The following is a 103,573-nucleotide window of genomic DNA, read 5'->3' on the forward strand; positions in this document are numbered from 1 at the left end:
CAACCCTTTGACTTCCTTCGCTAATGATCCTCTCTGATCTTTGACGTCCCCACTCAGAGCACGCTTTCCCACCTGAGGAGTCTGTTTCCAGAGTTTCTCTCCACTCGCAGACGGACCGAGTCAACTGGAGAACATGTCAGACCTCAGCTCCAAAAAACAAGGATTTAAAAAATGCCGGAGTGCCACTTTCAGCATTGATGGCTTCAGCTTCACTATTGGTAAGAACAGCTGGTCAGGTATGTGTGGGTGGATGTGTGTTTCTGTGGCCAGCACTGATTTTTTTTTTTGTGATTGAACATGGTGCTGCTGCAAGTGCCTTTGAGCTTTTGAAACCATCAATGAATTAGTCTGTTTAGTTTGAGAAAACCCACTTTTTTTTGGTTCACCTCAAACAAATGTCAAAATCTCAACATAACATGAAGGTTAACTTTGCATTATATTTAAGGGTCCCAAAGACCTCAATGCTGTGTAATAATAATAAATAATAATATTTTTATTGTAATTTATTATTTTCATTATTATTACTAATTATATCATTTTATGTATTTATTATTTGTATTATGTTGTATTATTCTAAATTCTTTCTTAAAAATAGTAAAAAATTGAATAATGATAATATTATTATTAATTATGAATAATAAAAAAAAAATTCTTTACTATTAAATATATAATAAAATACATGAGTACTTGTATAATAAAATAAATATTAATAAAATATTACATTCATAATAATAGTAATAATTTAGTATAATAATTATGATAACTAAAAAACAAGAATAACAGTAGTTTATTATGGTGATGATGATTGTTATTCATTTAAAAGCTTTTAATATCAAATCAGATTTGAAATATATTATTGTTGCTTTGTTTCACGCATTTATAGAACACTGACTGACTTTTCTCTAATATAGTACTATTCTGTCTGTTTTAAGTCAATTTGAGCTAAAAAATAAAAATACATTGCAAAAAATGCAATAAATCCAAATAAACCAATCAGAGATTCTTACCATAAATCCATTGCAATAAAGCATATTTATTTTTTGGGAGGTTTCTGAACCCCCAAATATTTGGAGGACGTGTTTTGAAGTTGTCAACACTTTTATAGTCAGTTCTCATGCAGTTATTAAAGTTGTTAAGTAAGTATCAACCTAATATGTAAGAATTTAGTTTTGAGCTATTAAATTTATCATGGTGTCTCTCAGACAGCATGAGGGTTAAATTACCACATGTATGCTCTACATTTGGGTGTTTATGCAGATGTGAAGGTTTCAGAAATGTGTTTAGAAATGTATCAATGAGTCACTGATCTTAACACAAGCACAAGGGTTTGTTAAATTGGTTCAAGACATCTTGAGATCGCTTTCCTTGCATGCAAACTCTATTTTCTGTTGTGTCATAGTAACATGAATGCAACAAAGTGATTATGTCTCTTTCAGTCTCTTTGGGTTTCTCTGAGTCGCCTGAGTACAATTAGATTACATAAGAAACAACTTTTTTTTCAGTTCAAAATGAGTCATGGTGCTCTGTGCTCTCCAAGAAGCGTGCATTCTTTTATTGTCCTGTCAGATGATGAGGGACACAACATCAGGACGTTGATGCTTCTGACAGGGTTAGCCGATTTAGGCAGACGCTGAACAAAGAGAGCTTGAACGGCAAAGTGGCATGACAGTTGTTGTGGCAGAACATTGGATGGCGGTAATTATACTCCTAAAAGGTCAAGGGCTTATATAACAGACCACAATCAGATGATGAAGAAGTGGAGAAACCACGACTGTGCTCAAATCAAAGGTATCAGGTGGAAAACATAGTCATGTGATCATTCCGAGTCCTTTTGTGACTTCTAACCTGTCAGATTAATTCTGTTTGATGGGATGAATTCTCGTGGGAACCTGTGTTTATCATTAAACAGAAGCCCACACAAACAGTTACGCTTTTAAATCGCACTGGGCCAATGATAATGTTTTTCTCCTGTGGATCTCCCATGCTGCCTTTGCGATTACCGTCTCCATGGTCACCAGCGGAGGCAGGATGTGATGTCACAACCTAGTGATTCTTGCCTCTCCCTGACAAACAACCCCAACCCATTTGTTTCCCATAGTGCTGCCGGTGTGTGTATGTGTGTGTGTGTGTGCGCGCGCAGGACGCCTGATGATCATTAGAGCACCTGTTGAGGCTTCTGGGTCAGATGCGGATCCCATATGGACACCCCAAAGCTGTATTACTAATGTTATTTTATTGCTATATATATATATATATATATATATATATATATATATATATGTGTGTGTGTGTGTGTGTGTGTGTAATTATAAAATAATGAATTAATATTTGTAATGCAAACATTATTGTTATAAAAATAACTATTTATTATTTTTTACTTATATATCTATGCGTGTGTATATGTAAGATACTAAATTTATTATATAGAACTACATATCATTTTTAATTATTTGTGTGTGTATATGTGTCACAACACAAAAAAGGAAAGAGGAGGCGAGGAACTTCTTCCAAACTTTGGCTTTATTTACAAAATTCAGGAATCGCTGGAGATACAGATGCACATAGATGTTGATTTGTTGATTCATTATTAATGATATCTATATGACACATTTATTTATCTATAATAAATCTATATATAATAATTCATATATAATCTATAGGTCGCATATATAATCTAATATAGAATGTGTTTTGTGTGTGTGTGTGTGTGTGTGTGTGTATAAAATAATAATAAGATAATCAACATTTATAAATTTTTTATGATTTATTTATATACAAACACACGCACACACACGCACGCACGCACACACACACACACACACACACACACACACACACATATATATATATATATATATATATACGTATGGAGACCTGTATGTACTGTAATGGAGATCCAGAGGGGTGGATTGAAAGAATAAAGGGGTCTTTGCTGGTTATCTGGCAGGGGAGGTGTGGGTGATAGCGTGCGCCCCATCTCCGGGGGCCTTTCTGTCGTCAGCACATTAGAGGAGTAGTGTGAGCTGCCCAGGGGGAGTCATTATCGCTAATGAAGAGTCCTTCCTCTTGTCCTGAGTACTGACTCGTTGGACACTCAGCAGCCTGACGAACTCGCCGTGCTAAAGGCTCCTCTCTGATTTCCCTCTCATTACCCCTGTGCCCCCCACGGACCGGCAGTCCCCACTTAACAACCTCACGTGTCTCTCTCTCTCACTCATGTAGTGGTTCTTTCTTTCAGCTCTTTTATTCACCTGTGTGATTCTCAGTGGTTCATCATTTCTCTGTATTTCTTGCTGTCTTCCATGCCTTTAAATGGCTATTTATGTTCAGCTTTTTAAAATATCAATATACCACGAGGGTTTATGTTGTTAACTAAAATTAAATCTATTACAAAAAAAAAAGCTGAAATAAAATATATTACATAAAAACAACTAAACGAAAATTAGAAATGTTGCCATGGCATCACTAAAATAAGCTGAAGCATACTGGAAATAAATACAAACAAAACTAAAATACAAATTTAAAAAAATATAAAAAATTCACAAATTTAAATTACTAAGAATTCAACTAAATTTAAAAATAACTGACAATATTGAGACAATTTGAAATAAAATAATAATAAAAACTATAATTAGAAGTAATTTTATTGTATTAAAATTTTATTACAAATAAAATGTATTTTTATATATTTTTAAATATTGTATGCTATATTAGTTACATTACACTTTCATAAATGTACATTTAACAACCAGAAGCCTCTTTTCTGTTATTTTCAAAAAAAATTGTATAGGGATTAAATTATATAAATGAAATGGTAGGCCAATTAACAGAAAAGCTTAAACTAAATACATTTATTTTATTTATTATTTATTAGGATTATGTAATTTTGTAGGCTATATACTTATTAAATTATTATATTTAATAACCCCCTTTTGTTTTGAAATTTTATTTTGTTCCAAAGCGTTGAATCTTAAAACATCCTTTGAGTGATTTCACAAACGATTCACGATTTGGTTCAAATGAATCATTAAAAACGACCAATCGCTCACGAATCAGACTTCACTCATTCACAGATTCAGTCTCATGTGACGTGTTTCTAACCTTCTGTTTTGTTGTTAGAGTTTCTAAAGCTCTTGTGGATTCTGTAGGCAGTGTTTCTATGGCAAGCCATATTAACATTTAATCTATAAACCGCACTAGTATCTAATTTAATGTTACTGGTACTTATTTTTTAAATACTAGTATCTTTTCCATTAAGTACTAGTACTTATTCATTAACTACTAGTGCTTATTCTTTAGGTACTAGTGTCTTTTGTAAAGTTACTAGTACTTATTCATTAGATACTAGTACTTAATCAGTAGATACTAGTCTTTATTCATTAGATACTAGTACTTAATCAGTAGATACTAGTCTTTATTCATTAGATACTAGTACTTATTTATTAGGTACTAGTACTTATTCATTAGATACTAGTCTTTATTCATTAGATACTAGTACTTATTCATTAGATACTAGTATTTATTCATTAGATACTAGTCTTTATTCTACTAGTACAGCCCTGATATGATATTAAGCAGAAAATTACAGATAATAAAATTTGTGTTTTATCTCCATCCTGCCACAAGAGGTCACTCGATGACCAACAAACAGGCTATGTTTACGAAATTACAGTGTTTACATAACTGACAAAATAGGTTTTCTATGTGCTTGTGTACAAATGATTGTTTCTTTTCTATGTGGTTTCCTAAAAAAAAGTACATCCATCTCCTTGTTTCTGTTTCTTGTCTGATCTCTCTCCTACATGTTGCTGGTTCATTAATATTCAACATACAATTAGCATACTGGGCAGAAATGCAAATTTAAAAAGCACTAGTATCTATTAAGTTCAGGATATCTCTGGTCTAAAAAGTTACTAGTAACTAAAAAATAATGTTTTCTTAACAAGAAACGTATAATTAAATACTATAGTCATTATTTGTAGAAGTACTAGTATCTAATAAATAAGATCTAGTAACTTTACAAAAGATACTAGTACCTAATGAATAAGTACTAGTACTTAATGTAAAAGATACTAGTATCTAAAAAATAAGTACCAGTAGCATGAAAATAGATACTAGTATGGCTTATAGATTAAATGCTAAAACGGCTTGCCATAGTGTTTCCAGCCATCAGTTGTTGTTAATGTAATTAGTTCAGTGTCGTTAGGTGGCCTGCAGGGGGAGCTGTTCGTCCAGTTTTACAGCAGTGCACTTCCTCTGTTAACAACACAGCTGCATGTTGCTTCTTTGATCTCATATGGCTTCTTCTACTCATCCATCCTGAAGCTTTTTGACAATTTTACTGCTCAGAAGCATAAAAGCCAAGGCACAGTTGCTTTTTTTTCAGTAGAAACTCTTAATGTAAACAGAAAAATTGCATGGTTGATGTCCCTTCAGCAGCTGACAGCGTTTAAACCAGAGCAGGATTTATGTCTGCATTATAGAAAATGTAGGAGGACTGTGGTATCACACATATGTCACACACATTTATCTGTGACCTTTATTTTTTATTCACTATAAATCAAACAGCACAAAACTGCTGACTTTTTTCACTCCTTTTTCTGTAGTAAAATATTTTTTCTCTCTCATAGTTTCAAAGATGATTTCAGTTATGTTTTATGTAAGTATCAACTCTGCTTTCAATTGTTTATTCTGAAATAAGAGGTTAAGTAAATATGGTAGTTATTATATACAGTAGGTAATGAATGTGGATGGCATAGCCAGATGATTTGGACTTTTGATTTCACATAGAAATTCCAGATATTTGCAGCCTTCTGAGCACAGTTTGAGACATTTGTGAGATCTCATCTGAAACCCTTGAGGCATGTGAGATTACTAGATTATGTTTCTTATGAGAAACCTTTGATTTGAAGCTGACCTGAGGAGTTTCAGTCAGCTACGTTTAGGAAAACCCATTGAGATTTAATTTATGATTTCCTTTTCTTCTCATTTCTTATTTGCATCTGCCGGTATGGAAGCCCATTTCTGCCACTGGATAAAAAATAAAGAAAGGTAATTGCGACTTTTTATCTCACAGTTCTGGCATTTTTTCTCACAATTGCGAATTTACATCTCGCAGTTCTGAGAAAAAAAAGATATAAACTCGCAATTGCAAGTAATAATGTCAGAATTGCAAGTTTATGTCTTGGTATTCTGGCTTAATATCTTGCAATTCTTACTTTATAACTCACAATTGTGAGTTCAGATCACACAATTCCGAGATAAAAAAAATTGGAATTGCAAGATAAGAAGTTGCAGTGAACTTTTTTTTTTTTTTCAGTGATGGAAACAGGCTTCCATTGCCTCTCATTGTGGACAAATGGCAAAATTCTAAAATATTACACCCTTGTATTGTGTATATTTATTATACTTTATTGTTATCGTATTACCATATGCTTTGCATATTCATGAGTGATATGCAAATGACAAGTGAAGTGATTTATGCTTCATTTTAATGCATGCAGGAATATGCATCAGGTAAACAACATAAACAACAGCATTGATTTTCACATAAAACCCAAAAGTAATTTTCATACTTTCATGACTGTTTCCGAAAAAACTGTCTGAGAGCAAACTTGTGATTTGTGGTGAGAAAAATGATTTCTGGTGAGTCATCGTGATTGTTGAAGAAAGGTCTACATCACTCATCTATCTGTGCTTTTCGTTCTTTCTCTCCACAGTGGCGAATGAAACCGGAGAGAGCAGTGCGAGACCTCTGGCACGATTCGCACGTGAGTATATAGAATCAAATTGAAACTTTGTTGTTGACTTGACTTTTACTTTAAAATTGTTTCCTGCCACAGTGAGAAAACAGGTATGAGGGTGACACACAAAAGTTCACAATCTCCATTGATCAATCACACTGATCTGTAATCATAACAGCAGTGAGAGGTGTTAGAAATCATTCAGGTTGTCTCTGAAAGTATGCAATCTTCCATCTTTGCCAACAGGCACTCGGTTGTGGAAATATTTATTTAACCCGATCACTTGAGCGTTAATATCATGTGACTAACCAGCTAAACCTTCACCCCTTGACTGCATGTTTTCCAAAACAGGAAACCAGCAAGAATTGTTTCTCTTCCTTTGTCTTTCTATCTCTATTTCTCTCTCATCCCTGGTCTTGCAGTCTGTCATCTGCACCCCTCTGAGCTTTTGATCTCTGATTGTTGCATTAGGTTCCAAGTCCCAGAATGCTTTGTGGAACGCCATCACAGCAGGCATCGGGATCAAGGACAAAGACAAGCGGGGTATCCTGATTGACCCGCGGAGCCCGGAGGAGATTCTAGCTGATGACCTGCCCTCTGTCGACAGTCCTGATGCCATGGAGAAGACCGCCATCAGGTTTGGAGGGAATCACACACTCACTCACACCTCGATCAATCAGTATGGGCCGATATCTGTTCTTGATCAATCAATACTGGTTCTGCGTTAACTGCTTTTGAGAAAAGTGCTTTTTCTTTACCAGCTGAAACTGGGTGAATGGTCATGCTCTGTTAGCAGGAATTATGCAGTAATTATGTCACATAAAGTGCTTTGTGTATGTGTTTTCTACTCATAAGCACAGCTGACAGGCTTAGATATGATTGTTAATTTGTTTAGGAGCAATGGTGTCAAACCAACACTTCTAGTACTGAAAGACCACGCTCTTAAAATGAAGGTTCCAGCTGGAACCAAAAGGCTTTTAGGTCACAAAAGCTATAGGAGAACCTACATTTAAACCTTGCTAAGAAGTTTCACTTTCTAGTTATTTAGAAGATCTTCTGGTTATTTTAAGAGCTAAAGAACCAATGTGATGATATGAGGACCTTAAAATGTAACTTATTTTCTTTCCAAAGAACCATAAATTCTTATAAATATAGGTTTAAAAAATAGAGGTTTTCACTGCGATGCCATAAAATAACCATTTTTGGGTTCCCAAAAGCACTTTTTTCCACTATAAGGAACTTTTTGTGCAATGAAATAGTTCCAAGGATGCAGATAGCCTTTACTGCATATTTGAGAGCATATAGCAACTCAGGGAACCTATACAACAAATGGCTCTTGAAAAGAAGTGGTCTTACAGTTTGTTTTTAAGAGAATATGTGCTCTGTCTGTCTCCAGATTGTGGTGATTTTATATAAAAATTGTGTGGATTGGCTATAGTGGCTTGTTGTGCTGCCATATATATATATATATATATATATATATATATATACTGTATGTAGGCTTTTCATATCTGTATTTAGTCAGAAGGCCATGCTTTTTCTGAATTTTGTAATCTCAAGCATGAGATATAATACCAGTTCAGGTTTTACAATGAAATGTATTCCTTTGATGGCAAAGCTGAATTTTTAGCAGGCATTACTCCACTGTCACATGACTTCAGATATCATTTAATGTGCTAGTTTGCTGCTCAATTAACATTTTTTTCTTATTATATTAGTGTTGAAAACAACATTCTTTGGAACTTTTTCTTCAGGATTTTTGAACATCTATGTTTGAAAATATATATTTTTTGCAACAATGAAAAAGTCTTTACTGTGATTTAAAAATGTAATGCATCATTGCTAAAAGTTTTTTTTTTTTTTAAATAGGAATGTCTTAATAAAACTTTATGAAATATGCAAGATATATGCAAAGATAGCATACGTCTGTCCAAACTATTTCTTGACCATACTAATATTATTTTATTTTATTTTATTTCATTCAAATTACATTCAGTACATATATTAACATTTCTTCGTAAGGATGTACATTTTTCAACGTCATAAACCCCCCTCCCACAACAATCCAGTAAACCATCCTAATCCATACCAATCCTAGTGTATCCCGAACGGATTTCACATACACGTCAGACACATAAATCCCATCATTGCGGCATTCTGAAAGGGAACGACAGGAAAATGAATGATGAAACTGAATGATATTTGGACTCAGCTGTCTGCTGGTGCGACCAGCTGTGTTAAACAGGGAGACTCCAGTGGACTGTGATGTTCTGTATAGTGATCGGCTCCTCATTAATCACCCTGTGTGAGGAAGGGAGGGGAGAACCGTATGGCATTAGTTCTGACGTCAGCACCAGGCACCGTCTGCTATAAATATCCACCGTAAAACTGTGCTCCAGTGAATCCTTAATGTTCTCTTAGTGTGTTATTGTGCACTTGGGGAGCTCGGGAGAGCATATTCGGCAGGTCGGGTGATGGGTTGCAGGTGAGAGAGTCCCCCCTACGAGCTGAGAAGTAACCAGTCTGTACATGGCATGATGGGAGGGCAGGATGTGGCATGCCAAAACCCGCCTACTTGTCATCAGATGTCCCACAGAGAGAGTTTTAACCCTTCACCAGTGAGACAGAGGCAATGAACAAACAGAATGACCAAAATAAATGATTAAAAATAGATTTGTTCATAGTGACCATAACTGCCATGCTCCAAAATGCACAATAAAAGTAGTCTAAATGACTCTATATGCTAACTATATGCACTATATGCTAAGTATATATTATATTAACTTAGACATTAAGTGTATTATAATTCACTGATAATCTTGTCCTTTACTTGAATTTGAGAACCATATCAGTCCGATTCATGATGCATGAAGCCATTCTATTGAACCAGTTATTTTAAAAAACCTAAAGAGTGGTCTGAATGACTTGTGCACTATATACCAAGTCATCTGAAGTAATTTGCATCACAATTCACTCATAATCTTGTCCTTTATTTGAACTTGAGAACCCTATCTTTTGATATATACTGTAACCCTCTGGTGCTGTTCACGTGGCAGATATTTTTTTTTATTATTATTATTTTTTCTAGAGCATAGACCTCAAAGTTAAATTTCCAACTTAAACTGTCATAAATCTTGAATGCTTTGAATCACAGTCTTAAGTTTGATCTCTTTTTAAAGAAGAAACTTGGCAGATTATAGAAGTGAAATTAAATTTCTTATTAAATTTCTAAATGTATTATTTTAAAAAATGCACACAAATACTATTTTTAAATTTTATATGAAATGTATATTTTCTAAAACATGAATTAATCAGCATGAAAACTGCATGAAAACCAAAGCCATAAATCTAAAGAAGTTGTGTTCCAAATTTTAGGTTGATATCTTAAAAAATTTGTTTTCAGTAAGAGTTTGTTTGGGCGTAGTACCATTAGATGAAATTTGCTTCCCATTCATTTCCAATACAAGTGTAAATATTTTTTTCAGGACCGTTTAACCTTTTCGTATGACCATGAATTTTGTGTGTGCACAAAGCAAGTGCCAATAGGAAGTTTTGTACCATTCCAATGAAGTAAAAAATAATTTGGGGTAAAAAAGCACCAGAAGGTTAAGTAAACGAATCAGACTCATCAGCATCTCGAGTTAAACTCACTGATTCAGTTATCTGGATAAACCTGGAATATAGTGTAACAGTTGAATTTGCTGTTAATTTACTGGGTGAACTATTGATTTAAGACGAAGACACATTGAGACAATGGGATTTGTGTGTGTGTGTGTGTGTGTGTGTACAAGGCTGATGAGGTGTGTGTGCACTTAATTAAAAGGGCAAGGAAAGTAATGCACCTTTGAGTGAGTGGTTGAAGAAGACCAGTCTGATCTTATGTTAAGCAGAGGTCTGTGGAGTTTTTTTCCCCCCAGGGTAAGATATTAAGATTGGCAGGGCTGCTCTTCCATTAGTCTTATCTCTAAATTGTGTGACTAAAGAGTTGAACTGATTCAGCGTGACCCTCACAGATTGGAATGTCAGCCGCATGTATTATTCTAATTTACTAAGAGGTGACTTTTACTCTATGACAGACACGTTCACCTTTAGACGGCCTGTCGAGAAATACTGCACATCCTGGAAATTTCTCTATGGTTTTAAAATAGCTTCTTGATTCTGGTTCTTTTTGACATTTATATCATTTGAAAGCTCAAATCTCATGCTGTGATTGTTTTTTATGAAGAAGATAATTCATTAACAAAAATCAGGTGGATAATAAAGTCTGATCACTTAGTGATAAAAAATCTCTATTAAAATGATTCGAAATATCATTTATATCTGTAATTCAGAGAAGTTACACTGAATTATTATACTTAAAATTAAAAATGTAATGTTAATGTGAATTTTTAAAAATGTAAATTTAAATGCTATTCCTTAAAACCCTTGATATTCCTGCCCCCAAACGTGTGCCATTTGAGCATATAAATAGAAATGATTCATATTAATAATATTAAAAGATATAATATGGCTTAAGTTCTTCCTTTCTATGGAAGTCTGTGGGTTATGATAAATTCTGATCACTTGGAAAAGTAATAAAACAGCTTTTATTTAATATGATTTGCGTTGTTATTTATGTCTGTAACACGAACAATGCAGGATGAGTTGTGGTGAATTTTAGTATTTAAAAAAGGTATTTCCAAAAGCTATTGTTAAAAATTCTAATTTGAATTTATGAAATTGAATTTATGTCTTTTTTATTATTTAAATGCTATTGAAATGGTTAAAAGCAATTGTGCCAATAAATAAAATTGAATTATAGTAATGTATAAAATAATGACAAATAATAATAAAAAAGTTAATAAAAAATTAATAAAACTACTTTAAGCCGATTAATTGAATAGATTATTAACAGATTAATTTCTTATCAAAATAATGGTTAATTGCAACTCTTTCTTGATTATGTGTAGAATTTCTCTTACTTGGAAAACAGACTGCAGTCATGCACCTATGCATCTTTCCATTCTAATGATGCTGTTAGGTAGCATTCATTTCTCACTCAATTCTTTCTTTCCCTCTCTCTTATTCTTTCTCCCTCTTTCCTCTGGAGCAAATTCATGTGTAACACAGCAGGCAGAGGTTCATCTCCTCTGAATGAACTCATTACGTCTGAGGTGCGAGACGCAGCAGGATTGTTTCAGGAGAGTGTCTGTCTCTCCTTACATCAGCTGTCCCCGATGCTTCTCCTGACTTATGGATGATTTGACCTTTGCACGCCTCCGATATTTAGCCGGGGCTCGTGGGAGCGTACACAGGTGGACGTCCCATTCTCATCTTGCCCAAACGGCAAGTTTTCTTTCGATTATCGTTTCTCTTTTAGCCCCAGCTTTCTGCCGGCTCTCTGATAGGTCTGTAGCAGGCAGAGCTCATTTTAGTGGAGAAACCTAATTTTCCAGTTGAGCGCAGCCCCGTTGAGTAGAATGAACTGAGTGAATGAAAGCAAGATTGAGCGGGATCTTACAGGAACGTGGGAAAACAGGGTTGTGCCAGTCGGGCAACACTTTAGTCCAGCTGTGATTGGAGTTAAAGCTTAAATGTAAATTACTTAAATAGCATTAAAGGGAAAGGTCATGCTGCTGTCATTTATTTACCCACAGACAGAAAAATGTCAAAAACACATAATTCAGATTTTTTTCCCCGGCAAATGCAAGTTTGTATCTTGTAATTCTGACTATTTTTCTTGACATTGCGAGTTTTTTTTCTTGCAATTCTCGCAATTGACTTTTTTTCTTAGAATTGCGAGAATTGCAAGAAAAAACTCACAATTTTGCTATATAAACTAGGAAATAATCTGAATTGCGAGTTTATGACTTTCTTTCTCAGAATTGTGAATTTAAATATAGCGATTCTGAGTTTTTTTCTTGCAATTGCGAGTTTATATCACGCAATTCTGAGAAAAAAGTCTGAAATGCAAGTTTGTATCATACAATTCTGCGGAAAAAAGAATTGCAAGATGTAGACTATATATTATATTATATTATATTATATTACAAACCCGATTACAAAAAAGTTGGGACACTGTACAAATTACGAATAAAAAAGGAATGCAATAATTTACAAATATCATAAACTTATCAAATGTTGAAAGTGAGACATTTTGAAATGTCATGCCAAATATTGGCTCATTTTGGATTTCATGAGAGCTACACATTCCAAAAAAGTTGGGACAGGTAGCAATAAGAGGCCGGAAAAGTTAAATGTACATATAAGGAACAGCTGGAGGACCAATTTGCAACTTATTAGGTCAATTGGCAACATGATTGGGTATAAAAAGAGCCTCTCAGTGGCAGTGTCTCTCAGAAGTCAACATGGCAAGAGGATCACCAATTCCCCCAATGCTGCGGTGAAAAATAGTGGAGCAATATCAGAAAGGAGTTTCTCAGAGAAAAATTGCAAAGAGTTTGAAGTTATCATCATCTACAGTGCATCATATCATCCAAAGATTCAGAGAATCTGGAACAATCTCTGTGCGTAAGGTCAAGGCCGGAAAACCATACTGGATGCCCATGATCTTCGGGCCCTTAGACGGCACTGCATCACATACAGGAATGCTACTGTAATGGAAATCACAACATGGGCTCAGGAATACTTCCAGAAAACATTGTCGGTGAACACAATCCACCGTGCCATTCGCCGTTGCCGGCTAAAACTCTATAGGTCAAAAAAGAAGCCATATCTAAACATGATCCAGAAGCGCAGGCGTTTTCTCTGGGCCAAGGCTTATTTAAAATGGACTGTGGCAAAGTGGAAAACTGTTCTGTGGTAAGACGAATCAAAATTTGAAGTTCTTTTTGAAATATTGGGACGCCATGTCGTCCGGACTAAAGAGGACAAGGACAACCCAAGTTGTTATCAGCGCTCAGTTCAGAAGCCTGCATCTCTGATGGGATGGGGTTGCATGAGTGCGTGTGGCATGGGCAGCTCACACATCTTGAAAGGCACCATCAATGCTGAAAGGTATATCCAAGTTCTAGAACAACATATGCTCCCATCCAGACGTTGTCTCTTTCAGGGAAGACCTTGCATTTTCCAACATGACAATGCCAGACCACATACTGCATCAATTACAACATCATGGCTGCGTAGAAGGAGGATCCGGGTACTGAAATGGCCAGCCTGCAGTCCAGATCTTTCACCCATAGAAAACATTTGGGGCATCATAAAGAGGAAGATGCGACAAAGAAGACCTAAGACAGTTGAGCAACTAGAAGCCTGTATTAGACAAGAATGGGACAACATTCCTATTCCTAAACTTGAGCAACTTGTCTCCTCGGTCTCCAGACGTTTGCAGACTGTTATAAAAAGAAGAGGGGATGCCACACAGTGGTAAACATGGCCTTGTCCCAACTGTTTTGAGATGTTTTGATGCCATGAAATTTAAAATAAACATATTTTTCCCTTAAAATGATAAATTTTCTCAGTTTAAACATTTGATATGTCATCTATGTTGTATTCTGAATAAAATATTGAAATTTGAAACTTCCACATCATTGCATTCTGTTTTTATTCACAATTTGTACAGTGTCCCAACTTTTTTGGAATCGGGTTTGTATATTATATTTGCCAGGCTTTACAGAGTTAGGTTATCACCTTGAAATAGTGAATTAAAATATTTTCTCTATTCAACTGTAGCAATTTGCAGATTGCTCACCAATTAAGTTTCAGCCTATTGATAGGCAGTTCATGTAGGGTGATTAATCACCTGTAAAAGATATCTGCATCCTTTCTTTCCTAAGCTTTGTTTATCCTGTCATTCCTCCACAAAGGAGACCCTGGAGAGTATTTGTTTTCTCTGACCTACAAATCTCAAAGACCAGAGGCTGTCATGTTTAGGGAGCTTGTTACTCAATATGAGTATCTCCCTCCCCCTCCCCCCACCAAGTCACCTGACAGACCCTACTGTGAGCTGACGGGATTAAAAATGTAATAATTAATGCACTGACTGGATGTTAATTAGCTTGTCCAGTCCGGCTTTGTATTTGTGTCTTTTGGCCCTGTGGTGCCCTTGAGTTTAAGGCAGAGGATAACTATCACTAATCAAAGTGTTACTTATGTATGACACAGTAGCTTAAGAACATAATAAATAAATATATATGTATGTATGTATGTATAATATATATAATTACATTAGATAATTTATATTCAAATATATTTGTAAAAATTCTGCATTTTTTAATAGAGTTGTAAATTTTATATAATCTACACTGCCCTCCAAAAGTTTGGAAACGCCCTAGAAAAGTGGGGGTTTGGACTATATTGGCATGAATCCTTTTTAATTTGTGGTAATTTTGCACTGATAAGGGACAACACAAACTACGAAAACATATTTTATTACATAAACAGTTTATACATAGAAAAAACTTAAATTTTCGATTGATCAAAATATCCACCAATAGCAGCTGTAAAAAAAAATAAAAATAAAAAGTTGAGCCAACTTAAAATTTTAAGGCACGCAAGCTTCAGCAGATTTTTAAGCTCTCTCAATTTATTTTTGTAAGAGATTCTCAACTTTTTGTTGTATAAACTTAAAACAACAAGTTGAGAAAACTCTAAAATCTGCTGAAGCTTTTTTTTTTACAGTGTATTACAGCTCTGCATAATCTGGGCATCCGAGCTGTCAGTTTATTCAAACATTAACTTTGAATTGGCAATCAATTGTTGAAGCTACAGTATTAAGGTGTGCTGACCCAAAAATCTTGGGTCAAGTTTAAACCAGTAACCAGGCATCACAGCTGGCAAAGGGTCATATCTGACTTTGACATGTATATATTGCCATTATTATGTTTTATTGCTGGTCTTCAATGATAATGTCAAGTTACTTTAATGTATTTGCACCAAAAAATGATAAGGATTTATGCTGATATCGTCCAAAACCACACTTTGCCAGAGGTGTTTCCAAACTTTTGGAGGGCAGTGTATAAATATATATACACACATATATGTGTAGGCACTGATAGTGAAATGTTTCTTGATATTTGACAGTTATTGAGAAATACCATAGCACAACCTGTCCAGATGGAAACATGGATATGGATATTCCCTCGTGAAATTCACTTCTTTGTTTTAGTCACAGAACAATTTGAATAATTTTTTAATGAAGAGGGAATATTCCGGTAGGTCATCAATCTACACAGGCAGACCAATGACTGCATGATTAGATATGCCAGCTATGTTAATTAATAATGCAGATATATTTCATTTCTTTCGTGCTCTCTCTCTCTCTCCATCACCGTTTATTCTCATTTATACCATTATATTCTTGCTTAAAGAATTGAGTGAATAGAATGATGAAATCAATAAAAAAAAAATGTAATTACCATGGAATTCTTACCATGTTGAGCAATAAATGGCATTGATTTTATGGGTATGGACAGGCTGATCTCTTCCCTGTAGTTCCACCCACTCCAGCTTGTTGAAGAACAAACTGCAGGCTGCTTATCTCCCCTCAGAAGTTTTCCTTTTTTTTTGTCTGTTAAATATTCATCTCTGGTGCTGTTGCTGTTTGCTTTCTACCTGCATATTTGTTTTGGGAAGGTCAGATTTGAATAATTCTGTGCAGTCATGCTTTTTGCATGATTTACCCAACAACACTGATTTAAAAAAGCGCAAACTCTAGCTCACGGCATCCAAATGTTAAAACACACTTAACAGCACATATTTCAGGAAAGTATAGTTTCTATCCTAAGCCATGAAAGATTCGCTCACTTGGAAATGAACATTGTGTCAATATTTACTCACCCTCTTGTTTGAAATCTGTGTGCTGTTATTTGTTCCTTAGAACGCAAAAGGAGTTTTTGAAGCTCTGCAATTCATAGTCAAAAGAAGCTGTCAAGAAAATTATAGACAAACATCAAAAACCATGAAAGTTGAACATGCATTTGTTCACTTAGTTTCACAAGCTTTTTTAGCAACAGACCAAAATTGAAGCCATTGTATCATATTCACGGATGCAGAATATATCAGTTGTTGCCTGATATTAGAGTTTTTATTTATTTTTAAATTTATCAGATTTATTTAAATGTATTTAATCTATCACTTGATACTGGATATTTAATTTTGAATGCTCATTGACCCTGCTTTTATATTTAGATTATATTTTTCATTATATAACTGTCTTTTATTAATTTTAAGTAATATACATTTTTACGTAATTTTAATAATTTTACTTCATTCTACTAATTTTACTTAATTTTACTAATAATACACTTGCAAAATGAATGATAATAGTTTTTAGTGTTTTATTTTTGTATTTTGTAGTATGTCCTGGAATCAATTATTATAGTGTATTATGATTATCAGCATAAAAATGAAAGGTGAATTTGAGTAATTCATTTTTGAATGAAATGTTCTTTTAAAAAGTGAGTTTTTCTTCATGAATATGCACTGACGTTTGTTAGAGTGCATGTAGTATTTTTTGGTTCTGACTATAACTAACTGTAATCATTGTGTAATTAATACGGTATGTAGCTGTGAATCTCCTTTGTGAGCAACTAAGAGGATCATACAGACCTGTTACATTAAACCTGCACTTCAGCTCCCTCTTGGCATGCTTTACAAATAGCTTTAGTCTTAACAGATAATTACTGTAATTATGAGTTGTAGGGAAAATAGTTTCTTAAAATGTAAACCAGTTGTGTTTCTATCAAAGATTTAATACGGCATGTATATGTATTTGATTCATGTGCACACACATTTATTTTAATCCGTACTTGATATGCAAAACCAGATGTTTCTTAAATTAAGTTAAATCGTATATGTGCATTCTGTCAACTGCAAATTGTTCATAGAACATAAATAGTAACAAAAAAGAATGGAAAACCTTACAGCAATGCACTTAATTAGAAGTCTGTGAGAAAAGTGTTCATAAATATTGAAATAGAAATATTAAATATTTTTATATATGCAACTCTCACATTGTTTTGAAAATATAACGGTAAAATGTTAATGTTATACGTTAACCAGGGTTATTAATGTTAAATAAACTATTAATGACATTTTTGTTTGAAATTAATCAAAATAATAAAAGAAAAACACAAACTTAACGAAAATTCGAAATTTTGCGGTGGCAACATTTAAAAAATTTAATTTGGCGAAACTCAAATTCAATTTGTGACTACAACTAATTTGCGCTGTGCTTTTTATATTGCATTGGACAATATGTAAACGAGATGTTGCGACTGTGTTCTTTAATTTGCACGTTGTTAGTAAATCGCCCGCAGAAATTTCCACGCCCATCAGCGCTGGTTTGGAATTGCGCTCTCACGCTAATTTATTTAGTTTTTTAGTGAAACTAGTAATATTAAAAAATACCTTAAATAGTAATATTAAAAAATAATAATAAAAACGACAAAACCACAGCATAATTTTACTAAAAACTAAAATTAAAAAGAAAAAAATATATAATAATAAAAAAATCTACTTAATGAGATTGGTGTCAAAGAAAGGATGTTACTTAACTCTCTAAAGAATGTTTTACTTGGCGCTTATTCAATGCATAACCATATGTTCATCCACTTAGAGAAGTAATCCCAGCTGACAAGGATTTGGATCACTTTATTTATATTTTTTCAGTCTTATGTTTTCAAACCGTCAAATTGAAAATGCATGCTTACTTATTTGGGTTCCATAAGTGCAGTACTGTAAATGTCGAAGGATGAGAACAGAAATTATTTTCAGTTGTAATCAATGGCATTCTTTGAGTTTTTGCGATTTGCGAGTCAGGAACACCATTTCTCATTATATGAATCTTATATCTGCATGAGTGTAAAGCTTTGCTATATTGCAAAACAAAGAAAGCGAACTGTGTACTGAGTGTTTGTTCCAGGGAGATGTGTTTTATTGGAGTATTTGGCTCCAGTCTGCAGGTGTTAATGGAATTATTCACAGCTCTGGACTGATCTTATTTCAGCTGATTCCCTGTGATCACCAAATACAGTATTACAGAATCCTACGATGAATTCATCATCTTGGTCACACTTCTCACCAGCTCTTCCACCTGCACCTTTCCCCTCTCACCCATCTCTCAACACCAGCTATTTCTCACCTGACGGCTGAGTTTCGAGTCTTGTTCAGTCTTATCCCCATTGATTCGAGTCATTCTGGTCAATATAGCACTGTCTATAGCTCAAAAAGAGTCTAGAAGGAAATGCTGTCACCTTAATTATTAATTCTCCACATCTGCATCAAAGAGGAATGCAAACAGAGCAGATGTGCTGTTGAGTGTCTCATGCTAATGGAGCGTGGTCAACCGTCATCAAAACGACTTCGTCTAATGGTGCTTTAGTCTAAAGCTCAGTCGGATATTGATGCTGTCTCGATTTGACTGCTGTGCCAGCCATTGTGTTTTTATTTGTTGTTATGATGATATAATTTGTATTTTCACGTCAAGTCATAGCTGTTCTTCAGACAGAGATGCAATCGTGTGTTTTACACACGGTGACGTTTATGCACCATCAGTGCCTCGGTTTATGTCTAATGACAGTCTTCTTACTGTTACATTATGGTTGATATGTTTTATACAGAATGTGATGTGGTTTTACTATATTTTGGGGTATTTCAATCCTAAAACCATCTGAAGGGTTGAGTTTAGTCAAAAGGGCATTCTATTTTTGAAATAAAAAGGTGAACAATTGCACATTATTTTGAGTACCCTGTGCATATTTTTAGTTATTCGTACTTTATCTGACCCAAAAAACACTTTTTATTGCCATTCTTTTCATTGTCAGTTATACTTTTAAAACAGTGTTTCATATATAAAAAATATAAGATATTTAATATAAAATAATGTGTGTAATGCTGTCCATAGATTCAAAAATTAATGAATTAATCCCACATTTTTTTCAGAAATTAATCGTGATTAATCCCACCTAACATGAAAGTTTTTAAATATACTTTTATATTTCAATAATTTAATTTCACATGCAATCTTCAAATTAATGTACAAACAACATAGTACGATATTTCAACAAGAAAATTTACTTCATTTTATTCTTCGTAAATTGATTGGACGGTGAAAAGTCATAATTTTTGATCCAGGTGGTTGGAGAGGAGGTTGAAAAATAGGACTTGGTGACATCCAACGGATGAAATGGAAATTGCTTTGAGATACAAACAAACATTTTTTGGAAAATGTTCACTGTTGTACAATTTACAACAAGACTGGAACATCTATTATATGTTGATTTCACATTGACCTTCAAAACTCTAATGCATTACAACACACGATTGCACAATATAACCAATGACATTTAGCTTTAATAGTGTGTTTTAATGCATAATACACTTATTTATATTAAAGTCTTATGTGTAAGTGTATTTTCAGAAACAAATAGTTCAATTGTAGGACCACAATACTACCTTTTTCCTCCTGTTTACATACTAAGTCAAAGCCTCTCTATCTCTCTCACAGACACTTTATTTACACTTCAGAGACATTCTTTTTTCCAAGTCCGCCTCTTTCATTTTACCTTTTTTTTCTCTTCTTCCTGTCTTTTATGTCTCTTCACTCATCCCAGACAGTGCATCTGTCCATACTTCCATTGCAATGGTTTTATTCTCCATTTGTGTGGCTGCATGGAGCCGAGGCTCTGATACAGACATCAACAGCAGTTGTTTAATCCCCTCCCCTCATCCTCCTCCTCCTCTTCCTCTTCTCCACTGCCTTATATTCATGAGGGAGAGAAAGCGGCCCCCTACAGTGCTGCCATACGTGCTCCTCTCTGTACACCTGACCAGAGCTGGTGACACAAGCCCACAACCACAGAGAGAGAGAGAGAGAGAGAGAGGAACCGGATGAGGGACGTGCTGCAGCTGTCTCTGTGACAGACTTGGTGTCTGCTGCTGCTGCCGATAGCTCTACAAACTGCCTCTGCGTCCGTGCTCTCCAGATACAAACTCGTTCATGTCGTTTTGCCTGGTCGACTTTTTTGACATGGAGTCGCCCACCAAAGAGATTGAGGATTTCGAGAACAACTCTCTGAAGTACCTACAACCGGATCAGATTGAGAAGATCTGGCTCAGACTGCGAGGACTGTGAGTATAGTTTTATGCTTTCTGTCTCTGTGCATGAGTGAGCAACATGTATTTGAATTTGACTAAAAAGCAAAAATCAAAATAACACAATATTACTAGTCATGTTTTATCAGAATATGAAGTATAAAAGTACAAGAAAGTCATTTTTATGATGAATATTTTATTAGAATTCAAAATATTTTAAATTAATATTTAATAAAAACAACCTGAAATTGAAATGATAAATTATAAAGAGTAAAGGAATACAATTTGAATATTAAATATGATCATTGTAATTAATATAAATTGCTAATGAATTAAAAATTAATCGAAAGTATTATTGTGAGATAAATTGATTAAAAATATTACTTTTGAATTTTCACACATGAAATAAATTAAATAATAATATAATGCACACAAAAAATAAAAAAATATATAAAAACTATAATAATTTATTACAAATATAATGGTAATATTGTATAGCAATATGAAGTATAATATAAAAGTACATATAAGTACATGAAATTAATATTTTAACAAAGATAAATCATGTTTTATAATAAGAGTAGCAAGGAATAAGAATCATACATTACAAAAAGCAAAAAAAAATCTATTTAAATATGATTGTTTTAATTAATAAAAATGCAAATAAATGACAATTTATTAAATTTGAAGAATTAAGTATATTAATTATACAGTGCACAGAGTAAAAGAATAAAATGTGTAGAAACTTGTGAGTTAAACTTTTTATAGTGCTTTTCCTGTTTTTATTGGGTGATTTGCAGTTGATGGCTTTCTAAAGTGTGACTCTGACATATTTGTGAAAGTGAGATGCAGGTCAGGGTTAACGGGTCACTTTCAGTACAAACATCCTCTTCTCGGTTCCCAGACGCAAAAGCAACTTCATCCTCCATTAAAAGTGTTTCCAGTTGATCGCAATTTAGAATGCATTTGTTTGAAAACTAGGCTGCCAACGGATCCAGCATATTAAAACAAAATATTTGCAAAGTGCAAGTATTTGTGGAGGAATTACAAAAGGGAAATGTTATATTTGAACTTGTCACTGAAGCTGGATCAGGAAAATAAATGCACCAAAATAGACTAAACCCCAAAAATCTGAAATTGCATACCTTTTTTTTCTTTGAAGCCACAAGTTATTAAAATTAATTATTGTCCTGTGATCCAGAAATGAAGTTCAGATGCTAATGATGAGTATAATGTTGCAGAAAAACATGTATGTGGATGACTTTATTAGCTGCATGTGCAACTTATTTCCTATCACCGTCTCATTTCTTGCCAATAAATGAAAGGAATTGCTTCTTCTGAATTTATGTGGACAGTAATGACCGTGCATGTTATCACAAGCGGATTTTATTGTTTGCCTTTGTAGGGATTGATCTAATCCTTCACTGTGTCATTCCACATTAAGCCCCTGAATGCTAATCCCTGTTATAAACGGCAAAATATCTACCAGGTTTAGATTTATGACAACTGCGTTCGTCGTGACAGTGGAGTCGCTGTCAGCCTGGGGTCCCTGAACCCAGGTGGAGAAGTCAGACAGCTGTTATTTGTCCTGAAACAAGGGCCATCAACATTGTCATAACGGCACCGGTCAAGAGCAGGGCAAGATTGAACCAAAGTCATCCTGTTTCCAGCTTTATTTCCCTTTTAGGCCCATTTTATTGAGCTTATTAAGAATTTAATTGTGCACTTGGCGGCTCCAAGGGAAATGAGACCCGTGTTGACACCATTGGACACCAAGAAAAACACACACCTATTAAAGTTTAAGGCTGTAATAAAGGCAGGCATTTTAATTGTGGTAGATTAGATGGGCAGAGAGAAAAAGAGGAAGACGTTTTGATGATGAAGATGACAGGAAATAAAGGTTAAGGGTCGCTGATCACGTAAATAGCAGCGATTGTGTCTTAGTCTCTCCAGGCTCTTCTGAAGGTGATGTCATCAATATCTAATTTGACCAATCAGAACGTCTGTCTTTATATGGCTTGAGAGCAGCTGCAGTTGAGATGTTTTACTGAACGCTGCTTTAAAAGACGAGGCATTTCCTCTCTACGTGCAAAACGGAACGAGCATTCATGCAGTAACTGGATTTAGATGAGCAAATGTTCAGATGTCCGTCATAAGAGGGTCATTGTTTTCCTTTTTTGAACAAATGTTCATGTGTGCCTTGATTCGAGCATTTGAATCAACTGAGTATTTTAACACTATATAACCACTATATTTGACATTTTTGAAAAGATTTACTCTGATTACCTGTATATCAATTGGCTAGTGGTCATACTTTTCACTCCAGTGGGAAAAATAAATAAAAATAAAATATATAAACATGTGCATTAAAGATGTGGCAACAAAAATGCTATTGAAAAAGTTACTTGATATTTTATAGAAAGTGGGACAAAATTTCAAAATGGAAATGATTTACTGTTTACGTCTTCGAAATCTGAAATTAAAAAAAAAAAAAAAAAGCAAGCATTTAAAAAGAATCTGTATTTAAAATGTTATTCAATTTATTTATTTATTTTCAAATTTAAACAGTGAGACAATTATGAAACTCAAAACAATTCATGAAATTAATGTAACAGAAACATTAGAAAACTAAACTAAAATTAATAACAAAAAACATAAAAACAGAAATGAAATTTATCAATTATAATAAAATGACAACATATATATATACATATAAAAATTGCCTGCATATAAATGCATGAAATTCACAAAAACATAATGCTATTATAAGGTAGAATACATGGTTGAGTATTTGGACATATATTTGAGTATTTGAAATATATGCCTGTGTGACAACTAGCCCCAGTGGCCTTAGATACTGAATCTAATTTGTATTTACCTGAACTGAAATGTCCATGTTTTTTGTTTCAGGCGAAAATATAAGAAGACGTCACAGAGGTAAGATGTTCACTCGGACGAGTGTGAATACAACAGATCTCCTCATCGATCATGAAACATGAGCTGGGAAAATGAGTGAATAAAACTGTTTGCAAACAATTTGTATAAACCGAGGTGTTTTTTTTCTGCTGGAAATCGGTTGTAATCAGAAACCACATCTGATGTGATTTGTGCTAAAAACAGAGTCCGAAAGCAGAACAGGGTTGTGGCATTGTGTTTAATTACTGGTTTTCAGTAGGAAATAAACAGCATTTTTCTTTCATTATCACAAGTGAATGGAGAACAGTTGTGCATTAGCATATGAGAGCACTTACAAAACTGTGCTGTGATACCATGATGGTAAAGTGAAGGTTTTAGATAATAATACCATAGTACATAGTACATTTTATGTATGGTACTGAATGACTACACTGCAAAAAAATGCTTTCAGCTAAAATATCTAGAAATTCTTACACCAAGGATGATTTTCTATATAAATTATTGTCTTATTTTCAGAAAAAACAAGTCTAAATTAAGTGAGTTTTTGCTTAGAACAAGCTAAATAATCTGCCAATGGGGTAAGCAAAATAATCTTATTTCAAACAGAAAACGATTATAAAGATTATTTTGCTTACCCCAAAAATACAAAATTGTGAAATATTACTATAATTTAAAATAACATTTTTCTATTTGAATATAATTTGGAATGTCATTTTTTCCTTTGTTGCAAAGCTGAATTTTCAACATCATTACTCCACTCTTCAGTGTCACATGATCCTTCAGAAATCATTCTGATATGCTGATTTGGTGCCCAGACATTTCTTTAAAAAAGTTGTGCTACTTTATATTTTTGAGGAAACTGATGCATTTTAATAGATATGTAGTATCAACATATGCCTTGAAGTACCATATATAAATACTGCAGTACATATATTTGAATCCTCCAGTTCCACAGTATATGTTTCAAAGTACCGTATCATTAGGATTTGATACCTTCACTATACCATGGTACTTTTTTTGTAAGGAAAAACTTGTGATATTTATGACCCTGTAGTCTATCTCTGTGTATATATGTCTCAAATACAGTATATCAGTCTAGATGTTTATATTTGAATGTATTTGAGGGACACACTCAAACAAAACCCAAATAGAACAGCTACAGACATCCTCTGACATCAGCCAGAGACTAAACAGTGTGTGTGTGTGTGTGTGTGTGTGTGCAGAGCTGGAGGGAAGTGTGTGTGTTTGTGTGTTTGAATGGGGCTTGAGAGAGTTATGCTTTATGAGCCCATCAAGGTGAAAGGTCACAGGCCGTTCAGACATCAGATCATATACAGTGCCCTCCATAAGTATTGCAACAATAAAGACAAAATTGCTCTGTGGGTTGTGGAGTCAAGACATTTGCAAATATGATTAAAAGATGAATATGAGACAAAACTATGGAATGTCACATTTTATTATTGAGTGATTCAACACATACATGTTTTACCAGCTAAGAAGTTCAGCACTTTTAGAGTTCATCCCACTCATTGATGTGAGCATAAGTATTGGGACAGTTGAACATAAGGCAGATAAAAGATTAAAAGCTATTATTTAGTTGCAGATCCCTTGCACACAATCACAGCAGTGAGTCTGTGACCCATAGACATCACCAGACTCTTGGTCTCATCCTTTGAAATACTTTTCCCAGCCTTTAATGCAGCCAATTCCAATTGTTGCTTGTTTTGGGGAGTTTCTGCCTTTACTCTCCTCTCCAGCTGGAGAAATTCATGTTCAATCAGATTTAAATCTGGAGATTGACTTGGGCAATCTAAGACTTGCCATTTCTTTGCCCTTATAAATTCCTTGACTGAACTGGCAGGGTGTTTTTGGTCATTGTCCTGATGCAATATGAAGCACTTCCCAATGAATCTGGGGGTATTTTCTTGAATATTGGTAGGCAAGATGGTTTTGTACCCTTCCAAATTCATTCTGCTACTGTCATCATACATTAAGTCATCAGTAAAGTTGAGAGGGCCTGTTCCAGAGACAGCCATGCATGCCCATGCCATGACACCACCTCCACCATGCTTTACAGATGAGGCTGTATGCTTGGAATCATTTGCAGTTCCCTTTTTTTCTCCACATTTTGCTTTCCCATCACTTAGATAAAGGTTCATCTTTGTCTCATCGGTCCATAAACACAGTTCCAAAACTCTTCTGGCTCACCTTTGTGCTTTTTTTGCAAACTCTAATCTTGCCTTTCTATTTTTGGTGCTAGTCAGAGGTTTGCATCTTGCTGTGTAGCATCTGTAATTCTGTGTCAAAGTCTCCTGAGGACAGTAGATTGTCAGAGCATCACCCCAGCTTTCTGGAAGTTGTTGATGATTTTACAGACATGTCTTATTTTCACAGCTTTTATAATTTGTCTGTCATCAACTACTGTTGTTTTCTCAGCCGATCAGGTAGTTGTTGGTTGCTGGTGGTTTCCAAACTCTTGATTTCTCCATGCCCTTTGTTTTTGCTAGAGCTCTAACTGACTTCCTCTTTTCTTTTAGCATCCAAATCACTTGCTCTTCTCTCAAAGTCAGCTCCCTCATCTTCAAGATTCAGAATACAGAAGTAATGGATATAACTGATACAACACATTCCCTGCTTTTAATATCGGAAGAATTAATGCAACAGGACACAGATGATCACTTAGAAAGACCTGTGAGGCAACTGTTTCAACACTTATGCTCACATCAGATAGAGGGATGAAACTCTAAAAGTGCTGAACTTCTTAGCTGGTAAAACATCTATGTGTTGAATCACTCAATAATAAAATGTGACATTCTGTAGTTTTGTCTCATATTCATCTTTTAATCATATTTGTAAATGTCTTGAGTCCACAGCCAACAGAGCAATTTTGTATTTACTGTTCCAATACTTTTGGAGGGAACTGTATATCACTGTACTTCTGAAAATGTGGCATTTTCATCTGTCTTGATAATGATTTTTGTTTCACCAAACCCAGTTTGGGAAGTTATTTTGTGCCCAGTCTCAAGCTTAGACAGCACAACTTATATATATATATTATTTCTGATGAAATCCTAAATGGCACATGATAACAAAACAAACTCAGTTTGGTCACGTTGCATGTCCGTCAAACAATCTCTTCCTATATAAGTGGGCAATTGTTGGTTGTCATAAGCTCCAGTGTGAACTACACATTATAGCCAAAAGTTTGGCTATGCAAAGCTATTTTGTGCTCTGAAGATTGAGTGAGAATATTTGATAAGAATCATCTCAAGTCAGCATTGTCCTAACTTGTTTCTCATGTGTGTGTATATATATATATATATATATATATATATATATATATATATATATATATATATATACAGGCTTGGGAAGAGTGACGTTTTCTCAGGCGAAATACGGCGCTGGAGGGGCTGTTCGTGGCAGCTGTTTAATTTGATATAATTATCACCATCACTCCATTCCTTTACAGGATTTGTGTCTCCTGATGATTAAGTCACGGGAGATTCTTGCGTGTTCAGATAAATCTCTCGTCCGCACTGCTGTGCAGTGAAGGAATAGATTTTCCAAAAATGTATGTTTTGCCATCATTTATTCTTCCTCATGTGTTTTATTTCTTTTCTGAAGAACTGAAAAGGAGAATGTCCAACTCTTTTTCATGCAACAAAAATGGATGTACTGCTAAGCTCCAAAAAGGACCTAAAAACATCATAAAATTAATTGGTACAACTCGTGACTTTGAGTTGATACTTGCTGAAAATCTTGAGTTTAAATGTCTTTGCACACTGAGTCCGAAATTTTCGTAAGCATTTTTTCTTTTTTTCGTATTCATCATCCTTTCCTATCAAAATGCATGTTACGGGTGTGAAAACGCAGAAAATCGAACCTGATCTGAATTTTTTTATGATGGACGAAAGTTTCGGAGGCAGTGTGTAAATGTGATTGTATTTATTTTTTAACCTGCAAATATTTTGGATGAGAATTTCGGACTCAGTGTGCAATGACCTTAAGACCCAAGAACCAATGACCGATCATGTGATACTCAAGACTGGAGTTATGATGCTGAAAATTCATCTTTGCCATCACAGGAAAAAAAAACCTTTTTATTTTATCTTCAGTGACACTATTTTTTTTTTTTTTTTTTTTAATGCTTTATTTTATTTCTATTGTAACTTATATATTTTATTTGAAACATGTTCATTTTTATAACTATTATTAGCTGCCTATCTTGGCCAGGACAAAAGCGATTTTTAATCTTCTTTAACTCATATTTATCATTCAGATATTTATAGAGGCAACTGGTTGGCGATACATTTGTACTGCCACTGGCATTTTGTCCAGTGTTTGCATTTTGACCCAAACTGATATCTGAGCCACTGAATCCAAGGAGTGTATTACGGCCATCATTGTGGCCTTTTCTGATCATTTAATTAAGACTGGCTTCCCAGTCAGAGGCAGCACAGCCATTACAGTCTCCTGCAGCCCGACGGCACTTCAATCTGTTTCTCACACATGGCGTAATGAACACTGGGGCATTCAAACTCACCAGAGCCCTGCGCAGATGGGGTTTGTTTACACGTAGGTTCTCTTTTCATTTTGACTTTTTGTGGTGTGGAAATGAGCTTTGATGTGGTTTGAACCCAACAGTCTGTCTGCGTTCAACTTTCTTCTCTTCATAGCTTTGTGTCATTCTGATAGACTACATGTGAAGCCGATTAGCTTTGCCAAGTTGGAATGAAGTAGAGATAAATATTTAGAAACCACCGACAGATGAAAATTCTCTTTCGAATTGGAGCGTTTAGACTTTTTACACAAAAACATCTCAAACGATTGAGTCAGTCAGCGATCCAGAGCTGCTTTTTGGCATTCGTGAGTTTCTTGCGCTAGCTCAGTGCGTTTGGCTCTTGAGGTGTTGTCTCGTCATGCCTCCGCTGACTGATTTCAGCTTGTTAATTGATCGCTTCACAGCCATTGAATCACAGCCCCCACACCTGATAATTAACAAGATAATTACTCCAGTCAAAAAGTGACATATTTAACAAGCGATTTCACCTTACAGCACCAATGCCCTCCCCAGGGAGCTGCCGTCGCTGGTGTGTTTTGTAAATTGAATACAAAACAGGGAGACAAAATGGATGCCATTGTCATTTGCCTTCCTTTAGTCTATCTTACTTCCTGCATAGACCTCGAGTGGGCTCTCCTGATCGTATTATTCCATACTCTTGAAGAGTCTCGTGCCCACAGGGGTTTGCGGGGATTAAATGTGCTGTTCTGTTGAAGAGTGCAGTGCCGATTGTGGGTACACTTCGCTCTGATCTGTCCTTCAATTTGCCGGCAGTGAGATGGAGAGCAGAAATGAGTCTAGGTTTATCTCCCAGAGCAGGGAGCAATCCCTCCCGGCCACACGAAGACCCCTCATTCCCTGCTGCTCCCACATAATAATGGGATACAGGTGCTGACTAGCATTCATTTGTGATGAATTCCATGCACATCATAACAAACCGCCCTACCAACAATAAAAATAGGTGTTTTGGCGGTTCAGACTGCCTGGATTATTGCTCTGCAAGATGATAGATAAGTATTGGGAAAGATGATGCCTGGATTTCTTTTAAAGGAATGAATTAAAAGCATATCCAGACATAATTTAAAGCTAAGTGTGTAATTTCTGCACCACTAGTGTGAATTATTGCATTTTATTTATTTATTTTTAACAGGTTTCCTAAGCATTTCCCTGTCTCTAATTGGTCAGGCAAACAGATGGTCCCACCCTAAAATCGTGCGATTGGTTAAGCCCATAAATTCAGTCATTCTGAGCATTTTTTGAGTTGATGTGTTCAGGCTTTTGAATACAACATGAATATAAATACTGTTAAAAATATATTCGTATCTATGCTGGCAAGTACTATTTTTATATATTTTTTGGATTATTAGTAACAAAATATCAGTCTCATAATTTTCCCGATCCAGTCAATTCCTGATATAAAATGAGGTCCCATCTGACTTCTTTTCTTCTTTTCAAGTTAAGTAAAATTGGTTGCAAATGTACTGATTAGGATACTGAAATGATCAGCCCATCCGATCAATGCACATTATATCCAGTTTCAATTAACTTCCCATTTAACACTTTATTACTACTATTGAATAGCCATTAGGTGCTTTATTTTCACTTTTTTTTAAATTATGTTCCTTTTTCATTAAAAATGAACACCTCTCCAAGCTGATATGTGATAGAAAAAGGGAGAAGAATGGGGAATGAACTAGGTTAGTCGCATTAAAAGCCAAATCCAATGGCCTTAAAGTGCGGTCACTTTCAAACCAACCAGTTTTCTGTTGCTAATTGCCATGAATTTGCATCATATTTGCAAAATTTAGGCCAAATATTGTGGGCAGAAATGGTTCATTTTCCATTGTCAATGTTTAGAATCAAAATCTGCATGGGGAACTTTTTCACCCTCACGCAAAACTCCCAGTCACACAGATTCCTATTGAAATGAATAGAATTTGCCCACTAAATTGTGCAGAGCAACAGTAGATGTGACTGCACTTTTACTCTCCAAGCCATGTTTCCATCCACCAGCTTGGTTTCTTTTGTAACTTTGTCTGGAACAAAATGGGCTGTTGGCACTTAGTGTAAATAGTCACAGAAAATGTTTTTTGCATTGTATTAATCAAAATGTAAAATGCTACAAACATAGCATTAATCTTCCCATGAGTTAGTAATGTCGGTCGTCTTGTTTCCCCTGAGCTTCGGTTTCCGCTTCGGCTAGTTTGGATGACTTGCAGAAAAATAGCTTGTGTGGACGGAGACCATAAAACTGTGATGAAAAGTCGTGACCTTGGGACTTCAGTTGTGTTTATCAAACGGATTTATAGATGTTTTCGAAATAATGGCATGAAGAAAATCAGCAGTTTGCACCTCAGGCAGCCTAAAACCCAGAAGCCTCTCCACAACATTCGCACACTCTTTAATACACTGCTCCTGGTCATTGCTATGGCATGAGGGATATACCGTTGACCTCTGACCTCACTCTTCATTCCCATGCAGATATCTGTAGGGCATAATGATTAAACGACTGCGACTCCAACTGCAAAAATACTGTTGAGGGGATAAACGCTCTTTTTTCCTGGAGCAGACAGATCTGGCTTTGGCCCAAGCTCACACAGCTCTTCAGCTGCATAAAATCAGCACAGCTGTGATGACTTTGGCCGCAGATGACCTATCGTGCACGATGTGGCTCCTCCAGGGCCTGGGTCGTGGGAGCAGAATGAGGCTGATGTTTAAACTATTATTTACAATCAGCTATATTCTCTCCAGAATTATATTTATTTCATATTTAGTTCATTTAAAGGTGAAATGTGTAATTTTTAGTGTCACCAAACAGAACTGCAAAAATAATGACTCATTTCCTTTATGGGGAATTATGAGGCCAGAGACTCATCAAACTCTAATTTAGAACCATTTTACTTTCATTTTTTGCAGGCCTCGAGAGTATCTGTCACGGGAGAACAGCATCTTTATTATCTGTCTCTGGCAGAGACCTTTAGTTGGAAATGCCACTCAGGCATGAGGAGATCCGAGGTGTTTAACTCTGATGTTAGGAGAGCTTTTCTCTAAAGCTGATATTCTCTGTGCCGGTTGATGAGACTCTAAACATTGAGTCTTTGTGAGTCTTTGCAGCTGCAGACTATGAATATGCAGGTATGAAGTATATTCTCAATACTTTCTGTTTTATATGTAATCCCTTAGAAGAGCAAACATTGTTATTAGTGGTGCTTCCTGAAGGAGTCAATAATGTCGGGTTATAAAACCATAAACATTATACCTGAAATTATCATGTGGCTTATTGAGGAGAGGTCCGATATTCATACACTGTAAAAAAAAAAAATAATAATAAAAAAAAAAAAAAAACTTAAAAGTTTAAGGCAACTAGCTTCAGCAGATTTTTGAGTTTTCTCAACTTATGTTTTAGGAAATTTCTGAGTTTTCTCAACTTTTTGTTGTATAAACTTAAAACAAGAAGTTGAGAAAACTCAAAAATCTGTTGAAGCTGGTTTTACAGTGTAGTTACTATGTTAAGACTTATTTTTTTTTCAGGTGGATAGAAAAAATAGACTTGCATTTTGCAAATTCTTTTGCAGTAAAAATTTCTAAACATCCAACAAAATAAATTTATTAGATTAACAAGATGAATATGTTTTATTTTACTGCATTGAATTATTATTTTTTAAACAAGTAAAATAATTTTTGCAGTGTTGCTTTTTAAGCAGATTTTTCTTATTAAAAAATGTTTGAGATATTTAAACTGGGAAATTAAAATTTGTTAAGGATTTTACTGCAGTGTGGCAATAACATTTGTACAGAAAGCGTAAAAATCTCATTTAAATAATGATTCGTCGCTCCCAGTCACTCATTCCCCACCCTGAGGAAAGTAATATCAATAATCAGACGATACAGAGGGATGTTTATCCGGGATGCAGATGCTTTGAACCTGTTAAAGCTGTGGTGAAATGTCATGTTGTGTGGTATTAGTGAATAAATCTCCCCCTTCCACCAGCCGACAATTTTCATCCCATGTTTTTGTGTTTTCCGTGCCACTTAATCTGCAAAGAGAAATATCATCTTGCTGACTAAATAGGCAGTAGTTGTTTGTGAAGGTTAGCAGAGTGCTCGTGTACCTGCTTTTGTAGTTTATCATAATTTTACCAGGCTCTCCGTTTTGCCTTGGGATCCTGCTGTATTGTATTGGCTAAGTCTGGTAGGATGAACTTGTTCGTGGCCGCCGCTTTGTCTTAACTTGATCTTGGGAAACAGAAGGGATGGAAGGGTTTATGGTTTTACTGAAACTCATTTCAGCATAATTTAAACCATTCGGTGTGTTCTGCCAGCCTTGGAAATGTTTCAGACGATCACTGCCAGGTTTGACTTTGCTTTGGCGCTTGGAAATCAGAAAATACGACTCCTTTGAATCAAATCTGGGTACTGCCATTGGGCTAAAGTGAGAAATGGGTTAATGGAGAAATAGACAACGATCTATTCTGTTATTAAGGTGCTGTCAGTGAATCTGCATTCAGTGCTGAGACTCAATTTAATATTCATAAATCTACAATGGAGCCCTGATGGCCTCAGTGTGAAATAAAGTAAGATGTCTGGTTACGTGGAAATAGCTGGCAAAGTGACGTACTGTGAAACTGAGTTTACAGCGTAGAAAATGTCCAATCAGTGGCATAATGGCCTATCAAAATCATAATTGCAGCAATACAAAGCTCTTGACCTTAAACCTAGACATTTATCGGCTTTTATAGCAGGGGAGGAGTTAAGCAAGGATCTGTGCTGCCTCTAATTGAGCCTTTGCTAAGCCTGTCTTAAAATGTTACTGACCATTCCTTCCTTAGCAACTGTTGCCATATTATCAGACCATCTTTTACTCTTTTTCTGATGTAAGTCTTTCGAAGCACTATATTGCAAACACCGTAGAAACATTAGGAACAGTTTTATCAATTAACACTGTTATATTAGCCTTTCCTAAGCCTTGCCTTTAAAATGTTACTGACCGGCCCTTCCTTTAAAGGGACAGTTCACCCAAAAATGAAAATTGCTCCATGATTTACTCTCATGATTTATGATGGATTTTGCACTTTATTTTGCTTCAAAATCACAACTTCCATTCACTACCATTATAAAGCTTGGAAGAGCCAGGACATTTTTTTTATATAACTCCAATTGTATTCATCTGAACGAAGAAAGTCATATACACCTAGGATGGCTTGAGGGCGAGTAGATCATGGGGTAATTTTCATTTTTGGGTGAACTAACCTTTTACCGTCTGTTGCCATCCATCATATTGTCAGACCAACTTCTACTGTTTTTCTGAAATAAATTTGGGACAGTCCTATTTGTTTAAATGTTACAAATGTTGTGGAAACATTAGGAACAGTTCTGTCAGTTTATATTGTTACACTGAGTCACTTTTCCAAGCCCTGCCTTAAAATGTTTCTAATTCAACCTTAACAACTGTCCATATGATGTATTTTCAGACCAGTTTTGCTCTTTTTCTAATGTAAGTCTAACATTGTAGAAACACTAGAAACTGTTCTGTCCATTGGTTTCAAATAAGGTGTTTTTTTTTTTCACTTTCACTCTTTTCATTGTGATACTTGATTCCTATTCACAGTCTCTACAGTTTGTAATCACATTATTATGTAATTTAATAATTTCTATTTAAAAAAGAAAATACATAAAAAACACTTTGTAATTCCACCTCATGAAGTAACAATAATATCCATTCAATTTCTTCCATTTAATGAGTACATTTTACTGAAATTTTAAGTTTTTCTTGTGAAATTCTTTGTAAAGCTTCTCTTAATATATTATCCAAAATGGGAGGAGCTTAACAAAGGATCAGTTGTGCACTTTTGGAATTCTATTATATATTATGTCATATCCTGTCATGTGAATGAATCAGATCAGACTGGGCATTGATTCGGTCCCCCGTGAGCAATTCTGGAGGTCTGGACCTTTGTGAAAGACTCCAGCTGGACCTGGCAAATGCTGTGTCAACACTTTGGCCTTCAACCTCTCGTTGCCATCGCACCAGAACACCAGCCGCTGAGACAATTAGTGACCTGGACAGAACAGACACAACAGAGTCAACTGTTTCTGTCTGCCCAGCTGCTCAACAGACAACAGCGGCTGTATTTAGAGTTTCCCCATCCTGGCCAATTCCACACCAGCCTCTCTGGTCTTAATTAGTGATGACGGGCAGTAAATGGTGTGTTGTTATGGCCATTAAACTTTTCACCCACTGTTAGCATCATTGGCTATGCCGCCCATGAGCCACCGCTGCTTCTGTCTCCACAGTTACAGAGGAACAGGGCTCTTCCTCCCAGACTGGACAGATTCTCTGGAACTTCTGCCAAGAGCTCATCACAGTCCAGCAGTGCCAGGACTTTTACATGAGCTCTGAGCAGGAACTGAGTGACTGTAGACATGGAGCCAAAGTCCTTAAAGGCAAGTCAGTCCACTTGGTGGCAACTTTGGCAATAGCTATATCCCCATATTTATGTCAAAGGGGATAGATAGAAATAAAATAGTGTTGGCTAATTCATAATACTGTTATTTTAATAGTATGTGAAATTACCAGTAAAATTTGACTACTATTATTATTATCATGATAACATTATAACCAGTTATATATATATATATCTTCAACTGCATGCACAAATGTGCTGTAGCCTGTATCATTTCATATCAAATTGCGAAAGAAACTACGAGCATACAATGTCGTATAGTTATGTTGCCAGTTAAGTCACGAAGTTACCAAAATGGCTATTAAAGCTGCCTAAAAACTGTGCATGTATTTATTTGTTATATGAGTCATATTTACGAACATGTCTCTGAAATGCAGTGGTTTTCCAAACTGTCCTGGAGCAGCACAGCACTGTCTCCCTCATCTAACACACCCGATGCAACTCATTTGAGACGTTAAGAACTGGTCAAGTGGGTCAGAATAGAAGAGATGCATGTCAGATCCAGGTCACGTTCAGCATTGGTAGCTCTTAAAGGGACAGCAGACAAAAAAACCTAATAACCAGCTGCTGCGATGTCTGGTAATCAAAGATCAAAAGGAAAAAAAGAGGAAATCAATAACTTTTGTAGCTTTAAGGATTTAATTTAGATATTTAATTTCATTTAGAATTTAGTGTTTGATAAATTTATTCAATTTCTGTATATTTCCTATTTGCTGAAGAGCACAGGTAAATATGACATTTATTATAATGGGTTTATGTGAAGATTGTTTTAAGTTCTCTTAAAGTAGAAGTTTTTTTAAGTAGTATAATAAATGTTAAAATTGATAGCTTTGTAATGTTGAATGTCTAATCAATGTTTAAATATTAGGGGAAAAATTATTTCATGGAGACATCAGAGTGATACTGGCCTTCAGTCATAAAAAAATTATGCCATTATACAAATATTAAAAATATACAGTTTTTATGTTGTTTCTACATTAATTTGAAGATTGAATGTAAAATTATTGTAATGTAAAACTATTTTTAAAAAATTTAATGTTAGGTAGGATTAATCGCGATTAATTTCAGAAAAAAATACTTATATATGACAATGTATTATCAAATTTACTTTAAAATATTATATAAATATTATAAATATTAAAATGTTTTTTATTTATTATTGTTATTATTTTTACTCATAAAATGCTTGGGCACGCTGGATAAAAACATCAATAAAATGCATGATTTTTATATCTGTATAATTTTCCCTACCTGTGACATTTCAGAGACGGAGATGGTTTTACATTTTGAATAATTTTTACTGACGAAAGGTGTCAGAAAAGACCAGGAAAATAAATGCATTATATAAATATGGTAAAAATACAGCTAAACTAACTATTTAAAATAACCGTTTTCTATTTTAATACATTTTGAAATGTAATTTATTCCTGTAACATAAAACTGTCTTTTTAGGATCATTACTCTTCAGTTTCACACAATCCTTTCAGAAATCATTTTAATTTGCTGATTTGCTCCTCAAGAAACAATTATTATTATCAACGTTGAAAATAAGTTGTGCTAATAGTTTTTTGTGGAAATCGTGATGCATTTTTTTCAGGATTGTTTAATGAATAGAAAGTTAAATGACCAGCATTTATTTGAAGTAGCAATCTTTTGTAATATTTCTGATGTCTTTTATCAGTCACTTTTATTAATGTAATGCATCTTTTCTGTATAAAAATATAAATTTCAATAAGAAAATCGTATTGACCTTAAACTTTTGGATGCTATAGAGTATATTCAGCTCTTTCTTTCTCATTTACTGCAAAGAAACAACATTTTTTTGCGATTTCTCTACTTGTTGTTGTAACCATCTGATGCCCTGGTTTATTCTCATATGTGGAAAAATCATTAAAGCTGTATTTTATCTCCTCTAGTGCTTCAAATCTTAAACCTCAGATTACCTGCGGTCATTAATCCTGAATGAGAGCAAAGAAGATGAATTTTAATGAATTACATTGAGTACTTGGTTTAGCCTGTAGACAGAAGTGTTTACTATGATAACCATCAGTATAGCTGGTTTTTGCTTGGTTTGTGGTGGCTGGATGTGGGCAACCAGGTCATACAGCAAGGTTATGGATCCATAGTCGTATGAAACCCTGTTTTGTTACGTTCCACGGCTATATATAACACACAGTACAGTCAAACCCAGGTCGTATTTCAAAGCTGTCTTAGTGAACCTGAATAGTTAGTTATAGCATGCAGAATATGCAATTAATCAAATCAGCTAAATAATCCAAATTCCCTGTAGAACGTGTAGCAAAGTGTGTACGTGCGCTTGCAAACATAAGCGATCCGAGGGGGTCCGGGATAAATGGGATTGTTAGGGCTGAGTGACAGTTCAGTGTTGGTTGAATCTTCACCAATTATCAATCTAACATCTCCACTGAAGTGTTACTGAACAAAATAGGAGTTGAATATTTAATGATTTTCTCTCTCTCGCTTCCCATCTATCTATCTTTTTCCATCTGCCCTCTGTTTAGTTTAGGAAGGCAATTAAAGTAAGCATATGACCTGTAACCTGAAGCTTTGACTGACCTTCATACCGCAGTAACATTTGTGAGATATTGTGTCCCAGATTGGCGCTTAGCATTCGCTCGGTAAACAAGCTGCACTTTATTGCAAAGCTGCCAGCGCATTGTGTACGCCCGTGGCAACGTGGATAAATGCTGTTTCGTGAAAAGACTCGAAGTTGCAAACATGATTTTCATTATGCCACAGATGGTCACTTCAAATCAGCCCAAGTTGCCCCTTTCTGTGAGTGCCAGCTCAAAAATGTCTTTCCATCCCACTGTTTTTCAGCACAGCTGTTCGCAGATTTCATCATTCGCTTAAATTTAATAAAGCACAAGTCAAAGGATTTTGAAAGTACCTTATTCATACACTGACACATGCTAATACTAGTATTTCAGGTCATGAGAGTGAAACTGACAGGCCGAGGAGGTCCATATAATAGGCTACCTGGAGTAAGCAGGTATTTATACACATTTCCAGATTCGATTTTGATTCACAAGCCTTTGATTTGATTTTGACTTGATTCCATATTAGTTTAATTTTGTTTCATTTAGGTACATTTCCAGATTAAATTTGAATGATTCTTTTGATTGAATTCAATATGATTTGATTTGGTTTTGATTTGACTTGATATTAGTTTAATTCTGATCTGATTCATTTGAGTACATTTACAGATTTGACTTTATTTTGATTCATAAGCCGTTGATTTTATTTATTTTGATTTTTGACTTGATTTGATTTAATATGTTTAATTGTTATATATTCTTTAATATTTGTTTTAATTCTGATTCATTTGGGTGCATTTTCAGATTCAAATTGATTCTGATTCGCAAGCCCTTGATTTGATGTTTTGATTTAATTAAATATCGGTTTGGTTAAATTTTGATTGGATTCTTCTGATTCGTTTGGGTATATTTTAGGAACCGTGCGTTTTAACGCCAGTGTAAACGTTGACTGTTTTCATTCTAAAACGCTGCACTAGTGTAAACGGGGCCTTAATTTCTTGTGTAAAATTAATTGTTTAGAATTATTATAAAATCCTAAAATCTGTAGTTGTAAACTCACATGTGACTCCAATGATGTTTGCATTAATGAATTGATTCCCTTCCAGGAGCTGAGTCGAAAGCGCTAGGGGAACGCCTTCAGCGTGACCGCGCTCTGAACCAGAGTGTAATCTGTCCAATGGATGGGAGAGACGTCATAGGCGGGTGACGTCACCGACCGGGAAGCATAAAAGCACGTGCGGTGGAGCCGGCGTTTGCTTTTTGTCATTCAGCAACCGCTGCTCTGTCTGTCGATTTGTGTTGTGAGTCTTATTTAGTGTTGTTTGTCCTGGCACAATCACTTGAATTAGGCTCCAGCAATATGTGCAAGCAATGGGGCGATAGCAGATCGCATTACGGGCTGTGTGTTCCTCCCGGCGCTGTGTGTGGTCTGCTTGAGAGGAGTGAGCTTTCACTAGCGTGGAATGAGGACGGGCGAGCCCCCATCTTCATACCTTCCCTAAGACCTGTTTTCTTCCGTGGAGGTGGACGCGTCAATGAAACAGTGTTTGCACAAGCATATTATGAATGAGAACGGCGCGCAGTCAGCGCTAAAAAAAAGAAAAGGGGGCCGATTGTGCTGAGGCACGGCGGCGAGTGAGATTACGGGGATCGCAACATGGATCTGGCGAACAGGTTGGAGACGGGTTCCCCCTATCTCCTCCTGCATTCCCCAGATCTAGCGCTCTCGCTCGTGGAAGCCCACGTGTGCGATTCTTTCCCCTTTGAGTGAGAGCTCGCTGTTGCAGCGCGCGTTGCCAAGGCGACGCGTGCCTTACATAATTCTCATTCATATCAGAAGCGATGCCCCGAGGGAACAGACGCTCGCGAGCTATCTGTCCCCTTGCGTGGCGTCGTCTCTGAAGGCTCGCGGCAGGTCAGGCTGGTGCGTGTCTGCACACCATGGCAGTGTTACAGGCGCACCAAGCTGATGTACCTGCTTCGAGAGCTGCATGAGGGATAGGGGCTCAATTTGATTGAAATATAAGCTGATCTCTGAAATGCTGTCTGTGGTTGACCCTATCTGACATGAAGGAGAAGATGAGTCTTCTTCATGGACGCACTGCTTGCGCCTTCTAGCCTGTTCGGCGACGCCGTCAATTCTGTTGTCGACAGATACCAAGAGGCCTGTATACAGGCGGCGGCGTTTCAGCGGTTTCTCCCTCGCCTATCTCTAGCTCAGGGGGCTGCTGGGCGTGAGCAGCCCTCGCCGCGTGCCACAAAACCAGGCACAAAACAGAGCGTGGCTACTCACACCCCACCGAGGTGGGGCCGTGGTGGCAAATGCTTTGGGTCGGGGACCTCTAGGGCTAAGCCGGATCTGCGGACCGTTCTTAAGTCTAAGGGGTCCACGGCCAAGAAGCCCTACGGGCGTGTGTCCGTCTCCCCCTAGTGCCCTCGGGAGACCAGTCTGCTAACCCTGCCAGAGTTCCAGGGCGCAGCTGGCTCCAGCGAGCGATGTTCTCAGTTTCTTCCGCCCTGAAGTGTAGCGGAGCTGAGAAGCTCGCCACCCCTGCGGGGGTCTGTAGAGCTCCTGGTTCGGACGTCTCCTGCTGGTCCTCTGCTTCAGGGCACCGAGCCAGCAGCTCTGGGTACATCAGAGGCCAGTTCTCGGTGGTCTTACAGTGGGTCGACAGCCCCTGGTTACATGTTTCCTCCACGGTGCACTGAGGCTGAGGCCTCCTGTATGACGTGTCCCTACGGGGACCTGGCTGTGGTTTTAGAAGCTCTCTGTAACCTCCATTCGAGCCTATTGAAGAGATTTTTGATCGCATTCTCACTTTGAGATTTCCTTCCTTTTGGCGATATCTTCTCTTAAGAGAGTGGGGATTTGCAGGCCCTTCGTGGCCCCTTCTTATCTCGTCTTTGCCCCTGGTCTGGCCAAGCGTTTCTCTACCCTCGAGAGGGTTATTTCCTAGGTTCCCTCTTCTATACCACGGTCTGTCGTGCTGCAGGCCTTCAGTCCTCCTCCCTTTGGGGAGCCCGACCAGAAGCTTAATTGTATGTGCCAAGCGGGGTTTGCCTGCTTCTAAGCAGACCCTTAGTCGGTGGATTGTGGATGCTTTTCTTAGGGCCCCTCCAGGCTCTTCTGTTTTTGCGCCCTCGCTGTGCTCCTAGGGATACACACAGGGCAGGTACTTGTAAGTCTGGTGGCGTGGGCATCTCGTTCCCCTAGCGCTTTCGAGAACGAGATGCCCACTCGTTTTTTTGAACGAGACGCTGCATCTCTAGGCCATACTTCCTGCATCCCCGCTTCATTCCTAGAAACAAACGCCTATGACGTCTCGCCCATCCATTGGACAGATTACACTCTGGTTCAGAGCGCGGTCACGCTGAAGGCGTTCCCCTAGCGCTTTCGACGCAGCATTTCGTTCCCTTCAGGGAACCAGGGTTACATATGTAACCCGAGACGTTTCTAGTTCTGAGTTTGTGCGTGTTTTGTTTGTTTGTTTGTTTGTTTGTTTGTTTGTTTAGAATGATTCAGTAGAAGGGCTGACTCAAATAAATAATTTGTTTTACACATTTTTACCCAGCCCTACTGTTCATGACTGGCGCATGCAGTATTGGAAATATCACTGAAATCTTAATTTGTAACTTCACTGAAATTGTTGAATTTATTATTGTAATTGAACAAATAATTTCCAGAAATTGTAATACTTTATTTGATACTGATGTGTCACAGTTTTAAGATGAAGTGGCGTGTAGTAGTGTTGAATGGCACTGGACTTTCCCTCTCTGATCCTCTCAGAGGGTCACGCATGTACAAACTACCATAATCTCTCCAGCTCCCTCCCCATGTGGATGTTTTCTGGATTAATCGAGGCAAAACCCATGTCAGCAAGTTAACAATTAGAAGTATTTCACTTGTTCTTATCTCATTTTCTCACAAATTATCTGTTGATCATTTGCTGACATACCCATAATTCTTGGGCACATTTGTAGGTTTAGTAATTAGACAATCTTTCCTATCCATTATCTTTTTTGTTGTTTATAGTCTATAAACTATATTTAACGTACAAAACTAACATCCCACTTCCATTTCCAAACCAATGAACAGATTGCAGAGAAAAAGCATTCAAGTCGCTTTATCACCTACTTTGTATATTCCGATCACCTGCTTAATGCATTAATCTGTTTTAGTGCTTCATAAGAAAAGACACAGGACACTAAGTGTTTTACAAACAGTGTGAAAATAATGTCTGACAGATGGAGTGAATCTGATAAATCTGATAAAATATATCTGTGTGTGTGAGTGAGTGTGTGAGACTGAAGAGGATTAGGGCAGTCCTGTGATGTGCCGTATTGCGATGCTTTGAGTTAATGCACCGTAAGCCAGACATTTATCTCTGGAGGTTTGAGCCTGACTGTGACTGCTAGTTGTCCTTGTGCAGTTTAGAGTTACAAACCAATCCATTACAGACCTGACCACAGAAGTGACTGATAATAATGATTACAGTAATTAGTGGTGTTTGCTTAGGCAAGCATCGGTATTATTACTGCTCATACCTTGGCTAAGTGATTCAAACCAAACCCTGAACCTAATTAAGGGGATAGTTCACCCAAAAATGAGTCTTCACTCACTTGCATGTCGTTCCAAACCTGTATGACTTTCTTATGCCGAACACAAAAGAACATATTTTGAAGAACATAGTGTCCGAACAACCCTTTGACTTTCATTGTATGGAGAAGAAAGTAAGTCAGAAATACAGGTTTGAAACAACGTGATGGCAGAACCCTTATTTTTGGGTGAACTATCCTGAAATGATAGTCTGAATATCCTGAAATCTGAAATGATTACATGTACTTTTCTACATTCTATCTGATGTATCATTTCTTCCTGGTGGATGATAAAGCATGCAAAAGAAAAATTGCAGCCATCATCGTTGCACACATGCGCATACTAATATTCCAGGGCAGGAAAGTGCAGCTGACTTGTGTGTGTTTTGCGCTTTAGTGTCAGTGTAATTTTCAGGCCTGTTATAAACTTAGATGACAGCATCGTGTTCAGAGCCCAGTATTCTCACTGGACATGCCTCGTATGGCACACACAAATGATGAGAAGTCATAAAAAGGACACAGAAGAAGTCGCTTTTTAAGTGTCTGTCGAATTAACTTTGATAAATATAGCCAAAAAAGTGAATTATTTTTTGTATTAATGGCCTGGTTTTAATTGTTGACATGATTAAGTCAGTCTGAAAGGAGCCTGTTGTGTCTTTTCGTCTACAGTACCTCATCCTTCTCTCTTTGCTGTTCTACTTTGTCTTGTTTCTGGCTCTATTGATCAGTTCATTATCTCCCTGACTGTGTTTAAGTGATGTAGAGGTCGGTCTGACCCTTCTGCTTTTGGTTATTACAGTGCAGAGACATCCAAATCTGTGACCAGAGATGTTGCTGTGGCCTTACACATTAGTGTAAATTAGTAAAATATTTTTTTGTCTAGTGAATATCCTGTTTCGCTAAGGAAATTGGCTGCACATATTAATTTGTGTGACAATTTTCTCTTTTTTTTCTCTCGTTTACTGAGGAAAATGCAATAGACAACCTTTTTTCAATTGTCAGAATGATGGAAAGTTTTGAAATGCGTGCCATTGGTTATAGATAAACGATATGTAAAGGTACATGTGGATGATTACATCTAATATGCAACCTTTGTGATAATACTACAGTGTTTCTTATATGGCTCAACATGATATTATGAGGTTTTATTAGTGGATGTGCCAGGAATTTGTTGTTTATAATCCTGAATGATTAATCCGGGCAGATGTGAGTTCCTTCAGTTTCAGAGTTCAGTTAGCGTAGCTGTTGGAGCCACAGACATCATTTCAATCCTGTATGTGCACGAGTAATTTTGCCAGAATCCAATTAGAGAACTGTTAAAAGGGATTATGGTGCACTTAGTCCTGCTCTCCCTAACCTGAATAAAGGGTTTATAGAGCTTTTACAGTGTTGTGCTTTAGAGACAGGTTTAAACCCGATGAGCTTGAGAAGATCGGCCCAACATTGGCTTTTCTGCTTCATCCGCCACTGTTCTTTGGTTTTGGAAAGGCTTAACACACTGAACCTGTTGCTGACGGGTTCAGATCCATCTCTGGTCTGGTGAGAAGAGATTTATCTGTTAAACCTCTGATATTAGCGAGGCCTGTGCGTGTTTCTGAAACTAAGCCTATTTTGGGGACCATTAAGATTGAATTATTACATTATTTTGATCATGTTCTCAGAATATTCTCAGAGAAATGTCATTTTCATTACTGTACTGCAGTATCATATATTATTTAAACTGTAAGTTTAAGTAAAATTGTAAGTATAAATCATGGTTGGGTTGTATTTGTATTGATTTAAAGAAAAAAAAAAAATTTAAATAAAAAAAATCTTTCATTAGTTAGAAAAATTAAACTAATAAATATTAGATTTTTTTACAGGAATGAGAATTTTAGTGGTGGAATGTGCTTAAATGCCATACAAATATGCAAAATTAGGGTAACATTTTATTTTTTATTTTTGGGTGAAACATGATCTGAACATATTTGAATTTTTAATACACATTGAGATATGGTACTTATGCAAGAAACTCTGATTTCCCAATACTGTTCCTCTTTCTTCCCATCAAAAAAGCCAAAAATAAATGAATTGTGTTTTGAGACCAATCCGGTTTAAAAGATTGTAAGGCTTATGGTTTGTTTATTTTGTTGAGTTTGATCTTTGGGGGTTGAGGAGATGTCACTGGAGAATATTATGTCATTGTTCTCAATCCAAGCACTTTCTGGTGCCTTTGGCTCCGGTTGGGTATTCGTCTAAATCGGAATTAAAGAGCTATTTGGAAATCGGGGTGCTGACCTGTCTTCCTTTCTGAAACCACATCCGGATGGAGATTTAGACACTGATTGTTTAGGACCTGATTACCAGCATATCCTTGTGGTCCAGTCCCCCACTATGCGGAAGGAAGGCATTTGGGCCCCCCATGGACGCCACATATGTTTCATTCTACATGTGCCAGTCGACTGACGCATCGCAAATCACCACGGCAACCTCCGCCGTGCCGGAACATGGCGTTCAACATCACAGAGTTTGAGCTCACCAGATCTGTCAAGGTCGCAGTAAACAGTCCACTCAGCACAAACACGTTCATTCAGAGCCCCAGGAATGCATAGGAATGCGAGGGAATGCATAAGACTATAAAAATTTATTCTTTGAATGCAGCACATAATCAGTATTGTTGTTTGCAACATGCTAACGTCAAACTGCATTGAAATCAATTGTGAACTGATTTTTCTTCAAGCCTTATTTGTATAAAACACTAATGTATGAGTTACTTCATATGAAGAACACTCCAAATCGGTCAGATATGCGTGTCTATTTCAAATAAGAAATCTGTAGACATTAAGGCAACACATGAGGTTTTGGAACAGAACCTCAATCTGACAGCCAGACTGTCAAACTAACCAACCAGGGATTGTGCTTAGTGAGGGAAACGTCTGCCAGTGCAGCGAGACACGGACGTCCTGAATAAATCTTGTGTCCTCAGACGTCCAGAAGCTTTTGACTGACCTTAAAACAGACCATCCACTGACCTTCAGTGGAGAGAGAAAGATGGAAATCTCTCAGAGCATGGGGGAGGGTGGAACGAAAGAGGGCATGTGTTGATTTTTTGGGTAAGCGGTTTGTGTAAGTTAATGCATTTTTGTGTGGGTGGGTGTGATTGTTTTTGTGTGTGTTATACATTAAAAGAAAGAGTAAAAGGTGGCAGACAAGATTAAAGGAAGGATTCAAAATAAAATAAAAGGATTAAAAAGTATCTCAGAGGTGAAAAAGGGCCGACAAGAAAGTCCAGATATTGTCACGTCTCTCCAGAGGTCTGTGTTTTAATAGTGTTTCTCTGTTCGTGCTGTATCTTATACTCCATTGAGTGATCTGGTTGTGATGCCCTTGAGATCTGGAGCCTCGACACAGACATAAAAGTCAATGGTGACAAAACCTCTGTTCCAAACACAAGTGAACAACACAATACTAAAATAGTTAACATAAAAACATGTAGCACACATAAATATTGAATAAAATACAATTAAAAATAAATAAGATTAAGCAAATCTATCTATCTATTGTTTTTATTTAAATGCTGTCTAGGTAGGAAGCTCAATAGTTTTTATAACAGAGCTATAGTCTGGCTTAGATGTCTTTCTTCAGAAGTTTGCAGTCTTAACCCCTTAGGCTGGAGTTTATCTGCTCTGCAAAAGTCAAACATTCATGATGAGTCATCGGCACACATGCTCATTAGGAGCCGCTAATGAACAGGTAGCCTAGTATGTGATACCACTGGTGGTCTGTTCGTACAACATAAACTGTATGTCTGTCAGACAAAATATGACAGTGAATGAGCATCGAATAGAATGATATTTGCACACAAAGCTCGCCTTCGGCAAGACACATTCTGTTTAAATATGCAAATGCTTGGCTAATGCACTGTATGCGTCTTGTTGTACATAACGACGTGCTTAACATGCGTTCTTGTGATACTGTCATGGTGACAAACCTCAGCACTCAAGGGTACAATAGAGTTTCCTTCAAATGTCTGCGAATGTGGAGTTATTCATGCAGCTATAATGTTTATAAGATCTAACCTAACTTTAAACTGTTGCTCTGACCTGTAGGTTACAATAATGCCTGCTATTTTATTTTACGTTTCTCAATGCCAATTTGATTGTTAAATAATATTTATAATTTAATTTATAATAATATTATTACAATACGAATTACAGAAATGTTGGGATGTTTTTTAAATTTGAATAAAATGAAAACAAAGAATTTAAAATCACATGAGCCAATATTTATTTACAATAGAACATAGATAACATAAATGTTTAAATGGAGAAATTTTACAATTACAATTTTATGCACAAAATGAGTTCATTTCAAATTTGATGCCTGCTACAGTTCTCAAAATAGTTGGGACGAGGTCATGTTTACCATGGTGTAGCATCTCCTCTTCTTTTCAAAACAGTTTGAAGACGTATGGGCATCGAGCTTATGAGTTTCTGGAGATTTGGTGTTGGAATTTGGTCCCATTCTTGCCTGATATAGGATTCCAGCTGCTGAAGAGTTTGTGGTTGTCTTTGACGTATTTTTCATTTAATGATGCGCCAAATGTTCTCTATAGGTGAAAGATCTGGACTGCAGGCAGGCCAATTCAGCACCCAGACTCTTCTACTATGAAACTATGCTGTTGTAATAGCTTCAGTATGTGGTTTTGCATTGTCCTGCTGAAATACACAAGGCCTTCCCTGAAATAGACGTCGTCTGGAGGGGAGCATATGTTGCTATTAAACCTTTTATATACCTTTCAGCATTCATAGTGCCTTCCAAAACATGCAAACTGCCCATACTGTATGCAATGATGCACCCCCATACCATCAGAGATGCTGGCTTTTGAACTGAACGCTGATAACACGCTGGAAGGTCGCCCTCCTCTTTAGCCCGAAGGACACATCGTCCGTGATTTCCAACAAGAATGTAAAATTTGGACTCGTCTGAACATAGAGCACTTTTCCACTTTGAAACAGTCCATTTTAAATGAGCCTTGGTCCACAGGACACGACGGCGCTTCTGGACCATTTTCACTTCCATTTTGCATGATTGAGCTTTAGCTGGCGTCTGCAGATGGTACTGCGGATTGTGTTTACTGGCAGTGGTTTCTGGAAGTATTCCTGGGCCCATTTAGTAATGTCAATGACAGAATCATGCCGATGAGTGATACAGTGTCGTCTGAGGGTCCGAAAGACCACAGGCATCCAACAAAGGTCTTCGGCCTTGTCCCTTACACACAGAGATTTCTCCAGTTTCTCTGAATCTTTTGATGATATTATTCACTCACTGTAGATAATGAGATTTGCAAAGCCTTTGCAATTTGACGTTGAGGAACGTTGTTTTTAAAGTATTCTACAATCTTTTTACACATTCTTTCACAAATTGGAGATCTTTACTTGTGAGAGACTTTGTCTCTCTAAGACTTTTATAGCTAATCATATTACAGACCTGATATCAATTAACTTAATTAGTTGCTAGATGTTCTCCCAGCTGAACTTTTCAAAATGGCTTGCTTTTTCAGCCCTTTGTTGCCCCTGTGCCAACTTTTTTGAGACCTGTAGCAGGCATCAAATTTGAAATGAGCGCATTTAGTAGATAAGTGTACAATTTCTCCATTTAAACATTTGTTATTTTCTCTATGTTCTGTTGTGAATCAAATATTGGCTCATGTGATTTGAAAGTCTTTTAGTTTTAATTTTTTTTCAAATTTAAAAAAACTCCCAACATTTCCAGAAATCGGGTTGTATTAATAAACAATAATAATAATTATAATAAAGTATGAGAATTTATCCAAAACCTGATAATTAAGTTTACATTTAATTCAAATAAAATCAGTGTGAAATTGTCATACTATTATAGTATATGCAAATTATGCAGTAGAAAAGTAGTGTTGTTCTTTGGGCGCACAGGGTATACTGACATCATAATCCATCTTTATCAACAACACATGCCGTTTTAAGAAAAAACGCACACACAATCAATAAAAAGTCCATTTTGACCCCTGTCTGTTAGATTAAAAGTGAATTTCCCTGTAGAATTCAGCTCAAGGAAATTGCAACATGTTGATGCATTTCGGCTTCACCATTTCCTGTTCACAGACATTACCGAGCTGAGCAATCACGACTAAAACACATTTACATTCCTCAATTCTTTTAGCCCACAAGACCATTATTTGAAACATGCTGTCTAAATCCGAATTGGTGTGGTTTAATGGTCTAATCATAAGCATTTAATGTGGCTCTTTCTCTGTATTAGAAAGGTCATACATTGTGCAATGGTGACCAAGTGGATGCGAACGTCTAAAGAATTTTTGCTCTTATTTCTGCTCAGGACAGATTCTAGGAAATACTAATCCTCTAATGGGATGGCATTGACTTGCGGCATCGATTGCGTTTGTCTGAAGGAGGGGATTCCTTGGGGACACCAGCAGAATGTGTTTCTGCTCCGCTTCGCCTGTTTTGATAACATTGTTCAAACAGCATGTCCTCGACCCTGCTTCTGACATCAAGCTTTTCACTTGAACGAGAGCACTTCATTCAAATAACACAGCTGCTGACCACTTGAAGATAGAGGACAAGAGATCATTGAGAGGAGAGTCACAAGTTGTCAGTTTTTGTTGAAATGGACTAAACGTGCAGCTACTTTCAAACTGATCACTTTCAAGATTTGTTCTTATTTTTTATAATTCATTTTTTTTATTATCAGTATCATGGCTATGCTACAGAACTGTTACTTTTATTTTATTTTATTTCATATTTTATTTTATTTTGTCTCTTCTCAATGGTAATTTTCCCTAATTCTCAATAAATAAAGACTGCTTCACTATAATTATCAATATTTAAAAATAAAATGAAGTCAGAATTGTGAGATATAAACTCGCAATTCTGAGAACATATCAGTCTTTTTCTCCTCAGAACCGGACTTTATAATTCGCAATTGCGAGTTTATATCTCGCAATTCGGACTTTCTTTCTCGCAATTGCGAATTTATGGTCCCGCAATTTTATAACTCGAAATTTTGAGTTTATATCTTACAATTCTGTGAAAAAAAAGTCACCGCAATATTTTGAAAAATGTTTATTACCAGTTTTGGTTCCAATTAACTTTTTTGTCCATACATTGAAAGTCAGTGGGAACTGAAACAGTTCAAACCAGCATTCTCCTAAATGTGCTTTTGGAATATCTTCTTATATTTTGCAAAATATCTTCTAGTAGATTGACTGAATGATTTCACTCTGTCTCATCCCTGCATGCTGCTCTGGCTCGCTCAGTCCAGTCATTTGGGATGGGAATTGGGTCAAATGTGTTTCCTGTGTTCTCCATTCATGCAAACACGCACCTCTTCGTCCAGACCCATGCAGAAAAATCTCTCTGCTGCACACACCTGGGACGTTTGGCCTTTTTATTTGGCCTGCTGTCCACATGACTGAAGATCGTAATTCACTTCAGAGATGTGTGGCTCATAAACAAAACAGTGATGCAGTCTGTTCACTGAATTATAGGCATAGTGCCAGAGACTTGATGCTGCTAATATTTTTGGGGGGCACCAGTGGAAATCCAAATATTATTATTTTTTTTATTTTTTTTTTTTAAAGGGGATAAGAGGACATTACACTAAGACAAAGCAGGTGTTTCACTGCATAGCTATTATTATATTGTGAATTTTAGCACTGTTGGAACTCGGTATCCAAGATATCCAACTATGTTTATTATAATACACATTCAGTCTGTTCAGATAACAGCTGAACACTTTGTCAGAATCAACACAGAATGGATCAGTTTATTTCTCAGTAGTGAAAAGAATCTGGAGATGGTCAGCAACATAGAGCGCTTTTATCATCTTTAGCAATAAAGATGATGGATGAATCTGTTCGCTTTTTGTAAAATTCATTTGGCAGCCACAAACCACCCCGCAAATGTACAGCACACATATTGGGCTTCAAACTGACTTTTAAAGAAAACTTGCCTCAAACTTCTGCTTTACTTCTACTTCTGCTTTAAGCTATTTTTCCTTTGAAATGCAAATAGTTTTTGTTTTTGGTGCTTTGAGTGTGTCAGAATTGAATCCACAGCAAGACTTGGTTTGAATCTATTTTATTATATTATTTTTGTAATATTTCATTTATTTGTTTATTTTTGTCTTTTTTTTTTTACTCATCTCCGTTGTCCTATTCATTAATGACAATTCAATCCAAGCGATTAAATACAAAAATAACCTTTTCCTAAACAAATTCTGTCTTTTTTTTTTTCATTTCAGGCTGAGATGTTTGGTGAAACAGTTGGAGAGAGGTGAGGCTTCTGTTGTCGACTTGAAGAAAAACCTAGAATATGCTGCATCCGTTTTGGAATCTGTCTACATTGAAGAAACAAGGTGAGCACAACACATACATTGTGAATTTCTCTTCTTTTGGCAAAAATGAAATCAACAAATTTGGGGTCAGAGGTATATGTTGTTCCTAGAGTGTGTTTAATCTCTAAAGCTGCTCTTAAACCTCCGTTTGAAATAAAAATGCAAATGGAAGAGGGATTGCATGTGTTCTGTAATGCTATCTCCTCATGCATGAGTGCTTCAGCATTTGATGTATTTTATTCAGTTGTTTAGACAGAAATGGAAACATTGGCAACATCTGAGAGGAAAATGTGCCATGCATTAAATTAAATGCAAATTTTGCATCATTCACTCACCCTTATGTTTTTCCAAACCTGTTTGATTCACTTTTACAAAACACAAAAGGAAATTTTTTTCTGAATCTACATATTTTTGTTATTCTTTTTTATGCACTTGTAATGAGTAGGGACTGAAGCTTTCAGGCTTCAAAATGGAGTGTCATAATTTGTGTGCCATATTGTGTTTCCCATATCTTTATAAGAAGAGCAGAACTAATTAATCAACACAAAGTCTTGATATCCTTCCTCACTCTTTTCAGCATGTTCATAAGAGTTCACGAGAGGAATAGCAATGCTTTTTTGAATGAACTATTTGATCTGTTCAGTGTTCACAAAACCAGTTTCAATGATTCATTTATGAAGAGTCCTTATGATCAACTCAGCGATCCACTCGCAGCACCATGTGACATATGACATAAAAATACATAATTATGGGAAGTCTAAATTATGAAATACCAAGTCATAATTATGAGAAACTAATTTATTGGTGATAACTGTCATAATTTTGACTTGCCATATAATTATGACTTTAACTCTTTTTTTCTTTTGCCTTTTTATTCATAAATATGAGTATGAATATGAGTCAATTTAGAATTTTTACATTGAAGAAACAAGGTGAGCACAACACATACATTGTGAATTTATTTTGTCTTTTGTGATTGTCTTTTTCTTTTGGCAAAAATTAAATCAACTAATTATGACGTCACAATTTCAACTTTTTTGTATCAGAATGAGCATTTTGTGTCAATTTCAAGTGTCACGATGTCTTCTCATAATTTTGACTCATGACTTTTTGTCAATTTTGACTTATAATTTTGTCTTATCTCATTATAACGTCATAATTTGGACGGTTTTGTATCAGAATGATCATTTAGTATCTTAGCTGTCACAATTATATCTTTTTATCTTTAAGAATTTTGACTTTTTGTCAGAATTATCAGAATATAATTTTTGACTGTCATAATTATGACTTTCTCTCATAATTTTGACTTGCGTCATAATTTCGTCTTTTATCCCATAACTATTTTTGACTTTTTCTTTCACAGTTATGACTTTTTATCTTAAATCATGATATTGTCAATTATGATTTATAAAAGCGTGAATTTTTGTGTTGGAGAAGGTTTTCAATATGTAAGTTATGTTTAGGTGATCAGATATGTTTGTATTTCCCTTGTCTTTGAAGTGGAATTGTATATTTTTATCTTTTTCTTTCCATCACTTTGCTCAGAGGCGTTTTGGATGAAATTTCATCTGACGTGATCGAAAGTGACATGACTTACCCATTTAGTGTCTTCAGACTGCAATCGTGTCTTATATGTGTGTGTGTGTGTGTGTGTGTGTGTGTGTATGTGTGTGTGTATGTGTGTGTGTGCGTGTGTGCATTGTTCCTGCAGGCGGTTGGTGGATACAGAAGATGAGCTCAGTGACATCCAGTCCGACTCTGTTCCCTCAGAAGTGCGCGACTGGCTGGCGTCAACTTTCACACGTCAGATGGGGCTGATGTTGAGACGGTCGGAGGAGAAGCCGCGATTTCGTAGCATCGTGCACGCGGTGCAAGCAGGGATATTTGTGGAAAGGTATATGAGGGTTTTTCCAGCTAACGGTATAAAGTAAACAAATTTAAATCCTATAGGCGTCCCACGGGTAATAAATGGAAACCTTCAAAGAACTGATAAAGAGCTGATACATTTTAAGCAGGGCCTGACTCATAGATCGATCGGGACTGACCTGTGACCCTGCTGCGCATTTCCTGTCTAGTCTCATATTTCCAGCACTGCATGCTCCTAAAATATAAATGTTAAAGGACATCTGGAGTGAAACAAGGAATTTCACTCTTTTTTATTTCCCAGAAGCTCTCACACACTGACAGGAGTGTGTTATCTCTTTCTGACAGGATGTACCGACGGACCTCCAACATGGTGGGGCTGAGCTATCCGCCCAGCGTGATCACGGCCTTGAAGGTAATGGAACGAGCCAATCAGATTTTAGGTTGTGACCTCAAATGCACAAACACATGCACAACCTGGTCACAGCATGAATGAGAAACGTGTGAATGCAACACATTTTGAATGCACAATAGCTTATGTAAGAAACAACAAGGGGGAGATTGCAAAATCAAACCGTCTCCAGGCAAACAGCCCTGTTTAATCAACCGACGTGCACAATTGATCTTTCCCTCGGCCAGCTAGGTTACCTGGCGCACACACACACGGTTTAGACAGGACAGAGAGATTTTAGCCTCTTTTTTGGATAGTTGTCTAATAGAATGCAGCATACAGTGCCCTCCATAAGTATTGGGCAGTAAAGACAAAATTGCTCTGTTGGCTGTGGAGTCAAGACATTTGCAACTATGATTAAAAGATGAATATGAGACAAAACTACAGAATGTCAAATTTTATTATTAGCCGTTTCAACACATACATGTTTTACCAAATAAAAAGAACAGCACTTTTAGAGTTCATCCCACTCATTTATGTGAGCATAAGTATTGGGACAGTTGAACATAAGGCAGATATAAAAGATTAAAAGCTATTATTTAGTTGCAGATCCCTTGCACACAATCACAGCAGTGAGTCTGTGACCCATAGACATCACCAGACTCTTGGTCTCATCCTTTGAAATACTTTTCCCAGCCTTTAATGCAGCCAATCCCAATTGTTGCTTGTTTTGGGGCGTTTCTGCCTTTACTCTCCTCTCCAGCTGGTGAAATTCATGTTCAATCAGATTTAAATCTGGAGATTGACTTGGGCAATCTAAGACTTTCCATTTCTTTGCCCTTATAAATTCCTTGACTGAACTGGCAGGGTGTTTTGGGTCATTGTCCTGATGCAATATGAAGCTCTTCCCAATGAATCTGGTGGCATTTTCTTGAATATTGGTAGGCAAGATGGTTTTGTACCCTTCCAAATTCATTCTGCTACTGTCATCATACATTAAGTCATCAGTAAAGTTGAGAGGGCCTATTCCAGAGACAGCCATGCATACCCATGCCATGACACCACCTCCACCATGCTTTACAGATGAGGCTGTATGCTTGTGATGATTTGCAGTTACCTTCTTTTCTCTACATTTTTGCTTTCCCATCACTTAGATAAAGAAGGTTCATCTTTGTCTCATTTGAAATGTGGCAGTCACTGTGCGTTCGCGATGCAAACTGTAATGCAAGATTTGCAATTGCATTTGGATTGTCACAATTGATGTGCTCACATGTGGAAAACGCAACTGAAAATACAATTTGCAATTCCTTTTGAAAATAGTCCGGAAAATCCTTCCATACTATAGACTGGAGTAAGGACGCTGAAAATTCAGTTTTGCATAACAGGAGTAAATCACAATTTAAAATATAATCAAATAGAAAGCAGGTATTTTAAATTGTAATAATTTTTTTTTTTAAATTGCTGTTTTTACTGTTTTTGATTAAATAAATGCAGCTTTTGTGTTCATGAGACTTCTGTCCAAAACGTAAGAAAAACTTACCAACCTCAAAACTTTTGAATGCTAGTGTATTAGGCAAATGCAAAATATGCTGATTTTAATCCTCCACATGAAATTGTAGTCCAAATTATACCTCCAGCTATCTGCTGTGATTCGATCACGAATGCCATTTCAGAGCTGTTATCAGCCGCATCTATTCTCCTATCAGCTTCTCATTCATTTTTGATTTCAACAATTTGTGGCAGGACACTTAGAGTTACTCCCTTTTGTCATTTCAGTCATAAGTCTCCAATCTTTTAAAATATTCTTTTGTTCTGTTGCCTATTGTGATTCTAAAATTCTGTCTGTCTGCGCTAAAAGTGATGGTCAAAGGTGTTCTTGTAAGGCTGTGTTTGGAATATCATATCATATTCTACTCTTTCTAACCCTTTTACTGTGCCATCTGAACCAGAAGTGTGCAATATGGTCACTTCAAATGTAAAATAAAATAAGTGTTGTGTTGAGTACATCTAGTTTTTTGAACATGCAGTATTTGTAAACATCCAATCCCATTTATATTCTACATGCAACACAGCATAAACCTTTTTCTAAAGTGTGTGGATGAAAGTCAGATCAACAGAATAATGTGGTGTCCTAGTGGTTAAGCCTCAAGGCTGGTATGACAAAGGGTGAAGGTTCGAATTTTGGAAATGGAATAGAGATCTCCTGCAGTCCCTTATAACTCTTGTGCCCTTGAGTCAATTTGCTTCTCATTGATTTATGTGCAGGTAAATGTATAAAGTGTCTGCTAGGTGAGAAGGATGCGTAACAGAATACTAATACACATGTTCTTGTCAAACAATAGCAGTAATTTGCTGGCTCTGTCCACCTAATCTTAATAGAAAATGAAGTTAATAAGCTGAAAATAATGATGGCTTCATTTTATATAGAGTTTTGAATCCTTTTGCCTTGTCCAGACCTCATTTATAAAGATGTGTAGAGTCACATGTTTTAATGTTTTTGAAAGAAGCCTCTTATGCGCACCAAAACCGATTTATGTGATCAAAAATAGTTAAAATCAGTAATATTGTGACATTATTATAGTTTACAGTAGCTGTTTTGTTTAATGTTTTAATGTAATTTATTTCTGTGATGCAAAGCTGAATTTTCAGTGTCACATGATCCTTCAGAAATTATTCTAATATCCCCATTTACTGCTCAAGAAACAGCATTTATTTGAAATATAATTTTTTTGTTGCGTTATAAATGTTTACTATAATTTTTTATCAAATTAATGCATCCTTGTGAAATAATAAAGAATAATTGCTTATGAAAAAAGTCTTACTGCCCCTTAACTTTTAAACAGTGTATAGTAAAAATAATAATAATAATAATGAATAAATAATTTGTGATATTAATGTTAATATAATATATTATCAATGTAAATTAATATGCTTACACTTTCATCACTTAAAGTTTGTATGAGAATATTTTTATGTCTCTTTATGCTTCAATTTTAGCATAGGATTAAATGCACAGATTTTAGGATCAAATCTGATTGTAAGAGTGTTTTATAAATGAGGCAGCTGGTTTGTACTGGATGTCCTGGTGGCTTTTGCCTCTCTCTCTTGTTGATTTCACAGCAGTCAGTAAATCTGCATATATATCTCCACATACAGCCTTCAGCTATTGAAAGCACCCAGCCGTGACTGAGACGTAGTGCAGGACAAATACTCCAATCTGAGGATGTGAATATTTAATGCAGCATTTTGCAAATGTTCATTGCAACCAACTAAACAAACCTACATAGAACTTTCTTTGAAAGTGATGAGATGAAATAACGGAGGGTCAAACTTAGAGTGGATGGAAAGAGAGAGACACACAAACCACAGGCGGCCATAACGTAGACTACATCTCCTGTATTATTACCGATGTTCATTTCATGACTCAGGATTGAAATGTACATTGATAGAATCACACATCGTTCATCACAGACCCTGTTTATAAGGGAGGTGAAAGTAATTTATACGTTATAAAAAAGAAATGAGGCTGGTATTACTACATTATGTAAAAGCGGCAATTTCTGAGGCTCCAGGACTGAACATCTTATCAAGTTTATAGGCATCATAAAATAAAGTCTCAGTTGCTATTTCATAACTCCGAAGATGCAAAGAGGTCTTATTTGTGATTTTTCTTTTCTATAGGAAGTTGTGAAAAGCTATACTGTACACACTACTATTCAAAAGTGGTGTCAAAGATTTTTTTTATGAAATTAATACTTTTATTCAGAAATATCACACATTACAATATTATTTTAATATAATATTGGTCAAATAAATTCAGGATTGCACATTTAAAAAAAAAAAAAAAAAAAAACTTACCGACCCCAAACTTTTTGAATGGTAATATAGATATTTCATGTTACTATATTGATGGTAATGATAAAGATGTCTTGTTTTATGTTGGTCTAGCATGTGGACACGTGGTCATTTGACGTCTTCACACTGAATGATGCCAGCGGAGATCATGCACTGAAATTTATTTTTTATGAACTTCTCACCAGATATGACATAATCAATCGCTTTAAGGTAAGATGCTCTCTCTATACTGAATTTTAAAATTTAGATATATGTGGATCTGAGAACATCATAATAGGACAATGTAAAGCAGAACGAAACACATCAGATTTGGTCAGTTTTAAATTTATTTTATTATGTAATTTTTTTAAGCACTATTTTCCTGTTTTCCATATACTAATTTTTAACTAATATAAGAAATACTGCCAAATGTATTTTTATTTTTACCAACATTTACAAACACTTTTGAAATGGCATTTGCTATGCGTTTGGACTCAACCATGCATCATAATGACATTTGATAAAGTCCAGGTGATCATCCTCAGATGGCTGTTTGACACTGTATGTCTCCTCAGATCCCTGTTTCTGCTCTGGTGTCTTTTGTGGAGGCCTTGGAGGTGGGCTACAGCAAGCACAGAAACCCTTACCACAACCTAATCCACGCTGCAGACGTCACCCAGACAGTGCATTACCTCCTGCTCAAGACCGGCATGGTTGTAAGTCCATGGTTGTCTTAGACCCTGTGAATTCAAGCAATAGTCTTGCTTTTGGGGATTTGTGTATATTTATGTGTGGTTGAGTAAAATAATCATGTACATCGAGACCCCTCGGTTGTTTATTATTGTTATTTCTACCGAACCGAGCCGGTGAAGTATGTTTTATTACGCCTGACACTGACTGAACTTGAGGTATTTATTGAGGTTGGGGTTCTTGGAATGGAAGTAGGTGCAAGGGTCCGCTCTCGCTTTGCGATGCTGCTCGTATACCAGTCAATAGGAAGTTAATCTCCCTCGACGCCTCAAAACACGCTCCTGTCACTCCCGCCGTGGGCTCATTAACCTCTCTGTGATGTGTGGACATCACACTGGTGTGCTGACAAATTATTTGCCCCCAGCTTTTACACCACTGATGATTTCTTTTCGTCATTCTGGCGCTTTGGTGATTTAGTGTTAATGTAAGATAATGTTATGCACAGAAGAATAAATGTGCCGAAGAATAATGAACTAATATCATTTCATTTCCTTCATGTTTATCTTCAGTTTAGCAGAACGATGTTATTTATTAAAGAATACGTAATGGGGCTTTACATTTTTTGATAAGGAAGTGTTTTTCATTGAACATGAATGGTGTTTGGAGTGATTTTTTTAGCACATTTTTCTTCTGTATGTATGACATTTCCATCTGTTTTTCTAGTTTTCCTCTCACTCTGCATGTTCAAACAAACATACACAGCCAGTGTAGTTTAATTCATGAACAAATGACTCTTGTGCTGGTTCTTTTTAGTGAATCAAATAAATATATAGAGTATCCAGTGCAGTCTGATTCTTGAACAAATTAATCTTTTGTGCAAGTTCTTTTTACTGAATGAAAAATAACAAGGCTGATCAGCCTTGTCTGATTCCTGAACAAAAGATTCTTAGGGGGCAGCTCTTTTTAGTGAATCAAATATATACTGGATGACAAGTGTAGTCTGATTTCTGAACACATGACTCTTTAGAGCCGGTTGTTTTTGGTGAATCAGATATATACAGGACAAGCAGTCGAGTCTGATTCCGACTCTTATGACTCGGTTCTTTCAATGAATAGTTCAAAAAGATGAGTTACTTGTTTGAATCAGTCTCAGATACTGTCCTGTATAATTTACAGCATTAGCAGAGAGAGAGAATTTATTTCACTTGTTGGCCCAATGGACATTATGACTGCAATAAACCCAAAAGAATTAACCGACTGTATCAAAACACTTGAGTGAAAATGGGATTTTTCTTAATTTCTTGTGTTATCTCACTTCAAGCACTGGTTAACAGAGTTGGAGATCTTTGCTATGCTGTTCGCTGCTACTGTGCATGATTACGAACATACCGGCACCACCAACAACTTCCACATTCAGACCAGGTACTATTCCTATGAAACACCATTATCATTCAGTTCAGCAAGCCGAATACATCAATGGCTTTTAACAGAACTAATGTGTGTTTTACAGATCTGACACAGCTATACTATACAATGACCGTGCCGTACAGGAAAACCACCATGTTAGCGCTGCATATCGCCTCCTGCAGGAAGATGATGAAATGAACATCCTCTACAATTTGTCGAAAGATGACTGGAGGTTAGAAACATGTTGCAAACCTCGAACTCATATTAGCTCTATAAGTAAGCTTTGTTTTTGGTTAGAAAATAAAACAGCATAGGAGAACTTGTGCACAATTAAACGTGGGGTAAGTGATTTCTGTTAGCCAATGTTGACATTTGAAATAACCAAAACAAACGCCCCTACCCCAAAAGGGTCTCACCCCTATTTTGATAGCTCTGCCCCACACATACGCAACGATTAGTTCTGTGAAACAAAGCAAAACCAGTAATTCCATGTGAAATCAGACATTTGAGCACCCCCATATAGCCAAAATGGCATGATCCTAACACCCCGCGAATATTCGACTGTGAGATTGGGAGTCGAATCAGGCTCCTCATATCGAAGCATCGAATTGTCGACTATTCGGGGTCACCCCTAGTTCTATTTATAACATATTGACACACATTTCAATTGATTTTCAACTGCCGCTTTGTCGCGTCCAGTGTAGACACGGCGTAAGCCTTCTTTTGTTCCACACTGATGAGCGCTCTCTCCTCGCGTCATGAGTAGACACGCCCCTTACTGCTGATTGGCTACAAGTTTGTTTTGGTACTGGCCTGACTCGCTTTTCTAAAGCGTTTTTGAAAAACTGCATACCCCACCTTTAACTTATTTTCTAGCTCTGGTGCTTTTCTAGAAAATGTTTTCAAACATTGTGGTGCAACATTTCCTTAAATATGACCATGCCCTTGAAACTGAAATATAATTTCTGTATAAAAGATATAATTCATGTAAAAATAAATAAATAAATAGGTTAAAAAAAAAATAATAATAATTATAAGATAATATTTATATATGGTTCTTATTAAATATATTATATTAAAATGTATTCATATTATTGTTATACAGTATATAAAAAAAATAATGTGTAAAATATTTACTTTTTCAGTTGATACTGTATATTTTCTATACTGCCTATTTCTATATATTTGTATACTGCCTTCTAAAATAATAATTTTAGATGTGTAAACCTATAGAATGTATAAACCTGTAGAAAATAAAACTATGACTGTCAGTAGAGTAAAATAATAGTAATTGTTTATTATTTGTTTTTGGATGAATTTTTTTTCCATAGACCCCCTGGATGATCCCAGTTTAAAAATCCCCTGATTTATAGAATCTAGTAATTAATAAGTAACTAATATGCTAGTTACAACCCAAATTCCGGAAATGTTTCTGTCCAAATTTGACAGAAACACATAACCTCGATGCCCAGGCGTCTTCAACCTGTTTTGAAAAGAGGAGATGCTACACCATGGTAAACGTGCCCCCGTCCCAACTTTTTTGAGACCTGCAGCAGGCATCAAATTTGAAATGAGCTCATTTAGTGGATAAAAGTGTATAATTTCTCCGTTTAAACATTTATGTTCTCCATGTTCTATTATGAATAAAATATTGGCTTGTGTGATTTGAAAGTCTTTTAGTTTTTATTTTATTCAAATTTAAAAAACGTCCCAACATTTCCGGATTTCGGGTTGTATTATACATAGAATCAACCCAAGAAGCTTGTATATCATGATGGGTTCATGATAAGAAGACGGTTCTTTACTGAATGTAACCGGTTTTAAAGTCAATACTGAAAACGTCTCTTTCTCTCAGAGAATTGCGGGCTCTGGTGGTCGAGATGGTCCTGGCCACTGACATGTCCTGTCACTTCCAGCAGATTAAAGCCATGAAGAACTTCCTCCAGCAGCCAGAAGCGTAAGTGCGGTCGCACACATCAGGGTAACCAGGAGGAGGGGCTTTAGCTAATCACACACTGTTCACGCCAAAACATTTCTGCGTCAACAGATATTCATATCCACATAATGAGAGGTTGGACAGAGTGATTATAACAGCTCTGAGGGGCTGAACATCTCTGTCCTCTGCAGGATTGATAAACCCAAGGCCTTATCCCTGATACTGCACACCGCTGACATCAGCCACCCTGCCAAAAACTGGAACATGCACCACCGCTGGACCACCTCACTGCTGGAGGAGTTCTTCAGACAGGTCAGTGTCCCGAGACATTTCAATATCAGCATTAAGTCTTAATATAGTTATAGAAGCATGTAAATCTCATCAAAGCTGTTTCTGGGTCATACTTCATATTTCATAAACTCAAAAAAGTTTTGCCTGAAGAAAACAAAAAAAGCCTATTTTTAAGACCATAAAATATATTGTGATTATTTTAAATTAAGATTTTCTAAATAATAATTGATTGTTAGTTTGTTTAATACATATCAAATAAAGATTGAAGGTTATTTACTGTATATAATAGAGGTTATTTAATATTAAATAAATTATTTAATAACATTACAGTATTTAATTCTTTGTTAGCATTAGTTAATAAAAATACAACTACAACTTTCAATTTTAATAATGTGTTAGTAAATGTTGAAATTAACATTAAAATTAATAAATGCTTTAGAAGTATTTTTATTGTTAATTTAGTTAACTAATGTAAAAAACATAACTATACTGTAAAATACTTATACATACGGTAGTATTTATTGTACTTCATGTATGCATGTTTACTTTAACAATAAACAAAAACAAGTTAAATTATTTAATAAATTATCAGAATGAGAGTTTTATTATTTATTTATTGCATCAAGGTAATACAAATTTGAGAAAATGCACTTAATTGTCTTGAAACTGTACTGTGCAAATGCAAAACAAAAAATATATAATCCTACAAATAGGCTTCCATTTCCATATGAAAAAGATGATCTCTTTTCCTTTCTGATTTGATTAGAATAAATGTTGAATAATTTATACATAGACTATAGTAAATGTATGTAAACAAAATAGAATATACAGTTGTCGTCGAGAATATCCTGTTTACTAGCTACCAAATAAGTGCCTCAAACAACTCTCTGATTTGAATTTTATTTGCTGAAAACCTTGCAAATCCATCCTAGCTCTTTCTAGGAAGTGCTCATCATTGCAGCAGCCCAATACCTTGTAAACACAACTCTGTTTCCCAGTGGGCCTATAAAAACCCTGACTCCCGGAAATTGTGTTCACAATCAGACTGCAGATTGAGGTTTTGAGAAAGCTCTTGCTATTTTTGTAAGCAATATGCATCAGTCGGGTGCTGTCTGAAGCTGAGAGCAGTGTCCTGTAGACGTTTTTATGGTTCTTCAATCATACAGTGAGTGTTTTCTCTCTCTCTCTCTCGGTCTGTTGCTCTCTCACGTCATCGTCCATATTCCCATTCTGTGGTCATCAGCACTCTGATCTAATCTCGAATTGAGTCTTAATCTTATTTAGCATTCCAAGCCTGTAACGTCCACTGTAAAAATCCCATTAATCTCCTCTAAACATCCATTTCCAGCATTCTAACCTCAACGTTTGAATCTCCGCTGCTTCACTCTATGCCATCAGCTTTTGCCTCTCTATGAAGTCATTCAGAATTGCTTTCCAGGACGTTTTCTTTCTTGTATGATTGAATAAATAATGAAGTAGAGCTCAATTTCCTTGCTAAATGAAAACGGATCTAATTCTGATCCAAACTCAGTGTTTTTAAGAGATGAGTATCTCCTCACAGTGCCAAACCAATTAACTTCCCATTGTCTGATTTGATATCACACCGGTCCCATCTTGGTGTTCCTACAAGAGTGAAATTGAATCTTTGATTTATTGACATGTTTAAGCTAATAAATGATCAGTTCATCACAGGTAAATCACCCCCAGAAATTATAATTGCAATTTCAGGGTCAGGAATGAAATATCGCTCAGCGTTGCGCAGGAAATTAATGGTGACTGTGAAAAGTGCGATTGGCAAAACATCCTGAGGAACGTAATTTTTATAGGAGTCTGTGCTGTTTAGAGTTCATAGCTGTATTATTCGGCCAAAAGACAATCATAGCAAAGATAATTACAGATATTGTTTCTCAGGATTATCTATGATGTTTGCAAATGAAGTGCTATGGACTGATTCAGAGAATAATGAGAATGCAGCTGAGCTGAACACGAGGGATTTCAGCTGTGGTGAAATGAACTGAAATCTAAACCAAAAGCTTTATTTTGTCTGGATTGGTCAGTAACAGAAGAGGTTGTATCATATTTCTCTATCTAATTTCTCAATCTAATACAAAAAGTCAGTGTACAGTATACAGTAAACATTCTGGCTTAGAGTTAAAAAATTATGGTATTACACTGTATCAAGGTCACATTATAAAGCTTTTTACTTTGTTTTCTTCATTTATTTTTGGTGATTTTTAAATGTAAATATACCAAAAAGACAACTGTGTTAGTAAAATGAAATGTGACCCTGGACAAAACCAGTCATAAGGGTAAATATTTTGAGATTTACATCATTTGTATTACATCATTTGTATTTCAGATACATCCTCTGAAACTTTCCATTGAGCTTTCCATTGATGTATGGTTTGTTAGGATCAGACAATATTTGGCCGAGATACAACTATTGGAAAATCTGGAATCTGAGGGTGCAAAAAAAACAAAATATTGAGAAAATCACCTTTAAAGTTGTCCAAGTTCTTAGCAATGCATATTACTAATCAAAAATTAAGTTTTGATATATTTACAGTTGGAAATTTACTAATTATCTTCATGGAACATGATCTTTACTTAATGTCCTAATGATTTTTGGCATAAAAGAAAAATCGATAATTTTGACCCATACAATGTATTTTTGGCTATTGCTACAAATATACCCCAGCGACTTAAGACTGGTTTTGTGTTCCAGGGTCACATATAAGAAATAAGTAAATATCACTTGTGAGCTGCATATTTTTGTTGTGTATCATTTCCAAATAAGCTGAAGTCTTGACAAATTATGCACAAAAATTGTGAATTTGTGTGTTTTTAGGATACATACAGTCCCTAGTGAAAAAATAAAGAAATATAAATACATTTACATATTTGTGTTCTTTATAAAAAATACCCTGCAATTGTACTTTTGGCATACTAAACTGTTATACTTAAAATCTGCTAATGTTGTGCTTAATGCACTTTAATTGTGCGGAAGTCCAACTAAAGATATACTGAAGTATATTTGATTGTGTTAAAATGTATACTTCAGGTACACTTTAAATATCGTGCATTTAAAGACTGATATTATACAGAGATCATACAGTCCTTATTAATAGTGATATTAAAACGCATTTTAGGCATAATATTAAGAAATGTGCATTGTGCATAAAGCATTGCGCATAAAGAAATACTCCAAATAGCAACTAAAAATCCTATTTAAGAGAGTTAGAGGTGAGAAAATGGTCATGAAAAAATGTATTTCTTGTTCAAAAAACAACTACCAGGGAATACAACATGATATGACCCCTTTAATAATCAGAAATCTTTACCTGAAAAGATGCTAATTGGTGTTGGTTCTTGTCTGCTTTTTGTTTTAGGGCGATAAGGAGGCAGAGCTTGGACTTTCTTTCTCTCCTTTATGTGATCGCAAGTCTACCATGGTGGCCCAGTCTCAGATCGGTGAGTGATCAAGCTTGTGTGTGAATCAATAGGATACGGTATACCCACTTCTGTGTGTTATGATGCTCATTTCACTTCCCTAACAGGTTTCATTGATTTCATCGTGGAGCCCACCTTCACTGTGCTGACAGACATGATTGAGAAAATCGTGACTCCAATGATCGAAGAAGCCTCACCCTCCGGTCTGGCTGGATTCAGACGGTCCAGGTGAGGACGAATGAATGACGAACCAACATTGCTGGTCTATTAAAATATTGAAGCTCTATTCTCAAAAAACAGACCTTGTTCAAAATTGGGGTCATTAAGATTTCTTTAAACAAATTAGAATGATTTCTGAAGGATCATGTATCACTGAATACTGCTGAAAATTCAGCTTTGCATCACAGGAATAAATTACGTTTTAAAATATAGTCATGGAAATGAATTGGTCAGATATGCGGGAAACTTTTGTTTTAAACTGGAATCTTTCCTTTAATGACCTATTACTTTAGTTCCACCATGTACTTTTATCAGGTCATTATGTGTGAACTACCAAACATGCCTGGGTGTCAAGTGAGTAATATAGTATTTGGACGCACATCCTGTATCTAGTCGTGGAAACTCTTGGTATCCTTCATCAGCTTGACAACTAATGACATTATACTTAAAAGTGATGTACTGCCATATAATCTAAAGACAAACATTTGCTGGAAGCTAAATAAACGCTCACTCTGTGTGTCTATGTGTGTTTGTGCAGTCTGAATAACATCCCGTTGGACGGTAAACGCTCTACTGTGAAAAGCACTGGTTCGGAGGGCGGCACTTCCCTGAACTGCTCCGTAAACGCTGCCGATTTTAAGACCTTCAAAATCACCTGGAATGAGGAAGTGCATAAAAACAGAGAAAAATGGAAATCGCAGGCTGTCAAAGGTATAAACGCGAACATATACACATGCACTTCGAGAAAATAGTGATGTGCTGTAAATTATTAGTAATGCTTGCTCCTGTTTCTCATACTAGGGGATAGGGATTTAAACAAACCCCTAGAATTAAATATTAATATTTGTCTATTTGGTAACTCATGCTGAACCTAAATAAAAGATGCATCAAATAGTGATGCACCGGTTAGACAATGGATCCAGGCCATATCTAAAGACTAGAAAATCATGAGAGTTAGAGCTCTAATGACTTGGGGCAGTAAGCAAAGTCATAGCAACTGCACACCTTATCAATTGTATAGCAATACCCTGCAATCATTAACAATGCCTTAGTATGCAAGGGCAAGCACCACTCATCTCTTCAGAAACTAAAAATCTAGCTTTCATTCAGAAATATAAATGAATTCAATAAGAATAAAAGATTTAAGAGCTCAGGCTTAAGAAATAAAACAAAAACAAATCTTCATAACATGAATCTAGATCTCCGTTTGGCACAAATTTTGTAGATGAAAAATGCTGTAATATTAAATCACGATTGACTACAGTAGAGTACATGTGTGGATTGACTTAGGATGTGACAGCAGATCTCAAAAGTAATGCTTTATCATTTCAAAGAAATGTTTTCTGGCAAGAGTGTTCAGTTGCAGTCACATTAGACTTCCTGTTTCATTCATTTCTATTCATACTTGTGCAAATTCCAAGTAGGGCTCGCTGCAGTCCACAAGATCCAGGGGGCGTGGTTGGATCCACATCTAGGGGGTGGAGATTGGTAGGTTTAGGGGTGGAGATGGGGTGGGTTTAGGGATCAGGGAGTGGGGATGGGTAGGTTTAGGTATATGTAAGGTGGGAGGAGTTGGATCTGGATCCAACCACGCCCCCTGGATCTTGTAGGCTGCAGCGAGACGCTCCTCGCAAATTCTGGAGAGCGGAAATGCAAGAATGTGAAGAGTTTGTTGAACTCTGACCTGTAAATTCAAATAGTGTTCAAACTAAAGAGGATCTGAATGTCACAGACTGGCAGACTTTTTTTTTTCAAGGAAATTAATACTTTTAGTTACAAAGGACTAAAAGTTTGATCCAAATTTCAAATTTAACATTGATAATAAACAGAAATTATTATTATTATTTCTGAAGAACTCTGAAGACTAACTCTGAAGACTAACTCTGAAGAATAATGATGCTGAAAATTCAGCTTTGCATGACAGGAATAGATTACATTTTTAAAATATATAAAAATAGAAAACAGTCCTTTTAAATAGTAATAAAATGTAACAATATAGCTGCTTTAATGTATTTGGTAAGCATAAGAAACTTCTTTCAGAAACATAAAAAATTCTTACCAACCCTAAACTTTTAACAATTGGTGTATTCAGAATTCGAATATCCCATATTCTTAATTTTTCATGCTTAGTGACCTCACTTTCTCTGTGCTACTATTGATGAACTGAATTTGCTTGTTAGATCTGGAAGAGAAGGCCAAACAGGAAGAGAACGAGGAGAAAGATAATAAAACCGACACAGACACACAAAGCAGTGACAGCAAAGGCGATAATACTAAAAAAGAAGACAAGATCAACACAGACTCGAGTGTGAAATCTCAAGACAAACGGAAGGAAGACACAAGACAAGAGAAGGATTCAAAGACAGATCGAGAAGCTACAGGCGATAACAAGGAGCCCACAGAGCAACAGCCCAGAGAGGAAGAGGGCAATAAAGACCCAGGGGGGGTGAATGGGGCTCAAACACCAGCGTCTGACGCCAAAGAGCCTGAGACCAGCAGTGACACAGACAACAGCCAGCGAGTGCACAACGGTGAGTGTCAAAGTTTTCAAATCTGTTGATTTTTTTTAAATTCGATTTTTAAAAAGAATCCAGATATTTGGCTATCATGTTCATATTTCTAACAAAATGTGGTGCCTTTTGTGTCTAACATTTTCCTAAACTATTTATAATCCTAAACTCCTGTACCGACCGACACTTTGGTTTACCTTATACATGATATAAACTAGTGGTTGACCGATATGGGTTTTGATTATTTTAATATTTTTTATCATTACTATTATTGACATTAAATCTGTATATAATGTCATTAAATAATGTACATGATGTAAACTAGTGGTAATGGCCAAAGCCAATAATGATATTTATATACTGGCTGGTTGTTAGCAGATGCCAAAAAATACATAAATAATTAAAAAATAATATTTTAAATATGTAATAATATTGTTTATTATTATTACATCATACATTTATTTAATGTCCAAAGAAAAGTAATGAAATTGCAGAATTTTAATAACTTGTGGTTTCCAAATTAAATTAATTTGAATATATTTCCTCAAAATTAATTTAAAATATTGTGCGATTGTAATTTACCCAATATTTTGAAAAAAATGAAAAGGAAAAAGATTTGTGAACAGAATATGTAGAGTATGGATATGAGAAAGTTATCATACTATGCTAATAATCAATATTTCAAAATGGCTAAATATGAGCCAGTATATACAGGTCTATCACTACCATAAACTACTATTCTTGCTTTACCACTTTTTCTCGCTTACTATTGTATTTGTAACCAAGCACTATCGTAGCCAAACTATTACATGTTGGAAAGAAGGTGCTTTTGTTCCTAAATGCTTTTAGTATATTTCTACAGTAGCACACTCTAATTCTTATGTGTTTTGTAGTGCACAGAGTGGTCCATGTTGTGTAGTGTGCTCTATAGTGTATACTGAACTCTACAATTTACAGTGTGTAACGTTTCATGTCCTCAAGCAAGCATACTAACTAGCGTATACTACTTACTAGTGCAATGTATTGTGTTTTGCAAGCGCTGTGTGCTGCAGTATGCTGAATTCTGTGGTGTATATGCATTTATGTTCTTGTCAGACCTGTTTTACAAGAGCTAGAAAAGAAGGATACAACAAAGCTTACACTTTTCCAGAAAGAACCCAGAGAATAATACTCTTAAATGGTTTGTGTAGCAGACCAAATGGTTGTTAATGTTAGAAAAGCACTCGTCTTTTCTTTTATTTGTTTGTCTGTTTGTTTGTTTGCCCTGAGTGGACTTGGTTAGTGACACATGTCTTATCTGAATGTCAGGGAACGAGGAACTGAACTCGCCTGACAGTGACGACAGTGAAAGCAAGAGATCGGACGGTAACTCCATCATCTCTTTTAACTGCTGTTGGCATCACATAGCGACTGAATGCTAATTTGCATACTAGCAACCTAATTTGCAGCACTGTATCGTGACCAGGCATGACACAACAAGTTTGCAGTTACCAGTCTGTCCACACTCAAAACAAACATCACAGCAAAGTTTTAACCAGTGAGGTTCCACTGTGGATGGGGCTACATGACAGAAGTCTAAACTAAGATTGTCTTCATTTTGTCACAGTCAGAACTAGTTGGAAAAAAAATCAAATTAACATGTAAGAGATTTTCCTGAATTTTTATTGTTTGTTTTTACTGTGTTGCACCTGGTTTGGATACAGTGTACAATAGGGACTGCAACATCATAAAACTGCACTCGCATAATATAGAAAAAACAAGCATCTTGGGAGTCATATCAGTCCAAAGAAACACTCAAGGATGCATTCCTCTAAAATCTATTGGAAGTAGTTTGCTATCTGGTCACCTTTGGCATACTTTATATTAGCATATTATGAGTTGTGACCCTGGACCACAAAACCAGTCTTAAGTCGCTGGGGTATATTTGTAGCAATAGCCAAAAATACATTGTATGGGTCAAAATGATCACTTTTTCTTTTCTGCCAAAAATCATTAGGATATTAAGTAAAGATAATGTTCCATGAAGATATTTTGTAAATTTCCTACTGTAAATATATCAACTTTATTTTTGATTAGTAATATGCATTGCTAAGAACTTAATTTGGACAACTTTAAAGGGGTCATATGATGCTTTTTTAAAGATCATTATTTTGTGTATTTGGTGTAACAGAATATGTTGACGTTTTATTGTTCAAAAAACATTATTTTTCAAATACTGTACATTATTGTAAGTCCTCTATGCCCCGCCTCTCTCAACCGCTTCGATTTCTACAAAGTCCCTCCTTCTGACAAGTGCAGTCTGCTTTGATTGGTCCGCTGGCACAGTGCATTGCGATTGGCCGAACAATGCAATTGCTCTTTCCATAATCGTCAGCTTCAGCTTTCAAAATTATAGTAAAGAAAGACAGTTAATAATGTCCTTAGTTTTACCATCAGTTCAAGCCGGAGAGGGGAACAGAGTCGCGTGACAGACACAGTGATGAAGCTCATATGTGTTTGCACACAAGCCGCGATTGTGTGACCGTTTCTCCCTCTCTCACACACACCAGCACACACACACACACAAACAACGCTGCGCTGTGACTTTCTCTCACACGCAATACTTAAACGAATAACAAAACATACAGTCGCTGATTCAGAAGCACCAGATTGTCATAGCAAAGTCAGAATTACCTCCTCTCCTAGGTTCACGAAACGGTCGTCCATACGTTGCTGGTCTGTTGTAAGTAATCTTAATGATTCCTAAATGCATCTGCTTTCAGAAGGCCAAATAAAGTTATTTTGCTTTCACCTAGAAACACAGCGTCTCCCTGACATGGCTTCATCAACACTATACTGCGGTTACTGAAACACGCCTTCTTTCTTTGCATGAACATTTGGGCGGTGTTATGCAAATATTTCCACATCGTGACGTAGACATGTGGGGGCGTGTTCGAACGAGCCGTTTTAGGGGGGAGTCTTAACTTTGATAAAGAATATCTCTTTGGTTTTGAGACTTTAATCTTAGCAACTTCAGGAATCTTATCTATGCACAAACAGCTTGTAACACTCCAAAGAGAAAGGAAAATTTGAAATCGCATTATATGACCCCTTTAAAGGCGATTTTCTCAATATTTAGATTTTTTTTGCACCTTCAGATTCCAGATTTCCAAATATTTGTATCTCAGCCAAATATTGTCCAATCCTAACAAATACATACATCAATGGAAAGCTTATTTATTCAGCTTTCAGATGACGTATAAATCTCAATTTGAAAACATTGACCCTTATGACTGGTTTTGTGGTCCAGGGTCACATTTGTTACACACTCCTTAGCTTATACTTATTTAGAACAGATAGTATGTAAAATGGGATTCAGTCGCTATCAGCAGGAGAGCTACTTTAGGTTCATTTCCTCTCATCAGGTCAATTGGGAGAAAACCCATGGTGATTTGATTTGACACCTTCACGCATTTTTCTGTCACCTCTGCATTTCACCCAAAAATGATTCTGTTTACTTGGCCTTGTGTTGTTCCAAACCTGTATGACTTTCTTTCAAGTACAATGTCCTGGACATTTTTGTCCATACAGTGAATGGGGCTCTTGCTCTGAAAAAGGACACAAAGGAGGTCCAGAAAAGTAGTAGTCCATATGACTTATACGTTATGTACAATAGTTTTGTTTGACATTTAAATTATGGAATTTAAAATACAAATTTAAAAAACTGAAGTTAAAATTATCCACTAAAAATGCTTACACTCACTGGACCCTCATAAACCTGTTTTTCACTAAAATATTTAAATAACCTTTATAACACTGCGTAAGATATTAAATGTTTTTTATACGTTTTATCTTTAATAGAAATGTTTTGTTTTACTACATTTTCATATATTTTTACTTGTGCATTAGGTCAAAAAATTCTGAATAAACGGCAGTATTGTGAAATATTATTACAATTTAAAATAACTCTTTTATATTTGTATATATTTTAAAATATAATATATTTGTGTGATGCGAAGCTTAATTTTCAGCATCGTTACTTAAGTCTTCAGTGTCACATGATCCTTCAAAAATCACTCTAATATGCTGATTTGCTACTCAAGGACCATTTCTTATTATTTTCAATACAATTCCAGGATTCTTTGATGAATAAAAAGTTCAAAAGCATTCATTTGTAATAGATTACATAAAATATAGTGAAACATAGATGTCTTTTCTTTCACTTTTGATCAATTTAATGCTTCCTTGCAAAATGAAAGAATTTACTTATTTATACATACATAGTCATTGATGTTAAACTGAGCTAATTGCTTCTTTGGTGCTTTTTTGTGAGTTTTTGAGCTTTGACAGCACCTTCCCAATTCACTTTTCTTCACTTTTCCAATTCAATTTACTTTTATGAAAGAACAGCCGTTCTGTGAAATTGTTCCATTAAGTAAATCATATGGGTTTGGATTGGCATGACCAAATTTTCATTCTTAATTGAAGTATTCCAAAAAATCATTGAAACCTTCAAAATCACCTATTCTGAAATGAAAAGATGTACTATATATAACTACAAAGATTTTTCATATATGTGGGTAGTTCATTCGAGTTCAATTCCCTCCATTTGATTCTAAACACGTGGCATGTCAGTTGTCATAGCACCTCATTCCCCTGTCAGACATCAGAGAGCTGTGGAACAGGAGCTCTAAATGTGCCAAATATCTGCTCTCCTCTGCAGACTCAGAAGACGAGCACAGTAACTGTGGGATCTCCCCCTCTTCACTGGCAGACAGTGCAGCCACTGCATCTGCGCCTGATGCAAACTAACAGCACTCCAAATCCTGTACTATGCTGTCACCTGGTGGTGGTTATTTTTTATTATTCATCTTTGGAGGACGTTTCACATCTTAAAATCCTTAAGCCTCTAATGGAGTTTTTTTCATAATTTCTTTGATTCACATCTGACTTCAAGGATTTACTTTTGGTTCAGAGACACACAAAACCATTAGAGAACTGAGACTTTTAAAAAAAGTCATGCATGGTGCTGCGGTGGCTTTTGGAAACTGTTGTCATCAAAGCCACATGCATGAAGATGAAATGTGTCCTGTGTCGAGTCGATGGAGACCAACCGCAGCTGATGTTCTTCCCTTGGGGACAACGCGACATCTGCCGACCGCTCAAGCGCCAAACCTGCACAGACAGCGAGCGGAGAACTTCAAAGTACTTCGGTGCCTCAGAGTGCTCATGCAACCAGATCACCTTCACCGGGCCGTCGTTACTGTGTCCAAAGAATGTCTGCAGAACTGCTGTCTGTTTACCTCTTATTTTGATTTGTGTTAGTCGTAAATTTGATGTTGCTGTCGTCCTGTCTTGATACTGATACTGTACAGCTTCCATTGTGTGTCCTCTGTATGCTTTCAGAAGCTTCTTGATGTCAAACCGTGTATGTGATTGAGGGTTTGATCGTTAGTTTAACGGCCCATAATCCTTTGCAAGTATCCTTGCCAATGTCACTTTGATCATAGAAGATTTTTTTCACAAACAGTTCAGTTCTGTCACAATATGGAGTAATTTTGACAAACTATTCAAATGATGTTGCCGTATCTGATTTGAACAATATATATACAAAAGCTGGATATTGTGAAATCACAAATCAAAAAACAATGGGGCCTAAAAATCTGAGGCCACATTGAAAATCTGGGGTTTTCTTGGGGTGGAAGAAAAAAAATGATCGTAAAATACAAGTGTCATGATCTAAAATGAGGAATAAATATATATATTTTTTTTACTTTTCACTCAAATTGTTAATACATTTGCACCCGGTTCCACAGACAAGGCTTAAACCTAGTCCTAGACTAAATTGAAAGTCTGAGCTGTTTCAACTGAAAGAAACTTGCACTGACTGATCTTAAAATATATCTGTGCCTTTGTTGTATCTCAAGATGCACACCAGTGATGTTTTTTTCTAAGGCACATTTATAAAAATTACTAAAATGTCTTAATTGAACTATGGCCTAATCCTGTTTTAGGCTAAACCCTGTCTATTATACCGGGCCATAGTATATTGTAATTTAAACATTTTAATTTTCATTAAATTGGAAAAATACTAAATTAGCCTCAGATTTTTTAACCCTACTATATGTATTAGGAATTTTTCATCAAGAAATGAAAATTCCCTCAGGCCAATTAAAATGTAGATGAGTTTGTTTCTTCACAGGAACAGATTTGGAGAAATGTAGCATTACATCACTTGTTCACCAATGGATCCTCTGCAGTGAATGGGTGCCGTCAGAATGAGATTCCAAACAGCTGGTAAAAATATCACAAGTAATCCACACCACTCCAGTCCATCAGTTAACATCTTTTGAAGCGAGTGTTTGTAAGGATCAAATCCAACATTAAGGCATTTTAACTGTAATTTAATTCTCATTCTGACGGCACCCATTCACTACAGAGGATCCATTGGCGAACGAGTGATGTGATGCTAAATTTCTCCAAAACTTGTTCAGGTGACAAAACAAACTCATCTTAGATGGCCTGAGGGTGAGCAAATTTTAATTTTTATGTGAACTCTTCCTTTAAAATTAATGAAGGTACAGCTGCCCTTTTAAATAACAAATTATGTCTGATTTCTGTGTTATTATGAGCCAAATCCGATGGGCCAATTTAACCTCTGCAAACATTGTAAGCTCTTCAAACCCTTAAAATGTAGTAAATGTAATTATTTTGACATTAGGTTAAAGTTAGAATTTTCTTCTATTTTTGTATTTAATGTATATAAAAGATTATATTATTTATGAAGTGTTTATAGGGAAATTTGAACAATATAGATCAATTGTAGGAAGGTGTACTATTCATGAGAGAAATACGACAGAGATTAAAAGGAATCTTATTGGTATTTTTCAATCTGGTCAAAGAAGAAATACAACGTTTAGAAAGTATGTTTCAGCACGAGCATCTTGATCTGTCAGGTGCTTCGTGCTGATATTACAGTTAGTTCACTGTCCTAGCGAGGTATTAATGTCCCTGTCTGTGCCACTCATCTTCTCAGAGTATAACACACCTGTCCATGTGAATCTTTCTGTAAATCAGTTTCATACATAAATTGTAAAATGCAGAAAAAAGTAAATAAGTAAAAAAAAAGGCCTCCTTGTAAATAGGCTGTTATAAATAGGCAGCAAAATCCTGTGTAAATGTCTCTGCTGCCTCAACCAAAGATGATTATAATGTCTGTACATCATTTATCTGGAGGTCATTGCAAGCCATCATTCATGCATACTTCTTATGAGTCATTGGTTGGAAAGCAAGAAAGAAAGATAAAAAAGAAGGAAGCATTGTTGCCTTAAATCTATTATTAATTACAAATCCATGTGAATTATTCTCTGTTGACATTCATAGAATATTTGTGTTTATCTTGCTGTTTAGTTGTCCTCTTCTGACTCAGTTCTGAGTCATCACATATATCTTTTTTTCTGTGCTTATGTCAGCGTTTTCTTCATATCTGAGAGACATTGAAGAGAGTTCATCATTTTGATTTTACTGGAGAGTTCAGTCAGATGTGAATGTCAGCATGTTGCTCTTCTCAGCTGTGAAGCTGAACTTAGCGAAACTCATTTGATTGGTCAGTACTGTGCCATTATAAAATATTATAAATAATATACCCCTAATAGTGCCCCTCCCCTCCTATTAAATTTCCACAAGCACAGAGTTGGTGACATTCTGCAAATATCATTTTCTTAATCAGTATTTTCCAAAAAAAAAACATTCATAAAACAAGCCGTATGTGTATATACATATGGGTGTGTGTGTGTATATGTATGTATGTATGTATGTATATATATTTGTATATATAAAAGAAAAAGAATAAAAGGCATATTGTCCATTTAATTTTATCTTTGTTTTAAGAATGTTTGGATATTTTTGAAATGAAAAACAACACAAATACTGATTAAGAAACTGCCTTGCTGGATGAAATGAGTACATACTAAGTTACACACACTAGCTCTTTGACTGCAACTGTGTTTTTAAGGAATGTCTCAAACATTTAGGCTCAGAATGTGAGATTGTTTAGATGAAATGCTGTACATTTATAGAATATTGAAGTTGATGACTAAATATGGCACAGTGAGATTCTGCCTTAATAAGTGTGTTTAGTTCTGCTTTGTAACTGTCATGTGTTCATATCAGTTGAGTACATGTGTGTTTGCTAGGAAACCTCGATGTCAAAACTAAGGTATTTTTATTCATTTTTTTGGTTTGAAATCCTCATGTACTGCGTATCTTCTCCGTCACTCAAACACAGACCAATTTCTATAAAATGATAGGATGCTCTGATCAGCAGTGTACTAGCAGCATAAATCATATAGTGCTGTACAGCCATCTGTTGGCTATCTAGTATACTGCAGTCAAACACATTTTGAGATCCACATTGTTTCTTTTACCTTTTTATTACATCCCAAAGTATAATTTGTCATGAGATTGTTTTAATTTTTTCTACATTAATGTCTGTTGATGCATTCATACTTTTTTTTATTTCAAAAAGAAAAAAAAAATCAATCATAGGCAGGTGTGGTCATGTGATCATGCTTGTTTCGATGCTCCTTAATTGCACTTTTGTGACAATAAATCTTTACTCAAAGGGCTCAGATGACGGGTTTGAGTCTTCATTTTGATATATATGATTTAAAAATGTACAGAAACTGTATTACCAGAATGGTTGTTAAGAATCTGCTCTGTTTTTTTCAGCTCCCACTCGCCGCAAATACCACCTGGTCAGATACAGTAAGAAACCCAGTTACTGTGCCAACTCCTACTTGCCCTCCCGCCTGCAGAAAGAGGACAGCAAACCCACAGACCCCCGTAGCAAGGCCAGACATCTACAGAGCATCTCTCTGAGACCGGGGAGGTGACCCCATGTATAGCACACACACTTCTGTCTGTTCTGCACTGATGATGGAGTTGAGTGATCCTCTTTCAACCCAAAATCAAAAGAAAAAACAAATAAGAAATTTTATTTTGCATGAAGACAGTACTTTGTCAAAGTAAGCAGTTTCGCTGAAGATTCTTATTACTGTAGTGTATACAGAAGATAAATAAATAATAAGCAAATTAATTAATTAAAAACAGTAAAAATAAAAATACTAAAACAGTAAAAAAAGGATTTTTATTATTTATAATTTGTTACATTTTAATTATATATATATATATATATATATATATATATATATATATATATATATATATATATATATATATATATATATATATATTATCAATTGTGATGCATATTGCCTTGAAACAGTTTTTAATTGTAGTTTTTAATTAGTTTTTAAACCAATGCTTCCATGATATATGAGTACTTTAAATACATTGTTATATATATATATATATATATATATATATATATATATATATATATATATATATATTTATATTTATTTATTTATTTATTTTACCATAAGAATTGGGGAGGAAAGGGTGCTTGTGCTTCATTTTAATTTTATTTATTTATTTATGGTCATTCTTATTTTCAATTGTGATGCACATTCCCTTAATAATGTATGCTTTTAATTGTTCCCATACAAAAATAATTGTGTAATACAAATTTTAAAAAAAAACAACTACAAGTAAATCAACATTAAGTTGAATTAAGTGTGAAGTATGAATATTTTAAATAATAATAATAATATAGAATAATAATCTGGTATGTTTTCACTTTATTTTAATTATCATAATGAGAATTAGGCAGCAAAATCTTATTAATTGTGTCACATATATATATATATATATATATATATATTTATATTTATTTATTTATTTAAAAAAAATTGTGTGTGTGGGGGGCGGGGGGTGTCTTGAGATGTACCCAGTTAATGTATCCTGCTGTTCATACATAATCACAGACTGAAACACCTGTTACATGTAAATATGTTGAGCACCACTTTCAGAATTATTATAGTAGTTCTGCAGGTTGATTTAGATCGATATCGTATCTATTGTCCATATGACAAAAATAAAACATGCACCATATTCACACTTTTCCAACCTTTATGCTACGATGTTCATGTTGGAATTAAAAAGATGTTCTTTGCATCATTCCACGTTGTGTTTCTGCAGCATAACACTCAAATGACAAAATGACAACGCAAAAAATATCTGCAAAACCTACATTTAATGAAGGCTCAGACGACAATCAAAAATAACACTAACAAGAATGAAAACTGAATGTTTTTAAAGACATCTACTTCTTCATCTCCTTCTCTTCATCCTCCTGATGAATCATTCGAGCCTCTGTCTTCATCAATCTCACGCCTGCCAAAGAAAAGCGCAAAGAACTGAGACAAAGAGATGGCGAGAGATGGATGGAGAGGGCGTGAGGGTGATTGAGTGAAAGGATGACAGAAATCAAAGTCTTGCCTGGTATGAGTGGAGGGCTGTTGAGTACGGGAGTGTCTTTCCTGCGGGGTTTCTTCTGTCCCAGTTTGTCCTGTTGATGTTCCTCGGAGCTGTGCTTCTGATTGTCCATTTCAGCGTTCCCATCTCAAGGAGAAGATTTCAGAGACATGTTAACAAAGCTGGTCTGTGTGTATCAGTCAGACTGTTGCCATCTGTTACGCCTTTGTTACTCCCGCTGGATGCTGGTCACCCAAATTTTGACACTTTTATTGTCATTATGTAGCTCTTTTCCTTTAAAAAAAACGTTGTGCATGCAGATATCAATGCAGAAATGTAGTGAAAAACAGGCTGCGGTACTCACAGAGATGTTCGTGCATGGTGAGTGTGTGTTCGGCTTTGTCTGAGAGTGACCTCACACAGTCAGTGGACATGCTCCCCACAGCAGTCTGTTCAGGTATCAGATAACAGCTTGTGTTCAGCACACACACACACACACACTCATATACATGACAAAGGCTCTGTCATATTTACTGGAAAGCATATTTACTGAATGTGTGAATGGTAGCAAACTAATTAAACAAAACAGCTTCTCATTTTGGGCTCTGAATCTAATTTTATTATGGTTAATTATGCAATGTCAAAGAAAAAAAACATAAACATAAAATTCCTCACATAAAATAAAAAAACTGTTATCATGTTTAATTCCATGTTAATATTATTTTTTCCCCCCAAAAAAACCTAAATGACAGCAAATAAAAATGTGCAAAATTTACATTTGAGGCTCAGTCAGCAATCACAAATATCATTTTGAGCCTTTTGAGCTCTGATGAATTTTAATATTGCATTTATTCACATGCAAACCAAATATATTAATGACAAAAAAAGCATTCATATATCAATTCCACTTATTACATTTAATTGTATTAATCAATTAACATTTACCTGAAATTTATCTGAAATATATAAATTATATTTCAATAAGTAACATATAACATTTGCTTCAGATCGATGTGCCCATCTAAAATGAAAACATACTACATCACACATATATATATATATATATATATATGGTAATAAAAAAATTACCTATGTTTAAAATACTCCAAGAAAACTGAATATATACTGTAAACATTTTACTATTCAAATATTATTTATTAATCAATTAACATCTGCTGAAATATTTTGGTATTTGTCTTTCAATCTAGAAAAGAACTAAAGAAGTGAATTATAAGAGAGCGAGAGGCCTTACCTCAGTGCAGCAGAGAGACGGAGAGCGAGTGCAGGCCAGATCAAAGACAGGGGTTATGTACTTCAGGAGGAGGGGCCTCCTCTAATTCTGTCTCCATTAGAGCCTGTTGTCATGACGATGGAGGCCCTTGTCATGTGTCAATCATCCCAGCTTCCATGAACGCACGTCATCGAGGTTAATGAAACAACTTCAACACTTTAAGCAGTGATTCAAACACGGCGGAGGTGAGGTTTGGTAACATGGAGTGTGTTAAGACTAGTCTTCAATGCAGTGATTCCTACTTCCATTAGGTTTTGGTTTTAGGTGTAGGTTATACATATATAATTAAAATATACCATATCATAAATAGCCTAATAATATTAAAGATAATTTTAAGCATCTACACTCACCACAACTCTTTACTAGCTCAATGGAGAGCGTGAACAAGAGGAAATGAATAATAATGGAAAACAATGTAGACATTGTTTACTGACAGGCTTTGATGTCTTTCTTATCTCCTCTGATGTGAATGGTGTTTGCTCCTCCCGTGTGGAGTGTGTGTGGAGTGTGTGAAGTGGTTTTGATTATTTTTTCATTCACTGAACCATACTCAACTACCCTGTTAAACACAACACTATAAACAGTCCATGTCAACCTGACGCCTGGTAAGGGAACGTCTGCCAAGAACAAAAATGTAAACGTAAAAACCTGGTTAGTCTGGATGAGGACACAGCCTGGCACTTTATACATGATCCCTAAAATCCCTATATTAATTTTTTTAACAGATTTTTTTTTTTTTACACAGATACTGACCATTATTTTATAAATTTATGTTTGTTTAGGGGGTAATGTTAGTACAACGATTTGAAACAAAATATATATTTTTTTATATTTCTGAGAACATTTAAGCATTTCTAATAAAACTATTCAAACAGGTAAGTTTCTCACATTGTAATTACTCAGTATTTAATTATTTTCACACTTATATGGTAAAGCTTAATACTTATATGGTAAAGCTTAATACTCTGTTACGTGACAAAACAGTGAATGGTTTGTAGGCACAAATCATTTTAACAGCAGCATTGGCCTTCAACTCCGTAACGTTAACATTACCCAAAACATTAATGTGACAAAGAACTGAATAGTTATTGCACAAAACATGTTATGATGACTTGTAAAACTGCGTGTATACCTATTTACTTAATTATGAATTCTGTGAATGTCAAACCTAATCTTGCAGTATCACAAGTTAAGTATCAGTACCTTACATAATTCAAGAATTTACTACTGAGAAAGCCATATTGTATTTGTAGACCATATTAACTCACTGTTATAGGGTCCCCCACTGTCCCAGTTGGAATTTTTTTGTTTCTTGAGACTGGGCCATATAACTGTTGGAGAGCATCTCAGGAACACTGGAGGAACCATCCATCAGATCATAGTCCAATCAGACAGAGGGACCGGCACTATGTCATCCACTGCTGCATCAGGATAGCATCAGTTTCCTTATATGGTCAGTACAACACCACAGTGATGTGAAGTGTTTCATTACAAAGACACAATGATGAAGAGGGTGAGGGAGCGAGAGAGTGTTAGGCTACTGGGAGGTTTACTCTTCATAAAGAGTATTATAAGAGACGTCTGTGCACACATAAAATCTCAAAGGGACATATGATAATGGTTTATATACATAATTCTTTATTAGTTCTGTGCTCAAGAGTCAGCACTTCACTTTATAAGTGACATCCAAAAAAATGGCAAGACCGGTCTTCATCACTGCATTGCTGCGTCACTACATAAAAGGAAAGAACAAAATGATTAGTTTTATATGTTGCATTTAAGTCAAATTAAATTCCATTCAGACCCCATAAAATGTTTGTCTTTCACCAAACTTTTTTCCGCCACATGATAATTGTGAGATACACTCAGTTACAGAATTTGTTCTCTCTCACAAAGTGAACAGTCAGAATTGCAAGATATAAAGTCAAAATTGTGAAAATTCAGAATTGTTAGCTATGCACTTGCAAATGTGAGAAAAAAAGTTAGATAAAAAGACGAAATCATCTTTTTTACGGTGAGAAAAAAAGGGAATTGTTAAATGTAAACTCAAAATTGTGAAATATAAACTATTAACGACAAATTATTTTATTGGGTCATTAAGTAAAAGTAACTTTTGATTTCAGACTGAAGAAGAAAACAAACCTTATTCCAATGAGTTATTTTTCATTGAATGTTGTAATGAATTTTTCAACTGAAAGATAAAAATGCAAAATTAACAATGCATTAGGACATTATCATTATCAGATCTAATTATTCTGATGATAAGGGTATGAGATGTTTCTTACACTTTTAATAAAAGCTACAAAGTCCAGCCTGTCTGGTTTGCAGTTGGCCTCCCATTGGGTTTGACAGGGGAACCGGTGTGGATCTTGACATGCCCCATGACAGGTGCAGTGATGGACACACCGCTGTGGACTGGACGTGACAGGCGGTAGGCAGCACTGAATGGCCACGCTCCTGGTTGAGGTCGGTTCTGAATTGGGCGTATCAAAGGGTGTAATTCGCAGTTGGGTGCACAGCTGAGACTGTTCGTCCATGAGCCGATTCAGCTTCTATAAACATAAAAATAGCTCACCGCTGAAGGATGTTGGTTGGTAACAAAGTGGGTTCAGATTCATGCATGGAAGTTCCATATTGAAATATTTGGAACATTTTTTTGTCAATGTGTGGCATTTTTGCACAAAGCCCTATATTCTGACCCATAAACCATATTTAATGTTTAGTTTATGAGTAGATTGAATACCATTTTAATGCTGTCATCATAGTGATGTACCAGATCAGACAGCTGCTGTTCAAGCGTCCCAGCTTCATGTTTGACAGCTTCTCGTAGTCTCAAAACATCTTCCACTTCCTCCCTGAAACACAAAATCAACTTTAAACACTGCAAAATACATGATCTTGAGGAGCACTATTAATCAGTGAGATATCCGTTATGATGGTATTCGTTATCACCTGTGGGAATCTGACAGAGATCCGATCACGGATGCTTGTTCTTCTTCTAGTCTCACTTCAATTTCTGTCAGAACTGCCCGGAACTTCCTCAAACATTTCACCATGTCTTCAAGCTCATCCAGAGAGTACTGGAAAGAGAAATAGAAGGATATTTGTCTGCTCCTGTGTGATTCCTTCTGGGAAAACAAGATCTTTAAAAGCAGTTAAGCTGGTTTTTGGTGTATAACACCTGGTGTATTGCTAATAGCTGGTTAAAACATGACGTCAGTCCCACCAACTGGTAGGTCCAACTGATGAACTACCTAACCCAGATCAAAAACCTGTTTTTTTTTTTTTTTGTTTTTTTTTGTCAACAAAAAAACCTTTGTGATACTTGAAATACATGATAAACGTTAACTGAAAAATAAATAAATATTTAAAAAAACACTTAAACCTATTTTATTTCAGCTTGCTGCCAAGACAACATTTCTCATTTTCATTTAGTTAAATATATATATTTAATATTTTGAATATATCTCAATGATACTAAAATAAAACTGGCTTGAAGCAGGGGTTTTAGCTGGATTTTCCAGTAGCGAGGAGTATTTTGCAGTTTGTGACCTCTGACCTTCAAATGCAGGCAGCTTCAGTGGAGTGTTTGTAAGCGAGGATGTGAGTTAAAGGGGATGTTGGTGCGTGTGCTTAAAACCTGTGAAGGTTCTGAAGTGGTCAATGTTTGCTACTGTTTTCCATTACACATGCAAATTAACTATACAAATTCAAATGAGCTTCATTAAACGTGCAGTGCACATAGCTTTTAATCTCAGATGTTTAAGAGGCAGAAGAGTTTTTTCCCAGAATAGAATGTTTAATCTTAGTTTATTCTTAAAATCAGAGGAAAGATCTACTGGTAGTAAAGAGCCCATGGAAATCCATACTTCAAATGTGAAGCTCCTCCCACATAGCATGAAGCAGCCAGTGTTTTGTTTGTTTGTTTTTCCATCAAACCAAATATAAAAACAATGGGCCACAATGGCAACAGCAGAACAAATTTCTGTGCAAATTATATTACATCAAAATGTTTACACAGAAATTAAACCACCTACACTTTGAGCTGAATTTGATGTAAAAATGGTTTAAATTATTTACAAAGAATAATTTTCATAAATGAAAACTATTGTATGATTTATAAGGATACACTAAGAACAAAATTCTGGCAAAATAGCAATTTTAATTTTAATTTTGTATCACACCATTGTAATGTATACAATATGAAAACTGGATATTCATTTTGAGATTTGCTACAGATTACATTTAACAGTGTTATTAAATTACTGTTTTAAAATATTAATTTAAGTGAGCATTATATGATGGCGGACTACATTTAAAAATAGGGGAAAAAGCATGTGCAATTAAATATACAATACTGACCAATACTGATATAATTAAAAAAAAAAAAAAGTAATATCGACCAATATTCAATATGCTTCCTATATATCATGCATCCCTAATAATTTAGGATGTACAATATAGAGCATGCTTGGAATTTTACACCTCAGTCCGTCTTAATTAATGATTATAGATAATGATTATTTGTAGAGCAACTTCTACTTACAGGCAGACTGGAGGATAGCTCAGGTTGAGGTTTTGCCCAGCCATTGTCATAGCCAATCTGGGACCCGCAGTAGAAGCATCGCTGCGGCCCTGCCCACAATGCACCCTGTAGTCTGTGATCCTCCTCCTCATACGACAATCCCGTATCCAGAGATATCGACCGCGTACGCAGACGTCCAAGATCTCCAGAACAGTCCATAGAGTTCCATAAGTGAGGTGGAGATGTGTCCACTGATGTGAATGGTGTTTGTGTGGTGGGTGTTTGTGCTGTTCCTGAGTCATTATCTGTGATCACATCAGACCAGGACCTCCTGGAGAAAGACTCTCTCCTGAGTTTGAGCGCAGTGGGGGAATTGTGTCCAGTGGCTGCATCAGAGGTCACGGTTTTGCCCTGGGTAGAAGCTGAAGATTCCTGCATCAGATCCAAGGCTGGATCTTTTTTGACCGCCTCAAAATTATTTGTAAAGGTATCCACCTCCTTTTCCCCGACATCTGTCCTCAGATCAGTAGGACTCAAATGTGAGTTTGTCTCAGCAGATTTCAATTCCTCAAACAGGGACATGCCTTCCCTATAACCACGACCGTCTGGACTTCTTGATCCTTGCAGTCGGTCACGAATTTCAGTCGGGTAACCGACGGAATCCATTTGAACAAAGTATGCTAGAGTGTAAACGCCATTACTGCCAACTTTACTAATATCTGGCGACAAAGTGTTTTCTTTTCCACTTATTATTTTCCTCAACTCTCCTGAGTCAAACATAGTTTCAGAGTCTGCTGTTCCCAAAAGAGTTTTGCCAGAGTGTGTTGTAGGTGAGGGTTTTGGATTTGACTCCATTTCACAGTTCTGTTCATCTGCAGGGGGAACCTCTGTTTCTCGCTGTTGTAATCTCTTCTGTTGATCCTCTGTGCTATCTTGAGATATTGCATTCAGCATCTGCAAAAAGCCGAAACAGCACGGGAAATCAGACAAATATCCATAAACACACAAGTGGTAAATATCCACATTGCTGAATGCCTACGCCACTAAAAACACAGAATGTAGCTGTAAAAATAATGGCTATAGATATTGTGTCCAAACAGGTTTCTCCAAAACACTGATGTCTGTTTTGTTTGAACAAATAGATCCCGCCCAACATCGGTTGAGCTACAGTACTATTGGTTGGCCGTTCATGTTACATTGTGGCCTTTTAAGTGTGGATGTCAGCCTTTACAAAAATGGTTCAAACCATATAAATGAACAATGGTATTTACCAAGTTTATTCAAAGAATATTGTGGAATTATGTATTTAATGTATTTGCATTTACAGATCAACATGAGTAAATTACTTCCACACATTACTTATATTTTTATTGGGTAAAGCTGCTGCATATAATTTATTTACCACTAGTGATAGGAAATGGAATTACACAACCTTTCCAAAATTTAGGGGCAGTGAGATTTGTTTTTACGTTTTTGAAAGAAATCTCTTAAACCAAGGCTGCATTTATTTGACCGAAAATACAGTAAAATTAAGAAATATTATTACAATTTAAAATAACTGCTTTTTATTTTTATATATTGTAAAATGTCATTTATTCCTGTGATGCAAAAGCTGAGTTTTCAGCAGCCATTACCCCAGCCTTCAGTGTCACATGATCCTTCAGAAATTATAATAATATGCTAATATGCTGGGTGCTCAATGTTGAACGGTTGTTCTGCTTATTATTATTATTTGGAAACCATGATAAAAAAAAATCCAGGATTCTTTAATGAAAAGAAATTTTATAAAACAGCTTTTATTTGAAATAGAAATATTTTATAAATCTTTTTGATCCCAAACATTTGAATGGTTGTGTAATAAATTAAGAAAATATATGAAGATATTTCTGAAAGAATATTTTATAAAATATTGTATTTTCTTATTTCTCTACTCACAGGAAAAAACAAGGTTTAACACAATGGCAGATAAAAACTATTTATAGCACCATTAATATAGTTACTCAAACCTTCTGCAGTATGTAAAGAAAGAAAGAACTGAAACATGTCTTACCTTCATGAGCTCGGGTCCAGGGCTGTTTTGCTGGGATAGCGCAGGTATGAAGGGCTCCTCTAGGAAGCCGCTGCTGTCTGACTGACAACTGTTTGTTCTCATCACGTAAGACCCAATTCGTTCAACTACAGGGAACCAAGATCAAGATTAGCATGCGGCCACATATCACAAGCGTTCAGAAGAACACTAACGCCTCCTGATCAGACTAAACAAACGAGTCCATTTTTCCATAGCACTGTGGTCAGGTGGATATTACCTCAACTATACAGCATGTAGCCTGCTGCACATATGAAAATGACTGAACGATTGCATTAGTCATTTGCATAATATCAGAGATGGAAATTGTTTTAAGTAAATTATCTGAATCCACACAGTGGCTTTTAAAAACTTTCGCTTTTCAGGAAGCAAAAGGAACAATATTGCAATTTTTTTTTTTTTTTTTTTTTTTTTTAAGTACATGTCTTAGCCTGTACACAACTTGCCACTACAATGGTAGGGTAGTTAGCAGGGCTTTGCACATTGCTATGCAGTTGCTTGGGTGTTTTAAAAACAAAATGCACCTCCAGGATCCACTGGACCATTGCAGCTCCCAGGTACACTTCCCTCATCAAAACTCTGGATCTGAAAAATAGTCAACAACATTAGAATTGGAATAATGTGGAAGTAAATAAAGAGAGCATTACTGCAGTTCACTACTACTTCACCTCTTCCAGTTCAAAAGATTCAACAGGCCGTTGCAGACTCTCTTCAGTTGAAGATGGGACAGAGTCAAGCTTCAGGAGGTCTGATGTTCCTCTTACCGTAGGGCTGTTTAGAACCGGCTCAGCTGCCCCTAAATTAATGCTCTGCTCCTCTTCTAGTGGGGAGAGACAATTGTCTGACATCCTTGTGCGTTTGGAAGGGATCCTTCTATCTACCATTGACATCCCAGATGATTCTGGGCCAGATAAGGATGAGGAGGTCACAGTAGAGGGCATGTGCTGGTTCTGTAACGTTTTGGCCTGGCTGAGGCTTTTCTTGGAGGCTCTACGCAGAATCATGGCAATGCGTTTTCTCCTCTCTCGTGCCTCTGCAGACATCCGGGAGGCTGTAGATGTGTCCAGATTCTGAGTATTTGCACCGACCAGAGAGGAGAATGTTGTGGTGACTTGCTGAAGAACCTCGAGTTGTCTAAACCGATCTGAACACCAGGAGGAAAAGAGAGAGAGTTTCAAGACTCTCGACTTGCATAAAACTCTGCTTATCAGACTTTCAACACACTGCAGCTGTACAGGAAAGGAGTGTCAACTTCTGTTTCACGTAATATGTAAACCACATTCAACCTCTAATAACACATGTGCACTCTTAAAAAAAACCCCGGAATGGATCATTTAAGCAGCAAGGACAGATTCCAATGCCAAAATTGTGGCTATAAAGAAAGATATTTAAAAGCATAATTCACCCCTCAAATATTATGTATGCTTTATTTCTTCCATGGAAAGCAAAAGGAGACATTTTAATTAAGTAATATTAATAAAGGAGATTTCGAGCTTTAAAAAGGACAAAAAAATGTGTTCCATGTGTCTTGTGCGCAATATTCAAAGTCATCTTAAGTTATATATTAGTTTTGGCCTAAGAAGACTTATATAGTGCACAAGTCATAAAAAACTATTTTATGTTTTTGTAGTGCTGTCAAACGATTAATCGCATCCAAAATAAAAGTTTTTGTTTACATAATATATGTGTACTGTGTTTATTTATTATGTATATATAAATACACACACATTCAGCATATTAAGAAAATATTTACATGTATATACATTTACATTTACTAGTTTTTTATTTATTTATTTTTTGGAATTTGACAGCACCAGTCCTCTTTCACATTCATTATACGGAAGCTGTGGCAAGAATATTCTTCAGATATTCACTTTAAGTTCCATGGAAGACAGCTAGTCATATGAGTTTGAGGTTGAGTAAAAAAAAAAAAAAAAAAACACTTTCATTTTTGTGTGAACTTGAGGAAATTTGCTTACTTCTGACATCCACGTTTTCAACGTCCATTCGGTTCTGCTGAGCTTCCAAAAAGAGCTGAATGCTGATGCCACGAGCACAGGACTGGTAACTGAGAAATCGGGCTGGGATTCTCCCTGTAATGTCAGGCTCCTCAGTGCCAAAACCCAAATCCAGCAACAGTTCCTCAGGGTCATCCTCCAGTATGTTCAACACGTCCATTACACTGCATAACAAAATTATAGTACAAAAAAAAAACAACATTAGCAGGAATATCAACAAATTAACACCTTAAAGTAAATGATTGGCAGGTGGAGAAGGCTGTTAAGGAGAAGCAGACCTGACTTCAGATGGTATTGAGACATTCGATGCAAAACTGTTCCACCTGGACAGAACAGGAGGATCTTGAGATGACCTGTGTGTGGATGACACCAGCAAATATCAGTGTATAGAAAACCAACACTGCTGAACTTCACTCACAAAAAAAGCCCTCCATCACATTTTCCTCCGTTTCACACATTTCCGGTCAGAATCGCTCTTCTACTACCTCACTGCCTCATCAGTGACATTCCACCTCATGCAAACCAGCCCAGCAACCCATGCGGTGGCATGTCAACAAATCAGCATTTGCATGGGAAATGTGCCTAAGGTTTCTGGCAGGTGCCTGAACAAGCCTACATCACGCACATATACACTCTTATACAGCACTCTGTCTGATATATAGTATATACACATGCATACATAGTACATATTCATATAACAAATGTACCACTTCAGGTCATTTCAAACACTTTGATGTGACACAGATATACAGTGTGTATTCCTAAAGACAATGGATAGAGAACAGTGCTGTTACAAAAACTGCAAACAGTTCTATATTCTTTATACATTTTAATATACTTTTTGTCAGATCAATTTCAGAAAAATGTAACTGGGATACACAATATATATATTGGTATCATATTAGTTATTTTGGATATTTAATTATACATGTTTAGTTTTCCTTTGCCGTCATCTAAAACTCACTTCAGGCTAATAATTAAAAACGAATAATTTAATAACACTGTTAAATGTAATCTTTAGTAAATCTCAAAAAGAATATCAGTTTTTCCACACTGTACAATTTTTGACAGTTGCTTTTAGTTTTGATTTAGTTAGACGAAAATAGTATAAAATTTTAATATCGTCCATTACATGCAAATAATTATCAGCTTATCACATGAAAGAAGTCAAAGTTATAAATTAAATTACTGCTTAAAAGACAATGAACATTAAATCTGTTCTTACCTCAGAAGGTCTCGTAGAGTCTTGAGAGAGTGTTTGCCATATAAAGATGCTGCATCAGACAGAAAAAACACAGAGGAGTTCTTATAAAGATGGAAAACATCTGCGTTTTCAATTAAACACCTGCAGACAGCGGTACAGTAGCTATATTAGGTCAATATTCTTCATTGTTGTTTTGATGTCTTCTCATAAACAACTGTAGAGAAGACTTTGGCATTTTGTCAGGGACATGCTGAAGTCTTTTTAAAAGTGGACCCTGATCCAAAGTGCCCAGCATATTTTCCTAAACCAGGATCTTTGTTTAATCTCTGCGGATTCCGAAGAGCAACAATCCATTCCGTCCTGTACCTTCCATTGCAGCCGAGTTACAAAACCAAAGCGCCTCATTCACTAGAAGGGGAGTGTCTGGCAGAGCAACTGACATGAATGAGTGATTCAGAAGAGACAAGCAACTTTTCCTAAGAAGAGTCAAACAGCAACAGACGAGAGTGAAGGCATTCACTACAAAGTGACCCTGAAAAGGAAGAAGCCAGTGCAGAAGACAGACAGAACCCTGAAGAAAAACAGCACACCGAGCAGAAAGAAAACAACTATAGGTGGTCGGCGTGAATATGATCAGTCAGAAATGTTAACAGATATCAAAAATGTCTGGCAAGCAAGCAAATACATTTACTGATGCAGCTGATTATATGCTCTTGCATCATTATGTCATTGCATACAGTATTTGTCTATTTATAGTATTATTCTGCATTTGTTCTTAAATTGGTTTATGAAGAAGCTACACGAGAATGCACTCATGTCTAAATAGTTTTGACCTGTTTTTGTTGGGCTAAGGATACATTTCCAAGTCAGTACACAATAAAGATTCTAAACTTCTGTTGGGAAAAATTAAAAAAATCTTATCTGTTGAGATTTACAGTATGTTAGAACATGACAGAGATTAACTTGAGATTTCATAAAGGAATTTTCTGTAACACAGCCCCTGGTGCCTGAAGTGAAAGGTCAGCTCAAGGTAAACCTCAGTAGTCACAAGAATTATGCAGAGGCTGATTTAACCTAGTGAGACATACATATCAAAGTGTTCATATAGGAATACTTAATACATAAAACACAAGGTAACGATCAACTAACTTATCATTTTAAGTAGAAAAACAAACTAATCCTAATGTCACAAGAAAATAAGTGACTAAATGTGATTAAATCAACAACTGCTGTATAAAAGAAACAGTCAGACAATACAAGTAGTCATGCCCCAGTGCATACTGGGAAAAGAGTGACTAAGACTAAATTACAAAAAACAATCAGTGTATTTGAACTATAAATCATAAATCTAACTCATCTATTGTGCTCATTTTTTGTCTTTTAAAAGTAAAGGGAGAACAAAACAAAAACACTACAACAATCACGTAAATTTTAGGTTACCTTTTCTGCATTAGAATCTTTTATGAAGCGTATTCTTAACTATAACCAGCTTTGAATGGGGAATTATATGTTGATAAGAATACTATTGAAGCCCATAAACACTAACATTAAAATCTGATAGGATTAATTGATCAGGGCCTGTATTCACAAAACATCTTAAGGCTAAAAGTAGCTCCTAACTCACCGATTTAGAAGGAAATCTTAACAATAGTGGGCGTGTCAGTCCTAATTTTAGGACTCCTACATTTTTGCTCTAAGAGTATTTCACAAAGCGTTTTAGCGCTAAAACTAGGTCCTAAATCTGTGAAATGTTAGGGGTAGTGAAGAGGACTCCTAAGTAACTAAGACCAACTCACAGCTATCCTAAAATGGCTGTTGCCGGCAATCTGCCTCAGAATATAAACATTTAGAAACATTTGACGATAATGAACCTTTAAAATGGCATCACCTTTAAGGTTTGGAGGTTATCCCAACTCCAAATTTTCCTTTGATTATATCCGTTTCATTAACTAGTTGGGCAAGAAGTAACAGATGTTCTTGTGTCCAGTTTGGTTTTCTTTTACATTTGCAAGCAGCTTTTACATTTACACTTACTATCAGCCATGATTATTCTACTCTGTTAATTAAAAGGCGGTTTATATGCATCCGCTACAAGCATACATGTAAGAGACTGACAATTAGCTGAACATATATTTGTTTAATTAGTAACACTTAGCCTGCATGTTAAAATCTTTATTTGCCTTTATATGGCAACATAATATTGTGCTATATAATATCATAATATCGAAGGGAGAGACCTCTCCCTTCTCCTATCAGCCAATCACTGTGTGCATAGTTGGTAAGCATGCTGACATGATCCATAGCAACGAGGTCAACGCCGCCCTTACTCTTAGCTTAAGACTTCTCTCTATTCCTTAGTAAAAGTTTGTCTCAGCAGCTTTGTGAATAGGTTTTAAGAGAAAAGCCTTAGCTAAAAACTTTTACTGCTATTTAGGAGAACTCTTAGTGGTAAGATAAAATGTTTTGTGAATACGGGCCCTGGACTGCGTTTCCCTGTGAACTGCATTTCCCAAAATCATTGTAAGCTTAAGTACATCGTAGACCCATTGAAACCAATGGAGCTACAATCAACTCAGGCTTACAATGCTTTTGGGAAACTGTACGATGTCCTGGGCCCGTATTCATGAAGAATTTTAATGCAAAAAGTAGCTCCTAGTGACAAAATTCTAAGAAAATTCTTAGAAATGTGGGCGTTTACTCTTAAAATTAAAGAAAAAATCCTAGTAAAGAAAAAAGTAATTCAGAAAGCATCTTAACCCTTAAAAGAGGTCTTAAGGTCAAACTTGTTAGGAGTATGGACGAGGACTTTTAAGGGGCTTAAGAGTTTCTTTAACAGCGGAGAAAATGGACAAAAATGAAGAGGGAGAAGAAATGTGTTGCACACAATGCATGACAGTGAGTTAATAAGACACTACACATATTACTCAGAGTTGCTCTCAGATCGGTCCCGAATCGCTCTTAAGCTAAGACTCCTACGTAAAAGTTTTTAAGCTAAATTAAGAGTTTTCTGAGAGGATTCTTAGAATCTTTATGAATATGGGCCCAGGTTGTTTGTTTTCTTCCTGGACCTACATGGATGTTGATCCAGGAACATGTAGTACTTGGGTAAATCATGTTAAGATGCACATCTTTTTCTGCTTTATCTACTCCTTATCTTTTCTTTGCACCTGGAAACCATGCAGTAGCAGGTGAAGCTTCCACAAATATGCCATGACGCATCTCAGACTGGCGTGCCCTGAAGCAGGAGACAGCAGGGACTGGACTGTCTCACTTTCTGCCAGTGTTTGTGTTAGAAGGCATGGAGAGGTTTGTCATGTTTAAAATCCAGGGTTAGCACAGTCCCTCTGAAAAACTTCAGTCAATGTATTCTAAAACACAGACTCCATATGCCACTGTATGCTCAATACTTTAATAAAGAATAGCTCAAACCTTGATGCCAACCAACCTCACTCACCTCACTCATATCTCTTGTTTCAGATGGGTATTTGGTTAAACTGAACCAAGCAATACAAAACTGAGAATGTTTACCTTCCACTCCCAGTGCCAGATCATCTTCTCCACTCTCGTTTCTTCTTATAGGCTTCACTGAAAACAAAGCAATATGTTTTACAATACAGTATTTAAAAGTGTGAAATTCAGAGGCAATAAGTCATGCCCTCGGGTCAGTAGGTCAGCTGACCTGCTAACCCTGTTATAATGGCATAAACCAGCACACTGTCAAACATCACAGAGAAATGACGAATTGACTCATTGTGAATCATATCAGTATGTTAATGACATATCCAACACAACATATACACAGAGCTCCAGGGTGAAATAGCCATTCACAAGATCACTGCATATGCATTGAGCCGATCACATGGAGCACAAAACCAGTCTTAAGTCGCTGGGGTATGTTTGTAGCTATAGTCAAAAATACATTGTATGGGTCAAAATGATTTATTTTTCTTTTATGCCAAAAATGATTAGGATATTAAGTAAAGATCATGTTCCGTGAATACATTTAGTAAATTTCCTACTGTAAATATATCAAAACTTAAAACTTTCAGATGATGTATAAATCTCAATTTCAAAAAATTGACCATTATGACTGGTTTTGTGGTCCAGGGTCAATATTTATCAAACAGTCTAGTGAATTGAAATATACAGCAACTATAAAGCATGAAATATACACCAAAATACTCTCCAATGTTGCATTTTATCCCTTAGCTTCTGAATCATTTTATTGTGATATAATAAAAATATGATATTTTTTGTAATACATTATAATAATAAATACAAATATAATATTTTATTCTATATTCTTACTTATTATTACTTTAAAATGTGTACATAAAGTAATACATGTAATCATATACTCCATGCCAATCTCATAAACTCAGTTTAGCTTTCTTTCTTTTTTTTCTTTTTTTTTTGTGCAAATGAGACACGTAAACTTACCTGACGTTTCCAAGACAACCTCTGGTTTCGTATCGTCCCTTAAACAAGGAAGTCAAATTATATTAGTGACCATAGCGGAAATGTTTAGAAGAGTATAATCTGGGAAGAAATGCAAATTATTGCATACTGCACAATAGAGCAGCTGAAACCTTTTGAGAAAGGTTTATCCCTCAATGAAAGAGGCATGAACACTTGTGAGATTCAACTTACTTGGAGATTGTCGTAAGCCAGCGCTCTACATTGTCTTCATCACACTTTCCTGTTCAAAATAAAGGATGGCCAGTTGTTACAACATTCACCCTGCTTCTTATATGTTCAGTATACTTCAAAAACGAAAAATTATTTTGAGGTCTGGATGAGCCATTGAGCTTCATACATGGGCGTTTGCTGCACTGCTTTGCATATTCTGTGAAGTGAGCAGGATTTCTGGGGATGATCCATAGAATTTGACCAACACTGACTAACACCGATTACCATAATAAAATTTCCCAGTTCCCTGGAACATCTCAAATATCAAACACTAAATCTCAGCTCTGCACTTCTATGAAACAGCAAAACATTATGGCATATATATCAGTTACTCACTTGTGTCCGAATTGATAATAGGAACAATATCAAAGTTATCCGTCCTGTTCCACCTAGCCCTGGAGGCCTGTAGAAGTGCTCTTCTGGCGGCAGATTTACTGCTAGACATGGCTGTGGTCATGAGATTCAACCCATTCAAAAATCAACCAAGGTAGTGAGCAAACACCTCATCATCAGCTCATCTTCTCTGGTCAATCACTAAAAGATACAAATATGTGTATTTATTAATTCCCAAATGATGACAGTCAGAAAAAACACAAAGGTTTGCACAATGTATATGAAAATGCATTGATATGCAAAATATATATGAAAAATATTTAATATTTGTGGTATATCCTTTATGTAGATGCTTTTTCATTCATACTACATTATTTAATTTATCTATGGTACAACTGGGCTAAAGACTAAAACACAAACACAAAACTTGGCCTACTTTTCTAAATATTTGTTTGTCTCTGTGCACTGCAATATTTTCCTAATCCATTGCGCATTATGACAACATATCAAATCTGATGTCAGTTGATCTAACAGTGTCGCAGATTTATGTGGTATATGAGAATGCCTGAAATAACCACACATATTTTAAGACAGAATACTTGTTTTGTTCAAGGTGAATAAATCAACAGTTTTTCAGTTATCTGTTGAATACGTCAAAATATATTTGTAGTTTAAGGGCCCTTAAATGCGAGATGTACACTAAAAAAGGCACAAAAAGAATATAAACAGGAGTATACAAAACTATTAATTTAAAAGGTTACAAAAAGTGAAAGTGATTGTGCCTACAAATAAAATAAAAAAATATATATATAATTAACACTTGTTTTGACCAAACGTACACTGCGGAAAAAAAAGTTGAGCAAACTTTAAAAAAAAAAAAAGTTTAAGGCAAGCAGCTTCAGCAGATTTTTGAGTTTTCTCAACTTCTTGTTGTATAAACGTAAAACAACAAGTTGAGAAAACTCAAAAATCTGCTGAAGCTGGTTGCCTTAAACCTTTTTTTTTTTTAAGTTTGCTCAACTTTTTTTTTTTTTTTTTACAGTGTAGTTATTGTATATTTTAGAAACAAAAGACAAAATAAGAGAAAACGTTGATTAATATAATTAACAGAATTTTTATATTTTATTTTAATGTTAATTTTACTTTCCCTTTCAGTATAAAAGATGTCTATTGCTGGATAGCTGTCCTGCTCCAACACACTTGTCTGTCATTATCAAAAGTTCCTGAAGTCTCAGGTTCAGGTGAGTTTTTTATCAGAGAGGAACAGGATCGGGCACCCCAATAATTATGGGATTATATAATCATAAATATCAGACGTTATGAGAAAAGTCTCCACAAGCAAACTTATGTGAATAGGCTAAATGCACGATTTTTCACACACACAAACAAATCTACTAACCATAATACTATATATTATAAACAAAAACAACGATTTAAACCACTGCAATCCATGTTGCTCGTAATAAATATGTAAGACGAATAAATAAATAACACCTAAGTTAAAGACACAGCCAATAAACTATCTGCACGACACAAATGAACCACTAAAACTAGGGAGAATATTAGCTTACGATGAAACTAATACCGATTTTAAACAACCAAATGATCAGCGAATACTATTTAAGACTCACCTGCACTTGAGCCGAGTAGCACATCCAGAGCACCTGCCACAGCAAGCCTGCTTTAAAGTTCCTTATCGCTATATCAACCTCGGCTAAAAACAGAAACACAAACTAATTTGGTCCACATACAGGGAAAAAGATGAACGCGTATGCAAATAAAGTGCATAGAAAACAACCAGAAGCACAAAGCCGATGTGTGAACGCGCTGTGCCTCTGCTTTAATCCAGATGAATATTAACACGCGCAAGACTGAAAGAGGAATTGAGCTCTGTCTGCGTGCAGAAACATGATATTTGTTGCCTAACCTGTTAGAAGGAAGTTTTGTGCCATTTCACAATAACGCCATTAAACCTAGCCTAAATCACGAGTGAGACAATACGTTTTTAAACAATACAAGCTATATACAAAAAAAATTTTATAGCCTAATACATATATATATATATATATATATATATATATATATATATTATACATATTCTAGAGAAAATTTAAATATTGTAGCCTACGTTGTTTACTGTTCTTTGCATGTTGTGTGCATATAAAAATATTTAGACACTTTAGTCACATTCAAAATGTATTATCATTATTGTTATGATGACTATATATTTAGCGTTGTCTTTCAAACTTCAAACGTAGACTACTGTGATGTGTGTTAAACCAAGTTGATTTGACTGCAGTTCTGTTTTTGAATCACTAGATGTCACTAAAGGTGTAACTGAAATACATTGAAAACTACATAAACTGATGCCTCCATCCTCAATAATGAATGCCACCACGCATAATTAAGCTATAAAAATGTGCGGCAGTTTTTCCCCAGGATAAAAGGTGGAAACTAGATCATTTCTCTGTGTGAATTAATATTCTGTGCACACTAAGGACCAGTAAACTATTCACAAACAACTAGGTAGGTGACTGGCACGGATTGGACTGCATTATGCATGTTTGGCAGAACACAGTTTGTTTGAATGTTTAGTCAAAGCAACCCAATCACTTTTAGATTTTAGAATAGAAATTAGAATTTAGAATTGACTGTTATCAGAATATATTTTGTCATATTTTGCTATTTTTAAATGTGCATTTCTGAAAAGAAATGTTGCACAAGAAGGCTCAGTAGCTTTTAATGCTTGTGTTTTGGTTATTTCTTAGCAGATGTATGAAGTCTTCTCGAGTTTACACAGGTGTTCTAGCAAAGTAACCAGGTGTAGTTAATCACATTAAATATGAACATGATCCAATAACGTTTGACAACCAGAGTTTCACAATATTTTAGGTCTTTATCTATATAGAGAACTATGCACAAACAATAAATGCCACTTTGGTCAATATTTAATATCGAATGCACTGACATTCCTTAATTTTTGCATGTGCCTTAGGTGTAAAAAAATAGTTTTTGGGGTCACCTAATGATCTGAGACATAAGTTCTTAATAGGGCTAATAAAAATGATAAATCTTATACTCTAATTTGTTTTATTTACTGTTTAGGGATCTTATTTGTGCGAGTCCTTGAGTGAATTTCCATGCAGACTTTGCACATTGTGAGAGGGCTTTAAGGGGCAGGCGCTGAGCACATCTGGAGCAGAGGGGTGCGAAGTGTCTCGCTCCAGGGCACAAGAGCAGTTCCCCCCTTCACTTCATCGAGTGATGCTTCCCATGACATCACTTAGAGTCTGTTTCTTAAACTTTCATGAACCTCAGAGCTGAATAAAATGTTGTTATCACAGCGGTACAGCACTGGAAAAGGTTTTAAATGGCTGTATTAGCACTTTATCTCTTTCTCCCACACGAGTGCCCTAGGAACAAAACAGTCAGACATCTTCACCTAGAATATCTCCTGGAGATTTGTGCCTTATGTGAAGGAAACAAAAGCATAGAATAATCAAGTAGTATTCGATGGGTTTTCTTCGTAATGGTACGTTCTCAACGCTACATGAATATTTGAGCAGCCTGCAACTGCTAATTTAATCATTCAACATCTGTTACAATTACTCCGGCTTCCACACCAAGATCTGGCTACAAGATACGAATGTAGAGTGTTATTGTTAGTAGAAAGCTTTAGAACAAAGAATATTGTGGAGTATTGTTCAAAGAGAGTTTATGTTAGCTGTGTCTGGGTCCAAGTCCAGACAGTGTTGTAGCATAAGGAAAATTTCAGATCCTGTCTAATGCTTTAAAACTAATTAAAGTGAGCTTTAGAGACAGCCACACAAATAATTAGTGACTGCAATGCCTATTTCTCATTAGACATCTAATGTATTTAAATAATTTGTAAATATTTCTCACTAGAATTGTCGTACGATTTTAAAAAATATATTTTAATTCATTTGTATGTCATTTTTTGAATTTTATAAATACATTTGAAGCAAATTCATTATTATTCAATATTAGTGTTTTTAATAAAATAAATATTTTATTGAAATTAATTTGTAAGTGAACATTTGTTTTTGTAAATAAAGAATAAATATAATATAAATGAATAAAATGTAATAATATTGTCTGAAGGAATACAAATGCACTGCTAATTAAATAAAATTAATATTAAAATAATATTTAAATAACATCAATATTTTATTTAAATTCATTTGTAAGTAAACATCTGTTTTTGTAAAAATGCCATTTAAATCAAATTAATTTTAAAATATTACAATTTTAGTGTTATTTAAATATATATATATATATATATATATATATATATATATATATATATATATATATATATATATATATATATATATATATATATATACATATATATATATATATATATATATTATTTGCATTAATTTGTAAATAAGAATGTTTTTATGCATAAATAAATATTAAATTAAAATGTAATAAAATTGTGTTTGAAGGAGCCAATAAAAGTAGGAAATTAATAATTATTTGTTTTCAGTCATTTTTTAGCCAGTTTTTTAGCCAAACAAAATCGAAACGGATGAAGGCATCTTAGTAGCCTAGATGAGCTGTTATGTAAACCTACCTTTGTACACTGTCTATGAAGGCAGCTTTTAGAAGAGATCATTGTTCTGACTTCAATCTTGAGAGGGAATTTTGAATATTCTTGGATGAAAATGTCATATTAACAATTAGTTACAGATTTTATATGTGTAAACTCCGTCCGTCTCGTGTGGGTTTAAGTCCCACTGTCTCAGGTCTTGGCAGCAAGGCGATAGTGCTTTTGACTGTGACTTTGTGTGTTTGTGCTCGTTTTGGATGGAGCTCATTACAGGCTGTCTGTGGGTGGGTTGCGCAGACCCTCACTAGGCTGTCGGTTGGTCACAGGGTCCAGACCATGACTAATCCAAACCCCACCAGGCTGACCAGATGGGGCCTTCAGATTTCCTGAAAATAAGAGCAGGCCATCATATCAGAGGAGGCAAGAAAAAACGCAGAACGACGACAATGGCATTGTTACGTAATCGTTATATCAGCGTTTATGGAAAATGTAGATATTACAAACTGAAGATAAACATATCATCACATTATTGTCAGATCCCTCTCGGTGCACGGTGAGGACTAATCAAACGGGGCTCGGGACTAATTAACTAATGATCACAGGAACGAGGAAGGTCAAATAGTGACACGAGAGGAGGGGAAAACAAGACACAGGACTGACAATTATAGCAAGGCCCCAATGTAAGCAAACAAACCTACCAGATATCTTCATCTGGTGGCTCGCTTCAGAGAGCGAGTGTGTTTGAATGAGAGCGAGCGTCCAGGTTGCCAGATTCTGTTTTCCAGAACATTCACAGGAGCCTCAGAGGGTCGGAGAGTGGAGATTAAATTAAGGCCTAAGTGGGGACAGCTGCCTGCTGAAACCAAGGACATTTAGGCCCGTTCCTGAGGGTGAACCGTCCAGCAGGCTGTCCAAAACGGCTCCAGCGTGAGGATCCTTGTGCTGGTAGCGACTGGGGTTACATCAAAATAAAAATGAGTACAGCCAGATGGGTTTTGGCACTAGAGGAACAATATCCAAGTTGCGGTAAATGGAACATTTCTGTATAAAATTGTGTGTGCTTGTGTGGAATCACACCTCTAAGTGTTTGTATGTGTCTTCGCAGATACCCATGCATGTTTTAATGAGCGCGCAGTCTGTTTCTGATTTGTAGAGTAAAAGAAGTATAGCATTTCAAATCTTTTCTAGAAAAACAACTGTTTTTAGTCGTTTCTGTCATCTTTTCTTACTGCCATGGATCATTAACATCTCGAATACACTGTTAGACTCGTATTAGCTGCTAAAGACTCAAAAAATAATGTACATGAGCGCTTTCAGAAGTGAATTTCAACTTCTGAGATGCTTTTTCTCCGAGTAGAAGTGAAGGATAAGCCACAATAAAAGACAAAACAGGCCGATTTCCAAAACAATATTTGTTGTAGTGCCTCTCATTGCGTCAGGGCAGATGATCAGACAAGCCCGGAGAGGCCGCTGATGGCAAATGATGAAATGACATGCAAAAAAGCAGCTGGGGCACACTAATGCATAACATTTCCATAACATTCCAGCAACGTTTGTGTAAGAACAACTATTAGAGAGCAGATCAAGTCTAGTAAACATCAAGGCTGTGCCCTGCATTTTTGTTTGAAGATGCTTCAAGCTAATTTTGAACAACTAATGCTTATTTCTCAGGAAAAATGTACATTAATAAATACATTTACTCTTTTCAGATGCTATTTTTATTGAATACATCACAAAATGGATCTTTTATTTTATTTAGATCCGGACAAAAACACATTCTGGTCTCATGAGGAGCCAAATATGGCCCTAACATCGCCACATTCAGGGTTGCTTCGTGAGCAGATGCCAGACGGTTTAGGAAGAAGTCCAGCATGAGTCATGCCAGAAGAACCTAATCTGGACTGGGCAACAAGCGCAAGGGACTGCAGGAGACTGTAAAGGACAGCACCAGTCCAATGTGTGCCTCCACAGGGCCAAAAGAGAGGGTACGACCCATTTAACCCATGCCAAAGATTTCACTCGTGCCAGATATACCACATCCACCTTCCTACCAGATCAGATTTGCGCAATCGTTTTGCCACAGAGTCACAGACACACACAGCGTTCGGAGAACGTTCACCCTGATGGACATACTTGGCATGACTCCGACATAAATCACAGTCACATCAACATTTCTGGCATGATGCATCCTAACACACTCACACACACACACTTCCCCCATCCGCTCCCACTAGTCCCTGGACTATAGCATTGGCTAGGTACAAGAGTGAAATTAAAATCACTTAACAGTGTGGATCAGCGGCACTGAGCAGATCATTTCTTCATGCAAATCACAGGGGGAAATCAAGTCTTTGTTTTCAAGCATGGCACAAGTTCATATTTTACATCAAAGGCATATTTTGTTTTGGCTTGTATGCGGTTGCATGTAACAGTAATTCTAATGAGAAAAGGGAAATGAGAACTTTGAAACTACTGATGCACTTGAAGTTCAATGAAGAAATCTATTTAGATATGTATAATTAACTGTTTTATTACATTTATAATATTAGGTTACAACAACTAAAGCTGTGTAGCCTAATTTATGGCCCCTTTACACAATGTCACAATGTGCATACTATCCATCCTAAATTCTATGTGATAGTAGTAATTTTCAATACTATTTATGGCAGATAAGGTGGATAGTATGCACATTGGGACGCAGGACATGTTATCACCTATAAGCAATAGTAGCCGGGACTTCTTTTCTTTACTTACGGACATGACGAGTGACGGAAGCACTGTATCCGTCCCGACAGCTCTAAAATTTAAATCATTACCACAGCAAGTCGAGGTAAGGTAAAACACGTTTTGGAAGACAGATTTCTAATGTACTCCTTAATAAACCATTACACATTAGCGTTAACTAAATAAAAATAATTACATAGCACTTTAACCATTACATGACAATAATAAAATACATAAATATGTTCATTATATTTTGTAAATACGTTTATAAAAATGTATAGTTGTACGCTGTTGCAATTGTTTTTATAACATATTTCCAGTTGTTTTAGATGGGCCTACAGAAATCATTCTATAAATATTTTTGTACAATTCACAAAAAGGTGCCATTTTAAGCAACAGTTCCTTCTGCATGCAGCCGTCCTTCTCCTCTGAGAAATTGATGTTATTCATTTTTAAAATCTGAATTATGAATTATGCATATGCCATACTGTCAAACCATTAACACTGTGGCTGCCGTACACACGGGTATCTTTGTGTGTCAACCCTGTTTGATTATATTTAAAATATTTTAGCATATTTCATTACATTTTTAAATGAAAATGGCATATATTTTTTATTTTAAATGAATTTTTATTGATGGCAATATTTTGTTTTTTCTTTGTCATCAAATCTTTGTACTCAAGATTAGCTTCAAGACCCATCATCAACAGACGTCTAGAACTCTCAAAAGACCATCTTTAGCAGAGCTACTGATCTTACTACTTGAGTGTGTGTGTGTGTGTGTGTGTGTGTGTGTGTGTGCATGCCAATTGACGTGTGAACATTCATGCCTTCTTTTGCTGCCTGTTCCTGGCATCACACTGTCCTTAAAAGCTGATAATGTGATAATGAAATCACTGGCAGACAGCTCTTGTCAGCCGAATGTTCCACATGAGAAGGGGCCAGTCCTCCACTGTGAGTCTGCAGGGTATAAAGCAGGGTCTGTCAGGGGAGCAAGAGTCTGTCAGGAGAGCATGTGTCTGGCCCAGCCATTGCTTTTGTGTTGTCGTTTTTTTATGGTTTTTGCTCTTTTATAATGTTACAGGTCCTTTCGCCCTGTCCTTCTTCGAGTGTGTGTGCTAAATTTTTTATGTGGGATGGGCCTGCCCCCTTTCCTTTCTGCAGCACAATGATTTATTGCCCAAAAAGACCAGAGAACTAATTAACAGAGTAATTAATTAATATGGATTTGCATATTTGCATTTGCAATTAGTGCAGTCAAGTGATTAGTCTGAAATGGGGAAGTTTGACTCATCAGATGTTGGTGTGTGTGCTGAACCGGAAAGCTCGTCACCAGCTGAGGCATTTTTGGAGGGGGACAGAAGGGGACTGTGTGTGTGTGTTTCTAAACACAAACATCCAAGGGTACCCGCCAATCATGCGTGACTGAGCCATCGCTGTCAGCAAACTGCATTTGTATGCTGTGTTCATTATGTTTTTGTTGAGCTGATAAGTGCAGATCAACCTGGCCGTCCCAATGAAGAATACAGCAGACATTTTTACCAAGATCACTCATGACTAACCGTGTCTGATAGGTGACTTGCTGCTAACAGGACCACTAAAATCTGTCAACATCAGGTTAAAGAGCCAATTAATCTTAAACAGGGACAGAAAGGTGTTGTGTGTCATTTATGTGGCGTTAAGCTTTTGTGGCATTCTTCTGAGAGGGATAAATGCACTTGGGGGCATTTAAAGAGCTTCTGATTTGAATTATAAATGTGTGTGCATGTGAGAGAGAGCTAGTAGGCCAGGCACAGGTTCAATAGCAGCAGGAGCTTTCACTGATAATGGAATGCATGAGTGTCAGGTCTTCATGTGGGAGGAGCCAAAGCGCTGGACAATTACTGCTACAAGAAACAGCCACATGCCAGAGATGGCCAATCCTTTGCTTTTTGTGCTTTTGGGCATGGGTGAATCTCACAATAAACCGGTCACAAATATGTTCAGTATGACCCTAAAATTAAAATATAAAAAAATAAATTGTATCTTGAATGAAGGAAAAGCTTACATATTTGACATTATTTGACAATTAAGCACATTTTGATGACAATCAAGGTTCTCATTAATATAATGCAAAAAAAATAAAAATCTTATTGCTAAAACATTTATAGAAAATTCTAATATATAGTTTAAAATTTGGGGTCAGTAAGAGTTTTTGTTTTGTTTAAATAGTTTTTTTTTACTTGAATACTTTTATTCAGCAAAGATGCATTATTGCTGACAATATATATGTATATATATATATATATATATATATATATATATATATATAAATACACACACACAGTGTGTGTGTGTGTTTGTGTGTGTGTGTGTGTGTGTGTGTGTGTGCGCGCATGCGTGTGTGCCGTACCTATGAGTACTTATATATAGAGAGAGAGGGAGAGAGAGAGAGAGATTTAACACTCTTAGTCAGCAAAGGTGCACTGAACTGTTTAACAGTCACAATAAAGACATTTATAAGATAACAATCATTTCAATTAAATGTTTTTCTTTTGATCTTTCCTGAAAAACTCCTTAAATCCTGAATAAAATGTGTCACTGTGTCAATATTAAGCAGCACAACTGTTTTCAACATTGATAATAATATCATCACATAAAATTACAATTCAAAATATACTAAAATAGAAAACAATTTTAAATTGTGGTAATATTTAAATTTATTTTCTTTAAAATAAATAAATCCTTTTTAGTATTTGGTTTAACAATCTCCAAACATTTGATATATTCAATTATATATATAATCCAATTATATAATCCAAAAAAATAACAATAAAATAAAGCTCTTAAAATAGGTAGTATTTTCTTCATGCACAGTATAACTTGAAATGTGACCTGGACATGTTTTCGTTAGATTCACTCACATACTACAGAGGGGTGTGAGTGCGGATGACTG

The 103,573-nt window shown here is 35.9% G+C and overlaps 3 protein-coding genes across 4 annotated transcripts; 1 reads left to right on the plus strand and 2 right to left on the minus strand.

Annotated features, from left to right (window-relative positions):
• Positions 1-20,555: 20,555 nt before the first annotated feature.
• pde1ca (phosphodiesterase 1C, calmodulin-dependent a) lies at positions 20,556-75,918 on the plus strand. 2 transcript variants are annotated; one of them, XM_079409478.1, is made up of 16 exons: positions 20,556-20,813; positions 23,688-23,714; positions 50,153-50,266; positions 51,957-52,139; positions 52,457-52,523; positions 56,448-56,564; positions 56,909-57,049; positions 58,345-58,445; positions 58,534-58,662; positions 60,286-60,387; positions 60,558-60,678; positions 64,047-64,128; positions 64,215-64,335; positions 64,865-65,037; positions 66,507-66,857; positions 75,546-75,918. In XM_079409478.1, exons 1-16 carry the CDS (start codon positions 20,683-20,685, stop codon positions 75,707-75,709), a joined length of 2,124 nt encoding a protein of 707 aa, XP_079265604.1. In that variant the 5' UTR covers positions 20,556-20,682; the 3' UTR covers positions 75,710-75,918. The 2 variants fall into 2 exon arrangements, with proteins under 2 accessions (XP_079265604.1, XP_079265605.1); XM_079409479.1 differs by lacking the exon at positions 75,546-75,918 and adding an exon at positions 71,539-73,918.
• An 886-nt stretch (positions 75,919-76,804) lies between these two features.
• On the minus strand, positions 76,805-77,626 carry LOC306864777 (uncharacterized protein; the record flags this gene model as incomplete). The annotated part of the gene is made up of 2 exons (XM_079408995.1): positions 76,805-77,339; positions 77,557-77,626. 2 exons carry the CDS (start codon positions 77,624-77,626, stop codon positions 77,041-77,043), a joined length of 369 nt encoding a protein of 122 aa, XP_079265121.1. The 3' UTR covers positions 76,805-77,040.
• Positions 77,627-80,098: 2,472 nt separating this feature from the next.
• LOC306864678 (uncharacterized protein) lies at positions 80,099-95,211 on the minus strand. Its single transcript, XM_079408836.1, has 17 exons — positions 94,970-95,211; positions 93,342-93,539; positions 92,967-93,015; positions 92,757-92,794; positions 91,845-91,901; positions 88,338-88,386; positions 87,391-87,465; positions 87,074-87,276; positions 85,763-86,238; positions 85,619-85,679; positions 85,059-85,183; positions 83,030-83,962; positions 81,436-81,563; positions 81,227-81,338; positions 80,769-81,035; positions 80,626-80,674; positions 80,099-80,215 (listed from the first exon to the last, which is right to left on the minus strand). The coding sequence occupies exons 2-16, from the start codon at positions 93,460-93,462 to the stop codon at positions 80,627-80,629; spliced, it is 2,742 nt and encodes a 913-aa protein (XP_079264962.1). The 5' UTR covers positions 93,463-93,539; positions 94,970-95,211; the 3' UTR covers positions 80,099-80,215; position 80,626.
• Between the last annotated feature and the right edge of the window lie 8,362 nt (positions 95,212-103,573).

The sequence above is a fragment of the Barbus barbus genome (assembly GCF_936440315.1).
Source record: "Barbus barbus genome assembly, chromosome: 46".
Classification (NCBI taxonomy): Eukaryota; Metazoa; Chordata; class Actinopteri; order Cypriniformes; family Cyprinidae; genus Barbus; species Barbus barbus.

Coding starts and splice junctions, on each gene's coding strand:
- pde1ca (XM_079409478.1), top strand. CDS start 20,683: ATGTCGTTTTGCCTGGTCGACTTTTTTGACATGGAGTCGCCCACCAAA. Junction 57,050..58,344: donor TGCTCAAGACCGGCATGGTT/GTAAGTCCATGG, acceptor TCTCACTTCAAG/CACTGGTTAACAGAGTTGGA. Junction 58,446..58,533: donor AACTTCCACATTCAGACCAG/GTACTATTCCTA, acceptor TGTGTTTTACAG/ATCTGACACAGCTATACTAT.
- LOC306864678 (XM_079408836.1), bottom strand. CDS start 93,462: ATGACCACAGCCATGTCTAGCAGTAAATCTGCCGCCAGAAGAGCACTT. Junction 86,239..87,073: donor TGAAAACGTGGATGTCAGAA/GTAAGCAAATTT, acceptor CCTGGTGTTCAG/ATCGGTTTAGACAACTCGAG. Junction 81,564..83,029: donor AGCTATCCTCCAGTCTGCCT/GTAAGTAGAAGT, acceptor TTCTCTTTCCAG/TACTCTCTGGATGAGCTTGA.